The 144179-nt window shown below is 42.6% G+C and overlaps 2 protein-coding genes across 2 annotated transcripts in view; one reads left to right on the plus strand and one right to left on the minus strand.

Annotated features, from left to right (window-relative positions):
- GPN1 (GPN-loop GTPase 1) overlaps nucleotides 1-15274 on the plus strand; it is a gene marked incomplete at its 5' end in the record, with an annotated part of 21075 nt that extends 5801 nt beyond the window's left edge. Inside the window, 1 exon segment of the mRNA XM_053709439.1 lies at nucleotides 14513-15274. Within this exon segment, the coding sequence (XP_053565414.1) occupies nucleotides 14513-14598 (86 nt within the window).
- Nucleotides 15275-38606: 23332 nt separating this feature from the next.
- Nucleotides 38607-109203, minus strand: ATRAID (all-trans retinoic acid induced differentiation factor). The gene is made up of 7 exons (XM_053709440.1): nucleotides 109083-109203; nucleotides 103707-103837; nucleotides 99642-99713; nucleotides 99011-99082; nucleotides 98807-98928; nucleotides 39112-39212; nucleotides 38607-39036 (listed from the first exon to the last, which is right to left on the minus strand). The coding sequence occupies exons 1-7, from the start codon at nucleotides 109167-109169 to the stop codon at nucleotides 38932-38934; spliced, it is 690 nt and encodes a 229-aa protein (XP_053565415.1). The 5' UTR covers nucleotides 109170-109203; the 3' UTR covers nucleotides 38607-38931.
- Between the last annotated feature and the right edge of the window lie 34976 nt (nucleotides 109204-144179).

A 144179-nucleotide genomic window follows, 5' to 3' on the forward strand; every position in this document is an offset into this window, starting at 1 on the left:
GGTTTCCTTCCTAGGAACTCTGAAAGACTCGGTAGAAATGAAAATATTTCTGACGGATGTCAGGAAATTAAAACTCGTAAACATCTGCCAAGCTCTTCATTCCATTCAGCGCCATCAGTGGCTCAGTGTATGGAGGTAATCGGACTTATGGTAGCGGCAATGGACAAAGTTCTGTTTGCTCGCCTACACCTCAGACCACTGCAACTATGCATGCTCGAACAGTGGAATGGGGATTATGCAGATTTATCTCCTCAGATAGATCTGGATCAGGAAACCAGAGATTATCTTCTCTGGTGGTTGTCACAGGTTCACCTGTCTCAGGGAATGTGTTTCCGCAGACCAGAGTGGGTCATAGTTACGACAGATGCCAGCCTACTGGGCTGGGGTGCAGTCTGGAACTCCCTGAAAGCACAGGGGTTATGGTCTCAGGAGGAGACTCTCCTCCTGATAAACATTCTAAAACTGAGAGCGATATTCAATGCGCTTCAGGCGTGGCCTCAACTGGCTGCGGCCAAATTCATCAGATTTCATTTGTACATCACGACTGTAGCTTATATCAATCATCAAGGGGGAACACTGAGTTCTCTAGCGATGATAGTTTCCAAAATAATCCGATGGGCAGAGACTCACTCTTGCCATCTTTCAGCAATCCATATCCCAGGGGTAGAGAACTGGGAGGCGGATTTCCTAAGTCAGACTTTTCATCCGGGGGAGTGGGAGCTCCATCCGGAGGTATTTGCCCAACTGATTCAGCTATGGGGCACACCAGAATTGGATCTGATGGCGTCTCGTCAGAACGCCAAGCTTCCTTTTTACGGGTCCAGGTCAAGGGATCCCCAGGCAGTACTGATAGATGCTCTAGCTGTGCCCTGGTCCTTCAACCTGGCCTATGTGTTTCCACCATTCCCTCTCCTTCCTCGTCTGATTGCCAGAATCAAGCAGGAGAGAGCTTCAGTCATTTTGATAGCACCTGCGTGGCCACGCAGGACTTGGTATGCAGATCTGGTGGACATGTCATCCGTCCCACCATGGACTCTGCCGCTGAGGCAGGACCTTCTGATTCAAGGTCCATTCAAGCATCCAAATCTAATTTCTCTGCGTCTGACTGCTTGGAGATTGAACGCTTGATTTTAGAAAAGCGTGGTTTCTCTGAATCGGTCATTGATACCTTGATTCAGGCTCGAAAGCCTGTCACCAGGAAAATCTATCATAAGATATGGCGTAAATATCTTTACTGGTGTGATTCCAAGGGTTACTCATGGAGTAAGATCAGGATTCCTAGGCTATTATCTTTTCTCCAAGTAGGATTGGAGAAGGGATTATCAGCTAGTTCCTTAAAGGGACAAATATCTGATTTGTCTATCCTTTTACACAAGCGTCTGGCAGATGTTCCAGACGTTCAGACGTTTTGTCAGGCTTTAGTTAGAATCAAGCCTGTGTTTAAACCTGTTGCTCCGCCATGGAGTTTAAATTTGGTTCTTAAAGTTCTTCAAGGGGTTCCGTTTGAACCTATGCATTCCATAGATATTAAGCTCTTATCTTGGAAAGTTCTGTTTTTAGTAGCTATCTCTTCAGCTCAAAGAGTTTCTTAGTTATCTGCTTTACAGTGTGACTCCCCTTATCTTGTTTTCCATGCGGATAAGGTGGTTTTGCGTACCAAACCTGGGTTTCTTCCTAAGGTTGTTTCTAATAGGAATATCAATCAGGAAATTGTTGTTCCTTCTCTGTGTCCTAATCCTTCTTCCAAGAAGGAACGTTTGTTGCACAACCTAGATGTGGTTCGTGCTTTAAAGTTCTACTTACAAGCAACTAAAGATTTCCGTCAAACATCTTCATTGTTTGTTGTCTATTCTGGAAAGTGGAGAGGTCAAAAGGCTACGGCAACCTCTTTCTTTTTGGCTGAAAAGCATCATCCATTTGGCTTATGAGACTGCTGGCCAGCAGCCTCCTTAAAGGATTACTGCTCACTCTACTAGAGAATTTGATACTTTTGCTTCTTCGGGGGCTATTTTTGGGAGAAAGGTTCTACAAGCAGTGGTGCCTTCCGTTTAGTTATCTGTCTTGTCCCTCCCTTCATCCGTGTCCTAAAGCTTTGGTATTGGTATCCCACAAGTATTGGATGAATCCGTGGACTAGATACATCTTGCAAGAGAAAACAGAATTTATGCTTACCTGATAAATTTCTTTCTCTTGCGATGTATCGAGTCCACGGCCCGCCCTGTCTATTTAAGACAGGTAGTATTTTTTATTATATATCTCCAGTCACCTCTGCACCCTATAGTTTCTCCTTTTTCTTCCTAGCCTTCGGTCAAATGACTGGGGCGTGGAGTTAGGGGAGGAGCTATATAGACAGCTCTGCTGTGGGTGCTCTCTTTGCCACATCCTGTTGGGAAGGAGAACATCCCACAAGTATTGGATGAATCCGTGGACTCGGTACGTCGCAAGAGAGAGAAATTTATCAGGTAAGCATAAATTCTGTTTTTCATTGCTCCTATCCGTCTCCACTAGTTTCCTTGAAAAAAGGAAATTTATGCTTACCTGATAAATGTATTTCTTTTATGATATGACGAGTCCACAGATTTCATCCTTATGGGATATCGCCTCCTGGTCAGCAGGAGGAGGCAAAGAGCACCACAGCAGAGCTGTATATATAGCTCCTCCCTTCCCTCCCACTCCAGTCATTCGACCGAAGTTAGGAAGAGAAAGGCAAAGCCACGGTGCAGAGGTGACTGAAGTTTAACAAAAATAAATACCTGTCTTAGAAAATGACAGGGTGGGCCGTGGACTCGTCATATCGTAAAAGAAATACATTTATCAGGTAAGCATACATTTCCTTTTCTTTTACAAGATATGACGCGTCTACGGATTTCATCCTTACTTATGGGATACAATACCAAAGCTATAGGACACGGATGAAAGGGAAGGACAAGACAGGAACCTAAACGGAAGGCACCACTGCTTGAAGAACCTTTCTCCCAAAAACAGCCTCGGACGAGGCAAAAGTATCAAATTTGTTATAAAGTGTGAAGACGACCAAGTTGCAGCCTTGCAAATCTGTTCAACAGAAGCATCGTTTTTAAATGCCCATGAGGAAGCCACAGCCATAGTAGAATGAGCCGTAATTCATTCAGGAGGCTGCTGTCCAGCAGTCTCATATGCAAAACGGATGATACTCTTCAGCCAAAAAGAAAGAGAGGTAGCCGTAGCTTTCTGACCCCTACGTTTTCCAGAAAAAATAACAAATAATGAAGATGATTGACGAAATTCTTTAGTCGCCTGCAAGTAAAACTTCAGGGCATGGACCACGTCCAAGTTATGTAACAGACGCTCCTTCTTAGAAGAAGGATTAGGACACAACGAAGGAACAATAATTTCCTGATTAATATTTTTGTTAGAAACAACCTTAGGAAGAAAACCAGGTTTGGTACGTAACACTACCTTATCGGAATGAAAAATAAGGTAAGGAGAATAACATTGTAATGTTGAAAGCTCAGAAACTCTGCGAACAGAAGAAATAGCAACCAAAAATAAAACTTAACAAGATAGAAATTTAATATCTATGGAATGCATAGGTTCAAACGGAACCCCTTGAAGAACATTTAAGAACTAAATTCAAACTCCAAGGAGGAGCAATAGGTCTAAACACAGGCCTGATTCTAGTCAGAGCCTGACAAAAGGATTGAACATCCGGAATATCTGCCAGACGTTTGTGTAGCAAAATAGATAAAACAGAAATCTGTCCCTTTAAGGAACTTGCTGATAACCCTTTCTCCAATCCTTGGAGAAAAGATAGTCCTAGGAATCATAATCTTACTCCATGAGTAGCCCTTGGATTCGTACCAATAAAGATAATTATGCCATATTTTATGGTAAATCTTTCTAGGCTTACGTGCCTGGATCAATGTATCAATGACCGAATCGGAGACCTCTCGCTTAGATAAAATCAAGCTTTCAATCTCCAAGTAGTCAGCTACAGAGAAATTAGATTCGGATGATGGAAGGGTCCTAGAATGAGAAGTTCTTGCCTCAATGGAAGCTTCCTTCCACGGCGGCAGAGAGGACATGTCCACCAGATCGGCATACCAAGTCCTGCGAGGCCACGCAGGAGCGATGAGAATCACTGAATCTCTCTCCTGTTTGACTCGAGCAATCACCCGGGGAAGGAGAGCAAATGGCGGAAACATATAACCTAGGTTGAACGACCAAGGCATCTATCAGTTCGGCCTGAGGATCCCTGGACCTGGATCCGTATCTCGGGAGCTTGGCATTCTGACGAGATGCCATAAGATCCAGCTCCGGTCTGCCCCATCTGAGAATCAGGGTGGCAAAGACCTCCGGATGGAGTTCCCATTCCCCCGGATGAAAGATCTGTCTGCTCAAAAAATCTGCTTCCCAGTTGTCCACTCCTGGGATGTAGATTGCTGACAGATAACAAGAGTGAGCCTCCGCCCACCGAATTATCTTGGATACTTCTGTCATCGATAAGGAACTCCTTGTTCCTCCCTGATGGTTGATGTAAGCCACAGTAGTGATGTCAGACTGAAATCGGATGAATTTGGCCGAAGCCAAGTCTGAAGCGCATTTAATATTGCTCTCAACTCCAGAATATTGATTGGAAGTAGAGACTCCGACAGAGTCCACACACCCTGAGCTTTCAGGGAATTTTAGACTGCACCCCATCCTAGTAGACTGGCGTCCGTTGTCACTATCACCCATGAGGGTCTGTGGAAGCACGTCCCTTGGGACAGATGATCCGGCGACAACCACCAAAGAAGAGAGTCCCTTGCCTCCTGATCCAGATCTATCTGAGGAGACAAATTTGCATAATCTCCATTCCACTGTCTGAGCATGCTCAGTTGTAGAGGTCAGAGATGAAAACGAGCACACGGAATGATGTCCATTGCCGCCACCATCAATCCAATTACCTCCATGCACTGAGCTCACTGATGGCCGAGGATTGGACTGAAGGGATCGGCATGTATTCAGAATCTTTAACTTTCTGACTTTCGTCAAAAAGATTTTCATGGATATAGAGTCTATTAGAGTTCCCAGGAAAGGAACCCTTGTCTGTGGAACTAGTGAGCCCTTTTATAGATTCACCTTCCAACAGTGAGTCCTTAGAAAGGATAGAACAATGTCGGTATGAGACTTTGTCAGCTGATAAGACGACACCTGAATCAGAATATCGTCCAGATGAGGCGCCACTGCAATGCCCCGCGGCCTGAGAACCGCCAGCAGAGACCCTAGAACCTTCATGAAGATCTTGGGTGCCATGGCCAGCCCGAAAGGAAGGGCCACGAACTGAAAATGTTTGTCCAGAAAGGCAAACCTTAGGAACTGGTGATGATCTCTGTGGATAGGAATATGAAGATATGCATCCTTTAAGTCCACAGTAGTCATATATTGACCCTCCTGGATCAATGGAAGAATTGTCAGAATAGTCTCCATCTTGAAGGATGGAACGCTGAGAAATTGTTTAGACTCTTGAGATCTAAAATGGGTCGGAACGTTCCCTCTTTTTTGGGAACCACAAAAAGATTTGAGTAAAACCACTGCCCCTGTATTGGAACGGGACAAATTACTCCCATGGAGGAGAGGTCTTTTACACAACGTAAGAACGCCTCTTTTTATCTGGTCTACAGACAATCGTGAAAGAAGAAACCTTCCCCTTGGGAAGGAATTTTTGAACTCCAACTGATACCCTTGAGACACGATTTCTAGTGTCCAGGGATCCTGAACGTCTCTTATCCAAGCCTGGACAAAGAGAGAAAGTCTGCCCCCTACTAGATCCGGTCCCGGATCGGGGGCCGCCCCTTCATGCTGTCTTAGGAGCAGCAGCGGGCTTCTTGGGTTGTTTACTCTTGTTCCAAGCCTGGTTGGGTCTCCAGGTGAGCTTGGCTTGAGGATAATTCCCTTCCTGTTTAGCGGAAGGGGGGACTCCTTTGAAATTACAAAAGGAACAAAAATTACTCTGTCGTCCCCTTTGCTTAGATGTTTTGCCTTGAGGGAGGAGATGACCCTTGCCTCTTGTAATATCAGAAATGATCCCTTTCAAATCAGGCCTGAATAGTGTCATTCCCTTGAAAGAAATAGCCAAAAGCTTGGATTTAGAGGACACATCCGCAGACCAAGATTTTAACCATAAAGCTCTTCGTGCTAAGATGGAGAATCCCAAACTCTTAGCCGCTAATTTGGTGATCTGAAAGGAAGCATCCTTAATAAAACAATTAGCCAGCTAAGGGCCTTAATTCTGTCCTGTATTTCCTCTAAAGAGGTCTCCGTTCTAAGAGACTCTTCTAGGGCGTCAAACCAAAAAGCAGCCGCAGTCGTGACTGTTACAATGCAGGCCGCCAGTTGCAATAAAAACCCCTGATGAATATAGAGTTTTTTGAGAAGACCCTCCAACTTCTTATCCATGGGGTCTTTGAAAGCACAACTGTCCTCGACAGGAATAGTCGTACGCTTCGCCAGGGTAGAAATAGCTCCCTCCACCTTAGGGACCGTCTGCGAAGAGTCCCGGACAGTGTAAGCTATCTGGTACATTTTCTTAAAAATAGGGGAAGGGGAGAACGGGATCGGGTATTTCCCATTTCTCCAACATAGGTGTGTCCGGTCCACGGCGTCATCCTTACTTGTGGGATATTCTCTTCCCCAACAGGAAATGGCAAAGAGCCCAGCAAAGCTGGTCACATGATCCCTCCTAGGCTCCGCCTACCCCAGTCATTCTCTTTGCCGTTGTACAGGCAACATCTCCACGGAGATGGCTTAGAGTTTTTTAGTGTTTAACTGTAGTTTTTCATTATTCAATCAAGAGTTTGTTATTTTCAAATAGTGCTGGTACGTACTATTTACTCAGAAACAGAAAAGAGATGAAGAATTCTGTTTGTATGAGGAAAATGATTTTAGCAACCGTAACTAAAATCCATGGCTGTTCCACACAGGACTGTTGAGAGCAATTAACTTCAGTTGGGGGAACAGTGTGCAGTCTCTTACTGCTTGAGGTATGACACATTCTAACAAGACGATGTAATGCTGGAAGCTGTCATTTTCCCTATGGGATCCGGTAAGCCATGTTTATTACGATTGTAAATAAGGGCTTCACAAGGGCTTATTTAAACTGTAGACTTTTTCTGGGCTAAATCGATTGATTATTAACACATATTTAGCCTTGAGGAATCATTTTATATGGGTATTTTGATATAATAATATCGGCAGGCACTGTTTTAGACACCTTATTCTTTAGGGGCTTTCCCAAAGCATAGGCAGAGTCTCATTTTCGCGCCGGTGTTGCGCACTTGTTTTTGAGAGGCATGGCATGCAGTCGCATGTGAGAGGAGCTCTGATACTTATAAAAGACTTCTGAAGGCGTCATTTGGTATCGTATTCCCCTTTGGGTTTGGTTGGGTCTCAGCAAAGCAGATACCAGGGACTGTAAAGGGGTTTAAAGCTTAAAACGGCTCCGGTTCCGTTATTTTAAGGGTTAAAGCTTCCAAAATTGGTGTGCAATATTTTCAAAGCTTTAAGACGCTGTGGTGAAAATTTGGTGAATTTTGAACAATTCCTTCATGTTTTTTCGCAATTGCAGTAATAAAGTGTGTTCAGTTTAAAATTTAAAGTGACAGTAACGGTTTTATTTTAAAACGTTTTTTGTACTTTCTGTTCAAGTTTATGCCTGTTTAACATGTCTGAACTACCAGATAGACTGTGTTCTGAATGTGGGGAAGCCAGAATTCCTATTCATTTAAATAAATGTGATTTATGTGATAATGACAATGATGCCCAAGATGATTCCTCAAGTGAGGGGAGTAAGCATGGTACTGCATCATTCCCTCCTTCGTCTACACGAGTCTTGCCCACTCAGGAGGCCCCTAGTACATCTAGCGCGCCAATACTCCTTACTATGCAACAATTAACGGCTGTAATGGATAATTCTGTCAAAAACATTTTAGCCAAAATGAACCCTTGTCAGCGTAAGCGTGGCTGCTCTGTTTTAGTTACTGAAGAGCATGACGACGCTGATATTAATATCTCTGAAGGGCCCCTAACCCAATCTGAGGGGGCCAGGGAGGTTTTGTCTGAGGGAGAAATTACTGATTTAGGGAACATTTCTCAGCAGGCTGAATCGGATGTGATTACATTTAAATTTAAATTGGAACATCTCCGCATTTTGCTTAAGGAGGTATTATCCACTCTGGATGATTGTGAAAATTTAGTCATCCCAGAGAAACTATGTAAAATGGACAAGTTCCTAGAGGTGCCGGGGCTCCCAGAAGCTTTTCCTATACCCAAGCGGGTGGCGGACATTGTTAATAAAGAATGGGAAAGGCCCGGTATTCCTTTCGTCCCTCCCCCCATATTTAAAAAATTGTTTCCTATGGTCGACCCCAGAAAGGACTTATGGCAGTCAGTCCCCAAGGTCGAGGGAGCGGTTTCTACTTTAAACAAACGCACCACTATTCCCATAGAGGATAGTTGTGCTTTCAAAGATCCTATGGATAAAAAATTAGAAGGTTTGCTTAAAAAGATGTTTGTTCAGCAGGGTTACCTTCTACAACCCATTTCATGCATTGTCCCTGTCACTACTGCCGCATATTTCTGGTTTGATGAACTGCTTAAGGTGCTCGATAGTGACTCTCCTCCTTATGAGGAGATTATGGACAGAATCAATGCTCTCAAATTGGCTAATTCTTTCACTCTAGATGCCTCTTTGCAATTGGCTAAGTTAGCGGCTAAGAACTCTGGGTTTGCTATTGTGGCGCGCAGAGCGCTTTGGTTGAAATCTTGGTCGGCTGATGCGTCTTCCAAGAACAAGCTACTAAACATTCCTTTCAAGGGGAAAACGTTGTTTGGTCCTGACTTGAAAGAGATTATCTCTGATATCACTGGGGGTAAGGGCCACGCCCTTCCTCAGGATCGGCCTTTCAAGGCAAAAAATAGACCTAATTTTCGTCCCTTTCGTAAAAACGGACCAGCCCAAGGTGCTACGTCCTCTAAGCAAGAGGGTAATACTTCTCAGGCCAAGCCAGCTTGGAGACCAATGCAAGGCTGGAACAAGGGAAAGCAGGCAAAGAAACCTGCCACTGCTACCAAGACAGCATGAAATATTGGCCCCCGATCCGGGACTGGATCTGGTGGGGGGCAGACTCTCTCTCTTCGCTCAGGCTTGGGCAAGAGATGTTCTGGATCCTTGGGCGCTAGAAATAGTCTCCCAGGGTTATCTTCTGGAATTCAAGGGACTTCCCCCAAGGGGGAGGTTCCACAGGTCGCAGTTGTCTTCAGACCACATAAAAAGACAGGCGTTCTTACATTGTGTAGAAGACCTGTTAAAAATGGGAGTGATTCATCCTGTTCCATTAAGAGAACAGGGGATGGGGTTCTACTCCAATCTGTTCATAGTTCCCAAAAAAGAGGGAACGTTCAGACCAATCCTAGATCTCAAGATCTTAAACAAATTTCTCAAGGTCCCATCGTTCAAGATGGAAACCATTCGAACTATCCTTCCTTCCATCCAGGAAGGTCAATTCATGACCACGGTGGATTTAAAGGATGCGTATCTACATATTCCTATCCACAAGGAACATCATCGGTTCCTAAGGTTTGCATTCCTGGACAAACATTACCAGTTCGTGGCGCTTCCTTTCGGATTAGCCACTGCTCCAAGGATTTTCACAAAGGTACTAGGGTCCCTTCTAGCGGTGCTAAGACCAAGGGGCATTGCAGTAGTACCTTACCTGGACGACATTCTGATTCAAGCGTCGTCCCTTCCTCAAGCAAAGGCTCACACGGACATTGTCCTGGCCTTTCTCAGATCTCACGGCTGGAAAGTGAACGTGGAAAAGAGTTCTCTATCCCCGTCAACAAGGGTTCCCTTCTTGGGAACAATTATAGACTCCTTAGAAATGAGGATCTTTCTAACAGAGGCCAGAAAAACAAAGCTTCTGGACTCTTGTCGGATACTTCATTCCGTTCCTCTTCCTTCCATAGCTCAGTGCATGGAAGTGATCGGGTTGATGGTGGCGGCGATGGACATAGTTCCTTTTGCGCGCATTCATCTAAGACCATTACAACTGTGCATGCTCAGTCAGTGGAATGGGGACTATACAGACTTGTCTCCGAAGATACAAGTAAATCAGAAGACCAGAGACTCACTCCGTTGGTGGCTGTCCCTGGACAATCTGTCTCAAGGGATGATGTTCCACAGACCAGAGTGGGTCATTGTCACGACCGACGCCAGTCTGATAGGCTGGGGCGCGGTCTGGGGATCCCTGAAAGCTCAGGGTCTTTGGTCTCGGGAAGAATCTCTTCTACCGATAAATATTCTGGAACTGAGAGCGATATTCAATGCTCTCCAGGCCTGGCCCCAGCTTGCGAGGACCAGGTTCATACGGTTTCAATCAGACAACATGACGACTGTTGCGTACATCAACCATCAGGGGGGAACAAGGAGTTCCCTAGCGATGGAAGAAGTAACCAAAATTATTCTTTGGGCGGAGTCTCACTCCTGCCACCTGTCTGCTATCCACATCCCAGGAGTGGAAAATTGGGAAGCGGATTTTCTGAGTCGGCAGACATTGCATCCGGGGGAGTGGGAACTCCATCCGGAAATCTTTGCCCAAGTCACTCACCTGTGGGGCATTCCAGACATGGATCTGATGGCCTCTCGTCAGAACTTCAAAGTTCCTTGCTACGGGGCCAGATCCAGGGATCCCAAGGCGGCTCTAGTGGATGCACTAGTAGCACCTTGGACCTTCAAACTAGCTTATGTGTTCCCGCCATTTCCTCTCATCCCCAGGCTGATAGCCAGGATCAAGCAGGAGAGGGCGTCGGTGATCTTGATAGCTCCTGCGTGGCCACGCAGGACTTGGTATGCAGATCTGGTGAATATGTCATCGGCTCCACCTTGGAAGCTACCTTTGAGACGAGACCTTCTTGTTCAGGGTCCGTTCGAACATCCGAATCTGGTTTCACTCCAGCTGACTGCTTGGAGATTGAACGCTTGATTTTATCGAAGCGAGGATTCTCAGATTCTGTTATCGATACTCTTGTTCAGGCCAGAAAGCCTGTGACTAGAAAGATTTACCACAAAATTTGGAAAAAATATATCTGTTGGTGTGAATCTAAAGGATTCCCTTGGGACAAGGTTAAGATTCCTAGGATTCTATCCTTCCTTCAAGAAGGATTGGAAAAAGGATTGTCTGCAAGTTCCCTGAAGGGACAGATTTCTGCCTTGTCGGTATTACTTCACAAAAAGCTGGCAGCTGTGCCAGATGTTCAAGCCTTTGTTCAGGCTCTGGTTAGAATCAAGCCTGTTTACAAACCTTTGACTCCTCCTTGGAGTCTCAATTTAGTTCTTTCAGTTCTTCAGGGGGTTCCATTTGAACCCTTACATTCCGTTGATATTAAGTTATTATCTTGGAAAGTTTTGTTTTTAGTTGCGATTTCTTCTGCTAGAAGAGTCTCAGAATTATCTGCTCTGCAGTGTTCTCCTCCTTATCTGGTGTTCCATGCAGATAAGGTGGTTTTACGTACTAAACCTGGTTTTCTTCCAAAAGTTGTTTCTAACAAAAACATTAACCAGGAGATTATCGTACCTTCTCTGTGTCCAAAACCAGTTTCAAAGAAGGAACGTTTGTTGCACAATTTGGATGTTGTTCGCGCTCTAAAATTCTATTTAGATGCTACAAAGGATTTTAGACAAACATCTTCCTTGTTTGTTGTTTATTCAGGTAAAAGGAGAGGTCAAAAAGCAACTTCTACCTCTCTCTCTTTTTGGATTAAAAGCATCATCAGATTGGCTTACGAGACTGCCGGACGGCAGCCTCCCGAAAGAATCACAGCTCATTCCACTAGGGCTGTGGCTTCCACATGGGCCTTCAAGAACGAGGCTTCTGTTGATCAGATATGTAGGGCAGCGACTTGGTCTTCACTGCACACTTTTACCAAATTTTACAAGTTTGATACTTTTGCTTCTTCTGAGGCTATTTTTGGGAGAAAGGTTTTGCAAGCCGTGGTGCCTTCCATTTAGGTGACCTGATTTGCTCCCTCCCTTCATCCGTGTCCTAAAGCTTTGGTATTGGTTCCCACAAGTAAGGATGACGCCGTGGACCGGACACACCTATGTTGGAGAAAACAGAATTTATGTTTACCTGATAAATTTCTTTCTCCAACGGTGTGTCCGGTCCACGGCCCGCCCTGGTTTTTTTAATCAGGTCTGATATTTTATTTTCTTTAACTACAGTCACCACGGTACCATATGGTTTCTCCTATGCAAATATTCCTCCTTAACGTCGGTCGAATGACTGGGGTAGGCGGAGCCTAGGAGGGATCATGTGACCAGCTTTGCTGGGCTCTTTGCCATTTCCTGTTGGGGAAGAGAATATCCCACAAGTAAGGATGACGCCGTGGACCGGACACACCGTTGGAGAAAGAAATTTATCAGGTAAACATAAATTCTGTTTCCCTTGCAATAATTTCCGAAATTCTCTTAGGAACCGGAAAAACATTGGAATACGAAGGGACCTCTAAGTATTTGTCCATCTTACTCCATTTCTCTGGTGGGACCACAATAGAGTCAGTCGTCCAGAGTCACCAAAACCTCTCGTAGCAAAAGACGGAGGTGTTCATTTAAATCTGAAGGACATGACGTCCGAATCTGTCGGGGGTAATGCACTTCCTGAATCAGACAGCTCCCCCTCAGACAGAGCCTCCCTACCCCCCAAATCAGAGCCCTGGGAAGGTATATCAGAAGTCATCAGAAAGCATCAGAAGTCGCAGGGACCACATGGGCCTCTGTCCTGCTGCGTTTGCCTTGTAACACTGGCAACTTAGATAAAACTTCTGCAAAAGTGGATGACTTAACTGCAGCCATATCCTGCAGAGTGAATGAAGTGGACGCAGTTGAAGAACACGGCGTCACCTGAGCGGGCGTTAAATGTTGTGACGCTTGGGAAGAAAGATGCGGCATACCTTGAGTCTCATCAGGCTGAGAGACATCCTTAGATATACTTGCATTAAAGAAAATTTGTTCTTTAAACTGTAATCTCTCTCAGTACATGAGGGACAAAAAGGGATAGGGGGTTCCACATTGGCATCTAAACACATAGAACATGTACTTTCCTGAAGGTCAGCCACGATTAACAAACCAGCAATAGCAATATTGGTCGTTTTAATTTGTTAAAAACAAACACTTTTAGGAATTTTGTTGAAAAACGATGTACTGTGCCTTTAAAAAATAAAACCGTATACTTTTTTACTGCACCGCAATACTATGTAACAACAAGGAGCAGCCACAAAACTTTTTTTAAATTGTCCGGTATGCTGTACAGACTAATTATGTGAAATTAAGCACTAGCACCTAAGCTTTGGCGCCTACCTGCCCCCACGATTCCTGATAGACCTCCAAGAACGGCGCTCCCAAGACGGCTTGCGCGATTACTAACACAAGCCCATCGTGGGCGGAATTAAGTCCCCGGCCTTGAATAACATTCTTCATAAGAACCGCATGGGAATAAAAATGTCGGAATCACCGATCCGGCTGAAGCCATGCAAATATAAGTTAAAAGTTGCCAAATGTGCCCCCACAAAAAAACACTCTGGTTCCCATTAAATCAAAAGTTAATGCAGAACACTTAGCTGCCACACTCACCCTGCGTCAAGCTCCTGAACACATCCAACTGATTAAACATTTATTAGGGTCCTGCTAAACCTTACCTAATAAAGAGGGGATACCCATGCACACACTCTTACCCTATGCAAATTGATCACCCCTTCCCGTTATAGGGAATCAGTACCAGTCCTTTCTGAGATACTACAGTCTCCCCAGAAGTAAATGACTGTACATACCTTAATACTGAACACAGTATGAGGCTGTCCCGCACAATGAAGATGTCATTTTCATCACCTCCAGCAGATCTGTGTGGACAAACAGGTCTTCGATAATATCTGCTAAGACCATCAGCAGGGGAGCAAACAACATGGGAGTCGCTTGAATTAGAATGACAGTCTCCCCAGTCCATTGCTTAAAGCCTGAAGCTCCAGCCCTGAGTAAAATAGCACACACTGGTACCATTTAAAAATAATAAATACTTGATTGAAGAATCTATAACTAACACCTGCCTCTTCCTATCACTAACACAGGCAAAGAGAATGACTGGGGTGGGAGGGAAGGGAGGAGCTATATATATACAGCTCTGCTGTGGTGCGCTTTGCCTCTTCCTGCTGACCAAGAGGCGATATCCCACAAGTAAGGATGAAATCCGTGGACTCGTCATATCTTATAAAAGAAAATAGCTTTAGCTTGTAGAAGAGAACAGTCTCTGTATTTCTCTTGTTTTGCCGTCCATTGGTGACTGAGCTCTTCCTAAAGAAGCAGAATGTATTGTGTTGGTTTAGCGTTTAATTCATTGTACTGTGACTATCTCACATAGTGAGGGACAAGTCAGCAGCAGATTTACATGAGCATTTCTTGCTGCTGTGATTCATGCATTGTGTTTGCTCTTGTTCACTATGACAGTGGCAGAAGAGAGATTAGAGGAACCGGCTTTCGCAAACTTCTTACAACAAACGCAGAACAAATACCGAGAGAAGATGGGACAGTGAGGTCCAGCCTGTCTCCATGTGAGATAGAGGAGTCTGTGCACAATGTGAAGAAAGTGCGACAGGAACTGATGAACAACTTTAATAGGACAGTATACTGACAGTGCTGGCTGTACTCAGTGCCTCTGTATCCAGGTTGCTGCAGCTGTTTACGTCAAGCACACGTCTGGTGATATATACAGCAATGCTCTGTTCTCCTGCTGGGCCAGTGTTAAAAGATCACGTCTGCTTACTGTAGGGATGGGCGTTTTATGGCAGCTATGGCTTTGTACACCCGCTCCTGTCTGCAGCAGCTGTCATATACGCCTGTGCTTCCCAAAGCAATGCCTCTACCAGAGCGATCTGCAGCAATCGTCAGGCTATAAGCGCCCCCGCTGCAGGGAGGGGTGCCGACCATTACATGGCACTTATTGCCCATCACGTGCAGACTGTGACTCTTACCAGCAAACTAACTAAACACTGTGTAGAGAATGTGTTGTCCCTGCAAGTGATTGTTGTTTTCATTGTTACTCACAGCAGCTGGCAGACAAGCTCTAGTACATCTCTGTGACCGTCCTCCCATGCGACAGTTCTCACGATTTCCTGTAAGGTGGGGGCACTAGAGGCGCATGCGCTGTTTTTTTATGTTAATCACAGATGTTTTGAAACGAGTTGCAATAAAATATTTAGTTTTACTACGCATGAGGTGTTTCTGGGTTGAGAATAAAGAATACGTCTGTTTTATAGGTGTATGTCAGTTGTGCATAAGCTAAGCACAAGCTCTACCCGGTTTACTTCATCTCCTGACATTATTAAAGGAACATGAAGCCCAAAGGTTTTCTTTCTTGAGTCTGATCGAGAATACAATTTTTAAACTATATTTTGTTATCTTATTTACTTCATTCTCATGGTATCCTTTGTTGAAGGAGCAGCAATGCACTACTGCGAGCTAGCTGAAAGCTAATGACAAGATGCTTATATATACAGCCACCAATCAGCAGCTTCTGAGCCTACCTAGGTATACTTTTAAACAAAAGAGAATTAAGCAAATTCAATAATAGAAAAAATGGGATAGTTGTTTAAAAATTGCCTTCTCTGCGGGATGAAAGTAAAATTGTAGGTGTTATCCCTTTTTAATAATTAAATAGAAGCATTTTCTAGTTGAATGGCTGATTGCTCGTTGGGTCTCATGATCACGGAGCTCAGGGGCCACACACACAATTATTTGTTGCACTTTGTAAGACTGGGATATGTTTTATGGTTCTATACAAGGGCCCTGCACTGTCAGATTATTATTAATAAAGTTTTTTCTTTCTACCGCTGACTCAGAAAAAAACGTTATTAATCATATGCTGGCAGTGCAGGACTGTAAGACTGGGATATGTTTTATGGTTCTATACAAGGGTGTCAAGTTCTCAAAGTGCAACAAATGATTGTGTGTGGCCCCTGAGCTCCGTGATCATAAGAGACCCAACGAGCAATCGGCCATTCAATCTGCTCTTGTGGCATTTACTTGGTATGTACAGCTGTAGCACAGCAGAAACGAATTGGTTTCATATCCCTTGAATCACAGTAAAAAAAAAAAACAACTAACACTTCAAATGAAGTTTATACTGAACAAATGTATGCAGTACAGGCCGTGTATGGTTCATATGACCCAGCAACATGCACAGGAGGTATTTACACAATGAGATGAGTGTGCACAAGGTTTTTCGCTGGGTGTCTCAGTGATATTTAACAATAAAAAAACAACTAAATTACAGATTTAAAAAAACATTAAACCGCTCCTGCTTTTGTGTAAAATGGCGCCTGCCCCCCATGCAGGACAAAAAGCAGATTCTGTAACCTGCAAATTAAAGGGACAGTCTACACCAGAATTTGTATTGTTTTAAAAGATAAATAATCCCTTTATCACCCATTCCCTAGTTTTGCATAACCAACAGTTATATTAATATACATTTTACCTCTGTGATTACCTTGTATCTAAGCCTCTGCAAACTGCCCCCTTATCTCAGTTATATTAATACACTTTTTACCTCTGTGATTACCTTGTATCTAAGCCTCTGCAAACTGCCCCCTTATCTCAGTTATATTAATACACTTTTTACCTCTGTGATTACCTTGTATCTAACCCTCTGCAGACTGCCCCTTATCTCAGTTATATTAATACACTTTTTACCTCTGTGATTACCTTGTATCTAAGCCTCTGCAGACTGCCCCTTATCTCAGTTATATTAATATACTTTTTACCTCTGTGATTACCTTGTATCTAAGCCTCTGCAAACTGCCCCCTTATCTCAGTTATATTAATACACTTTTTACCTCTGTGATTACCTTGTATCTAAGCCTCTGCAAACTGCTCCCTTATCTCAGTTATATTAATACACTTTTTACCTCTGGGATTACCTTGTAGCTAAGCCTCTGCAGACTGCCCCTTATCTCAGTTATATTAATACACTTTTTACCTCTGTGATTACCTTGTATCTAAGCCTCTGCAAACTGCCCCCTTATTTCAGTTCTTTTGACAGATTTGCATTTTAGCCAAACAGTGCTGGCTCCTAGGAACTCCACAGGTGTGAGCACAGTGTTATCTATATGACACACATGAACTAACACTCTCTAGTGGTGAAAAACTGTCAAAATGCCCTGAGAGAAGAGGTAGCCTTCAAGGGTTTAGAAATTAGCATATGAACCTCCTAGATTTAGCTTTCAACTAAGAATACCAAGAGAACAAAGCAAATTTGGTGATAAAAGTAAATAAAAAAATTGTTTAAAATTAGGGGTAGACCGATATATCTGAGCAGCCAATATTTGGAATTTCTGAAATAATCGGTATCGGACAGAAACTTACCGATATGGAGCAAATCAAAAGAAATTTAGCTCTGTGTACTTAAAGGGATAGTATACACTAATTTTCATATAACTGCATGTAATAGACACTACTATAAAGAATAAGATGCACAGATACTGATATAAAAATCCAGTATAAAATGGTTTAAAAACTTACTTAGAAGCTTTCAGTTTAGCTCTGTTGAAAAGGCAGTTGGGAAAGCCCACTGCAAGTGGGAAATAAGACACTCCCCCCCCTCCCCCTTCTTTTGCATATGAAAAGACCCTTTACACAAACAGGAGCAAGCTGGAGAAGGTAGCTGACGGTATTCAAATAAAACTTTGGGGCTTGGTTAGGAGTCTTAAAAAAAATCAGAGCAACATTATTTAAAAAAAAAAAAACTTTATGGGCTTTATAAATAGATCATCTACAAAACATTTATGCAAAGAAAAAATTAGTTCATAATGGCCCTTTAACCCCTTAACGACCAAGGACGTACGCCATACGTCCTCAAAAAAAAATACTTAACGCCTGAGGACGTATGGCGTACGTCCTCTGTCTGTCTGGAAAGCAGCTGGAAGCGATCCTGCTCGCTTCCAGCTGCTTTCCGGTTATTGCAGTGATGCCTCAACATCGAGGCATCCTGCAATAACCCCCCTTGGCAATCCGCTGCAGAGAGAGCCACTCTGTGGCCCTCTCTGCACCGGACATCGATGGCCGGTTTCGTTGGTGGGTGGGAGCCAGTCTGGGAGGCGGGTGGGCGGCCATCGATGGGCCGTATGATGTGGAGGGGGGCGGGATCGCCGGGGGCGCGCGCACGGGTAGGGAGGGGGTGGGCAGTAAGGGCCAGAAATATCTAAAGTATATCGATCTAAGAGATCTGGGAGGGGGTGGGGGGTTGGTCTAAAATAATAAAAACAAATGTTTTACTATAAACTGGGTACTGGCAGACAGCTGCCAGTACCAAAGATGGCTACTAATAAGTTAGAGGGGGATGGTTAAAGAGCTGTTTGGGGGGTATCAGGGAGGTTGGGCGCTAAGGGGGGATCCTCCAGAGCAGCATATGTAAATATGCCTTTTTTTAACCCCTTAATGACCAAGGACGTACGCCACACGTCCTCAAAAAAAAGACAGTTAATGACCGAGGACGTGTGGCGTACGTCCTTGGTCTGGAAAGCAGCTGGAAGCGATCCTGCTCGCTTCCAGCTGCTTTCCGGTTATTGCAGTGATGCCTCGATATGGAGGCATCCTGCAATAACCCCCCTTGGCCATCCGATGCAGAGAGAGCCACTCTGTGGCCCTCTCTGCACCGGACATCGGTGGCCGGTATCGTTGGTGGGTGGGAGCAAGTCTGGGAGGCGGGTGGGCGGCCATCGATGTGCCGACTGGAGGGAAGGGGGGCGGGATCGGGGGCGGAACCGTCGGGAGCGCGCACGGGGGGCGGCGGGCGGGCGCGTGCACGGGGCGGGAGCGGGAGGGAACCGCTACACTACAGAAAAATGAAGCTGCTAAAAGTTAAAATAAAATGTTTGTTAAAAGTTAAAAATGAACAGCTAAGGGATCTGGAAGGGGTGGGGGGATGGTCTTGGGTGGGGGGGGAAGCTACACTACAGAAAAGGGCATTTTAAAAAAAAAAAAAAAAAAAGTTTCTGTCAGTACTTAAGATGGCGGGGACAATTGTGGGGTGGGGGAGGGAAGAGAGCTGTTTGGGAGGGATCAGGGGGTCTCATGTTTCAGGTGGGAGGCTGAGCTCTACACTAAAGCTAAAATTAACCCTGCAAGCTACATAATTAACCCATTCACTGCTAGCCATAATACACGTGTGAAATGCAGCGGCATTTGGCGGCCTTCTAATTACCAAAAAGCAACGCCAAAGCCATATATGTCTGCTATTTCTGAACAAAGGGGATCCCAGAGAAGCATTTACAACCATTTGTGCCATAATTGCACAAGCTGTTTGTAAATGATTTCAGTGAGAAACCTAAAATTGTGAAAAATTTAACGTTTTTTTTAATTTGATCGCATTTGGCGGTGAAATGGTGGCATGAAATATACCAAAATTGGCTTAGATCAATACTTGGGGTTGTCTACTACACTACACTAAAGCTAAAAGTATCCCTAAAAGCTCCCTACATGCTCCATAATTAACCCCTCCACTGCTGGGTATAATACACGTGTAGTGCGCAGTGGCATTTAGCAGCCTTCTAATTACTAAAAAGCAACGCCAAAGCCATATATGTCTGCTATTTCTGAACAAAGGGGATCCCAGAGAAGCATTTACAACCATTTAAGCCATAATTGCACAAGCTGTTTGTAAATAATTTCAGTGAGAAACCAAAAGTTTGTGAAAAAATTAGTAAAAAAAGTGAACGATTTTTTATATTTAATCGCATTTGGCGGTGAAATGGTGGCATGAAATATACCAAAATGGGCCTAGATGAATACTTTGGGATGTCTACTAAAAAAAATATATATACATGTCAATGGATATTCAGAAATTCCTGAAAGATATCAGTGTCCCAATGTAACTAGCGCTAATTTTGAAAAATAATGGTTTGGAAATAGCAAAGTGCTACTTGTATTTATGGCCCTATAACTTACAAAAAAAGCAAAGAACATGTAAACATTGGGTATTTCTAAACTCAGGACAAAATTTAGAAACTATTTAGCATGAGTTTTTTTGTGGTTGTAGATGTGTAACAGATTTTGGGGGTCAAAGTTAGAAAAAGTGTGTTTTTTTTCATTTTTTTCCTCATATTTTATAATTTTTTTTTATAGTAAATTATAAGATATGATGAAAATAATGGTATCTTTAGAAAGTCCATTTAATGGCGAGAAAAACGGTATATAATATGTGTGGGTACAGTAAATGAGTAAGAGGAAAATTACAGCTAAACACAAACACAGCAGAAATGTAAAAATAGCCTTGGTCCCAAACGGACAGAAAATGGAAAAGTGCTGTGGTCATTAAGGGGTTAAAAAATTTTTTATCAAGGATAGCTTCTTTTTTTTTTAGTACTGGCAGACTTTCTGCCAGTACTTAACATGGCGGGACAATTGTGGGGTGGGGGAGGGAAGAGAACTATTTGGTAGGGATCAGGGGGTGTAATGTGTCAGGTGGGAGGCTGATCTCTACACTAAAGCTAAAATTAACCCTGCAAGCTCCCTACATGCTACCTAATTAACCTCTTCACTGCTAGCCATAATACACGTGTGATGCGCAGCGGCATTTAGCGGCCTTCTAATTACCAAAAAGCAACGCCAAAGCCATGTATGTCTGCTATTTCTCAACAAAGGGGATCCCAGAGAAGCATTTACAACCATTTGTGCCATAATTGCACAAGCTGTTTGTAAATAAATTCAGTGAGAAACCTAAAGTTTGTAACAAAATGTGTGAAAAAGTGAACAATTTTTTTTATTTGATCGCATTTGGTGGTGAAATGGTGGCATGAAATATACCAAAATGGGCCTAGATCAATACTTTGGGATGTCTTTTAAAAAAATATATACATGTCAATGAATATTCAGAGATTCCTAAAAGATATCAGTGTTCCAATGTAACTAGCGCTAAGTTTGAAAAAAAGTGGTTTGGAAATAGCAAAGTGCTACTTGTATTTATGGCCCTATAACTTGCGAAAAACGCAAAGAACATGTAAATATTGGGTATTTCTAAACTCAGGACAAAATTTGGAAACTATTTAGCATGGGTGTTTTTTGGTGGTTGTAGATGTGTAACAGATTTTGGGGGTCAAAGTTAGAAAAAGTGTGTATTTTTTCCTCATATTTTATATATTTTTTTTATAGTAAATTATAAGATATGATGAAAATAATGGTATCTTTAGAAAGTCCATTTAATGGCGAGAAAAACGGTATATAATATGTGTGGGTACAGTAAATGAGTAAGAGTAAAATTACAGCTAAACACAAACACTGCAGAAATGTAAAAATAGCCTTGGTCCCAAACGGTCAGAAAATGGAAAAGTGCTGTGGTCATTAAGGGGTTAAGGGAAACTATGTAGTTTTTAAGTGACACAAATCATCTATAGCACATACTATATATGCTGGACATAGCATTTAATAATAGCGCCAATACGAGTCCAAGCCCAGGTGTTCCTGGGAGCTCAGTTACCAACTACCATACCCCCTGTAACGGTACCAACCGGATACCAAGGGTTAACACCAGGGAACAAAGTCCTGCATAGGGAATCAGCAATTCACAACCCAGACAGTTTTCAGGTTTTAAACAGAATAACACTTTATTTGAAGGCAGCATACAGATTTATACAGGTTTTTGACCCCCCCCCCCCCCCCCAGATGGGGGTTGAAAGAATGTTGTACATTAGATAAAAGGGAGAAGCGCCCTTGACATGATACAATAGGATTATATTACTTAAACACTTCAACCACAGGACACTCTTGACTCTCCTTATCACTTAGGCGTTTCTCTCTGGGGGTGATCAAACAATAGAATGCTAAGCATTAATTAGATTGTAGCTGGAGCCAGCCACTTGTGGTTAGAAAATAAAGTTAACACTTTCAGTCCTGACCGAAGGGTCTGTCACAGACAACCTTTCTTACATTATAGTCCAGAAGTGGCTAGGTTTGCCACAATGCTCCCCCAGAACCAAGCCGGCATACACAGTCTGATCCCAACGGATCGGCTTGGGGATGTCCGGGGCAACAACTTTCGGCTCAAGTAAGCTACGGGGTGTTCTCCGCCATCTGCTCCAACTTGGCTCAGTACTGCCCCCACCCCAAACATGGAAGCGTCTCTTCCCGGAGGGACTGGGCTTGGGTAGTCACAGGGTTAACATTAGCGGGATCCATGGGAGCATAGGCAGAAACAAGGGGGGCCAAGTCATTTCCAAGGAGAACATCAGCAGGTAAGTCCTTCTTGACCCCCACATTCACAAGTCTAGCGCCCACTCCCCAATCCAAATGTACCCTGGCAACAGGTAGGCGGAACACAGTGCCCCCTGCTACCCTCACAGCCACAGTGTCTCCAGTGTGCTGTTTCTCAGGCACCAAGTTCTCTTGAAGCAAGGTCATGGTAGCACCAGTATCCCGTAGACAACTGACCTCCTTCCCATTCACTTTAACCCGTTGCCGGTTATTCCGGTGGGCAGCTTGCACGGGGTCTGCTTCATGTAGGCTGCCCCAGCATTCTGGCGCCTCTACGTAGCGGGCCACAGGCTGAGGATTATGTGGGATTCCGCCAGCGGGTCTTCTCCAGGACTGTGCTTGATTCGCTGCCTTTAGGGGACACTCTGGTCTTTTGTGCCCTAGTTGCTTACATCCAAAGCACCGAATAGGTTGTGAGTAGCCCCGCGAATTGAACCGGGCTCTCTGAGGGTAGTTCGTGGCCGGAGGCCGTGTGGTATAGCGGTGCGCCGGGGGTTGGTAACTGGCAGCTGCTGGGGTGACTGGGGGTCTGTACTCCACTCTAGCAGGGGGCAATCGGTATACTGCTCCCCCTGCCCCTCGTACTGCCACGGACCCGCCAGTGGGTGCTGTATCCGGCACCAAATGGGGAGCTATCAGGGTTAAAGTAGCTCCCGAATCCCGAAGTCCCTGGACCGACATCCCCTCATGCAGAATTCCCAGGGGTTCCTCGGCTTGGGTGCTCAACACCTCATGAGCGGCTGGCTCCGTTTGGTAATGGTGAGCAGCCGCCCTTGGGGCCAGGTTCTGTCTGACCTGGTTCCAAGCTTGTCTGCTCCGATTTTGGGTGCACTCACGTGCCATATGTCCCCACTGCTTGCAGGTGTGGCATTGTATATTAGCCCGTCCGTTGTTAGGCTGTAGTCCATGGTGCCTCCTGGCATCAAAATGCTGGTCTGCTAATCTGGCTGCTTCGGTTAAGGTGAGGGGTTTTCGATCTCTCACCCATTCTTGGGCTTCTGGGGACAAGCCGTTAAAGAATTGCTCCAACAGCATCAGTTGTCGCAATTCTTCCATGGTGGTAGCTTGGCTGGCCTGTATCCACCCCTGAGATGCTTGATCCAGCTTGTGGGCCCACTCTGCATGGGAATCTCTTTCTGGCTTGCGCAGGCCTCTAAACTTGCGCCGGTATGCCTCTGAGGTAATGGCATATCTTTCCAAGATCGCTCTCTTCACTTTAGCGTAATCCTTGCTGTCCTCCCTGGGTACAGCGCGATACGCTTCCGCTGCCCTACCGGCTAGCTTGCCTGCTAGCACCGGCACCCATACGGACTGCTCCAAATCATGTAACTCGCACAGTCTCTCAAAATCCTGTAAATACCCATCAATCTCATCCTTCTCCTCACAAAACATTTTAAATGCATGGTATGGGATTTTGGGTCTTACTGGGTTGCTGAGTGCGTCCAAAATGGATTCTGCTCGGGAGGATGCATTCCGCGGACTGTGTGCCATCACGTACTCCTGCACATCTGCCATTACCACGGATAGCATATCCCGTGGTACAGGTTGGGGTAAAAATTCCAGCCTGGTCCTCATTTCCCTCTGGTATAGGGTCTCCTCCATGTCTGCTGGAGGCGTAGCGCTGCGAGCTCTGTCTCCCTCCATCATTCAGCAATTAATATAGCCTTGGGTTTGCTGCTGCCTATCTTTCCCCTGGCTTCTAGCAGTTCCTTTTACGTTTGTCTCTTTAGCTTAGAATAATCCATCTCCATTCACTTCGGTCCCTGGTACTCCTTCCATCTTAGTCAGTATTGTAGTAATCCCCCTCTTCCTGAGGTTACTGGCTTGTGTAGTTGCTCTTCTGGGCGATAAGGTTCATTCCGTCGCTTGCCACCAATTGTAACGGTACCAACCGGATACCAAGGGTTAACACCAGGGAACAAAGTCCTGCATAGGGAATCAGCAATTCACAACCCAGACAGTTTTCAGGTTTTAAACAGAATAACACTTTATTTGAAGGCAGCATACAGATTTATACAGGTTTTTGACCCCCCCCCCCCCCCCAGATGGGGGTTGAAAGAATGTTGTACATTAGATAAAAGGGAGAAGCGCCCTTGACATGATACAATAGGATTATATTACTTAAACACTTCAACCACAGGACACTCTTGACTCTCCTTATCACTTAGGCGTTTCTCTCTGGGGGTGATCAAACAATAGAATGCTAAGCATTAATTAGATTGTAGCTGGAGCCAGCCACTTGTGGTTAGAAAATAAAGTTAACACTTTCAGTCCTGACCGAAGGGTCTGTCACAGACAACCTTTCTTACATTATAGTCCAGAAGTGGCTAGGTTTGCCACACCCCCAACGGCAGCCTGTAGATGGACTTGCATAAACAAACACATATGATTTGTGAAATGGAAAATGTGATCTTTTAAGTGGCACTTAAAGCTACATATTTTACCTGAAGTACAAAGAGCTTAATTACTTTAGATTTGCTCATAGGGGTCAGCAATACATAAAATCAATCTGCTTGCTAATTGCTTTCACAAATAGAACATTATTTACTGCATTCTGATACATTTTACACATTTGCAAAACATTTCACTAAAGCTGCTATATTTGATGATTTTTTTATTTAAATATTTTATTTTCCCCTTTCATGGGCATAGAAAAAAAACAAAAAAGATAGTTCAGGCACATCAATTAAATGTCCACAACAACAAACCTTGAGTAGAAAGCTATGTATAGGAGACTAGCATCAATATTCTCTATCAGTGGATAACAATGCTCTGACCATTAGGTGGCGCTATTACACATGCACAAAACTACAGATAAGTGACATAATAAAGAAACTTATAGTCCACTCCTCAGTACCAGGGAAGGTATTTGCACTCCAGTAAATATGAGCATATTAAAAAACAGAATTTATGCTTACCTGATAAATTACTTTCTCCAACGGTGTGTCCGGTCCACGGCGTCATCCTTACTTGTGGGAATATCTCTTCCCCAACAGGAAATGGCAGAGTCCCAGCAAAGCTGGCCATATAGTCCCTCCTAGGCTCCGCCCACCCCAGTCATTCGACCGACGGACAGGAGGAAAAAAATAGGAGAAAACCATATGGTACCGTGGTGACTGTAGTTAGAGAAAATAATTCATCAGACCTGATTAAAAAACCAGGGCGGGCCGTGGACCGGACACACCGTTGGAGAAAGTAATTTATCAGGTAAGCATAAATTCTGTTTTCTCCAACATTGGTGTGTCCGGTCCACGGCGTCATCCTTACTTGTGGGAACCAATACCAAAGCTTTAGGACACGGATGAAGGGAGGGAGCAAATCAGGTCACCTAAAAGGAAGGCACCACGGCTTGCAAAACCTTTCTCCCAAAAATAGCCTCCGAAGAAGCAAAAGTATCAAATTTGTAAAATTTGGCAAAAGTGTGCAGTGAAGACCAAGTCGCTGCCTTACATATCTGATCAACAGAAGCCTCGTTCTTGAAGGCCCATGTGGAAGCCACAGCCCTAGTGGAGTGAGCTGTGATTCTTTCAGGAGGCTGCCGTCCGGCAGTCTCGTAAGCCAATCGGATGATGCTTTTAAGCCAAAAAGAAAAAGAGGTAAAAGTCTCCTTTTACCAGAGTAGACGACAAACAGAGAAGATGTTTGTCTGAAATCTTTTGTAGCTTCTAAATAGAATTTTAGAGCACGGACTACGTCCAAATTGTGTAACAAACGTTCCTTCTTTGAAACTGGATTCGGACACAAAGAAGGTACAACTATCTCCTGGTTAATATTTTTGTTAGAAACAACCTTTGGAAGAAAACCAGGCTTAGTACGCAAAACCACCTTATCTGCATGGAACACCAGATAGGGCAGAGCACACTGCAGAGCAGATAACTCTGAAACTCTTCTAGCAGAAGAAATAGCAACCAAAAACAAAACTTTCCAAGATAACAACTTAATATCTATGGAATGTAGAGGTTCAAACGGAACCCCTTGAAGAACTGAAAGAACTAAATTTAAACTCCAGGGAGGAGTCAAAGGTCTGTAAACAGGCTTGATCCTAACCAGAGCCTGAACAAATGCTTGAACATCTGGCATAGCTGCCAGTCGTTTATGTAGTAAGACAGATAAAGCAGAAATCTGTCCCTTTAGAGAACTCGCAGATAATCCTTTATCCAAACCTTCTTGCAGAAAGGAAAGAATCTTAGGAATTTTAATCTTATTCCAAGGTAATCCCTTGGATTCACACCAGCAGATATATCTTTTCCATATCTTATGGTAAATCTTTCTAGTTACCGGTTTTCTGGCCTGAACCAGAGTATCAATCACAGAATCTGAAAACCCACGCTTTGATAGAATCAAGCGTTCAATCTCCAAGCCGTCAGCTGGAGGGAGACCAGATTTGGATGTTCGAATGGACCCTGAACAAGAAGGTCCCGTCTCAAAGGTAGCTTCCATGGTGGAACCGATGACATATTCACCAGGTCTGCATACCAAGTCCTGCGTGGCCACGCAGGGGCTATCAAGATCACCGAGGCCCTCTCCTGTTTGATCCTGGCTACCAGCCTGGGAATGAGAGGAAACGGTGGAAACACATAAGCTAGGTTGAAGGTCCAAGGCGCTACTAGTGCATCCACTAGAGTCGCCTTGGGATCCCTGGATCTGGACCCGTAGCAAGGAACTTTGAAGTTCTGACGAGACGCCATCAGATCCATGTCTGGAATGCCCCATAGTTGCGTCAACTGGGCAAAGATCTCCGGGTGGAGTTCCCACTCCCCCGGATGGAATGTCTGACGACTCAAATAATCCGCTTCCCAGTTTTCCACACCTGGAATGTGGATCGCAGATAGGTGGCAGGAGTGATTCTCCGCCCATTGTATTATTTTGGTCACTTCTTTCATCGCCAGGGAACTCCTTGTTCCCCCCTGATGATTGAGATACGCAACAGTCGTCATGTTGTCTGATTGGAATCTTATGAATCTGGCCTTTGCTAGCTGAGGCCAAGCCTTGAGAGCATTGAATATCGCTCTTAGTTCCAGAATGTTTATCAGGAGAAGAGACTCTTCCCGAGACCACAGTCCCTGAGCTTTCAGGGATTCCCAGACCGCGCCCCAGCCCACTAGGCTGGCGTCGGTCGTGACGATGACCCACTCTGGACTGCGGAAGCTCATTCCCTGGGATAGGTGATCCTGGGTTAGCCACCAACGGAGTGAGTCTCTGGTCTTCTGATCTACTTGAATCACTGGAGACAAGTCTGTATAATCCCCATTCCACTGTTTGAGCATGCACAGTTGTAATGGTCTTAGATGAATTCGCGCAAAAGGAACTATGTCCATTGCCGCAACCATCAACCCTACTACTTCCATGCACTGAGCTATGGAAGGACGTGGAACAGAATGAAGAACTTGACAAGCGCTTAGAAGTTTTGACTTTCTGACATCTGTCAGAAAGATCTTCATTTCTAAGGAATCTATTATTGTTCCCAAGAAGGGAACTCTGGTTGACGGAGACAGAGAACTTTTTTCTATGTTCACCTTCCATCCGTGAGATCTGAGAAAGGCCAGAACGATGTCTGTATGAGCCTTTGATTTTGAAAGGGACGACGCTTGTATTAGAATGTCGTCCAAGTATGGTACTACTGCAATGCCCCTCGGTCTTAGAACCGCTAGAAGGGACCCGAGTACCTTTGTGAAAATCCTTGGAGCAGTGGCTAATCCGAACGGGAGGGCCACAAACTGGTAATGTTTGTCCAGAAAGGCGAACCTTAGGAACTGATGATGTTCTTTGTGGATAGGAATATGTAGGTACGCATCCTTTAGATCCACGGTAGTCATAAATTGACCTTCCTGGATAGTGGGTAGAATCGTTCGAATGGTTTCCATTTTGAACGATGGTACCCTGAGAAATTTGTTTAGGATCTTTAAATCTAGAATTGGTCTGAAGGTTCCCTCTTTTTTGGGAACTACGAACAGATTTGAGTAAAATCCCATTCCTTGTTCTGTCATTGGAACGGGGTGTATCACTCCCAACTTTAACAGGTCTTCTACACAATGTAAGAACGCCTGTCTCTTTATTTGGTTTGAGGATAAGTGAGACATGTGGAACCTTCCCCTTGGGGGTAGTTCCTTGAATTCCAGAAGATAACCCTGAGAAACTATTTCTAGCGTCCAGGGCTCCTGAACATCTCTTGCCCAAGCCTGAGCAAAGAGAGAGAGTCTGCCCCCCACTAGATCCGGTCCCGGATCGGGGGCTACTCCTTCATGCTGTTTTGTTAGCAGCGGCAGGCTTCTTGGCCTGCTTACCCTTGTTCCAGCCTTGCATCGGTTTCCAGGCTGGTTTGGACTGTGAGGTATTACCCTCTTGCTTAGAGGATGCAGAATTAGAGCCCGGTCCGTTCCTGAAATTACGAAAGGAACAAAAATTAGACTTATTCTTGGCCTTGAAAGGCCTATCTTGTGGAAGGGCGTGACCCTTTCCCACAGTGATGTCTGAGATAATCTCTTTCAATTCTGGGCCAAAGAGAGTTTTACCCTTGAAGGGGATGTTAAGCAATTTTGTCTTGGATGATACATCCGCTGACCAAGACTTTAGCCAAAGCGCTCTGCGCGCCACAATTGCAAACCCTGAATTTTTCGCTGCTAATGTAGCTAATTGCAAAGCAGCATCTAAAATAAAAGAGTTAGCCAATTTAACTGCGTGAACTCTGTCCATAACCTCCTCATATGGAGTCTCTCTACTGAGCGACTTTTCTAGTTCCTCGAACCAGAACCACGCTGCTGTAGTGACAGGAACAATGCACGAAATGGGTTGTAGAAGGTAACCTTGCTGTACAAAAATCTTTTTAAGCAAACCTTCCAATTTTTTATCCATAGGATCTGTGAAAGCACAACTATCCTCGATAGGAATAGTAGTGCGCTTGTTTAGAGTAGAAACTGCCCCCTCGACCTTAGGGACTGTCTGCCATAAGTCCTTTCTGGGGTCGACCATAGGAAATAATTTCTTAAATATAGGAGGGGGAACAAAAGGTATGCTGGGCTTCTCCCACTCCTTATTCACTATGTCAGCCACCCGCTTGGGTATAGGAAAAGCGTCGGCGTGCACCGGAACCTCTAGGAACTTGTCCATCTTGCATAATTTTTCTGGAATGACCAAGTTGTCACAATCATCCAGAGTAGATAACACCTCCTTAAGCAGTGCGCGGAGATGTTCTAACTTAAATTTAAATGTCACAACATCAGGTTCAGCCTGTTGGGAAATTTTTCCTGAATCTGAAATTTCCCCATCTGACAAAACCTCCCTCATGGCCCCTTCAGATTGGTGTGAGGGTATGACAGAACAATTATCATCAGCGCCCTCCTGCTCTTCAGTGTTTAAAACAGAGCAATCGCGCTTTCTCTGATATGCAGGCATTTTGGATAAAATATTTGCTATGGAGTTATCCATTACAGCCGTCAATTGTTGCATGGTAATAAGCATTGGCGCGCTAGAAGTACTAGGGGCCTCCTGCGTGGGCAAAACTGGCGTAGACACAGAAGGAGATGATGTAGAACCATGTCTACTCCCTTCATCTGAGGAATTATCTTGGGCAATTTCATTATCTGTGGCAGTACTGTCCTTACTTTGTTTGGACGCTATGGCACAATTATCACACAATTTTGAAGGGGGAGACACATTGGCTTTCATACATATAGAACATAGCTTATCTGAAGGCACAGACATGTTAAACAGGCTTAAACTTGTCAATAAAGTACAAAAACCGTTTTAAAACAAAACCGTTACTGTCTCTTTAAATTTTAAACAAAGCACACTTTATTACTGAATATGTGAAAAAATATGAAGGAATTGTTCAAAATTTACCAAAATTTCACCACAGTGTCTTAAAGCATTAAAAGTATTGCACACCAATTTTCAGCGCTTTAACCCTTAAAATAACGAAACCGGAGCCGGTTACAGATTTAACCCCTATACAGTTCCAGCTACAGCCTTTGCTGTGACTTTACCAAGCCCAGAGGGGAATACGATACCAAATGACGCCTTTTAGGAACTTTTCCAACTACTTTCAGGTCCTCACACATGCATCTGCATGTCTTGCTCTCAAAAACAACTGCGCAGTAATGGCGCGAAAATGAGGCTCAGCCTACAACTGGGAAGGCCCTTCCTGACTGGAAAAGGCGTCTAACATAGTGTCTGACGTTAAAAAACGTTCCCCAAGTTTATAAGTGTGAATTATCAGCATAAACATGTATAAAATGTCCAAATAAAGCAATCGATTTATCCCATAAAAGTGTCTACCAGTTTTATAGCCCATATTAAGCCCTTTATTCTGTTTGAGACTTAGAAAATGGCTTACCGGTCCCCATGAGGGGAAATGACAGCCTTCCAGCATTACATGGTCTTGTTAGAAATATGGCTAGTCATACCTTAAGCAGAAAAGTCTGCTAACTGTTTCCCCCAACTGAAGTTATCTCATCTCAACAGTCCTATGTGGAAACAGCAAACGATTTTAGTTACTGCTGCTAAAATCATCTTCCTCTTACAAACAGAATTCTTCATCTTTTTCTGTTTCAGAGTAAATAGTACATACCAGCACTATTTTAAAATAACAAACACTTGATAGAAGAATAGAAAACTACATTTAAACACCAAAAACTCTTAACCATCTCCGTGGAGATGTTGCCTGTGCAACGGCAAAGAGAATGACTGGGGTGGGCGGAGCCTAGGAGGGACTATATGGCCAGCTTTGCTGGGACTCTTTGCCATTTCCTGTTGGGGAAGAGATATTCCCACAAGTAAGGATGACGCCGTGGACCCGACACACCAATGTTGGAGAAATTAAAGCAAATAAATCTAGCACTGATATTCCAGCATGTCCTTTCTTTCCCTTACTTTTTACCCTTATCTGTAAAGTGTACCAAGTGGCAGCAATATATGAAAAAACAGAAGCCGTTTAAAACTTTCTGCACTATGTTTTTCTACTTAAAGTGAAAGTAAATTCTAGCGTTTTACAAACGCTAGGATTTACTATTGAAACAAATAAAGGGCACTTTCATTCATGAAGTATAAGATACTTCATGTAGAAAGCTCCTTTTTTTGATTCAACCAATCGCTGCTCTTAGCTCCTACAGCAGCCCACGGCTAAAAACAATTTTTGGCTAAAAGGCTGACTTTTTCACCTCTTAGCCAATAGACGTGCGGTAAATCCGGCTCCCATGGGCACCAAGCCATGATTTACCGCACGGCTATTGGCTAAGAGGTGAAAACGTCAGCCTTTTAGCCAAAAATTGTTTTTAGCCGTGGGCTGCTGTAGGAGCTAAGAGTAGCGGTCGGTTGAATCAAATAAAGGAGCTTTCTACATGAAGTATCTTATACTTCATGAATGAAAGTGTCCTTTATTTGTTTCAATAGTAAATCCTAGCGTTTGTAAAACGCTAGGATTTACTTTAACTGGGAGTATTAAAGAAATTGTGTAGTGTCTAGCTTTGCAGTAGTGACTTATATTTAATTTTATATCAGTGTGCAGTTTAAAAGGGATTTATGCCATTTTACTATGTTTTGGAAAGCCATTTAATAAGTTAATTTTTAAGCACTTTATTTTTACCAGTTTACTTTTGATGTTTAAGATTTTAATAAGCATGTTCAGTTTATACCAGATTTGTGTAGAAATTGTGTTGATTTTTCTAAACTTTAAATGTACAGAATATCGGCCTGAAAGGCGATCAATAATCGTTATCGGCCCTGAAAAACCAATATCGGTTTATCCGTATTTATAATTACATGCCCTATCTGAATCATGAAACTTTATTTTGGACTAGACTGTACCTTTAACTCATTTATGTGATTTGGAGATTATAGAATTTGCCATTTGGGTTCTATACATGACAAGGAGAAGCAAAGTGTTTATTGGTCTTTTAAATCCTGTTCTGGGTGTGGAGCTGATGCAATACAATGTCCCTAGTGTGTAGGTTCCAATCTACTTTTAATAAGGGATTAGAGACAAATTATACATAAAATCAAATAGAACAACGAATTACATATGCTATAAAGACCTTCAGTCTGTCAGAATGGAGTGTGTGTCTGTACATGGGTGATTTGATCATGTAAAGGGTGAGCAGTGTGTGTGTCTGTACATGGGTGATCTGATCATGTAAAGGGTGAGCAGTGTGTGTGTCTGTACATGGGTGATCTGATCATGTAAAGGGTGAGCAGTGTGTGTGTCTGTACATGGGTGAGCAGTGTGTGTGTCTGTACATGGGTGAGCAGCGTGTGTGTCTGTACATGGGTGAGCAGTGTGTGTGTCTGTACATGGGTGATCTGATCATGTAAAGGGTGAGCAGTGTGTGTGTCTGTACATGGGTGAGCAGCGTGTGTGTCTGTACATGGGTGAGCAGTGTGTGTGTCTGTACATGGCTGATCTGATCATGTAAAGGGTGAGCAGTGTGTGTGTCTGTACATGGGTGATCTGATCATGTAAAGGGTGAGCAGTGTGTGTGTCTGTACATGGGTGATCTGATCATGTAAAGGGTGAGCAGTGTGTGTGTCTGTACATGGGTGATCTGATCATGTAAAGGGTGAGCAGTATGTGTGTCTGTACATGGGTGATCTGATCATGTAAAGGGTGAGCAGTGTGTGTGTCTGTACATGGGTGATCTGATCATGTAAAGGGTGAGCAGTGTGTGTGTCTGTACATGGCTGATCTGATCATGTAAAGGGTGAGCAGTGTGTGTGTCTGTACATGGGTGATCTGATCATGTAAAGGGTGAGCAATGTGTGTGTCTGTACATGGCTGATCTGATCATGTAAAGGGTGAGCAGCGTGTGTGTCTGTACATGGCTGATCTGATCATGTAAAGGGTAAGCAGCGTGTGTGTCTGTACATGGCTGATCTGATCATATAAAGGGTAAGCAGCGTGTGTGTCTGTACATGGCTGATCTGATCATGTAAAGGGTGAGCAGAGTGTGTGTCTGTACATGGGTGATCTGATCATGTAAAGGGTGAGCAGAGTGTGTGTCTGTACATGGGTGATCTGATCATGTAAAGGGTGAGCAGAGTGTGTGTCTGTACATGACTGATCTGATCATGTAAAGGGTGAGCAATGTGTGTGTCTGTACATGGGTGATCTGATCATGTAAAGGGTGAGCAGTGTGTGTGTGTCTGTACATGGGTGATCTGATCATGTAAAGGGTGAGCAGTGTGTGTGTGTGTCTGTACATGGGTGATCTGATCATGTAAAGGGTGAGCAGAGTGTGTGTCTGTACATGGGTGATCTGATCATGTAAAGGGTGAGCAGAGTGTGTGTCTGTACATGGCTGATCTGATCATGTAAAGGGTAAGCGTGTGTGTCTGTACATGGCTGATCTGATCATGTAAAGGGTGAGCAGAGTGTGTGTCTGTACATGGCTGATCTGATCATGTAAAGGGTGAGCAGTGTGTGTCTGTACACGGCTGATCTGATCATGTAAAGGGTGAGCAGTGTGTGTGTCTGTACCTGGCTGATCTGATCATGTAAAGGGTGAGCAGTGTGTGTCTGTACATGGCTGATCTGATCATGTAAAGGGTAAGCAGCGTGTGTGTCTTTACATGGCTGATCTGATCATGTAAAGGGTGAGCAGAGTGTGTCTTTACATGGCTGATCTGATCATGTAAAGGGTAAGCAGCGTGTGTGTCTGTACATGGCTGATCTGATCATGTAAAGGGTGAGCAGCGTGTGTGTCTGTACATGGCTGATCTGATCATGTAAAGGGTGAGCAGCGTGTGTGTTTGTACATGGGTGATCTGATCATGTAAAGGGTAAGCAGCGTGTGTGTCTGTACATGGCTGATCTGATCATGTAAAGGGTAAGCAGCGTGTGTGTCTGTACATGGCTGATCTGATCATGTAAAGGGTGAGCAGCGTGTGTGTCTGTACATGGCTGATCTGATCATGTAAAGGGTGAGCAGCGTGTGTGTCTGTACATGGGTGATCTGATCATGTAAAGGGTAAGCAGCGTGTGTGTCTGTACATGGCTGATCTGATCATGTAAAGGGTGAGCAGCGTGTGTGTCTGTACATGGGTGAGCAGTGTGTGTGTCTGTACATGGGTGATCTGATCATGTAAAGGGTAAGCAGCGTGTGTGTCTGTACATGGGTGATCTGATCATGTAAAGGGTGAGCAGCGTGTGTGTCTGTACATGGCTGATCTGATCATGTAAAGGGTGAGCAGCGTGTGTGTCTGTACATGGGTGATCTGATCATGTAAAGAGTAAGCAGCGTGTGTGTCTGTACATGGCTGATCTGATCATGTAAAGGGTGAGCAGCGTGTGTGTCTGTACATGGCTGATCTGATCATGTAAAGGGTGAGCAGCGTGTGTGTCTGTACATGGGTGATCTGATCATGTAAAGGGTGAGCAGTGTGTCTGTACATGGCTGATCTGATCATGTAAAGGGTGAGCAGAGTGTGTGTACATATCTGATCATGTAAAGGGTGAGCAGTGTGTGTCTGTACATGGGTGATCTGATCATGTAAAGGGTGAGCAGTGTGCGTGTCTGTACATATCTGATCATGTAAAGGGTGAGCAGTGTGTGTCTGTACATGGCTGATCTGATCATGTAAAGGGTGAGCAGAGTGTGTGTCTGTACATGGCTGATCTGATCATGTAAAGGGTGAGCAGAGTGTGTCTGTACATGGCTGATCTGATCATGTAAAGGGTGAGCAGCGTGTGTGTCTGTACATGGGTGATCTGATCATGTAAAGGGTGAGCAGAGTGTGTGTCTGTACATGGGTGATCTGATCATGTAAAGGGTGAGCAGTGTGTGTGTCTGTACATGGCTGATCTGATCATGTAAAGGGTGAGCAGTGTGTGTGTCTGTACATGGGTGAGCAGTGTGTGTGTCTGTACATGGGTGATCTGATCATGTAAAGGGTAAGCAGCGTGTGTGTCTGTACATGGGTGATCTGATCATGTAAAGGGTGAGCAGCGTGTGTGTCTGTACATGGGTGATCTGATCATGTAAAGGGTGAGCAGTGTGTGTCTGTAAATGGGTGATCTGATCATGTAAAGGGTGAGCAGTGTGTGTGTCTGTACATGGGTGATCTGATCATGTAAAGGGTGAGCAGCGTGTGTGTCTGTACATGGGTGATCTGATCATGTAAAGGGTGAGCAGCGTGTGTGTCTGTACATGGCTGATCTGATCATGTAAAGGGTGAGCAGCGTGTGTGTCTGTACATGGCTGATCTGATCATGTAAAGGGTGAGCAGTGTGTGTGTCTGTACATGGGTGATCTGATCATGTATAAGGGTGAGCAATGTGTGTGTCTGTACATGGCTGATCTGATCATGTAAAGGGTGAGCAATGTGTGTGTCTGTACATGGGTGATCTGATCATGTATAAGGGTGAGCAATGTGTGTGTCTGTACATGGCTGATCTGATCATGTAAAGGGTGAGCAGAGTGTGTGTCTGTACATGGGTGATCTGATCATGTAAAGGGTGAGCAGTGTGTGTCTGTACATGGCTGATCTGATCATGTAAAGGGTGAGCAGTGTGTGTGTCTGTACATGGGTGATCTGATCATGTAAAGGGTGAGCAGTGTGTGTCTGTACATGGGTGATCTGATCATGTAAAGGGTGAGCAGTGTGTGTGTCTGTACATGGGTGATCTGATCATGTAAAGGGTGAGCAGTGTGTGTCTGTACATGGGTGAGCAGTGTGTGTGTCTGTACATGGGTGATCTGATCATGTAAAGGGTGAGCAGAGTGTGTGTCTGTACATGGGTGATCTGATCATGTAAAGGGTGAGCAGTGTGTGTGTCTGTACATGGGTGAGCAGTGTGTGTGTCTGTACATGGGTGATCTGATCATGTAAAGGGTGAGCAGAGTGTGTGTCTGTACATGGCTGATCTGATCATGTAAAGGGTGAGCAGTGTGTGTCTGTACACGGCTGATCTGATCATGTAAAGGGTGAGCAGAGTGTGTGTCTGTACATGGGTGATCTGATCATGTAAAGGGTGAGCAGAGTGTGTGTCTTTACATGGCTGATCTGATCATGTAAAGGGTGAGCAGCGTGTGTGTCTGTACATGGCTGATCTGATCATGTAAAGGGTGAGCAGCGTGTGTGTCTGTACATGGGTGATCTGATCATGTAAAGGGTAAGCAGCGTGTGTGTCTGTACATGGGTGATCTGATCATGTAAAGGGTGAGCAGAGTGTGTGTCTGTAAATGGCTGATCTGATCATGTAAAGGGTAAGCAGCGTGTGTGTCTGTACATGGCTGATCTGATCATGTAAAGGGTGAGCAGCGTGTGTGTCTGTACATGGCTGATCTGATCATGTAAAGGGTGAGCAGCGTGTGTGTCTGTACATGGCTGATCTGATCATGTAAAGGGTGAGCAGCGTGTGTGTCTGTACATGGCTGATCTGATCATGTAAAGGGTGAGCAGCGTGTGTGTCTGTACATGGCTGATCTGATCATGTAAAGGGTAAGCAGCGTGTGTGTCTGTACATGGGTGATCTGATCATGTAAAGGGTGAGCAGCGTGTGTGTCTGTACATGGCTGATCTGATCATGTAAAGGGTGAGCAGCGTGTGTGTCTGTACATGGGTGATCTGATCATGTAAAGGGTAAGCAGCGTGTGTGTCTGTACATGGCTGATATGATCATGTAAAGGGTAAGCAGCGTGTGTGTCTGTACATGGCTGATATGATCATGTAAAGGGTGAGCAGTGTGTGTGTCTACATAGGTGATCACACAAATGACCATGTGATTTAATTCTTACAGCAAGAGTTTACATCATTTTAACACTTTAATGCCAGCAGAAGGAAATTAACTTATATAACACATATGCATACTATTCTCAGGCTAATGTTTGCTTTGCCTACATCATTATATTTAAAAATTATTTAGCGTTTTTATGTCCCTACTAAAGTGATGGATATGTAGCTGATCTTTTACCTAAAGGGAAATTGTAGTAAAAAAGTATTCCTTCAGAGGTATATATCCCAGAGGCCTATGCACCTTACCATATTCTTTTAGAGGTATAGACCCCAGAGGCCTATGGACCTTACGGTATTCCTTCAGAGGCCTATGGACCTTACCATATTCTTTTAGAGGCATAGATCCCAGAGGCCTATGCACCTTACCATATTCTTTTAGAGGTATAGACCCCAGAGGCCTATGGACCTTACGGTATTCCTTCAGAGGCCTATGGACCTTACCATATTCTTTTAGAGGCATAGATCCCAGAGGCCTATGTACCTTACCATATTCTTTTAGAGGTATAGACCCCAGAGGCCTATGTACCTTACCATATTCTTTTAGAGGTATAGACCCCAGAGGCCTATGGACCTTACCATATTCTTTTAGAGGTATAGACCCCAGAGGTCTATGGACCTTACGGTATTCCTTTAGAGGTATAGATCCCAGAGGCCTATGGACCTTACCATATTCTTTTAGAGGTATAGATCCCAGAGGCCTATGGACCTTACGGTATTCCTTCAGAGGTATAGATCCCAGAGGCCTATGGACCTTACGGTATTCCTTCAGAGGTATAGATCCCAGAGGCCTATGGACCTTACGGTATTCCTTCAGAGGTATAGATCCCAGAGGCCTATGGACCTTACGGTATTCCTTCAGAGGTATAGATCCCAGAGGCCTATGGACCTTACCATATTCTTTTAGAGGTATAGATCCCAGAGGCCTATGGACCTTACGGTATTCCTTCAGAGGTACAGATCCCAGAGGCCTATGGACCTTACCATATTCTTTTAGCGGTATAGATCCCAGAGGCCTATGGACCTTACGGTATTCCTTCAGAGGTATAGATCCCAGAGGCCTATGGACCTTACGGTATTCCTTCAGAGGTATAGATCCCAGAGGCCTATGGACCTTACGGTATTCCTTCAGAGGTATAGATCCCAGAGGCCTATGGACCTTACGGTATTCCTTCAGAGGTATAGATCCCAGAGGCCTATGGACCTTACCATATTCTTTTAGAGGTATAGATCCCAGAGGCCTATGGACCTTACGGTATTCCTTCAGAGGTACAGATCCCAGAGGCCTATGGACCTTACCATATTCTTTTAGCGGTATAGATCCCAGAGGCCTATGGACCTTACGGTATTCCTTCAGAGGTATAGATCTCAGAGGCCTATGGACCTTACAGTATTCCTTCAGAGGTATAGATCCCAGAGGCCTATGGACCTTACGGTATTCCTTCAGAGGTATAGATCCCAGAGGCCTATGGACCTTACGGTATTCCTTCAGTGCTAAAACATTATCATACAGCACTTTGGTAAGGATTTAGTATTTCATAAAACCGCTTCAGATTCACACCCAAGTGACAAAAGAACATTGCCTGATGCACATGTGTATTTTAATATGTATGACCAGCATCATGTCCCAGAATTCACTGCTCTCTGTGTACAAAACACCTGCACCTCCTAGTGCAAGTGGCCATGTCAGGGCTGCAGTACTGATGCTGCAAATTGTAGTTTCAGATGTAAAGTTTTATGGGAGATATTTGTCGTCTTACTGAACTTAAGCTTTTGGGGATTTATGGTTCTGGGTCCAGTCCTAAACATGGATTTGGAATAGGTAGATCATGGATGGTCCATTTGTAAGTAGAAGTTCCATGTTCTTGCCCCCGTATGATGCGCACAGCTTAGTTTCTAGTTTTCTACTGATTCTTGACTTTTCGTCGCTGAGTACACCACAGTAGGACAGAGAGAGTGACCGTCACTGACGCAAGGATCCCAAAGAACATCAGCATGGGGAAGGTGCCCTGCAACATAAAGTTATTGTTACACTGACAACCTCCACTTCCTCACACACCGTCACCTCCCGCTCACCAACTCACCTCTCTCAAGCACTTATAGCCATGAAACCCTGGCACGCATACGCACTGTGTGTATCCTGGGCCATCAGGAGCGCACACCGAGTTCTCAGGACACAGCAAACCTGAAAGGGAGACAGACTTCGTTATTGCACTGGTTTCCTGGCACAGGAACTCACATCTAGTATAAATATAAAGTGACCAGAATAACTTAGTTAGGGGGTATAAGAGCAGAAGTTAGAGAAGCCAATGAGAACACCACTGTACTACTAGACTCATAAAGGGACATCAGACACAAATTGTAAACTGCAGGATTCTGAACCTTCATATCCGAGAAGAAAAACTGCAGCTTCATTTTGTCAAATGAGCATATTTCATGTATTTAGCAATTTCCCTTTTCCCTAGAACAAAAGAACCCCAACGCTAACCAATCACAAACTAATACGGAGATATACCATGAACTAAGGAAAGAAATTGTGTATCCTGTCCTCTTAAGGTGGTTTAGCACTGATTCATCTTACATAGTAATAATATATTTTACAGGTAATTAAACAGAAGCAGACACGTATTACTTTAATTTCTAAATATAAAACATAATTTATGTAAGAACTTATCTGATGAATTAATTTATTTCATGGTGCCGAGAGTCCACGAGCTGTTACATATGGGATATACATTCCTACCAGGAGGAGGCTAAGTTTCCCAAACCTCAAAGGCCCTTTAAAAAAAACAAAAACACCTCACACAGACCTCAGTTTTACGAATACCCAAGTGGTGAGGTGTTTAAAAAGAAGCCAAAAATGAGAAGCAGGAAGAAAAAAAAAAAAAACCCAAATGGGGGGGGCCTTGTGAAACATTAATTTATCAGGTAAGTTCTTACATGAATTATGCTATCTTTCATATAGGTGGCGAGAGTTCACAAGCTGTTTTGTATGGGATATAATACCCAAGATGTGGAAGTCCCCGAGTAACAAGAAAGAGGGATAAAATAAAAAACAAAAATTACCCGATAAATTATTTTCTTTCCTGGCAAGGAGAGTCCACGAATACATTCAATTACTATTGGAAATCCAACTCCTGGCCACCAGGGGGAAGCAAAGAACACCCCAGCAGAGCTGATAAGTATCACTCCAACTTTGCATAACTCCCAGTCATTCAGCCGAAGGAATATGGAAAGAGAAGATGACACAAGGGTATAGCGGTGCCTGAGGTTTAAAATAGATAAATGCTGTCTTAAAATAACGGGCGGGTCGTGGACTCTCCATGCCAGGAAAGAAAATTTTATTATTAGGTAAGCATACATTTTGTTTTCTTTCCAATGGCATGGAGAGTCCACAAATCCATTCACTTACTAGTGGGAACCAATACCTAAGCTAGAGGGGACAGAATAGAAGGGAGGGAGAACAAGACAGGCTGACTTAAACAGAAGGTATCACCACTTGAAGAACTAAGTGGCCGTCTAGCAGATTCGTTCCACAGAAGCCTCAATTATAAAGGCCCAGGAAGAAGAGACAGCCCTAGAGGAATGAGTCGCAATCCTCTCAGGAGGCTGTTGTCCAGCTGTCTCATAAGCCAAACTAATAACATTTCTCAACCAGAAAGAAAAAGTAGCAGAAGAGGACTTCTGGCCCTTACATTTACCAGAAAAAAACACCAAAAAAGGCAGTAGGTTGCCGAAAATCCATATTAGCTTGCAGATAGACCATCAAAGCATGCACTACGTCCAGGATATGAAACAGACGTTCCTTATGAGAAGGATTAGGACAGAACGAAGGAATGACAATTTCCTGATTGATCTCTTGGTCCGAAACCACCTTAGGAAGAAATCCCAATTCGGTACTAAGAACCGCCTTATCTGAATGAAAAATAAGATGGGGGGGGTCACACTGTAGAGCCGGAAGCTCAGACTATATGAGCAGAATAAATAAGTAGAAGAAACTTGATATCAACAAAGTGCATAGGCTCAAAAGAAGCCTGCGGCAGAACCCCAAGCACAGGATTAATTCTCTGAGGAGGAGCAACAGGATTAAACACAGGCCTGATTCTGACCAAGACCTAAACAAAAGATTGAACATCTGGCAAATATGCCAGACGTTTATGCAAAGAATCGACAGGTAGAGAGATCTGACCCTTCAGAATACTGACTGACAAACCCTTCTACAAGACTTCCTGAAGAAAGGACAGAAAACAAGGAACCCTCACCTGGTTCCAGGATAAACCCCTAGATTCGCACCAGAAAAGGATTATACACCACACCCTTTGGTAAATCTAGCTAGTTACCGGCTTACTGGCCTGAATCATGGTAACAAAAAAACCTTAACTGAAAAACCTTGTCTAGACAAGACTAGACGTTCAATCTCCAAGCAGTCAGCTTCAGGGAATCTAGGTTTGGATGTAGAAAAAACATAATTTATGCTTACCTGATAAATTACTTTCTCTTGCTGTGTATCCAGTCCACGGATTCATCCTTACTTGTGGGATATTCTCATTCCCTACAGGAAGTGGCAAAGAGAGCACACAGCAAAGCTGTCCATATAGCTCCCCCTCTGGCTCCGCCCCCCAGTCATTCGACCGACGGTTAGGAGAAAAAGGAGAAACCATAGGGTGCAGTGGTGACTGTAGTTTAAACAAGAAATTTTAACCTGACTTAATTGCCAGGGCGGGCCATGGACTGGATACACCGCAAGAGAAAGTAATTTATCAGGTAAGCATAAATTCTGTTTTCTCTTGCAAGGTGTATCCAGTCCATGGATTCATCCTTACTTGTGGGATACCAATACCAAAGCTTTAGGACACGGATGAAGGGAGGGAACAAGACAGGTAACCTAAACGGAAGGCACCACTGCTTGCAAAACCTTTCTCCCAAAAATAGCCTCCGAAGAAGCAAAAGTATCGAATTTGTAAAATTTGGCAAAAGTATGCAGTGAAGACCAAGTCGCTGCCTTACAAATCTGTTCAACAGAAGCCTCATTCTTGAAGGCCCAAGTTGAAGCCACAGCTCTGGTGTAATGAGCGGTAATTCGTACAGGAGGCTGCTGCCCAGCAGTCTCATAAGCCAATCGGATGGTGCTTTTCAACCAGAAGGAAAGAGAGGTAGCCGTCGCTTTTTGACCTCTCCTCTTACCAGAATAGACAACAAACAAAGATGATGTTTGTCTGAAATCCTTAGTTGCTTGTAAATAGAATTTCAAAGCACGAACCACATCAAGATTGTGTAAAAGCCGTTCCTTCTTAGAAGCTGGATTAGGACACAGAGAAGGAACAATGATTTCCTGGTTAATGTTCTTATTAGAAACAACTTTAGGAAGAAAACCAGGTTTGGTACGCAAAACTACCTTATCTGCATGGAACACCAGATAGGGTGAATTACACTGCAAAGCAGACAAATCGGAAACTCTTCGAGCAGAAGATATAGCTACCAAAAACAAAACTTTCCAGGATAATAACAATATCTATGAAATGTAAAGGTTCAAACGGTACCCCTTGAAGAACTGAAAGAACTAAATTTAGACTCCATGGAGGAGCCACAGGTTTATAGACAGGCTTGATTCTGACTAACGCCTGTGCAAACGCTTGAACATCTGGTACTTCTGCCAGACGCTTGTGTAAAAGGATAGACAGAGCGGATATCTTCATATATTGACCTTCCTGGATCATCAGTAAGATTGTCCGAATTGTTTCCATCTTGAAAGATGGAACTCTGAGGAATTTGTTTAGAATTTTTAGATCCAGGATTGGTCTGAAAGTTCCTTCCTTTTTGGGAACCACAAACAGGTTTGAGTAAAAACCCAGTCCTTGTTCTGTAATTGGAACTGGATATATCACTCCCATCTTGAGTAGATCTTCTACACGGCGTAAGAACGCCTCTTTCTTTGTCTGGTCTGTAGACAGACAAGAAATGTGGAACCTTCCCCTTGGAGGAGAGTCCTTGAATTCTAGAAGATATCCCTGAGCAACTATCTCTAATGCCCAGGGATCGGGAACATCTCTTGCCCAAGCCTGAGCAAAGAGAGAGTCTGCCCCCTACCAGATCCGGTCCCAGATTGGGGGCTACCCCTTCATGCTGTCTTAGTAGCAGCTGCAGGCTTCTTGGCCTGTTTACCCTTGTTCCAGCCCTGCAAAGGCTTCCAGGTTGCCTTGGGCTGTGAAGTGTTACCCTCTTGCTTTACGGTAGCAGAGGCTGAAGCAGGACTGCTCCTGAAGTTGCGAAAGGAACGAAAATTAGCCTTGTTTTTAGCCTTAAAAGGCCTATCTTGCGGGAGGGCATGGCCCTTTTCCCCAGTGATATCCGAAATAATCTCTTTCAACTCGGGCCCGAAAAGAGTCTTTCCCTTGAAAGGAATATTCAGTAAGTTTGTTTTAGACGACACGTCGGCCGACCATGATTTAAGCCAAAGTGCTCTGCGCGCCATGATGGCAAAACCAGAATTTTTCGCCGCTAACTTAGCTAATTGCAAAGCGGCATCTGTGATAAAAGAATTAGCCAGCTTTAGAGCCTTAATTCTATCCATAATTTCGTCATATGAGGTCTCCGTCTGGAGCGACTCCTCCAGCGCCTCAAACCAGAAAGCCACTGCAGTAGTTACAGGAATAATGCAGGCAATAGGTTGGAGAAGGAAACCTTGTTGAACAAATATTTTCTTTAGTAAAACTTCTAATTTTTTATCCATAGGATCTTTGAAAGCACAACTGTCTTCAATTGGTATGGTTGTGCGCTTGGCTAGTGTTGAAACTGCCCCCTCTACCTTAGGGACCGTCTGCCACGCGTCCCGCCTGGGATCAGTTATGGGGAACATTTTCTTAAAGATAGGTGGGGAAACAAAAAGGTACACCTGGTCTTTCCCACTCCCTAGCAACAATATCCGCCACCCTCTTAGGGATCGGAAACGCATCAGTGTATACAGGGACTTTTAGATATTTGTCCATTTTACACAATTTCTCTGGGACCACCATAGGGTCACAATCATCCAGAGTTGATAAGACCTCCCTAAGCAGTACGCGGAGGTGTTCCAATTTAAATTTAAATGCTAGTGAATCTGATTCTGCCCGCTGAGAAACTTTTCCTGAATCAGAAATTTCTCCCTCAGACATAACATCCCTCGCCCCTACTTCAGAGTGTTGTGAGGGTACATCAGATAAGCCTCCCAAAGCTTCCGACTGCTCCTCATCTGTTCTCAAAACAGAGCTATCGCGCTTTTTAGGGAAAACTGTCAGTTTGGATAGAAAGGCCGCAAGGGAATTATCCATGACTGCCGCCAGTTGTTGCAATGTAATAGGTGCTAATGCACTAGAGGTACTAGGTATCGCTTGAGCGGGCGTAACTGGTGATGACACATGGGGAGAGGACGGCGGACTATCCTCATTACCTTCAGTCAAATAATCATCTAAGGCTATATTTTTAAGTGACACAATATGATATTTAAAGTGTATAGACACATAAGTGCACTTGGGACACATTTTGAGTGGGGGTTCCACCATGGCTTCTGAACACATAGAGCAAGGCTTTTCCTTAGTGTCAGACATGTTTAACAGATTGGTATTATACACAAGCAGGCTTGGAAAAACACTTTATGTAATAAAAAATACAATTTGCAATAAATAGTACTGTGCCTTTAAGATAATAAAGTCAGAAATTGCCCAAGCACCAAGGGTGTAGCAAAACTTGTTTGCAGGTGTGCCAACTATTGGACCTGCACCAAGGTCCCAAGAAAACAGTCCAAAAATAATAGTATAGCTGCACCACCAATTGTATTAAAACATCATGTTTTTATTTAGCCACTTTAAAACAGACAACGTTTCGGACCCATGTCCTTATTCATGTCTAACATACAACTCTAAAAACAAACCTTATAAAGGCTGCGGCTCCACCCACCACACCTGTTCTCACCTGTGTTCAATTAATACAAAATACATTTTACTTTTGTGTTACTTAATGCCATCTAGTGGCCATCATTAACATCTCTTGTTGCATTATCATACTTTTTTCAACAAAGGACATAAAGAGAACAAAAACTTTTTCCATTATTGTTAATTATACATCAGGTTAATATACTCAGTATAGAAAAAGAATAAATATAAACTTATTATCTTTATTCATTGTATTGCAATGTATCTCTTTCTTAAAAAAAACATAAAAAAGAGATTTGCTTTTTCTTAACTCTTTAGACATTGCTAATTCAAATATCTTTTGACAAAAGGCCAATCTTCATTATTTCCCTTCCAATTAGATCATATTAAATGATCATCTTAAAAAGAGAATAATTCTTGGAGTTGATAAACAATTCTCAAACACGTCCTTCAACAAAGGATATAAAAACAACAAGGTCAACCCAAAAAGAATTCTCTCCTTTATAAAAATTCAAGTTACCAAAACCCTCCACATAATCAGCATTAAATTAGGGAAAATATTGACTAAATGAATTAAAATTCAAAAATATGGAAAAAAAACTTTCAACAAAAGATACCCAAAGAACAGAGTAAATACAACCATCCGTATCCCTGAAGTTTTAAACCCAAGGCATTTTATGAAAAAACTTGTCAGTAAAACTGCTATCAAGAACCTAATCATCCATACTTACTGACACACACTCCAATCCATTTCCCTATTCATTCCATTGGGTGTCATAGTCCCCAGTTCATGTATCCAGTACAATTCTCTATACTTTAACAGATTAACCCTATTACCACCCCTCCTAGGAAGCTCTATATGTTCCAATATCTGGAATCTCAACTGATTGATCTGATGCCCAGCAGTAATGAAGTGGTGAGATACAGGGGCATCCAATTTACCTGTTCTAATATTACTTTTGTGTTGGTTAATGCGCTCCCGTACCTTCTTGGTGGTCTCGCCAACATACCCCAGACCACATGGGCATTTAATCAGATACACCACAAACTTAGAGTTACAAGTATAGTAATCTCTAAGTTTATACTTCTTACCCGACGAGGGATGGGTAAAAAAAGGGGCCCCTAATGATACTATTGCAATTTTGACAATTAAGGCATGGGAAACATCCCAAGTTTTTATGCCCAATGTGCCCCTGGGTAATCCTACTCCTTGGGCCCACATCAGCTTTGACCAATGTATCTTTAAGGTTCTTACCCCTTTTGAAGGCAGCCATAGGGGGACTAGAGAATTCTTCAACATTGGGATTAGAAATTTGTAAAATGTGCCAATGTTTTTTTAGTACTTTTTGTATTTGGTTACTCCAAGGCGAATAATCATTAACAAAGATCATTCTTTTATCTTTCTTATTTCTCATCCTGTCCTTAAGTAATTCTGTCCTAGGGATCTGCAATACATCTTCAATCCCCTGTTCAATTAGGTTGCTTGGGTATCCCCTCTGTTTAAAATGTTCACCTATTTCCAATAATCTCTCTTTTACCAGATTTTCATCTGAGACAATTCGTCTTACTCGCATAAATTGGCTTTTGGGTAAATTTTTTAACAGTGCCGGGGAATGCGCACTCTTATAGTGCAATAGATTGTTATAGTCTGTCTGTTTTTTAAAAAGATCAACAGCTAACAGCCCATCTTGTTTGTACACTGAGGTATCCAGGAAATCAATCCTTTCCTCACTTACGGTCAGTTTAACCCTTTAAGGACACAGCTTTCAGTTTGCTCAATTGTTTTATGACGGAAAAATTCCGTCATATGTCCTTAAGAGGTTAAACTTTATATGCTGTGGAGCACTATTGAGATCTTTAACAAACTGTTCCAGGGTTCCAATGTCACCCAACCAAATGCCAAAAATATCATCTATATATCACCACCAGGTGGCGCCATATAGATGAAAAAAATGATGGTTATAAACAAAATACTCTTCAAATGTGTTCATATAAATATTTGCATAGGTTGGGGCGACATTGGAACCCATGGCCGTACCCTGTAATTGCAGATAAAAATTATCTTGAAAAAGAAAGAAATTACTTCTCAATACAATATTCAAAAGATCAAGAATAAAGTTTCGCTGGTCATTATTGATGGTTATATCCTGATCCAAACACCTATTCACTGTCCCTACACCCGCCTCATGAGTGATTGAGGTGTAAAGGCTAGTAACATCAAGACTATAAAGTATACCTTTATTGTTCTCAAGGACTATATTCTGTAGTTTATTGATGAAATCTCCTGTGTCCCTGATATAAGAGGTGGAATGTGTATAGGGTCTAAGGACTCTGTCCAAATATATGGAGGCTTTAGATAGTGTGGAGCCCACCCCTGCCACTATGGGGCGGCCAGGGGGTTCTTTTACATTTTTATGAACCTTTGGGAGCGTATATAGGACAGGTATAATGTCCTCTGTATCCAAAATAAATTTTGTTGTCTTGTTGTCAATCACCCCAATCCTCTGAGCTCTCAACACACACGCTTCCAGCTCTTTCTTTACTTTGAAGATTGGATTCACTGACAACAATTGATACACTTCACCATCCGCCAACTGGCCCAAAATTTCCTGTATATAGTAATCCTTCTCAAGGACCACTAAAGCACCACCCTTATCAGCCTCCTTAAAAATATAGCCTCTATTCTCTTTAAGACTCCTAACATTATTCCAATCCTCTCTATTAAAGTTAACATTTGAATGAGCAAATTTAGAGTGACCTTTTTCTACATTTCTACAGAGTTTTTTTATATCATTCTCAACCAATTGTATGTATGTACTCACACCTGGGTTCACTGTTTGCGGTGTAAAATTACTTTTATTGTATAAACTCAGTGATTTAAGCCCAAGTTTGTTACATACATTATCCTTATTGACAGAGAAATTTACATTACCAACATTCCCCTCTGCAAAATGACACTTTAATTTCAGGGATCTAAAAAAACGATGTAAGTCTTTTTGCAATGTAAAGGTATCAAGTCTCTGCTGTGTTGGACAAAATGAAAGTCCTTTAGATAATGTCTCATGTTCCCCTTGTCTCAGAGGGTGGGTACTCAGATTGAGCACTACTGACAGTGTTTGCTGCGTGTCATTACCCGGTGTGTGCTCCTGCCTCCACCCCTCTGACCTCTCCGGCGGTTCCCGATGCCTCCACCGCCTCTGATATCTCCTGCCGCCCCGTCTGCGTCAGGAGTCCCCCGACCCTGAATCAGAAGTTTGGCTCCATGAGCCTGCATATTCATTCCTGGCCTCACGACGTCTGTAACCGGAATTAGCTCCACTGGCACTTCCGGGACCACTTCCGGTCCGTCCTCCAAAGCCCCGGTACACAGTTCCGGACTGATAATCCCTTTCATCTCGGTTCCACTTTAAGATAATAAAAGCGCACACAATTTTACAAAACGGTGAAAAATGAACCAAATAATCGATTGCCCTGTTAAAGTGATAACCAGTCTATTGAGCCCACTTAAATAAGCCTCTAGTTCTATACTAAGTTTCAGAACATGGCTTACCCTTCCCACATGGGGAACCTTGTCAGTCTTCTAGCATTATCTTGTCTTGACTAGAAAAAAGATGACTGAAACATACCTCAAAGCAGTTAAGCTTGCAAACTGTTCCCCCCAACTGAAGTTTTCTGGTACTCCTCAGTCCTGTGTGGGAACAGCAATGGATTTTAGTTACAACATGCTAAAATCATTTTCCTCTCAGCAGAATTCTTCATCATATTTCTGCCAGAGAGTAAATAGCACAAACCGGTACTATTTAAAAATAACAAACTTTTGATTGAAGATCTAACACCACATTCACTTTACCCTCCCGTGGAGATGCTACTTGTTAGAGCGGCAAAGAGAATGACTGGGAGCGGAGCCAGAGGGGGAGCTATATGGACAGCTTTGCTGTGTGCTCTCTTTGCCACTTCCTGTAGGGAATGAGAATATCCCACAAGTAAGGATGAATCCGTGGACTGGATACACCTTGCAAGAGAAAAATAAATAAAAATATATTAGATCTCCGAAGCCTACTCCTAATTGATACAGGCTATCACTCACGGAAGGAGGTCAAATGGAGGAAACAGGAAGATGAGGCAGATGTCCCATGTAACCGCCAGGGCGTTGACCCAAGCTGCATGAGAATCCCAAGGTCTAGATCCGTACTTTGGAAATGAGGCATTTAGACAAGACTCAATCGGATACAACTCTGGAACTCCCCACCTGAGAGTTATCATTGAGAAGACTTCTGGATGGAGGGCCCTCCATTTGAAGTATGGTACCTTGTAAAGGGCACAGAATATCCAGGTATAACTACATGATACCAGAATCTGAGCCACCCACAAGAGCTGTCATGCCGCCATCGGGTCTTGAACTCTAGTCTCATGTTGTATCCCAGTGACTTTCCACTGAGCCACCAGAGGGCTTTTGAATGTTGTTGAGACACTTACTGCAAGTCCAAAAAGGGTCTAAAAATTCCCACTTTCTTGGGAATCATGATAGGTTGCAATAGAATCCTTGACCCTGTTCCGCTAGAGGAATGGGACAATCACTCCTAGAGAGGTGAGATCCTGAACATAGTATAAGACAGCCATCCAACCGACAGGACCATTAGGGATTTCCTAGCTCTTAAGGAACCTCAAACTGCTCCCCAGCCCGAAAGGCTAGTGTCCGTAGTCCCAATCTCCCAAGATGGTCTCAGGAAGCATGTGCCTGGAACAGATGGTCCTGAGAGAACCACCAAGACAGGAAATCTCTCATCCGGATGTGTAAGACTATCCTCAGAGAGGTCAGAATGGTCTGCGTTCCATTGTCCAAGTATTCATAACTGTAGAGGTCCCAGATAGAAACAATCTGAACCTGTGGCTCAGAGACTTCTATCCTGCTTGCCTGTGTATTGCGCCACAGCCAGTTCTTGCGAGGCAGCTAAGCTAACCATCAGATTATTACATTCCAAATAGAGTCCTAAGATCACTAAGGAAACCTATGACCATACAAGAGGTTACAGGCATAATATGAAATCTCCTCTACTAGAGAAAAAAGGAAATTTATGCTTACCTGATAAATTTGTTTCTTTTACGATATGACGAGTCCACGGATTTCATCCTTACTTATGGGATATTGCCTCCTGGTCAGAGCTGTATATATAGCTCCTTCCTTCCCTCCCACTCCAGTCATTCGACCGAAGTTAGGAAGAGAAAGGAAAAGCCAAGGTGCAGAGGTGACTGAAGTTTAACAAAAATAAAGACCTGTCTTAGAAAAAAACAGGGTCGTCGTATCGTAAAAGAAACAAATTTATCAGGTAAGCATTAATTTCCTTTTCTTATACAAGATACGACAAGTCCACAGATTTCATCCTTACTTATGGGATACAATACCAAAGCTATAGGACACGGATGAAAGGGAGGGACAAGAAAGGAACCTAAATGGAAGGCACTACTGCTTGAAAAACCTTTCTCCCAAAAACAGCCTCAGACGAGGCAAAAGTATCAAATTTGTAAAATTTGTAAAAAAAAGTGTGAAGAGACGACCAAGTTGCAGCCTTGCAAATCTGTTCAACAGAAGCATCATTTTTAAATGCCCATGAGGAAGCCACAGCCCTAGTGGAATGAGTCGTAATTTGTTCAGGAGGCTGCTGTCCAGCAGTCTCATATGCAAAATGGATGATACTCTTCAGCCAAAAAGAAAGAGGTAGTCGTAGCTTTCTGACCCCTACGTTCCCAGAAAAGACAACAAATAATGAAGATGATTGAAGAAATTCCTTAGTCGCCTGCAAGTAAAACTTCAGGGCACGGAACAATTTCCTGATTAATATTTTTGTTGGAAACAACCTTAGGAAGAAAACCAGGTTTGGTACGTAACACTAACTTATCGGAATGAAAAATAAGGTAAGGAGAATCACATTGTAATGACGAAAGCTCAGAAACTCTGCAAGCAGAATAGCAAAAAAAAAAAAAACTTTCCAAGATAACAACTTAAGAACTAAATTCAAACTCCAAGGAGGAGCAATTGGTCTAAACACAGGCCTGATTCTAGTCAGAGCCTGACAAAAAGATTGAACATCTGGAACATCTGCCAGACATTTGTAGCAAAATAGATAGAGCAGAAATCTGTCCCTTTAAGGAACTTGCAGACAACCCTTTCTCCAATCTTTCTTGGAGAAAAGATAAAATCCTAGGAATCCTAATCTTACTCCATGAAAAGCCCTTAGATTCCCACCAATAAAGATATTTACGCCATATCTTATGGTAAATCTTTCTAGTAGCAGGCTTACGTGCCTGAATCAAGGTATCAATGACCGAATCAGAGAAACCTCGCTTAGATAAAATCAAGTGTTCAATCTCCAAGCAGTCAGCTGCAGAGAAATTAGATTCAGATGATGGAAGGGTCCCTGAATGAGAAGGTCCTGCCTCAATGGAAGCATCCACAGTGGCAGAGAGGACATGTCCACCAGATCGGCATACCAAGTCCTGCGAGGCCCATCAAGAGCGATGAGGATAACCGAAGCCCTCTCTTGTTTGACTCGCACAATCACCCGGGGAAGGAGAGCAAACGGCGGGAATACATAAGCTAGGTTGAACGACCAAGGCACTGCATCCATCAGTTCGGCCTGAGGATCCCTGGACCTGGATCCGTATCTCGGAAGCTTGGCATTCTGATGAGATGCCATAAGATCCAGCTCCGGCCTGCCCCATCTGAGAATCAGGTTGGCAAAGACCTCCGGATGGAGTTCCCATTCCCCTGGATGAAACGTCTGTCAGCTCAAAAAATCTGCCTCCCAGTTGTCCACTCCTGGGATGTAGATTGCTGACAGATAACAAGAGTGAGTTTCCGCCCACTGAAATATCTTGGATACTTCTGTCATCGCTAAGGAACTCCTTGTTCCTCCCTGATGATTGATGTAAGCCACAGTCGTGATGTTCTCCGACTGGAATCGGATGAATTTGGCCGAAGCCAACTTAGGCCAAGCCTGAAGCGCATTGAATATTGCTCTCAACTCCAGAATATTTATGGGAAGTAGAGACTCCGACACACCCTGAGCCTTCAGGGAATTCCAGACTGCACCCAAACCTATCAGGCTGGCGTCCGTTGTCACTATCACCCATGAGGGTCTGCGGAAGCACGTCCCTTGGGACAGATGATCCGGCGACAACCACCAAAGAAGAGAGTCCCTTGTCTCCTGATCCAGATCTATTTGAGGAGACAAATTTGCATAATCTCCATTCCATTGTCTGAGCATGCTCAGTTGTAGAGGTCTGAGATGAAAACGAGCAAACTGAATGATGTCCATTGCAGCCACCATCAATCCAATTGCCTCCATGCACTGAGCCACTGATGGCCGAGGATTGGACTGAAGGGATCGGCATGTATTCAGAATCTTTAACTTTCTGACTTCCGTCAAAAAGATTTTCATGGATAGTGTCGATTAGGGTTCCCAGGAAAGGAACCCTTGTCTGTGGAATTAGTGAACTCTTTTCTAGATTCACCTTCCACCCGTGAGTCCTTAGAAAGGACAGAACAATGTCGGTATGAGACTTTGTCAGCTGATAAGACGATGCCTGAATCAGAATATCGTCCAGATAAGGCGCCACTGCAATGCCCCACGGCCTGAGAACCGCTAGCAGAGACCCTAGAACCTTTGTGAAAATTCTGGGTGCCGTGGCCAGACCGAAAGGAAGGGCCACGAACTGAAAAGGTTTGTCCAGAAAGGCAAACCTTAGGAACTGGTGATGATCTCTGTGGATAGGAATATGAAGATATGCATCCTTTAAGTCCACGGTAGTCATATATTGACCCTCCTGGATCAATGGAAGAATTGTCCGAATAGTCTCCATCTTGAAGGATTGAACTCTGAGAAACTTGTTCCGACTCTTGAGATCTAAAATGGTTCGGAACGTTCCCTCTTTTATGGGAACAACAAAGAGATTTGAGTAAAACCCCTGCCCCTGTTCCTGTATTGGAACGGGACAAATTACACCCATGGAGGAGAGGTCTTTTACACAACGTAAGAACGCCTCGCTTTTTATCTGGTCTACAGACAATCGTGAAAGAAAAAAACCTTCCTCTTGGGAAGGAATTTTTGAACTCAAACTGATAACCTTGAGACACGATTTCTAGTGTCCAGGGATCCTGAACGTCTCTTATCCAAGCCTGGACAAAGAGAGAAAGTCTGCCCCCTACTAGATCCGGTCCCGGATCGGGGGCCGCCCTTCATGCTGTCTTGGTAGCAGCAGTGGGCTTATTGGGTTGCTTTCTCTTGTTCCAAGTCTTGTTGGGTCTCCAGATGGGCTTAGCTAGTGAATAATTCCCTTCCTGTTTAGTGGAAGAGGGAACTCCCTTGAAATTTCGAAAGGAACGAAAATTACTCTGTCGACCCCTTTGCTTAGATGTTTTATCTTGAGGGAGGAGGTGACCCTTACCTCCCATAATGTCAGAAATGATTTCTTTCAAGTTAGGCCCGAATAGGGTTTTTCCCTTGAAAGGAATAGCCAAAAGCTTGGATTTAGAGGACACATCCGCAGACCAAGATTTTAACCATAAAGCTCTTCATGCTAAGATGGAGAATCCCGAACTCTTAGCCGCCAATTTGGTGATCTGAAAGGAAGCATCCGTAATAAAAGAATTATCCAGCTTAAGGGCCTTAATTCTATCCTGTATTTCCTCCAAAGAAGTCTCAGTCCTAAGAGACTCTTCTAGAGCGTCAAACCAAAAAGCAGCCGCAGTCGTGACTGTTACAATGCAGGCCGCCAGTTGTAATAAGAACCCTTGATGAACATAGAGTTTTTTGAGAAGACCCTCCAACTTCTTATCCATGGGGTCTTTGAAAGCACAACTTTACCTCAATAGGGATAGGGCAATGCACTTCCTGAGTCAGACCGTTTCCCCTCAGACAGGGCCTCCCTACCCCCCCCCCCGATTCAGAGCCCTGGGAGGGTACATCGGAGATTGCCATCAAAGCATCAGAAGTCGCAGGGACCACATGGGCCTCTGTCCTACTGCGTTTGCCTTGTAAAGCTAGCAACTTAGATAAAACTTCTGAAAGTGTGGATGACATAACTGCAGCCATATCTTGCAGGGTGAATGAAGTGGACGCAGTTGAAGTACACAGCGTCGTCTGAGCGGGCGTTAAAGGCTGTGACGCTTGGGGAGAAAGTTGCGGCATACCCTGAGTCATCAGTCTGAGAAACACCCTTAGATATACTTGCATTAAAGAAAATTTGTTCTTTAAACTGTAAAGCCCTCTCAGTACATGAAAGACAAAAAGGAATAGGGGGTTCCACATTGGCATCTAAACACATAGAACATGTACTTTCCTAAAGGTCAGGCATGACAAAAACAAGCAATAGCAATATTGGTCGTGGTACTGTAATTAAAAAATAAAAAGCAAGAACTTTGAGAAAATTTGCTGAAAAAAACAAGTGTACTGTGTCTTTAAAAATGAAACTATAGTTTTTTACTGCTCTGCAATAAACAATGCAATAACAGGGAATCACTATAGGACTTTCAGTAGATCACCCCTATAGGTGTACACTCTAACAATGCATAACGTCTTAGGGACAAAATTTATCAATTGCACCTCGCCACAGCTCTGCTGCGGCGCCTACCTGTCCCCAAGAGTCACTCAATAGTACTCCGTGAACGGCGTGTCTAAGACCGCTTGTGAGATCACAAACACAAGCTGACTTAGGCCACACCGGAGCCTTTAGACATGCTGCTGCAATCGTCAGTATTCGGATATCAACTGCGCGCTAAGCACGCAAAACTCTAAGCCCCGCCCATCGTGGGCGGAAACTAACGCTGGAAAGTAGAGACCGCATGGGAATTACCATGTCGGTAATCAAAATACCTCCACACAACTTAAATAAAGTCTACCGTGACCACCAATGTGCCCCCTTGAGCAAAAAACACAACCCTGTCCTGCCATTAGCTTATTAACAGTCAAGGTTAGGACACCTGGCTCAGCCACAATCTCCTAGCGTCAAGCCCACAATCTATGTGTATCCGCCGGCTAATACTCAGGCCTTATATAAAACTTATGCCACTTATAGTACAGCTTAGTTATTGAATAAAAGGGTAGATCCATGCACACAATTTATGTCCCTGTGCAAACTGATAACCCTTTCCCGGTATAGGGAATAAGTGCCAGTCAGTTCTGAGTTACTCAGTCTCCCCAGAAGCAAAACGACTGTACATACCTTAATGCTGAGCGCAGCATGAACTTGTCCCACACAATGAAGATGTTCTTTTCATCACCTCCAGCAGATCTGTGGGAACAAACAGGGTCTTAGATAATATCTGCTAAGACCATCAGCAGGGCAGCAAACGGTATGGGAGTCGCAGAAAGGATGAAATCTCCCCAGTCTCCATTGCTGAAAAGCCTGTAGCTCTAGTCCTGAGAAAAATAGCACACACTGGTACCATTTAAAAATAATAAACTCTTGATTGAAGAATCTAAACTAACACCTCACTTTACCTCTTCCTATCACCAACACAGGCAAAGAGAATGACTGGGGTGGGAGGGAAGGGAGGAGCTATATATACAGCTCTGCTGTGGTGCTCTTTGCCTCCTCCTGCTGACCAGGAGGCGATATCCCATAAGTAAGGATGAAACCCGTGGACTCGTATCTTGTAAAAGAAATGAAATGATCATCAGAGACCTGAGAACAAAACAAATGAGCAATTTTTTAATTTTTTTTTTTTATATATATACACAACATTGGATAACATATGATGTCACAAAAATTCATAAATGACCCCAAAAGGGAAATATTATAAAAAGGTGTCTATTAGACAGCATAGGTTAACTAAAATAAACCTATGAAAGACGTAAACAATTTAGATGTCACAGACTTTAACAATTATCACCTCAATTATGAGGGAAAATATAATATAGTATTCCACATAAATAAAACATAGAAATAAATATATTAGTGTCCGAACAACACAAATAGATTATGATACATGAAACCAGACATGATCAAATAATTTCTCATACATAGAAATAGGATAATATACCTGTTACTGACAGATTATTAAAAGGGACAGTCTAGGCCAAAGTAAACTTTCATGATTCAGATAGAGCATGTAATTTTAAACAATTTTCCAATTTACCATTATCACCAATTTTGCTTTGATCTCTTGGTATTCTTAGATGAAAGCTTAACCTAGGAGGTTCATATGCTAATTTCTTAGATCTTGAAGGCCACCTCTTTTCAGAATGCATTTTAACAGTTTTTCACCACTAGAGGCTGTTAGTTCACGTATTTCATATAGATAACACTGTGCTCGTGCAGGTGAAGTTATCTGGGAGCAGGCACTGATTGGCTAGACTGCAAGTCTGTCAAAAGAACTGAAATAAAGAGGCAGTTTTCAGAGGCTTAGATACAAGGTAATCACAGAGGTTAAAAAGTATATTATTATAACTGTGTTGGTTATGAAAAACTGGGGAATGGGTAATAAAGGGATTATCCATCTTTTAAAACAATAACAATTCTGGTGTAGACTGTCCCTTTAAATACAAAGAAATAGGATAATATACATGTTACAGACAGATTATTAAATACTGAAAGAAAAGAAGGAAGGTCCAATGGCACTACACTATAAGTAAATAGGAACTACTGCCTTATCTATAGATACTCAAGTGTAGTCACTATGAGTTCCAAGGTTGGTGCTGTGTATAATAGTAACTGGTATTTAACAAAACTTGTGGAGAGTAAAGAATCCTCCACAAAGAAGTATACACGAATATCACTCCAGAGTCCTGAAGGGTGGGTTAATCCCAATGAAAGTGTAACATATCACAGAGAACAAATGATACGTTAAAGTATATGACAAAATGGGTCAGATAGTGGAAACATTAAAATATAAAACTTTTAATAATCAATTTAAAACTAAAACCGCACACAAGCAACATACAGATTAAAACTACGAATAGGGGGCTAATCAGCGAGTAAAGATAAGATGGATGCTATCAATATAGCATCAGTTGTCACACAGTAGTATATCCGATAGATAAATGTTGTTATGAGATAGAAAGTGGCTAGCATAAATGGCTAGTATTCACAAATAAACATATCCCCTAATATTGGGTTGAATTATTTTAATAATGACTTCAACTCATGAGGTAGTATACCATTAACAAAAAAGGGGGGGCTCATATGTAACTGAGTAAATATTGTCATATAGTTAAGTCTCTGTCTGTATCACACCAGAGTTTAACTTATGTAATGTAAAGTTACTTGTCAATTTATGGAACGTACTTAATATAAAGAATCACTTGTGATTGGGAATAAGTAAAGTGTGTATATCATTGAGTATGTCTGTGACCCAATTATTTAGAACTGCGGTACACAAATAGTTAATATAGGTGCAAATGTTGTCCTGTCCACAGTTTGTATGGTACTATTTGAATACCACTTAGTCACTAGCAAGTAATGAAACAAGATGACTACTGTTGCATTATACTGTGAGTTTGTTGTCACAAGAGGAACTCCAATAGTGTGAAAGAGTAACTCAAATTGATTTATGGCAACCAAAAATCAATTCGTAAATTGAGCTAGTGTGCTCAAGAGTAAACAAGTCCCCAATTTTCAGAAAGCAATTGATTCCTGTAAATATATGGTTGGTAGTAAGAATAGACGATATATGGCACACAAAGGGTTAAACAAAGGTACATTACATGTGTGTGTCCACTTAACATGGGCTAAGTCCGCTTGTATACTATAAATTCACGCTGACATGACACAAAAATAGCTAATTGTGGCAAATCTATGATATCCTATTGTAAAAACGGTTACCCAACTAAGTAGCTAACAGCAATAAATGAAGCAAACAGCCAAATAGTTGATCAAAATAAATGCTTCAGGTTAGCAATGAACAGACTGCTTGGTATAGTTAATGCTTGTAATTGAGCTTACGGCTGCAGGTGTTCAATGACTCTAGTACCATGTGTAGTGCATACCTCATAATATCCTCCTATTAGTTTTAATAAAGTATAGTGTTATACAGTAAAAAAAAAAAGGTAAATATCAACCATAATAGATCAGATTGCATGTGGATTATAAAGTTTTAACAGGTGGAAGCACAGGGGGCGCGATCCGATATACGGCGCAGGTTTCGGCGCAAGCGTGGAAACCTGCGCCGCCCGTAGTTTCACCCTGCACAGCGAGCTATCACATATACGGCGCCGGCAGTTGCTAAAGTGCCGTAAGTCGGACAAACTAGCGATGTCCAGAAATAAGCGTAAGTACAAATTTCTGGAGTCGCCAGTGACTTACTGCACTTTAGAAACTGCTGCCGCATAAAAAAAAAAACTGACTTAAGTCTTAAATCTCCCGTTACTGTCTAACATGCCTCCGAAAAATAACCGGACACGTATACCCCTCTATCCACAATCCCCCCTCTCACTCCTAACAAATATATTAACCCCTAAACCGCCGCTCCCGGACCCCGCCGCCAGCTACATAAAAATGTCTAACCCCCTAATGTGATCCCCCTACCCCGCCGCCAGCTACATTAAAATGATTACCTCCTAATGTGAGCCCCTACCCCGCCGCCAGCTACATTAAAATGATTACCCCCTAATGTGAGCCCCTACCCCGCCGCCAGCTACATTAAAATGATTACCCCCTAATGTGAGCCCCTACCCCGCCGCCACCTACATTGACTATATTACCCCTAATATGATCACCCTACACCGCCGCCACCTATAACTACATTAACCCCTAATCTGAGCCCCCTACCCCTTCGCCACCTATTTTAACTACATTAACCCCTAATGTGAGCCCCCTACCCCGCCACCACCTATATTATATGTACTACCCCCTAATCTGACCCCCTTACACCGCCGCCACCTATATTAAAATTATTAACCCCTAATCTAATCCCCCTACACCGCCGCCACCTATATTAAATATATTAACCACTAAACCTAAGTCTAACCCTAACACCCCCTAAGGTAATTATTATTAAAATAAATCTAAATAATATTGATAATATTAACTAAATTATTCCTATTTAAATCTAAATACTTACCTATAAAATAAACCCTAAGATAGCTACAATATAATTAATAATTACATTGTAGCTATTTTAGGGTTTATATTTATTTTACAGGTAACTTGGTATTTATTTTAACTAGGTACAATAGCTATTAAATAGTTAATAACTATTTAATAGCTACCTAGTTAAAATAATTACAAAATTACCTGTAAAATAAATCCTAATCTAAGTTACCATTACACCTAATACTACACTATCAATAAATTAATTAAACTACAATTATCTAAACTAAAATACAATTAAATACACTAATCTATATTACAAAAAAAACAAACACTAAATTACAAAAAATAAAAAATTACAAGAATTTTAAGCTAATTACACCTAATCTAAGCCCCCTAATAAAATAACAAAGCCCCCTAAAATAATAACATTTCCCTACCCTAAACTAAATTAAAAAAAGTAATCAGCTCTACTGTATTACCAGCCCTTAAAAGGGCCTTTTGTTGGACATTGCCTTAAAGTAATCAGCTCTTTTACCTGTAAAAAAAAAAAAACGAACAACCCACCACCCACACACCCCTACTCTAAAACCCACCCGATCCCCCCTTAAAAAAAACCTAAGTCTAACCCCCAAGTGGTCCTTACCTGTCCTGAAGACCGGCGGAGAAGGTCCTGTTCCAGGCAGAGAAGTCTTCTTCCAGGCGGCGACCTCTTCTTCTTCCAGGAACCAGCCGGCGCGGAGCAGAGGAGTTGAAGACCGGCGATGCAGGAACTGAAGATCGGCGACGCTGGAAATGAAGACCGGAGCAATGGAGCTTAGAGGATCCTCTTCATACGATCTCCGCCGTACACTGAATAGGAATTCAAGGTACGCGATTAAAAATGGCGTCCCTTGAATTCCTATTGGCTGATTTGAGCCTTCAAATTCAAATCAGCCAATCGGATGAGAGCTACTTTAATTCTATTGGCTGATTTGAATAGCCAATAGAATAAGAGCTACTGTAATTCTATTGGCTGATTAGAATATATATATATTACCCTCCTTTATTAAATGATTATAGCATAATCAATATACAATCTCCCTGATACATATAGTTAGATAGTATATCCTTTTATAGCACAATCTAGGTTCAGGTTTTTGCATCTGTCACCCTTCGCAGTGGTTTGCAGGATGGTGAACTTGTTTTAGACGAACTGGTGGACATTGTGCTCACTGCATGAGGGTGGCAGATGCAAATTGTGACCCTAAGATTTTTTATAGAATCCTTGAAATAAGTGTTTGAATTTTTTCTAATGAATTTCTTCTAATAAACTTTCTAATAGATTTTTTTAATAGTCTTTTATTAGATTTTTTAAATAGTCTTTTATTAATTTTCTTGTATACATTTTATAAAAACACCTTTATGGATTTCAGCATATCTAATATTTTTTTAAAAGTCACTCAGGAATATATTTCAGACAAAGTTCTAGGGATCATTTATGACATAATGAGATAGTTTACAATTTAATAGTAATTTTTTTTTGTAAAATTATATTAACAATGACTGTTAGTAATAAGTAATTTATATATAGACTGTGAGCAAGGCAATTGGTGCTTTTTATACTATCCTATATAACGTAACCCCGTAATAATCACTATAAATATTTTACTAACACACAAAAAAAAATTAAACAAACTATGAAATAGTCTATAATCCGGCATAAACTAGTGGGATATATGAGTCATAGAAACCATAGTGAGTTGGCCAATATTAGTTATAGGTGTCTATAACAATTGATCTCCTCTATAAAAGGCATCATTGTTGTATTGCAAGGAAAGCTTGAGAAAGGCGTATTAGCCGAAACGCTTTGCTTTCCTTTTTGATCCATCCGAGGATCCGTATCTACCACAGACACGCTGTTCCAGTCTGAAAACGCTGAAGCGGCATAGACTGCTGTAACTACTAAATTGATAACAGCATACAAGAGACGTCTGCATCGATAGTGCCCTTGCTGTTAGGAGACACAGAAACAGCTACTGGGACGTCTTGACACCCTCCGGTGTAAGTAAGAGGTGAATTACCTACTTGGAATTAATTGCTTTGCTTGTGACAAGTTTTTTCTGGTCTCTTCTCTCACCCACATTAGGATCTTTGTGCAATCATTGGATTGTGACCGTAACGCAATTATCTTGTAACCAACTGACTCTTACATTTGGGTTTTATCAATCCTTAAAAAGGATCACCTAGAGACTGTTTTTATAAACTGTGGTTTTCAATATTGGGATACTACACTATCCCCTGTATTTGTATTCTATGTGCAAATGTTATATGTTTTAGGTTGATTTTATTTTTTAGAGAGCAATTGCTTCTTTTTAATTGTCATTTAGCATCTAGTATTTTAATTATTTGCTTTGTTTCATTATTATTAAACTATTAATTTTTGCAACACTAATTACAGCGAATGAACCAATAGCAGTATTTTACACATCCTATTAATTTACCACACTTACTATTCAACCACATCTCATATAAATTTATCAATTATTTAAGCCATTAAGTTTATAGTTCAGCTGTTTTTTCAGCGCCACAGATTTTTAGTATTGATTTAGTAGCCGGTTTGGCACTAATCAGTCTAAATCACCCTCTACAGTTATAGCCTCTAGTTTGGAATACACACTCTGCAACTGTGTGGTATGGGTTCCCAACATCTGACCCTGAAGATAAACCGCTCTTGCTACCTCATTTGGCTCCATGGCAAGTATAATGTAATGCTCGTGGGATATTCCACTAACAGACCGAACTCGGCCAGTAGTCTTGTTATCCCGGTGTCGAGCCGGAATGATAGGGAATATCCCAGAACAGAGAAACTTTGCAAGATGAGGTAAGTGACACTCACCACAGGCAGGACAGTCCCCAGCGGTAACAGACAGGAAATCAGGGATAGACCACCAGAAAAGTCAGACAGGCAGGGTTCTGCAACAGCAAGGCAGTCCAGAGGTAAACCACTAGGATGGTCAGGCAGGCAGGGTTTGGTAATAGTAAGGCAGTCCAGAGGTAAACTACTAGGATGCTCAGGGCAGGCAGTGTTTGGTAACAGTAAGGCAATCCAGAGCAATAGGGGTTAAACAAGCAGAGTAGTCAGACAGGCAGAGTTCAACAGCAGTAAATCAATCCAGCAGTTAAGGGGTAAACAGGCTAAGTGGTCAGACAAGCAGAGTTCAGCAACAGTATATCAATCCAGCATATAGCAACAATAACAAACAGGAGAACAGAAAGTAACACCTATACTTGGGCATAGGTGAATGTAAGTGAAGTACTTGCATAGCTGCAGGGTTCGCGCCACAGGAGGAATCAAGACCGGCATCAGGAAGGAGAGACCATGCGGCGATGACGTCACCACCGCACGCAGACAGGAGCCGACTCCCCCCTAGGCAACGAGCGGCATGCGTTGCGTCCCTATCAACAGTTAGAGCAGCGCGACAGTGTGGAGGTTTTAAACCTTTGAATGGTACTGAGATATATACATAGCAAGCTCTGCTGCATAAAAGTGGCATAGATGTCTGTGTATATACATTTTAAATTTGCAATTGAAGATTAAAATAGTATAGTTTACACTGTCTTTTAATGGGTTTCTTTTGATTGATAACGGTGGGATTTGAATGTTATATGTAAATCTAATGTGCATAGAGTTTGTAGAACCTTGGATTAATATACTGTATTTAATTATAGATTGTCTTGAAAAAGGCTTTATCAGCCGAAACATCGACTTGTAAATGATTTGATTCATACAAATAAAGATAACTTTTTATTGGAAAGACCCATGAGTGCCCTCCTGTGTACCTTGATCTATGTGAAATAATTGAGGAGTCACCTGGGCAACTCAACTGAGAGGAGTGAGTGCATGTTGTGCATATATAATAAATACAAAGGTCCCACTAGGTTCCTGATTCACAGTCCTGTTCCATGATATTCTATCCTACCTGACCCTGGCTGAAATGAATATTAAAGGACCTCCAGGGTATTCTGCTGTGGAGCAGTCACAGCAGCTCCAGGTCTGTCAGCCTCATCCAACCGCTGACAGGGACCTGAAGGCACAAGAAAAACAGGGGTAGCATAAATGTTGGAAGGTAAGCAAGGACTACCTCACCGTCTTCCAACTGCTAAAAGCCACCATTACTCTTACTAAAGAAATGTACATGGACACATCATTGCCCCAATCCTTGCTTGCATGGAAAAGTACCCATTAAAGGATTTAAATAGTTGATTTTCTTCAGACACCATCTTCACACACGCCCTACGATGTATGAAGCAAAAAATGACTGGGAGTTATAGGAAGTGGAAGTGATGCTTAACAGCTCTGCTGGGGTGATCTTTGCTTCCCCCTGGTGGCCAGGATTTGAATTCCCACTAGTAATTGAATGGATTTGTGGACTCTCCATGCCATTGGAAAGAAACAGCTTTCTTCACTAAGAAATTAAATCCAAAATAATGTATTTTATGACAAAATTCAAAATATAAGCACAATTATCAAACTGCCTGAATGACCTTACTACCAAAAAGCTGCTTCTGATAAGGCAAAAACTTTAAAATGGTAAACTTTAGTAAAGGTATGCAGAGAAGACCAAGTGGCTGCTTTACAAATTTGATCAACTGAAGCTTCATTATTGAAAGCCCAAGATGTGGCAACCGATCTAGTAGAGTGAGCTGTAGGCGCCTCCAAATAAGCTTTGTGATTCAATAGTTTTACCCAGGAGGCTAAAGAAATAGCCAAGGCCTTCTGGCCTTTCTTAGGATCAGACAAAAGAACAGACAGAACAGAGGTCTGTCTGAAAACCTTAGTAACATCAAGATAATATTTCAATATTTAATATAAAGCTTTTTCAGTAGCATTTTTAGGATAGGACACAAGGAGGGAAAGGTAATTTCCCTATTAATGTTGTGAGAGTTAACAACTTTAGGTAAATATTGAAAAAAAGTGTTTTTTATATTTAAATATTTTTATTGAGGGTAATAAAGTATACAGCATACAGGTTACTCAATGAAACATATGCATTTAAAACATTTAACATGAGAATCTCACAGTTTAATAGGTAGACTGGGGAGCAACCTCACTACCACCCTCTATTTTTGCCCCTCCATAAATGCTCGGGCCACTTTTGGACCCTAAATTTTACTATACACTAGATGAGGGGATTAGTGCGCTACAGACCACTTTTGGGCCTGCAGATGACCGTAGCATAGAATACACAAAGCATTTATATAAGCGTCAAGAGATTATCACAATGCTATCATGAAAAAACATTCTACAAGTACAATTTGTTTAAGATTGTTAATAAACAAGCTAATTTCATAGAGACCAGTGTCCATGTGTATAAATTAGCGGCAAGATTGGGAATCTGCCAACAATATCACAATATAGAAATACAGCAATGTACTTAGATTACTCTTAGTTAATGTAGTTTAGTTTTAGACACGGTAAACTGGTCGAAGTGTTATACTGAAGCAGGTCTCCATTACCTCTGCAAACATAGTTGAACACAAACACTAAACATTAGCAATAACCTACTTAATAATGAAACTTTTAACCTAGGCAATTTTTGAATACCTAGAAAATAGTAGATACAGTAAATTGCCTGTATTGAGGTCTAAAGAACCAATCTAGAGTATGTAGGAAAGACTTGTTACAAGTGGTGGGGGGGGGGGGGGGGGAGGGAATTAATATAATAGTAGCATACTCCTCCATTTATTGGCCCACGAGCCAGGATTTAAGGTACCTCTATCAATAATGGGAAAACTAATAAATACAGATAACAAAGATTAAGCTTGAACAGCAAGACCATTAGTGCTCTGCAGCATTATAAGAGAGGGGAGCACGCTCTTAAAACCAGAGATATAATGTGGTGCTCAGGAATATTCGCAGGCATGGATAGCTGAGTGGCTACTATATACCTACGCTTATCGTTCCCACTAAGTCAAAAGGCATATATAGCCTATTTGCAGTAGCACATATCTGCTATAAAGATACCCATTATATGCTATGCTGGGGTTTATATAAGGGGGAAATAGGCACACATTTAACAAATAGCATACAGATATTATCCTGCACATTATGGAAACCTTAGATATTCATTCACATTTTATAAAGGGAGCTATATGTACATGTCCACTCTTCGACATGTATACTTATGTAGTCTGGTTCTCAGAGACACGCAAGTTAAGTATGAAAAAGAATAGGTGCAGTAAGCAGGAACTTAAGTAAGAACTCTACAAGTATGGGGTCTGGGTAGTTTCAGAACATATGTTCTCATGAGAGCAGGATTACCCCACGTGTTGTATCTAGTATTATAGTATATAGTACAACGACTCACAAATCTATTCATATGAGAGGCCCTGCTAAGCAATGCTCATTCTATAGAGGTGCTGGAAAAATCTTGTTGCATATAATGGGTCATTTTCAACATCTTAATATAGAATAAATAACTGACAAGTTTATATTGTTATGGAAAAGCTTTAGACACCAACATATTTACTAAAAAGTGTTGCCTTATCCTATTATCTAGAGCAGGGGTTGCAATACTAAATCAGCCCAGGGGCTTCATAATAAACACTAGATAGTATTCAATGTCCCTTCTCTAGTAAGTTGTGGGATTAAAGTCACCAAACATCACCAGTAACAGAGTCTCAATGTCCAGTAGACTTAGATCCATATCCAGTGGCAATCTTCAACCCTCTCCTTTCCTTACACATCCCACACAAGCGTCTGCAAGCACTGTTAGTCTCCTGTGGAGGGGCCTATGCGAGATCCAAAATGGCCGACCTGCGCTGTATCCCATCCTGTGATGGGGCCTCACAGACTCCACAGTGTAAGCTACAAAACCAGGGGGCCCATCAGACACCGGGCAGGCAATTCTGACCTTACTAGGTAGTGCACTCCTGAGGGACTCTGTCGCGGGCTTGCTCAGCCGTCTCTTCTCGCTAAGAGAGCCAGTCTCAGCTTCTGCTCTCCACACCGGAGGGGCGGGCGTATCCCCCCCCCGCAGCAGCCAGGGCCAAGGGGTATGGTTCCTCATTACCGGTTTGCATGGGGTGAGTATATCTGATCTCACCGGGCGTCTACTTCTGGCCAGCAAAGCGCGGCGTACTCTCTCGTGTTTCAGCAGAGCCCATCTCCCTTACTGTTGTATCCCCAGCAGGATGATCCCGGACACTGACAGCCTGCAGTTTTAATATAAGGTGATCAAATCTGGCCAGCATCACAGACTCACGCTCCGCAAGCATAGCTTGTACTGCTCTGTATAAATCCGCCATCCTAAAGGCTGTAGGGCTCTGAGCAGCGCAGATGGTAGGGCAGTGCAATGCCGCGAAGCGGTCAGATACTGTCAGGCAGCAAATATCCTGTTAATGTCTCTTAAACCTCCATTCAGTGACAATTCGAGGGTGTGGGAAAATTAGTTGAGCTATGTACCACAATTAGTTGCTTAATTTGCCCATTTATTACTCCTTTTTATAAGGTTAAAGTCTGGAGCTCTGTTATTGTGCTTCTGCTCTGCATGGCGGTTAGCTCCGCCCCCGAAAAAAGTGTTTTGCAAAACAACTTTATCCTTATAGAAAAATCAGAGGAGGAGTTTTACAAGAGAGAACAGACAATTAAGATACTTGTCTAGCAGTTGAGATAACCAAATGTTTAAAGGGACACTGAACCCAAATTTTTTCTTTCATGATTTAGATAGAGCATGCAATTTTAAGCAACGTTCTAATTTACTCCTATTATCAAATTGTCTTTATTCTCTTGGTATCTTTATTTGAAACGCAAGAATGTAAGTTTAGATGCCGGCCCATTTTTTGGTGAACAACCTGGGTTGTCCTTGCTGATTGGTGGATAAATTCATCTACCAATAAAAAGTGCTGTCCAGAGTTCTGATCCAAAAAAAAGCTTAGATGTCTTCTTTTTCAAATAAAGATAGCAAGAGAACGAAGAATAATTGATAATAGGATTAAATTAGAAAGTTGCTTAAAATTGCATGCTCTTTCTGAATCACATAAGAAAAAAAAAATGTGGGTTCTGTGTCCCTTTAATGTCCAATTTATGCAAAGGCTCAAAAGGAGGAGCCTGTAAAACCTTTAATACTAGGTTAAGACACCAAGGAAAAATAGGCCTAATAACAGGTTTAATCCGGATTAAAGCCTGAATAAAACAATGAACATCAGGAAGATTGGCAATTTTCCTATGAAAAACAATACAAAAATGGCAGAGATTTGTCATTTCAAAGTACTGGTAGATAAACCCTTATATAAACCATCCTGAAGAATCCTAAGAATTCTAAAAGAATGCCAAGAATAATCATGGGAAGGACATCATGAAATATATGTTTTCCAAACGGTGTGATAGATCTTTCTAGAAACAGGCTTGTAGGCCTGAATCATAGTGTTAATCACATAATCCTCTATGACTGAGAACTAAGCATTCAATTTCCATGCCAGTAAGTTTAGAAACTTTATATCTGGATAGAAAACAGGACCTTTAACAGAAGATCTGGCCTTAGAGGAAGTGGCCACGGTAGGCATCTGGACATTCGGATCAGTTTCACATACCAAATCCTGTGAGGCCACTAGGATTACAAATAACTGTTCCATTTTGATTTTCAATATCACTCTGGGAAGCAGGACTCGAGGGGGGAATATGTAAGCAGGCTGGTAAGACCAAGGCACTGCTAGAGCATCCAACATCTCTGCCTTAAGATCCCTGGACCTCGCAAGGTAGCTGGGAAGTTTGTTGTTCAAATGAGAAGCCATCAGATCTATTTCTGGTAGGCCCCAGAGTTGAACAATCCGATAGAACACATCTTGGTGGAGAGACCATTCCCCTGGATGTAGGGACTGATGACTGAGGTAATCTGCCTCCAAATTGTCTACACCTGGGATGTGAATCGCAGTGATGAGGCAGGAATTAGATTCTACCCAAGAAAGGATTCGAGATACCTCTATCATGGCTAGGGAACTTGGAGCTCCCCCTTAAAGATTGCCATGGGCCACTGTCGTGATACTGTCTGTCTGAAAATGGAGAAAAGGCTCCTTCTTCAATAGAGGCCAAGCCTGAAGGGCCCTAAAAAGAGCATAGAGTTCAAAAATATTGATTGGTTCCTCGCCTCCCGAGTTTTCCAAACCCCTTGTGCTGTCAGAGACCCCCAGACAGCTCCCAAACCTGTAAGACTCGCATCTGTAGTGATCACAGTCCAGATAGGACGAATAAAGGATAGCTCAATGGAGTTAGCAATCAGGATAGCTCAATTGAGTTAAAGGGACAGTATACACTCATTTTCATATAACTGCATGTAATAGACACTACTATAAACAAGTAAGTAAGTTATACATACACCCCTGTTGATCAATGCATCTCTTGATAAATTTTGTCCTGAGGTTACCAGGTATTTATTTTAGCAAATATCGATCAGCCTGTTCTAATAATTGTATCTGGTATATGTTACCATGTTGGTGCTTTAAATAGGCTACGTATGGGTGTACTAGATCACTTACATCAAGTAATTCATATTTGTGCACGCGTCAGCTTATATAAGGCCGTTTTTCTTTTGTTGACATTGTAGTTTATATCAGGTGTCAACCCGCCCCCATTACACGTCATAGTCACGTAGCATACCATTTAGACAGCGCCCATGTTAGTAACCAGTAGGACGCTGTATATTACCACTCACACCACATTTAGGATTGTATCGCACCCGCCCATTGACACGTAACAGCTATGTATCAATATGACAGCGCCGAGGTTAGTATCCTATGGGGCGCCCAGTCTTATTTTACACCCACACTATTGGCTTAATATTGTTACTCAGTTCATTTCTTCTCACACACCTATGATGACGATTTTCATTAATTTTTCCCACGGATTTAAAATGTTTAAAAAAACAGATTGATACTAATAACCTCCCCCAAAGGTAAGACAAACTACAATGTTTATTGCATTTCCTTGAGAATGTTCTGTAAAGATAATAAAGCTAATGGAGGGAGATTGCTCTGAGTAATATAGAGCTATTTAAAAAAATGATATAACCAACATTGCAGTTGGTAAATAGGGCATGATGTGGAATATCCCCCTTGCACAGATGCCTGTGTTCATTTTGACACATCTAAAAACTCTTATAAACCATAAGGTGACTTGCATCATTAAAATATATAGGATCAATGAAATATACATTTCCAACAATGGGTTAAGCTGCTAAGAACTCCCTCTAGAGGGGGAGGATTCCTAGGTGTTAATTTGTTTGTATTACAATTGTAAGGCTTGTATGTGTTTTTAAAGGCTATTCATAGCTTAGATTGTATGCCTGATGAAACAGCGTTTTGAAACGCGTTGCAATTTGTAAGGAGGGCTGCTAGCATTCCCTACCTTCTGTTTCCATTATTTTATTCATACCTTGATTTTTAATACATTTTCTTTTAACAATTGTATTTCCTTGGAACCTTGCCTGACTTGCCTACCAATCACCTACCCCTCCCTTAGGGAGTTTCTGGCTGCACTTACTGTAGCACCACTACAGCATACTTTTGCACTTTTAAGTTACTGGCTCCCCAGTGCCCCAGGGTTCCTGCCATCGGTTGGATCAGTGAGCTGGGTTGCTGTCAAATATACAGCCTGTGCCCAATAGCACTGTCTGAGTGCTCTTCACAAATGTGAGTACCCTGACTAGGGTTTATATACGGATACCACTCTGTTTTATTACTGGTACACACAGGCGTCCTGTCCGTTTCCTTTTCCAGTTACTATGTTTCTGTATTCAGGCTGATCAGTGAGCTGGGTTGCTGTCAAATATACAGCCTGTGCCTAATAGCACTGTCTGAGGGCTCTTCACTAACTAGGGTTTAATGATTGGGATTATTGTGTTCTATTATTGGTACACACAGGCGCCTCTCTTGTTTTCTTCAATCTTCAGATTTCGTGACATCTTCATGTGAGGAGTGTGCAGCCTTTTTGTCTTATCCCTGCTATCGATACCACAGAGCTTAATCCACTAACTTTCAGTTGGACCATCTGTTATAAATGGACAGTTACGCATAGAGATCTAGGTTTGTTAACATTTTTGTATTAGTATTTTTTATTTCACTATACATCCTCACTTTTTTAGGTTGTATATTACATACAGACACATTTTGATTTGAATATACCATACTTTTATATCTATTTATACTTCTTGTATTTGACCAATAGCGCCCCCTATTAAGAGTTAGTCCCCCTCAACTTCTCTATCACCCTATAAAGAACAAGATGCACAGATACGGATATAAAAATTTAGTATAAAACTGTTTAAAAACTTACTTAGAAGCTCTCAGTTTAGCTCTGTTGAAAAGGTAGCTGGAAAGCCCACAGCAAGAGGGAAATCAGACCCCCCCCCTCCCTCCTTTTGCATATGAATAGACCCTTTACACAAACAGGAGCAAGCTGGAGTAGGTAGCTGACGGTATTCTCAAAACTTTGAGGCTTGGTTAGGAGTCTGAAAATCAGAGCAATGTTATTTAAAAATAATCAAAACTATACATTAAAAAAAACACACTTTATGGGCTATATAAATAGATCTACAAAACATTTATGCAAAGAAAAAATGAGTGTATAATGTCCCTTTAACAACTGAGACGATAAATGAATTGTCTATGGTACAATTAGTCCACAAATTAGAAGATTCCCTGAAAAGGGAACCAAGACACTGGTGGGATATAGATACCCTTAAAAAGTATAAAGAAAGGGGACATATACCTAAGGGTTTAAGAATTCAAAAAATTTGCTCTTTTAAACATGATGATGAACTTACTTTCAAATGGCAATTTTAACAGAATGTTCTATGAAACTTATAGATCTATTAACTGAATATAGAGATGGTCTATTAAATACGACCGAATTAGAAATTAAAGAGATTCAATCAGCTTTGGTCAAATTTGAATCTAATACTGAGTACACAAAAAATAAATCTGGAGGTACAAGAGAAATGAGATTTCAGAAAAAAATGAATTCAAACTAAATAAAAAAAATTGGCAAGGGATGAGAAAGATTATTTGGATGGTGTTGTGTATAAATAATAACTCTAGACCCATTGGGGATACTACAACTACTGAGGAGTCTGAGTGTTTGCAGTAAGAGAGGACAACCATCTTATTCCCCTAGAAAATATAAATAAATATATATATATATATATATATATATATATATATATATATATATATATATATATATATATATATATATATATATATATATATATATATATATATATATATATACATACATACATACATACACACACACACATATATATACATACATACACACACAGTCTGTATACAAACAAGGGTTTTCCCCACATTATAATATGCAGTATACCAAACAGTCCTTGATTGGGAATGACCAGGATTACAGAGATAAATTTTATCAGCCTATTAGGACCAATAATTATGAAATTGCTGGTGGTCCAAATCACTCTAAGAAAGATGGGGGGGGGGATATTTTTATAAACCCAATGTATTTAAACACAAGGAAAACCTTGATGAGGAAATAGGAACATCGAGTCAGGGAGCAAATAGAGCCAGTCCCAAGCATTATTTTGATCAAAGAGAAGAAAGATATACACAGACATTATGATAATAGACCAGTTCAAAATAAATCACAGGGTTTTCACTTCAATCAGAAATTGAAACAAAACTCACCGTATCAAAGGCATGCACCAATACGCTTGAAACAACTAGAGAGAGATCCAATAAGAGACAAAGAGATCATATCCACCAAAAAAAAGATTTTGGATACAGAGTATTACAAAAGACCAACCTTCAACCCCACAAATAAATATTTAGCCAGCTTAATCAAAATGCTAGATGTTAGTTGTCTAGAAGGTATACTCACTAAAAAGGAAAGGGAATTCCTTATACCTCTTTCGCCTAATCTTGCTTACTATTACAACCTCCCTAAGATACATAAATCCACCACTGAACCCCCTGGCCGATTATTTCGGGGATAGGAAATTTAACCTGTAATCTTTCAGAATATGTCGATCAGTTTCTAAAGAAATCTGTTCTTATGCTACAATACTAATATTAAGGACACTACTGATCTCATTTCTAAATTAGCAAGTTTTAATTCCTAAACGCAGAATAGGCATTATAAATCATAGTTATTGTATTATGTTAATTACACCTGAGGAAACGGTCAGGAAAGACAGAGAAACGTTATGTTTTAACTAATAAAGTCTTTTTAAATAATATATATATATCTCAGACTTTTATCCACAACTTTGTACATCCATTTCCACTGTGGATTTATATTGTGGAGGTTTTAAAATATTGCAGCCACAGCTCTGCAGTCCAGGAGGCCTGTGTAGCACTTCTCAAGTGCTTGATATTTTTCCCTTGAACAATAAAATGATGGTTTAACCACCAAGTCAGAGATAGGTGCGTATTGGGATCTAAGAATATCTGTTGTGATATTCGAGTATAATTCTTGCACCATTGGCGCAGCATACAAAGCTGAAGAGGTCTCGTATGAAAACGAGCAAATGGAATTGCCTCCGTTGCTACACTCATGAGGCCTAAAAATTCCATACACATTGCCACTGAAGGGAAGACTGAAGGTTTAGACAAGCTGAAACCAAACTTATTCAACTTTTTTCTGTTAAGGAAAATGTCATGGACACTGGATCTAACTGGAAACCTAAAATGGTGGCCTTTGCCTGAGGAATCAAGGAACTCTTTGGTAAATTGATCCTCCAACCATGTCTTTGAAGAAACAATATACACAGTGAGAAGCGCATTCACAGGAACGAACAACCAGCTCAATATCATTGTTAGCTTGTTCTATGGCGATTTACCACCTGGGTGCAACTTCTTTTTAGCCCATTAATGCTTTTCACAGAGTAGAACTTTCCTGTAGTATATCAGTCTGATCCCGCCTATTAAGGTCAGTCCAGCGCCGAAATACCAGGCAATTCCTCTATGGACAAGGAACAAAGCAACCCCAGACAATCGTTTCAGCCTTCATTGGGCCTCGTCAGTGAGGGGTAGCCATATTCCTCTAAGCACACTGAACAAGAAGTCCACGGCTGGTTGCCAGTTTCCTTTAGGGAAACCTGGGGAACAGTAGCTGTTTCGTTTGAGATTCTGCAAAATTAAAAGATTGAGCTAGTACCAAGATATTGTCCAAGTAAGGAAATACCACAATACCCTGTACTCTGATTACAGATAAAAGGGCACTGAACATTTGTAAATATTCTTGGAGCTGTTGCTAGGCCAAAAGGGAAGCAAGAAACAGCAAGGAAAACTTAAGGAACTGGTAATGTTCTGGATGTATTGGGATGTGAAGGTAAGAATCCTGTAAGTCTATTGTGGACATAAAGTGACCTTGCTGAACAAAAGGCTGGTTAGTCCTGATAGAATTCAAATTTTCAAAATTCAAATTTTCAAAATGGAAACTAACAAATTTGTTTAGTTTTCCAATCCAGAATTGGTCTGAAATTGTTTTTCTTTTTTGGTACAACGAAGAAACTTGAATAAAACCCCATTCCCTGTTCCTGTAAAGGAACTGGAACAATTACTCCCATATTTTCTAGATCCAAAATGCCTGAGTTTGCATAGGATGTTTTGGAGTATGGGTGAGAAAAAAAACCTCCACATAGGAGGTATTGTTCTGAATACAATTTGATATCCCTGAGAAATAATGTTCTGAATTCAGGGATTTTGAACAGATTCTAACCACAACTTTTGAAAAAGGTTTAGTCTGCCCCCTACCAGTAGTACTGAATTGGGGGCCGTGCCTTCATAAGGTCTTAAGAGGCTGGATTAGGCTTCTTATTCTGCTTGGATGTATTCCAAATTTGAAGGTCTCCAGACTGAGCCAGAGGGTTTAGGAGAGAAGGTAGGAACAAAATCGATTGGAAGCCTTAAAATTTAACTTTTGAACTTTTTGACCTGGGAAGAAAAAAAAAACACTCCCTTATCTCCAGTAATAGTATAAATAAAAGAATCCAGTTGAAACCCAAATAAATTCTTACCTTGGAAAAAGATAGTAATCAATTTTAGATACCATATCCAAATTCCATGAGTTAAGCCATAAAGCTCTTCTTGTAAGAATAGCTAAGGACATATTTTTATGTTAAAGGGACAGTCAACACCAGTCAACACCAGAATTTTTGTTGTTTAAAAAGATAGATAATCCCTTTATTACCCAGTTTTGCAAAACCAACACTGTTATATTAATATACTTTTTACTTCTGTGACTAACTTGTAGCTAAGCATCTTCTGACCGCCCCTTATCACATGACTTTTAGTTATTATCTATTGACCTGCATTTTAGCCAATTAGCGAAATGTCTGCCACTAGCCACGGGCGTGATCACAATGCTATCTATATGGCCTACATGAGCTTGCTCTCCCCTGCTGTGAAAAGCAAATAAAATAGAGGCGGCCTACAGGGGCTTAGAAATTATCATATGAACCTTCCTAGGTTTGCTTTCAACTAGAATACCAAGAGAAAAAAGCAAAATTGTTGATAAAAGTAAATTGGAAAGTTGTTTAAAATTATATGCCCTATTTGTTTAGTTTTTTTGGACTTGACTGTCCCTATAATTTTCATGATATAAAATACTGCATCGCAAATAAAATAATTCTCATGTTGAAGTAAATTCAAGAGATTAGAACATTCAGGGTAAGAAGATAACCGCTGAGCAATACTGGATAACCAGAAAGTAGAAGTAGCAGCTACATCAGTAATAGATATGGCTGGTCTAAGAATATAGCAGGTATGTAAATATGCCCTTCTTAGATAAGATTCAAGTTTTTTTTTTATCTAAATGGTCGTTAAAAGAAGTACGGTCTTCTAAAAGAATAGTAGTGTGCTTGAGCTAGAGTTGAAATGGCCCCATCAACTTTAATGATGCAACAAACATGTGTGTTGAGGATGTGTCATAGAGACGCTTGGATTAGCCCCCTGTTATAGATTGTTAGCGAGATTTATGGCACAACGATTCAGCGGCTCCGGCCACCCACGGCACAACAATCTCCAACTATATAGAAACCTGTCAGATGACACGCACCGCTATTGGTTTAGAGGTGCAAATGTCACCTGAAGCAGATCCATCCTTGCCTGTTAACTTTTATCTTGTAAGTGCAATGTAAGCTTAACTGCGCTGGTATTAAAATTGTTTTTAAACTACCTTGAATCGGTGGGCGCTGTGTGTTCTTTATATCTTTCAGCTGCTATTTTTTGTCGGGACCAAGATACCCGGATTACGCACTCAGCGGCAACTGATGAAAAGGGAAACATTTTCTGAACTTTTTTTTTTTTTTATCAAGTATTGGTTTGTACATATTCCGCTAATTGAAAAAAGCAAACAAACAAATACACGTATCTACCTACATATGTATGATTTCAATGTCTAAACTTATCGGAAAATTTAAAGTAAATGTATAAGAGCAGTAGACATTAAGAGAAATTAGATTTATTTTATCTTATTGATGGTTATTTAGCAGAATTTGATTGCCCACAGCCAATTGATTTTACATGTTCACAGCCAATCGATTTTACATCTTCACTTATACTATCTAGTAAATTATTCTATTTATTTTATTTAAAAAAAAAAAAATCATAGTAAAGATATATTGAATTACTTCTTTATTGATGTTTGGTTCTGACTAAGGGTGCGCTGATATTTTACTATAAAAAAATATATAAATATAAATATAAATATATATACACACACACAATCCAAGTTAAGGACAGCACAATCTTACTTGCTCCAACTGCCAAGGTGCACTACAAACCATAACACATTTTCCTTCCAAGAACGTAGGCACTGGTCTTGTGAAAAAAATCCAATTTATTGATCCATAGAAAAAGAATTACATGACGTTTCGGTACATTCCTGTACCTTTATCAAATGTAACACAATAAAATATTAAAACTTCCTAACTAACTTACCTATATCCTCCACCTAAATACACCTGGTATTCACTGCATTGCCGCCACATTTCCGTGAGAGAAGTCGACGTCTGACGTCATCAAGGCGCGCTTAGCTCTGCGCCACGTCATGCAACAGTGCCGAAATCGCCATGGCAACGTGTATACATATCTCGGTCTGTGCGGCAGTGCTAATGAAACCTACCATTTCAAATTGGCAAGTTGCGCTAAATATACAGTGTGTCAAACGCACATCGATCGTTATTATAACTGAGCAAAATGCACATGTATTTATAATATTTGAACCAATACTTATATATCAGCGCAGCAGCAAAAGGAAATGGCTAAGTGAAATAAAAAATACTAACTATGTACATAAGTGTATCGTTACAATATTGCTATCAATACAATACAATGTAATAGATCTGTAAATGGTTATTTATCATAACATCGGATGACAGTATCTAGTTACATATATTGTTCAATTAACTAGCTTACATTCATGCCTGATCATCGTATGATAGAAACATAGGAACCACAGTGAGAACCATTGTAATCCATGGTAATGTCCATATAATCAGATGAGAGATACGAGATGAGTATAATTGCCAATGTATGTGTCCACAGATATATGACATATCAGTAAAAAGGACTAAAGTCCAAAGAGGTATTAAGGCCATTAGGAATAATAGTGTCCAACCTGTAAATCCACTTGGTTTCACATTGAAGCAAGAGATTTCCTCTATCACCACCCCTCAATAGGGGGGGTATGTGATCAATGAGCATTGTGCGTAAGCTGGAAACCGCATGTTTATGCTGAAGGCAATGCCGTGCCACTGGCTGGTCCGATTCACCTGTACGTAGAGCCTCACATATCGCACATCGGTGATTCGCCATGCGTTCACGAAAAGTTGTTACGGTTTTACCGATGTAAACACTGGAGCATGGGCAAATAATCATATACACTACATATGTAATAGTGCATGTTAGACGATGCCTGATGTCAAACCTGTAGTTGTTATGAGGGTGCTGGAAAGAATTAACCCTAAGCATACCATTGCAAGTGACGCATCCTGTGCAGGGGAAACAGCCCATCTTGGTTGTCTTCAACCAGGTATCCTTCTTGTAATTCTTCACAGGGTCTGAATTAACCAGTATGTCTCTCAAGTTACTTGTTCTTCAGTATGCTATTCTGGGGGCAGAGACCCTCTCAAATGGTAACGTGGGATCAGTGCTTATGACAGGCCAGTGTCTCCGGACCGCCTTGGTAAGATGTTTAGAGGTTGGTGTATATGTGGTAACCATATTGATCTGTCCAGGGTCAGATTTTGTTACATGTTTCATCTTTCCTGACTTGGTAGGATCCATAAGATCATCTTGTGCCTTAGTGACCATCTCCTTGGCATAGCCCCTCTCTACTAGTTTGTCATTCATCTCTTTAAGCTGTTGTTGCAACATAGGCAACTCACTGTTGTTCCTGATGACACGAGTGAGTTGAGAGGCAAGAATCCCCTTCTTTTGGTGCAAAGGGTGAAAGCTCCTCGCATCCAACAAGGAATTGCGGTCTGTTGGCTTTGTATAAAGAGAAGTGCCAAATCGAGTTACACCCTCTGCATCAACCTTAAAGATAGTGAGATCCAAAAAATTTACAGATTCTACGCTGTATTCCAGTTTAAATCTAATAGGATTGGCCATGGAGTTCAAATGTGACACCCACTCAAGCAATGCTGATTCACCTCCTCTCCACACCAAAAACACATCTATGTACCGCGTGTAGTACTTGATGTTAATATTATCATATGGTTGCATATGTACATGTTCATACCACGCCATGTAGAGGTTTGCATAAGTGGGTGCCACATTTGACCCCATGGCCATACCTGCAATCTGTAAAAAATAGTCACATTCGAATCTGAAATAATTTTTCTCCAGGCAATATGTCAGCATCTCACAAAGAAATTCAATGGGTGGTCCATTGTAAAATACATTACCAGTCACCATGGATCTGACAGCCCCCACTCCCTCAATATGAGGTATAACCGTGTAGAGGCTGTCTACATCCATGGTGACCAGTATGTCATCACATTGTAAATCAACATATCCCTTGAAAATCCGAATCATGTCTGGAGAATCTTTCAGATAGGACTCCGTATGCTTAACAACCTCTTGAAGGTGTGAGTCAATGTATATGGCCAAACTGGACAATATCGACCCCCTGGCAGACACAATGGGTCTGCCAGGTGGGTTTACCAAAATTTTATGCACCTTTGGGAGCAAATAAAGCACAGGTACCTTAGGGTGATCAGTGACAAGAAATGTGAGTACTTGTTCACTAAGTATACCTGCCTCATAGCCATTTTGAAGAAATTTATCAATAACCCTTTTTGTATGTTCCTGTAGGGTTACCAGATAATTTTCTAATTGTTTTTTACTGCTCTTTAAAAAGACGATCCAGTCGTTGAAACGCGTAGAGCCAAGCCAAAAAGAGCCTTTTAATATGTTTTAATAAATATTTGTTTGTTAGTATTTTGCTGCCTTTCTTGGAAGTATTCTAAAGTTACCAACAACTTTTGAGGAGCCGGATTCCGAATTACTCGGAGTAAGTATATTGCACTTTATATCCATTTAAAGATACAATTACCTGCAGTGCAATTTCCATTGTCTACAGATACTAAAGCACATTATGGGAAAATCAGGATAGAGATCTTTATGAAGAAGCTGAACTCTGAAATTTTCGGAGTGAGTATACTGCACATTATTTTGTTGTTAACTCCTGCAAATCACAAGTTAAGTTTCTTTCTTCAGTGTGCATGTTAATATACACGAGATTCAAGACCAGCGCCTCTATATATTTGATCCATATTCTACTCACAGTCCTGTTGGGAGAGACTGTTAGAGGGCAGCGGTCACTTAAGAGGGGAGTATTGTGCTCTATTCTAGTCATTCTGTACATTGTGTTGTCAACATCTAACATATCTGTATAGTTTTTGTAATTACTGTCACTCCGTTGTCTGAGTGCTTCATTCCTATAGTCAGTATAGTCAAGAATGACAACTGATCCGCCCTTATCAGCCGGGGGGATGATGATAGATGTGTCATTTTTTAGATCAATCAATGCCTGTGATTCCGATTTGCTAATATTAGAATATACTTTTTGTTGTGGTATTTGTTTGATGTCATGACTCAAAGCTCGTGTGTAACCCCTGATAGAATTGTGTGTATTAGCGGGTTCAAACGTGGATCTTTTCTTAAAAGGAGCAGGAGCATAGATATCATTCCTGAAACGGTCTCTAAGCTTCAACTGCCTTTGTAATTTGTGTATATCAACAGCATATTGAAAGAATCAGTTTTAGGTGTCGGTATGAACGATAGACCACGATTCAGTAAAGATAATTCAGCTTCACTGAGGTGTCTACTACTCAAATTGAATGTTTACTCTTTCTTTGCTGGTTGTTTCTTATGGCCCCCCCTTCTAATCTTTCTTCCCTCTGTTCTCTTCTTACACTGGTAATAGATGGGGGTTTTGCTGCTGAGCGTGTCGCCACTCCTAAAAAAGATTGTGAATGTTCTGAAGTTTCAGCGTTTGTATGGCTGGAAATGGTGTTTTCAGGGCCGGAAGAATCCCCCACTACTGTCTACTACACTCAGTGTGTTTCTGGGGCGCAGACATACTGGTTAAATCAGACCCTGTGAAGAATTACAAGAAGGATACCTGGTTGAAGACAACCAAGATGGGCTGTTTCCCCTGCACAGGATGCGTCACTTGCAATGGTATGCTTAGGGGCAATTCTTTCCAGCACCCTCATAACAGCTACAGGTTTGACATTAGGCATCGTCTAACATGCACTAGCACATATGTAGTGTATATGATTATTTGCCCATGCTCCAGTGTTTACATCGGTAAAACTGTAACAACTTTTCGTGAACGCATGGCGAATCACCGATGTGCTATACGCGAGGCTCTACGTACAGGTGAATCAGACCAGCCAGTGGCACGGCATTGCCTTCAGCATAAACATGCGGTTTCCAGCTTACGCACAACGCTCATTGATCACATACCCCCCCCCCCTATTGAGGGGTGGTGATAGAGGAAATCTCTTGCTTCAATGTGAAACCAAGTGGATTTACAGGTTGGACACTATTATTCCTAATGGCCTTAATACCTCTTTGGACTTTGTGTCCACAGATATGACATATCAGTAAAAAGGACTATACATTGGCAATTATACTCATCTCGTATCTCTCATCTGATTATATGGACATTACCATGGATTACAATGGTTCTCACTGTGGTTCCTATGTTTCTATCATATGATGATCAGGCATAAATGTAAGCTAGTTAATTGAACAATATATGTAACTAGATACTGTCATCCGATGTTATGATAAATAACCATTTACAGATCTATTACATTGTATTGTATTGATAGCAATATTGTAACGATACACTTATGTACATAGTTAGTATTTTTTATTTCACTTAGCCATTTTCTATTGCTGCTGCGCTGATATATAAGTATTGGTTCAAATATTATAAATACATGTGCATTTTGCTCAGTTATAATAACGATCGATGTGCGTTTGACACACTGTATATTTAGCGCAACTTGCCAATTAGAAATGGTAGGTTTCATTAGCACTGCCGCACGGACCGAGATATGTATACACGTTGCCATGGCGATTTCGGCACTGTTGCATGACGTGGTGCATAGCTAAGCGCGCCTTGATGACGTTAAACGCCGACTTCTCTCACGGAAATGTGGCGGCAATGCAGTGAATACCAGGGGTATTTAGGTGGAGGATATAGGTAAGTTAGTTAGGAAGTTTTAATATTTTATTGTGTTACATTTGATAAAGGTACAGGAATGTACCGAAACGTCATGTAATTATATATATATATATATATATATATATATATATATACATATATACACACAAACACACACACACACATACACACACACACAAAAACAGATCAGAACTCATTAACAACAGCCATCACCTCAGTGCGCTACTGAATAACATCGTCTCTTTCTCAAGACATATGACACAAACCAACCACCATCAATTTCATAGAACTTGATCAAATGTCCAACTGAAGATAGGGGGGGCGGAGTCAAGGAGCAAGCACGCACACACGCTACATGTGTTCCTGTGTGTGTTGCAATTAGTATCAGCTCCCTACACACACAGTTGTACCTATGGTGTGGGGCCCAACGCCTGGTGCCTATAAATACACCCCTCACCACAATTCAGTTTAACGGCCAAGTAGTTGGGTGACAAAGAAAGGAGTAAAAAGCATCAAAAAAGGAATTGGAAATAATTGTGCTTTTTTTTAAAAAAAATCATAATCACCATAAAAAGGGTGGATTTCATGGCCAATATGAAAGAAATGAATCTATCAGTTAAGTTATTACATAAATTATGTTTTCTTTCATGTAATTAGCAAGAGTCCATGAGCTAGTGACGTATGGGATAGCAATACCCAAGATGTGGAACTCCACAGAAGAGTCACTAGAGAGGGAGGGATAAAAATAACAGCCATTTTCCGCTGAAAAAATTAATCCACAACCCAAAATATAGTTTATTCTCATAAATGAAAAGGAAAAAACACAAACCTAAACATAAGCAGAGGAATCAAACTGAAACAGCTGCCTGAAAAACTTTTTTACCAAAAACTGCTTCCAAAGAAGCAAATACATCAAAATGGTAAAATTTAGTAAATGTATGCAAAGAAAACCAAGTTGCTGCTTTGCAAATCTAATCAACTGAAGCTTAATTCTTAAAAGCCCACGAAGTGGAGACTGATTTAGTAGAATGAACTGTAATTCTCTGAGGCAGGGCCTGGACCGACTCCAAATAAGCTTGATGAATTAAAAACTTTATCTATATCTTTTAATATTTACCGTTAGGTCTTTTATCCTGAGGAGAAAAAAAAAACTCCCTTCCCCCCAGTGAGAGTTTTCTTTCGGGAAGTATGTTTTCATTACTTAAGACACTCTCAGCTATGGTTTTGCACTTTATGTAATAATATAAAGTTCTAAATATATGTATTGTACTTATATTTGCCATGAGTCAAAAACATAATTTAGGAAAACATATTTTCTTATCTGGGGTATTGTCTTTTTTTCAAATTGACTGCTTTTTTTCATTAAATTTCCGTGGGCAAAAACAGAATTTATGCTTACCTGATAAATTACTTTCTCCAACGGTGTGTCCGGTCCACAGCGTCATCCTTACTTGTGGGATATTCTCTTCCCCAACAGGAAATGGCAAAGAGTCCCAGCAAAGCTGGTCACATGATCCCTCCTAGGCTCCGCCCACCCCAGTCATTCGACCGACGGACAGGAGGAAATATATATAGGAGAAACCATATGATACCGTGGTGACTGTAGTTAGAGAAAATAATTCATCAGACCTGATTAAAAAACCAGGGCGGGCCGTGGACCGGACACACCGTTGGAGAAAGTAATTTATCAGGTAAGCATAAATTCTGTTTTCTCCAACATTGGTGTGTCCGGTCCACGGCGTCATCCTTACTTGTGGGAACCAATACCAAAGCTTTAGGACACGGATAAAGGGAGGGAGCAAATCAGGTCACCTAAACGGAAGGAACCACAGCTTGCAAAACCTTTCTCCCAAAAATAGCCTCTGAAGAAGCAAAAGTATCAAATTTGTAAAATTTGGCAAAAGTGTGCAGTGAAGACCAAGTCGCTGCCTTACATATCTGGTCAACAGAAGCCTCGTTCTTGAAGGCTCATGTGGAAGCCACAGCCCTAGTGGAGTGAGCTGTGATTCTTTCAGGAGGCTGCCGTCCGGCAGTCTCATAAGCCAATCGGATGATGCTTTTAAGCCAAAAAGAAAGAGAGGTAGAATTCGCTTTTTGACCTCTCCTTTTACCAGAATAAACAACAAACAAGGAAGATGTTTGTCTGAAATCTTTAGTAGCCTCTAAATAGAACTTTAGAGCACGGACAACGTCCAAATTGTGTAACAAACGTTCCTTCTTTGAAACTGGATTCGGACACAAAGAAGGTACAACTATCTCCTGGTTAATATTTTTGTTAGAAACAACTTTAGGAAGAAAACCAGGCTTAGTACGCAAAACCACCTTATCTGCATGGAACACCAGATAAGGAGGAGAACACTGCAGAGCAGATAACTCTGAAACTCTTCTAGCAGAAGAAATTGCAACCAAAAACAAAACTTTCCAAGATAGTAACTTAATATCTATGGAATGTAAGGGTTCAAACGGAACCCCTTGAAGAACTGAAAGAACTAGAGTTAGACTCCAGGGAGGAGTCAAAGGTCTGTAAACAGGATTGATCCTAACCAGAGCCTGAACAAATGCTTGAACATCTGGCACAGCTGCCAGTCTTTTGTGTAGTAAGACAGATAAAGCAGAGATCTGTCCCTTTAGAGAACTTGCAGATAATCCTTTCTCCAAACCTTCTTGAAGAAAGGAGAGAATCTTAGGAATTTTTATCTTATTCCATGGGAATCCTTTGGATTCACACCAACAGATATATTTTTTCCATATTTTATGGTAAATTTTTCTAGTTACAGGTTTTCTGGCCTGAACCAGAGTATCTATCACCGAATCTGAAAACCCACGCTTTGATAGAATCAAGCGTTCAATCTCCAAGCCGTCAGTTGGAGGGAGACCAGATTTGGGTGTTCGAATGGACCTTGAACAAGAAGGTCCTGTCTCAAAGGTAGCTTCCATGGTGGAGCCGATGACATATTCACCAGGTCTGCATACCAAGTCCTGCATGGCCACGCAGGAGCTATCAAGATCACCGAGGCCCTCTCCTGATTGATCCTGGCTACCAGCCTGGGAATGAGAGGAAACGGTGGGAATACGAAAGCTAGGTTGAAAGTCCAAGGTGCTACTAGTGCATCTACTAGAGCCGCCTTGGGATCCCTGGATCTGGACCCGTAGCAAGGAACCTTGAAGTTCTGACGAGACGTCATCAGATCCATGTCTGGAATGCCCCATAATTGAGTTATTTGGGCAAAGATTTCCGGATGGAGTTCCCACTCCCCCGGATGAAATGTCTGACGACTCAGAAAATCCGCTTCCCAATTTTCCACTCCTGGGATGTGGATCGCAGACAAGTGGCAGGAGTGATCCTCCGCCCATTGAATTATTTTGGTCACTTCTTTCATCGCCAGGGAACTCTTTGTTCCCCCTTGATGATTGATATAAGCAACAGTCGTCATGTTGTCTGATTGGAACCTTATGAATTTGGCCTTTGCTAGTTGAGGCCAAGCTCAGAGCATTGAATATCGCTCTCAGTTCCAGAATGTTTATCGGGAGAAGAGACTCTTCCCGAGACCATAGACCCTGAGCTTTCAGGGATTCCCAGACCGCTCCCCAGCCCACTAGACTGGCGTCGGTCGTGACAATGACCCACTCTGGCCTGCGGAAGCTCATTCCCTGGGACAGATGGTCCAGGGTCAGCCACCAACGGAGTGAATCTCTGGTCTTTTGATCTACTTGAATCATTGGAGACAAGTCTGTATAATCCCCATTCCACTGTTTGAGCATGCACAGTTGTAATGGTCTTAGATGAATTCGTGCAAAAGGAACTATGTCCATTGTTGCAACCATCAATCCTATTACTTCCATGCACTGCGCTATGGAAGGACGAGGAACAGAATGAAGCACTTGACAAGAGCTTACAAGTTTTGATTTTCTGACCTCTGTCAGAAAAATCCTCATTTCTAAGGAATCTATTATTGTTCCCAAGAAGGGAACTCTTGTTGACGGGGACAGAGAACTCTTTTCTTTGTTCACCTTCCATCCGTGAGATGTGAGAAAGGCTAGAACGATGTCCGTATGAGCCTTTGCCTTTGACAGGGACGACGCTTGTATTAGAATGTCGTCCAAGTAAGGTACTACTGCAATGCCCCTTGGTCTTAGAACCGCTAGAAGGGACCCTAGCACCTTTGTGAAAATCCTTGGAGCAGTGGCTAATCCGAATGGAAGAGCCACAAACTGGTAATGTTTGTCCAGAAAAGCAAACCTTAGGAACTGATGATGTTCCTTGTGGATAGGGATATGTAGGTACGCATCCTTTAGATCCACGGTAGTCATAAATTGACTTTCCTGGATGGTGGGTAGAATCGTTCGAATAGTTTCCATTTTGAACGATGGTACCCTGAGAAATTTGTTTAGGATCTTCAAATCCAAAATTGGTCTGAACGTTCCCTCTTTTTTGGGAACTACGAACAGATTGGAATAAAATCCCATTCCTTGTTCCTTTATTGGAACTGGGTGTATCACTCCCATCTTTAACCCCTTAACGACCGAGGACGTGCAGGGTACGTCCTCAAAAAAAAGGCAGTTAACGCCTGAGAACGTACCCTGCACGTCCTCGGTGTGGAAAGCAGCTGGAAGCGATCCTGCTCGCTTCCAGCTGCTTTCCGGTTATTGCAGTGATGCCTCGATATGGAGGCATCCTGCAATAACCTTTTGAAGCCTTCCGATGCAGAGAGAGCCACTCTGTGGCCCTCTCTGCACCGGAGATCGGTGACTTACTCCGTTGGTGGGTGGGAGCAGGACCGGGAGGCGGGTGGCGGCCATCGATGGCCCTGGTTGATGAGGAGGGGGCGGGATCGTGGGCGGCGATGTCAGGGCGCACGCACAGACACGTGCACGGGGAGGCGGGGCGGGAGCGGGTGGGAACCGCTACACTACAGAAATATTTTTTGTAGAAGTGGGGGAAAAGGGGGATATTATTTAAAATTTAGCAAGATCGGGTAGCAAGATCGGTGTGGTGGGGTGTTAGTCTGTGGGGGGGAAGCTACACTACAGAAAAAAAATAAAATAAAAATAATAAAACCCTTTTTTTTGTTGCAAACTGGGTACTGGCAGACAGCTGCCAGTACCCAAGATGGCCCCCAATAAGGCAGAGAGGGGGGTTAGAGAGCTGTTTTGGGGGGGATCAGGGAGGTTGGGGCTAAGGGGGGATCCTACATAGCAGCATATGTAAATATGCTCAATTTTTTTAAAAGAATATTCAAAGATGCCTTTTATTTTAGTACTGGCAGACTTTCTGCCAGTACTTAAGATGGCGGGGACAATTGTGGGGTGGGGGAGGGAAGGGAGCTGTTTGGGAGGGATCAGGGGGTGTGATGTGTCAGGTGGGAGGCTGATCTCTACACTAAAACTAAAATTAACCCTGCAAGCTCCCTACAAACTACCTAATTAACCCCTTCACTGCTAGCCATAATACACGTGTGATGTGCAGCAGCATTTAACGGCCTTCTTATTACCAAAAAGCAACGCCAAAACCATGTATGTCTGCTATTTCTGAACAAAGGGGATCCCAGAGAAGCATTTACAAACATTTGTGCCATAATTGCACAAGCTGTTTGTAAATAATTTCAGTGAGAAACCTAAAATTGTGAAAAAAATTTACGTTTTTTTTAATTTGATCGCATTTGGCGGTGAAATGGTGGCATGAAATATACCAAAATGGGCCTAGATCAATACTTGGGGTTGTCTACTACACTACACTACAGCTAAAATTAACCCTAGAAGCTCCCTACATGCTCCCTAATTAACCCATTCACTGCTAGGCATAATACACATGTGGTGCGCAGTGGCATTTAGCAGCCTTCTAATTACCAAAAAGCAACGCCAAAGCCATACATGTCTGCTATTTCTAAAGAAAGGGGATCCCAGAGAAGCATTTACAATCATTTATGCCATAATTGCATAAGTTGTTTGTAAATAATTTCAGTGAGAAACCTAAAGTTTGTGAAAAAATTTGTGAAAAAGTGAACAATTTTCTTTATTTGATCACATTTGGCGGTGAAATGGTGGCATGAAATATGCCAAAATGGGTCTAGATCAATACTTTAGGATGTCTTCTAAAAAAAAATATATACTTGTCAATGGATATTCAGGTATTCCTGACAGATATCAGGGTTTCAATGTAACTAGCGCTAATTTTGATAAAAAATGGTTTGGAAATAGCAAAGTGCTACTTGTATTTATGGCCCTATAACTTACAAAAAAAGCAAAGAACATGTAAACATTAGGTATTTCTAAACTCAGGATAAAATTTTGAAACTATTTAGCATGGGTGTTTTTTGGTGGTTGTAGATATGTAACAGATTTTGGGGGTCAAAGTGAGAAAAGGTGTGTTTTTTTCCATTTTTTCCTCATATTTTATAATTTTTTTTATAGTAAATGATAAGATATGATGAAAATAATGGTATCTTTAGAAAGTCCATTTAATGGCAAGAAAAACGGTATATAATATGTGTGGGTACAGTAAATGAGTAAGAGGAAAATTACAGCTAAACACAAACACCGCAAAAATGTAAAAATAGCCTTGGTCCCAAACGGACAGAAAATGTAAAAGTGCTGTGGTCATTAAGGGGTTAACAGGTCTTCTACACAATGTAAGAATGCCTGTCTCTTTATTTGGTTTGAGGATAAGTGAGACTTGTGGAACCTTCCCCTTGGGGGTAGTTCCTTGAATTCCAGGAGATAACCTTGAGAAACTATTTCTAGCGCCCAAGGATCCTGAACATCTCTTGCCCAAGCCTGAGCAAAGAGAGAGAGTCTGCCCCCCACCAGATCCGGTCCCGGATCGGGGGCTACTCCTTCATGCTGTCTTGTTAGCAGTGGCAGGCTTCTTGGCCTTCTTACCCTTGTTCCAGCCTTGCATTGGTTTCCAGGCTGGTTTGGGTTGTGAGGCATTACCCTCTTGCTTAGAGGATGCAGAATTAGAGGCCGCTCCGTTCCTGCGAAAGGGACTTAAATTAAGCTTATTTTTAGCCTTAAAAGACCTATCCTGTGGAAGGGCGTGGCCCTTTCCCCCAGTGATGTCTGAAATAATCTCTTTCAAATCAGGTCCAAATAAAGTTTTACCTTTGAAAGGAATGTTAAGTAATTTTGTCTTGGATGACACATCCGCTGACCAAGACTTTAGCCAAAGCGCTCTGCGCGCCACAATAGCAAACCCTGAATTTTTCGCAGCTAATTTTGCTAATTGCAAAGCGGCATCTAAAATAAAAGAGTTAGCCAATTTAACTGCGTGAACTCTGTCCATAACCTCCTCATATGGAGTCTCTCTACTGAGCGACTTTTCTAGTTCCTTGAACCAGAACCACGCTGCCGTAGTGACAGGAACAATGCATGAAATTGGTTGTAGAAGGTAGCCTTGCTGTACAAATATCTTTTTAAGCAAACCCTCCAATTTTTTATCCATAGGATCTTTGAAAGCACAACTATCTTCGATAGGAATAGTAGTGCGTTTGTTTAGAGTAGAAACTGCCCCCTCGACCTTGGGGACTGTCTGCCATAAGTCCTTTCTGGGGTCGACCATAGGAAATAATTTCTTAAATATAGGGGGAGGAACAAAAGGTATGCCGGGCTTCTCCCACTCCTTATTCACTATGTCCGCCACCCGCTTGGGTATAGGGAAAGCGTCGGGGGGCACCGGAACCTCTAGGAACTTGTCCATCTTGCATAATTTCTCTGGAATGACCAAATTGTCACAATCATCCAGAGTAGATAACACCTCCTTAAGCAGTGCGCGGAGATGTTCTAATTTAAATTTAAATGTCACAACATCAGGTTCAGCTTGATGAGAAATTTTTCCTGAATCTGAAATTTCTCCCTCAGACAAAACCTCCCTCATGGCCCCTTCAGATTGGTGTGAGGGTATGTCAGAACAGTTATCATCAGCGTCCTCTTGCTCTTCAGTGTTTAAAACAGAGCAATCGCGCTTTCTCTGATAAGTAGGCATTTTGGATAAAAGATTTGCTATGGAGTTATCCATTACAGCCATTAATTGTTGCATGGTAATAAGTATTGGCGCACTAGATGTACTAGGGGCCTCCTGCATGGGCAAAACTGGTGTAGACACAGTAGGGGATGATGTAGTATCATGTTTACTCCCCTCATTTGAGGAATCATCTTGGGCAATATCATTATTTGTGGCAGTACTGTCCTTACTTTGTTTGGACGCTATGGCACAATTATCACATAAATTTAAATGGGGAGACACATTGGCTTTCATACATATAGAACATAGCTTATCTGAAGGTACAGACATGTTAAACAGGCTTAAACTTGTCAACAATGCACAAAAAACGTTTTAAAATAAAACCGTTACTGTCACTTTAAATTTCAAACAGAAAACACTTTATTACTGAATATGTGAAAAAGTATGAAGGAATTGTTCAAAAATTACCAAATTTTCACCACAGTGTCTTAAAGCTTTAACCCTTAAAATAACCGAACCGGAGCCGTTTTTCAATTTAACCCCTATACAGTCCCAGATACAGTCTTTGCTAAGACCCAACCAAGCCCTGAGGGGAATACGATACCAAATGATGCCTTCTAAAAGCTTTTTCAGAGATTCTTAGATCCTCACACATGCATCTGCATGCCCTGCTCTCAAAAAACAACTGCGCATTAATGGCGCGAAAATGAGGCTCAGTCTATGACTAGAAAGGCCCCCAGACTGAAAAAGGTGTCCAATACAGTGCCTGCCGTTTTATAAAGGTTCCCCAAGATTATAATGTCAATTATTAGCCTAAATTTGAATAATATGCACAAATAAAGCAATCGATTTAGCCCATAAAAATGTCTACCAGTTTTTTAGCCCATAATAAGCCCTTTATTCTGTTTGTTTTTGACTAAGAAAATGGCTTACCGGTCCCCATGAGGGGAAATGACAGCCTTCCAGCATTACACAGTCTTGTTAGAAATATGGCTAGTCATACCTTAAGCAGAAAAGTCTGCTAACTGTTTCCCCCAACTGAAGTTACTTCATCTCAACAGTCCTATGTGGAAACAGCAATCGATTTTAGTTACTGTCTGCTAAAATCATCTTCCTCTTACAAACAGAAATCTTCATCCTTTTCTGTTTCAGAGTAAATAGTACATACCAGCACTATTTTAAAATAACAAACACTTGATAGAAGAATAAAAACTACATTTAAACACCAAAAAACTCTTAACCATCTCCGTGGAGATGTTGCCTGTGCAACGGCAAAGAGAATGACTGGGGTGGGCGGAGCCTAGGAGGGATCATGTGACCAGCTTTGCTGGGACTCTTTGCCATTTCCTGTTGGGGAAGAGAATATCCCACAAGTAAGGATGACGCCGTGGACCGGACACACCAATGTTGGAGAAATTAGGCTTGCGAGGTTGCAAAATGCTGATGTTTATTGCGTCATTTTTGGCGTGAAGGTGCGTCCATGAGACCCACCCTTTTTATGGTGGTTATGATTTTTTTTGTAAAAAGCACAATTATTTCCAATTCCTTTTTTTGATGCTTTTTACTCCTTTCTTTGTCACCCAACTACTTGGCCGTTAAACTGAATTGTGGGTGTGGTGAGGGGTGTATTTATAGGCACCAGGCGTTAGCCCCCACGCCATATAGCAGATAGTCAAACCAGTACTGAAACAGTATCAGTAGAGGTAATGGAATATGAGAGTATATCGTTGATCTGAAAAGGGAGGTAGGAGATGAATCTCTACGACCGATAACAGAGAATCTATGAAAAGATTTCCCGCAAGGAAAACCATTGCATTCAAATAGGTGATACTCCCTTCACATCCCTCTGACATTCGCTGTACTCCGAGGAATCGGGCTTCAAAATGCTGCGGAGCGCATATCAACGTAGAAAACTTACTTCACCACCTCCATAGGAGGCAACGTTTGTAAAACTGATTTGTGGGTGTGGTGAGGGGTGTATTTATAGGCATTTTGAGGTTTGGGAAACTTTGCCCCTCCTGGTAGGATTGTATATCCCATACGTCACTAGCTCATGGACTCTTGCCAATTACATGAAAGAAATGTATTATATCCATATTCTCCTATAGCCATTCTCCACTGTAATCTTAAAACCATTCCTAGAACAGTCAAAAACCTAACTTGGAAATATAATTTACTGCTTGCTTGGCAGAAGATAACTTTAAAGATGAGTCTTAATTATGCGATCTCTAATTATCAGATCACCAAGGGGAACCCTGAATTTACTCCAGGAATCTATACGAAGGTATTTAAAAAATGGGCCCGCTTAGGGCTTTCTAAGTTGGTACAATTTGTAGATTGCAATTTAAATGTAGTCAAATCCTTTTCTGCTTTGAAAGAACAGTATCTTTTAGATGAGGATTTTTTTGCTTATCTTCAGATAAGACATTTCTAATATTATCACCCTATACGGGTGGAAGTGGGCAAAATTAGACTCAACATGGCTTCTTCTCTCTCTCCCTGGTACAGATTGTTAGCGGGACGTAGAGGAGAAGATAAATGTAACTTATATTTTCAATAAATGGCAACCTTTATTTGCAAATCTTCATACTCATGATATAAAGTATTCTATTAAAAGGGTACGTGAAACCACATTATGAGCTTTCTGGAGAGAATCACATCTTAAACGTTTATACATGACATATTATACTCTGTATAAGGGATATAAGTGGGATAATTTAGATTTTAATAAATGACCCAAATGTCAATTACCGTATTAGGAGCGGATTTAACTCACATGTTATGGGATTGTCCGAAAATAAAGAAACTGTGGCTAAAGGTAGAATATTGGATTAACATGGTCTTAAAAATATCTCCTTTTTCAAGCATAATATAGTCCTCCTCTTTCCTTACAATATCGTCCTGCCCAATAATAAACTTATCAACTCTTTCATTCTGTGCTTAAAGGGACAGTCTAGTCCAAAATAAACTTTCATGATTCAGAAAGGGCATGTAATTTTAAACAATTTTCCAATTTACTTTTATCACCAATTTTGCTTTGTTCTCTTGGTATTCTTAGTTGAAAGCTTAACCTAGGAGGTTCATATGCTAATTTCTTAGACCTTGAAGGCCACCTCTTTTCAGAATGCATTTTAACAGTTTTTCACCACTAGAGGGTGTTAGTTCATGTGTTTCATATAGATAACACTGTGCTCATGCACGTGAAGTTATCTGGGAGCAGGCACTGATTGGCTAAACTGCAAGTCTGTCAAAAGAACTGAAATAAAGGGGCAGTTTACAGAGGCTTAGACACAAGATAATCACAGAGGTAAAATGTATATTAATATAACTCTGTTAGTTATGCAAAACTGGGCAATGGGTAATAAAGGGATTATCTATCTTTTAAAACAATAACAATTCTGGTGTAGACTGTCCCTTTAAGAAGCCTCATCTTCTATAAGTGGAAAAATAAGGCAATACCTAAATTCACAGAAATTATGAGTTTTATTAAAAAGCAATGCATAATTGAACAGAGAGATACAGATACTAATGTAGACTCACAAGTGCAGTCTTTTTTTTTAGGAAATGGTCAATCTTCATTAAAACAATTTCTTAGGAATAACAGGATATTATATTTCCATTTAGAAATACAGACTTAGTCTTACTTGGCGTATGGTAGGATTTATGGATGGTGTATCAAGAAAAAGAGACATTTTCTAATTTTTTTTCTCTTTCCTTCTTGAGGCTTTGTTTTATAAAAAGAAATTCGGATAGAAAAGTATAATTATTTTTTAAGTTTATTTTTAAGTTTAAAAGGGACAGTGAACACCAGACTTTTTGTTGTTTAAAAAGAAAGAATCCATTTATTACCCATTCCCCAGATTTGCATAGCCAGCACAGCTATATTAATACACTTTTTACCTCTGGGATTACCTTGTATCTGAGCCTCTGCAAACTGTCCCCTTATTTCAATGCTTTTGACAAACATCCATTTTAGCCAATCAGTGGTATCTCCAGGGTAACTTCACGAGCATGAGCTCAATGTTATCTATATGAAACACATAAAATGCCCCCGAGTGGTCAAAATGCATTCAGATTACAGGCAGTCTGCAAGGTCTAAGAAATTAGCATATGAACCTCCTAGGTTTAGCTTTCAACTAAGAATAACAAGTGAACAAAGCAAAATTTGTGATAAGAGTAAATCGGAAAGTTGTTTAAAATTACATTCCCTATTTAAATCAAATCAAGCAAGTTTTTTTTGGACTTAAAGGGACATGAAACCCAAATTTTTTTATTTCATGATTTAGAAATTGCATGCAATTTTAAACAACTTTCTAATTTACTTCTATGATCTATTTTGCTCCATTCTCTTGATATCCTTTGCTGAAAAGCATATCTAAATATGCTTAGTAGTTGCTGATTGGTGACTGCACATAGATGCCTCATGATTGGCTCACCCATGTGCATTGTTATTTCTTCAGCAAAGGATATCTAAAGAATGAAGCAAACTAGATAACAGAAGTAAATTGGAATGTTGTTTAAAATTATATTCTCTACCTGAATCATGAAAGAAACATTTTGGGTTTAGTGTCCCTTTAAGTGTAACACAGATTTCAAGGCATTTTGAACTACTTATATTAACAGTTTTACAAGGCTGATTATAAAATTCTGTACCCTGCTGATGCATGAATAAAAAAATAAAAAATGTCATAAAAAGGAAATTTATTCTTACCTGATAAATTTGTTTGTTTCTTTTACTATACGATGAGTCCACGGATTTCATCCTTATTTATGGGATATCGCCTCCTGGTCAGCAGGAGGAGGCAAAGAGCACCACAGCAGAGCTGTTTATATAGCTCCTCCCTTCCCTCCCACTCCAGTCATTCGACCGAAGTTAGGAAGAGAAAGGAAAAGCCAAGTTGCAGAGGTGACTGAAGTTTAACAAAATTAAAGACCTGTCATATAAAAACAGGGTGGGCCGTGGACTCATTGTATCGTAAAAGAAACAAATTTATCAGGTAAGATACGATGAGTCCACAGATTTCATCCTTACTTGTTGGTTACAATACCAAAGCTATAGTACACGGATGAAAAGGGAGGGACAAGACAGGGAACCTAAAACAGAAGGCACCACTACTTGAGGAACTTTTCTCCCAAAAACAGCCTCAGACGAGGCAAAAGTATCAAATTTGTAAAATTTAGAAAAAGTGTGAAGAGAAGACCAAGTTGCAGCTTTGCAAATCTGCTCAACAGAAGCATCATTTTTGAATGCCCATGAGGAAGCCACAGCCCTAGTGGAATGAGCCGTAATTCGACCAGGAGGCTGCTGTCCAGCAGTCACATATGCAAAACAGATGATACTCTTCAGCCAAAATGAGAGAGAGGTAGCCGTAGATTTCTGACCCCTACGCTTCCCAGAAAACACAGCAAACAGGGAAGACGATCGACGAAAATCCTTAGTTGCCTGTAAGTAAAATTTCAAAACACGGACCATGTCCAAATTATGTAACAGCCGCTCCTTCTTAGAAGGATTAGGACACAAGGAAGGAACAACAATTTCTTGATTAATATTTTTATTTGAAACAACCTTAGGAAGAAAACCAGGTTTGGTACGTAACACCACCTTATCCGAATGAAAAATAAGATAAGGAGAATCACATTGTAATGCCGAAAGCTCAGATACTCTGCAAGCAGAAGAAATAGCAACCAAAAATAAAAAAAACTTTTCAAGATAATAACTTAATATCTATGGAATGCATAGGTTCAAACGGAACCCAATGAAGAACATTAAGAACTAAATTCAAACTCCAAGGAGGAGCAATTGGTCTAAACACAGGCCTGATTCCAGTCAGAGTCTGACAAAAAGATCGAACATCTGGAACATCTGCCAGACGCTTGTGTAACAAAATAGATGAAGCAGAAATCTGTCCCTTTAAGGAACTTGCTGACAACCCTTGCTCCAATCTTGGAGAAAGGACAAAATCCTGGGAATCCTAACCCTACTCCATGAGTAGCCCTTGGATTCACACCAATAAAGATATTTACGCCATATCTTGTGGTAAATTTTTCTAGTAACAGGCTTACGTGCCTGAATCAAGTCGTCTATGACCGAATCAGAAAACCCTCATTTAAATAAAATCAAGAGTTCAATCTCCAAACAGTTAGCTGTAGAGAAACTAGATTCGGATGATGGAAGGGTCCCTGAATGAGAAGGTCTTTCCTCAATGGAAGCTTCCATGGTGGCTGAGATGACATGTCCACCAGGACGGCATACCAAGTCCTGCGAGGCCACGCAGGAGCGATAAGGATCACCAATGCCCTCTCCTGTTTGACTCGAGCAATCACCCGGGGAAGGAGAGCAAATGGAGGGAACACATAAGCTAGGCTGAAAGACCAAGGTACTGCCAAGGCATCAGCTCGGCCTGGGGATCCCTGGACCTGTATCTCGGAAGCTTGGCATTCCGACGAGACGCCATAAGATCCAACTCCGGCCTGCCCCATCTGAGAATCAGGTTGGCAAAATACCTCCGGATGGAGTTCCCATTCTCCCGGATGAAAAGTCTGTCTGCTCAGAAAGTCCGCTTCCCAGTTTTCCACACCTGGGATGTGGATCGCCGACAGATAACAAGAGTGAGATTCCGCCCACTGAATTATCTTGGCTACTTCTGTCATAGCCAAGGAACTCCTTGTTCCTCCCTGATGATTGATGTAAGTTACAGTTGTAATGTTGTCCGACTGGAATCTGATGATTTTGGGCGAAGCCAACTGAGGCCAAGCCTAAAGCGCATTGAATATTGCTCTCAACTCTAGAATATTGATGGGAAGGAGAGACTCCGTTCGAGTCCATACACCCTGGGCCCTCAGTGAGTTCAAGACTGCTCCCCATCCTATCAGGCTGGCATCCGTTGTCACTATCACCCATGAGGGTCTGCGGAAGCATGTCCACTGGGATAGATGATCCAGCTGCAACCACTGTAGAAGCGAGTCCCTTGTCTTCTGATCTAGATTTATTGGAGGAGACAAAGTTGTATAATCTGTATTCCACTGTCTGAGCATGCTCAGTTGTAGAGGTCTGAGATGAAACCGAGCAAACGGAATGATGTCCATTGCCGCTACCATCAATCCAATTACCTCCATGCACTGAGCCACTGATGGCCGAGGATTGGTCTGAAGGGCTCGGCATGTGTTCAGAATCTTTAATTTTCTGACCTCCGTCAAATAGATTTTCCATGGATAGAGAGTCGATTAGAGTTCCCAAGTAAGGAACCCTTGTCTGTGGAACTAGCAAACTCTTTTCCAGATTTACATTCCACCCGTGAGTCCTCAGGAAGGATAGAACAATGTCGGTATGAGACTTTGCCAGCTGATAAGAAGACGCCTGGATCAGAATATCGTCCAGATAAGGCGCCACTGCAATGTCCCACGGTCTTAGAACCGCCAGCAGAGACCCCAAAACCTTTGTGAAAATTCTGGGTGTCGTGGCCAGACCGAAACGCAGAGCCACAAACTGAAAATGTTTGTCCAGAAAGGCAAACCTCAGGAACTTATGATGATCTCTGTGGTTAGGAACATGAAGATATGCATCCTTTAAATCCATGGTAGTCATAAATTGACCCTCCTGGATCAATGGAAGAATGGTACGAATAGTTTCCATCTTGAAAGATGGAACTGAGAAACTTGTTTAGACTCTTGAGGTCTAAGATAGGTCTGAAAGTTCCCTCTTTTTTGGGAACTACAAACAGATTTGAATAAAACCCCTGTCCCTGAATTGGAACGGGACAAATTACTCTCATGGAGGAGAGGTCTCTTACACAGCGTAAGAACGCCTCTCTCTTTATCTGGTCGACAGACAATCGAGAAAGAAGAAACCTTCCTCTGGGGGAAGAATTTCTGAATTCCAGCTGGTATCCCTGAGACACTATTTCTAATGCCCAGTGATCCTGAACATCTCTTATCCAAGCATTGATGAAGAAAGGCAGTCTGCCCCCTACTAGATCCGGTCCCCGGATCGGGGGCCAACCCTTCATGCTGACTTGGGAGCAGCAGCAGGCTTCTTGGATTGTTTACCCTTGTTCCAAGACTGGTTTGGTCTCCAGGTAGATTTGGCTTGTGAATAGTTACCTTCCTGTTTAGAAGAAGAAGAGTTCCCTTAAAGTTTCGAAAGACACGAAAATTACTCTGTCGCCACCAGTTTGTTTCCATTAAGAGCTCCATCTATCCCTGAATTGGACACTGACAATAGGCATAATGACAAATGGAAATTGCCTTAAATACTGCGTGCTTGCAACGCCTCTCTGCCTAACGTGACAGAGAAGGCGTCCCATGCACACAAAGACTCTTCAAGCGGCGCGAAAAACCTCTCAGCTGTATGCTTGTAAAACACAGCCGAGGAGGCAGCCGGCGTTCCATTTGAAAAATTAGCCAAATAGCGCGCACACAATGGCGCGTAATGAAGCTCCGCCCACCATGGGCGTATCGAGCTTAATCATGTAAAGACAAAATGGAGCCGCCGGGAGATCAATAATTAGTCGAATGGCGCGAAACGAAGCTCTGCCCATCGTGGGTGTATCAAGCTCAATCTCCTGTGCGGACAAACATGGTGAAAACAAATGGAGCCGCCGGGAGAACAAGATTAAAAACAAACAAACCCTTAGTCAGCTCTCAAACATTAACTAGCAATATAAACTCATGGGTACAAATCTCCCTGCCGGCTGCCATCTCAATAATGCACACAACATGATAAATATATTCATGAATGGTACTAACAAGGCAACAAACATCTCCCTGTCGGCTGATCATTTTTAAACATAAGTCGTAGTGATCAGGGGTACCGCTAGGAAAAGGAACATGTAACAATCCTGTATATCTGTTACTAAAACAGGATAACTCATTCTGTCAGTTCCCAAATCTATTTTATGATATACCTAAATAAGATCACCCTGCCTGTCGGCTTCCAATTTCCAATAGAAAGCGAAAGTGACAGGGATATGCAACTTATCTTGTATAAAACTGTAATCACACATTATACCTCACAAGAATCCTATACACTATTTAGGTGTTATATAGGATAACCTTCCCTGTCGGCTGTTAAACTAGTTATAAGCCGCTGGGAGTCATACAGATGACATGTTGCTTCTGATTTCCAGAACTGCCTTTGAAAAACTCATCCCCATTCCAGGGATATATCAATATATAGAGTGCCAAAACTTTTCTGAGTACATACCAAACCTGTATATCCAGAAAATAAAGCTTAGCACCTACCTTAGAAGTCTGCCCGGCAGTAAGGCATCTCACCCGGCTTGTGAAGTTCTCTCCTCCCCTTCACATTGGCCTGTGGAAAAAAAAAAAAAAAAAAAGTACTGAGCATTTTCTCCCTCAGACTTTTACAAACAGGGCAGCATAACATCTATGGGAGGCACAGTGAGAATAATGTCCCACACGTTCCCATTGCTTTAAAGCCACCAAATGCTCTACTGTAGAGACTGATCTGGTCTAGGCTACACCCCAGAAAAAAGTAGCACACTGAGGCACTACATTGAAAATAAACTCTTGATTGAAGAATCTAAAATAACACCTCACTTTGCCTCTTCCTATCACTAACACAGGCAAAGAGAATGACTGGGGTGGGAGGGAAGGGAGGGAGCTATATATACAGCTCTGCTGTGGTGCTCTTTGCCTCCTCCTGCTGACCAGGAGGCGATATCCCACAAGTAATGATGAAATCCGTGGACTCATAGTATCTTGTAAAAGAAACTTAACTAGGTACATATCTCATCAACAGAATGTACTCTCATCTGATAATGATTATGCTTCAACCACAGGCAAAGTTAAAAGTTGAGGTATATGTGAGGTGGGGGGGGGGGTTATAGGCTTTTGAGGTTTGGGAAACTTTGCCTTCTGGTAAGAATGTATATCCCATACGTAACAGCGTGTGGACTCTATTATAGTACTATGTGAACACATAGAAAGTCTGATACTAAACACCTCCACCTCACAGAATTTAATAATATTACACATACTTTACATAGGGGGCAGTTTCATTTCAAGGTTTGATTTGGAACATTAGTGCAATTATCAATATGTTTAATCAGAGAAATTTTACTGTGTCACGACTTTCAATTTACTCCAATGTGTCAAGTAATTTACAATATTTCCCCTTAACCACAGCAGATCAGAGGACAGTGACTCACTCAGCTCCTCGGTGCTATTGCACTGGCTCCTCTGGTATTGGCAGATTCGCTCACTGCCGTTTCTGTCCACTTGCCCCCACAAGTCGTCCCCTCCAGGGCAATTCATTGTTATGGGCAGAGCACTAGCAGGAAAGAAAGAGATCTGAAATAGACTAAGGGAGATCTGAGTGACAGGTCTGAGAGGGGTGGCAGAGTGTTACTCACATGTACTGCAGACCAGTGAGCCCACGGAACAGCTCGCAAGGAAGGTCGTGCAAGGGGTTCTGGGAAATATCTCTGGAGAGAGGAAAGAGTTGAAACAGTGTATATGTATGTGTGTATATTTATAAATAATTATATACATACATACACATACATACAGAGATATAGATATATAGATATCTATATACACACACACAAATTTCCCATGCGGCTTTAACAAAAATTTTAACCGCCATATAAATGTTTTTACTTAGGGTAAAAAAAACAAAAAAAAAACATAACGTTGCAAAATAAAGTAATTATTAATTTGTGTAAAATACTTAATTTGTGTAAAAAACGGGTTCAACATAAATTTAAAGTGCCAATTGGGGGTTGCTGAGCACTGCTGGTGCCAAGCAGTCATGAATGCAGTGCCTATCAGCAGAGGCAATATTAAACCCCTTTGTAAGTGGGGGCTAAACACAGACTTACAGGGTTGTTATTGCAAAACTGACATAATGAATAAGAAGATGTTATTTTTGCCCTATAACGTCCCTTTAAGTATGCTTAAATGTTTGTGACGTGTGCCTCATACTTCAGTAGAAGACCCTTTTTGCCTCCCCCCCTTATTGTGTTCCCCCAGCACACTACTTACATAACTACAGTGGCATTAGTGAGATGAAGCGCAGGATCCAAGTGCTCCAGTGAACAGTTCCAGAGGTCCAGCCTGCATAAAAGGATAAAAACAGAATGCAATAGCTCTGTAACCACGATCCCCCTACAATCACATAAATAGAATGCAATAGCTCTGTAACCACGATCCCCCTACAATCACATAAATAGAATGCAATAGCTCTGTAACCACGATCCCCCTATAATCACATAAATAGAATGCAATAGCTCTGTAACCACGATCCCCCTACAATCACATAAATAGAATGCAATAGCTCTGTAACCACGATCCCCCTATAATCACATAAATAGAATGCAATAGCTCTGTAACCACGATCCCCCTACAATCACATAAATAGAATGCAATAGCTCTGTAACCACGATCCCCCTACAATCACATAAATAGAATGCAATAGCTCGGTAACCACGATCCCCCTATAATCACATAAATAGAATGCAATAGCTCTGTAACCACGATCCCCCTATAATCACATAAATAGAATGCAATAGCTCTGTAACCACGATCCCCCTACAATCACATAAATAGAATGCAATAACTCTGTAACCACGATCCCCCTATAATCACATAAATAGAATGCAATAGCTCTGTAACCACGATCCCCCTACAATCACATAAATAGAATGCAATAGCTCTGTAACCACGATCCCCCTACAATCACATAAATAGAATGCAATAGCTCTGTAACCACGATCCCCCTACAATCACATAAATAGAATGCAATAACTCTGTAACCACGATCCCCCTACAATCACATAAATAGAATGCAATAACTCTGTAACCACGATCCCCCTACAATCACATAAATAGAATGCAATAGCTCTGTAACCACGATCCCCCTACAATCACATAAATAGAATGCAATAACTCTGTAACCACGATCCCCCTACAATCACATAAATAGAATGCAATAACTCTGTAACCACGATCCCCCTACAATCACATAAATAGAATGCAATAACTCTGTAACCACGATCCCCCTATAATCACATAAATAGAATGCAATAACTCTGTAACCACGATCCCCCTATAATCACATAAATAGAATGCAATAACTCTGTAACCACGATCCCCCTATAATCACATAAATAGAATGCAATAACTCTGTAACCACGATCCCCCTATAATCACATAAATAGAATGCAATAACTCTGTAACCACGATCCCCCTATAATCACATAAATAGAATGCAATAACTCTGTAACCACGATCCCCCTATAATCACATAAATAGAATGCAATAACTCTGTAACCACGATCCCCCTATAATCACATAAATAGAATGCAATAGCTCGGTAACCACGATCCCCCTATAATCACATAAATAGAATGCAATAGCTCGGTAACCACGATCCCCCTATAATCACATAAATAGAATGCAATAGCTCGGTAACCACGATCCCCCTATAATCACATAAATAGAATGCAATAGCTCTGTAACCACGATCCCCCTATAATCACATAAATAGAATGCAATAGCTCTGTAACCACGATCCCCCTATAATCACATAAATAGAATGCAATAACTCTGTAACCACGATCCCCCTATAATCACATAAATAGAATGCAATAGCTCTGTAACCACGATCCCCCTACAATCACATAAATAGAATGCAATAGCTCTGTAACCACGATCCCCCTATAATCACATAAATAGAATGCAATAGCTCGGTAACCACGATCCCCCTACAATCACATAAATAGAATGCAATAACTCTGTAACCACGATCCCCCTACAATCACATAAATAGAATGCAATAGCTCTGTAACCACGATCCCCCTATAATCACATAAATAGAATGCAATAGCTCGGTAACCACGATCCCCCTTTAATCACATAAATAGAATGCAATAACTCTGTAACCACGATCCCCCTATAATCACATAAATAGAATGCAATAACTCTGTAACCACGATCCCCCTATAATCACATAAATAGAATGCAATAGCTCTGTAACCACGATCCCCCTATAATCACATAAATAGAATGCAATAGCTCTGTAACCACGATCCCCCTATAATCACATAAATAGAATGCAATAGCTCTGTAACCACGATCCCCCTATAATCACATAAATAGAATGCAATAGCTCGGTAACCACGATCCCCCTATAATCACATAAATAGAATGCAATAGCTCTGTAACCACGATCCCCCTACAATCACATAAATAGAATGCAATAGCTCTGTAACCACGATCCCCCTATAATCACATAAATAGAATGCAATAGCTCTGTAACCACGATCCCCCTATAATCACATAAATAGAATGCAATAGCTCGGTAACCACGATCCCCCTATAATCACATAAATAGAATGCAATATCTCTGTAACCATGATTCCCCTATAATCACATATATATATAATGCAATATCTCTGTAACCATGATCACGGCACACATCCAGGTTCGGCATCTGTGTAACTCGCCCTATAATCACATAAATATAATGCAATAACTCTGTAAGCATGATCAGCCTATAATCACATAAATATAATGCAATATATCTGTAACCATGATCAGCCTATAATCACAAATATAATGCAATAACTCTGTACCCATGATCCCCCTATAAATCACATAAATATAATGCAATAACTCTGTATCCATGATAACCCTATAATCACAAATATAATGCCATATATCTGTAACCATGATCACTGCACACACCCAGGATCTGCATCTGTGTAACTCACCCTATAATCACATAAATAATACATCTGTAACCATGATCACCCAATAATCACAATTATAATACGATATATCTGTAACCATGATCACTGCACACACCCAGGCTCTGCATCAGTGTAACTCACCCTATGATCACATAAATATAATGCAATATATCTGTAACCATGATCACTGCACACACCCAGAATCTGCATCTGTGTAACTCACCCTATAATCACATAAATAATACATCTGTAACCATGATCACCCAATAATCACAATTATAATACCATATATCTGTAACCATGATCACTGCACACACCCAGGCTCTACATCAGTGTAACTCACCCTATGATCACATAAATATAATGCAATATATCTGTAACCATGATCACCCTATAATCACAAATATAATGCAATATATCTGTAACCATGATCACTGCACACACCCAGGTTCTGCACCTGAGTAACTAACCCTATAATCACAAAAATATAAAGCAATATATCTGTAACCATGATCACCCTATAATCACAAATATAATGCAATAACTCTGTACCCATGATCCCCCTATAAATCACATAAATATAATGCAATAACTCTGTATCCATGATAACCCTATAATCACAAATATAATGCCATATATCTGTAACCATGATCACTGCACACACCCAGGATCTGCATCTGTGTAACTCACCCTATAATCACATAAATAATACATCTGTAACCATGATCACCCAATAATCACAATTATAATACAATATATCTGTAACCATGATTACTGCACACCCCCAGGTTCTGCACCTGAGTAACTAACCCTATAATCACATAAATATAATGCAATATATCTGTAACCATGATCACCCTATAATCACAAATATAATGCAATAACTCTGTAGCCATGATCCCCCTATAATCACATAAATATAATGCAATATATCTGTAACCATGATCACCCTATAATCACATAAATATAATACAATATATCTGTAACCATGATCACAGCACACACCCAGGTTCTGAATCAGTGTAACTCACCCTATAATCACATAAATATAATGCAATATATCTGTAACCATGATCACAGCACACACCCAGGTTCTGCATCTGTGTAACTCACCCTATAATCACATAAATAATACATCTGTAACCATGATCACCCTATAATCACATAAATAATACATCTGTAACCATGATCCCCCTATAATCACATAAATATAATGCAATATATATGTAACCATGATCACAGCACACACCCAGGTTCTGAATCAGTGTAACTCACCCTATAATCACATAAATATAATGCAATATATCTGTAACCATGATCACAGCACACACCAAGGTTCTGCATCTGTGTAACTCACCCTATAATCGCATCACTGTCCGCTTCTCTGCTCACACAGCAACGACCCTGTACTTTTGCCCCATGGGTGCTCTGACACAGATGGGAGACTTCAGAAGAGCTCCTGATAGCTCCCGGGCAAGAGGAGCACACCTGCAGATATAATACATGTATATGTGAGAGGGAACCTGAGAGCTGTAGGGCAGGAGGAGCATACCTGCAGATATAATAAATGTATATGTGAGAGGGAACCTGAGAGCTGTAGGGCAGGAGGAGCACACCTGCAGGTATAATACATGTATACGTGAGAGGGAACCTGAGAGCTGTAGTGCAGGAGGAGCACACCTGCAGGTAAAATACATGTATATGTGAGAGGGAACCTGAGAGCTGTAGTGCAGGAGGAGCACACCTGCAGATATAATACATGTATATGTGAGAGGGAACCTGAGAGCTGTAGTGCAGGAGGAGCATACCTGCAGATATAATACATGTATATGTGAGAGGGAACCTGAGAGCTGTAATGCAGGAGGAGCACACCTGCAGGTATAATACATGTATATGTGAGAGGGAACCTGAGAGCTGTAGTGCAGGAGGAGCACACCTGCAGATATAATACATGTATATGTGAGAGGGAACCTGAGAGCTGTAGTGCAGGAGGAGCACACCTGCAGATATAATACATGTATATGTGAGAGGGAACCTGAGAGCTGTAGTGCAGGAGGAGCACACCTGCAGATATAATACATATATATGTGAGAGGGAACCTGAGAGCTGTAGTGCAGGAGGAGCACACCTGCAGGTATAATACATGTATATGTGAGAGGGAACCTGAGAGCTGTAGTGCAGGAGGAGCACACCTGCAGATATAATACATGTATATGTGAGAGAGAACCTGAGAGCTGTAGTGCAGGAGGAGCACACCTGCAGATATAATGCATGTATATGTGAGAGGGAACCTGAGAGCTGTAGTGCAGGAGGAGCACACCTGCAGATATAATACATGTATATGTGAGAGAGAACCTGAGAGCTGTAGTGCAGGAGGAGCACACCTGCAGATATAATACATATATATGTGAGAGGGAACCTGAGAGCTGTAGTGCAGGAGGAGCACACCTGCAGGTATAATACATGTATATGTGAGAGGGAACCTGAGAGCTGTAGTGCAGGAGGAGCACACCTGCAGATATAATACATGTATATGTGAGAGAGAACCTGAGAGCTGTAGTGGAGGAGGAGCACACCTGCAGATATAATACATGTATATGTGAGAGGGAACCTGAGAGCTGTAGTGCAGGAGGAGCACACCTGCAGATATAATACATGTATATGTGAGAGGGAACCTGAGAGCTGTAGTGCAGGAGGAGCACACCTGCAGATATAATACATGTATATGTGAGAGGGAACCTGAGAGCTGTAGGGCAGGAGGAGCACACCTGCAGGTATAATACATGTATATGTGAGAGGGAACCTGAGAGCTGTAGTGCAGGAGGAGCACACCTGCAGGTATAAAACATGTATATGTGAGAGGGAACCTGAGAGCTGTAGTGCAGGAGGAGCACACCTGCAGATATAATACATGTATATGTGAGAGGGAACATGAGAGCTGTAGTGCAGGAGGAGCACACCTGCAGATATAATGCATGTATATGTGAGAGGGAACCTGAGAGCTGTAGTGCAGGAGGAGCACACCTGCAGATATAATGCATGTATATGTGAGAGGGAACCTGAGAGCTGTAGTGCAGGAGGAGCACACCTGCAGATATAATACATGTATATGTGAGAGAGAACCTGAGAGTTGTAGTGCAGGAGGAGCACACCTGCAGATATAATACATGTATATGTGAGAGGGAACCTGAGAGCTGTAGTGCAGGAGGAGCACACCTGCAGGTATAATACATGTATATGTGAGAGGGAACCTGAGAGCTGGAGCACACCTGCAGATATAATACATGTATATGTGAGAGGGAACCTGAGAGCTGTAGTGCAGGAGGAGCACACCTGCAGATATAATACATGTATATGTGTGAGGGAACCTGAGAGCTGTAGTGCAGGAGGAGCACACCTGCAGGTATAATACATGTATATGTGAGAGGGAACCTGAGAGCTGTAGTGCAGGAGGAGCACACCTGCAGGTATAATACATGTATATGTGAGAGGGAACCTGAGAGCTGTAGTGCAGGAGGAGCACACCTGCAGGTATAATACATGTATATGTGAGAGGGAACCTGAGAGCTGTAGGGCAAGAGGAGCACACCTGCAGGTATAATACATGTATATGTGAGAGGGAACCTGAGAGCTGTAGTGCAGGAGGAGCACACCTGCAGGTATAATACATGTATATGTGAGAGGGAACCTGAGAGCTGTAGTGCAGGAGGAGCACACCTGCAGGTATAATACATGTATATGTGAGAGGGAACCTGAGAGCTGTAGTGCAGGAGGAGCACACCTGCAGATATAATACATGTATATGTGAGAGGGAACCTGAGAGCTGTAGTGCAGGAGGAGCACACCTGCAGATATAATACATGTATATGTGAGAGGGAACCTGAGAGCTGTAGTGCAGGAGGAGCACACCTGCGGATATAATACATGTATATGTGAGAGGGAACCTGAGAGCTGTAGTGCAGGAGGAGCACACCTGCGGGTATAATACATGTATATGTGAGAGGGAACCTGAGAGCTGTAGTGCAGGAGGAGCACACCTGCTGGTATAATACATGTATATGTGAGAGGGAACCTGAGAGCTGTAGTGCAGGAGGAGCACACCTGCGGATATAATACATGTATATGTGAGAGGGAACCTGAGAGCTGTAGTGCAGGAGGAGCACACCTGCAGGTATAATACATGTATATGTGAGAGGGAACCTGAGAGCTGAAGTGCAGGAGGAGCACACCTGCAGGTATAATACATGTATATGTGAGAGGGAACCTGAGAGCTGTAGTGCAGGAGGAGCACACCTGCAGGTATAATACATGTATATGTGAGAGGGAACCTGAGAGCTGTAGTGCAGGAGGAGCACACCTGCAGATATAATACATGTATATGTGAGAGGGAACCTGAGAGCTGTAGTGCAGGAGGAGCACACCTGCAGATATAATACATGTATATGTGAGAGAGAACCTGAGAGCTGTAGTGCAGGAGGAGCACACCTGCAGATATAATGCATGTATATGTGAGAGGGAACCTGAGAGCTGTAGTGCAGGAGGAGCACACCTGCAGATATAATACATGTATATGTGAGAGAGAACCTGAGAGCTGTAGTGCAGGAGGAGCACACCTGCAGATATAATACATGTATATGTGAGAGGGAACCTGAGAGCTGTAGTGCAGGAGGAGCACACCTGCAGGTATAATACATGTATATGTGAGAGGGAACCTGAGAGCTGTAGTGCAGGAGGAGCACACCTGCAGATATAATACATGTATATGTGAGAGAGAACCTGAGAGCTGTAGTGGAGGAGGAGCACACCTGCAGATATAATACATGTATATGTGAGAGGGAACCTGAGAGCTGTAGTGCAGGAGGAGCACACCTGCAGATATAATACATGTATATGTGAGAGGGAACCTGAGAGCTGTAGTGCAGGAGGAGCACACCTGCAGATATAATACATGTATATGTGAGAGGGAACCTGAGAGCTGTAGGGCAGGAGGAGCACACCTGCAGGTATAATACATGTATATGTGAGAGGGAACCTGAGAGCTGTAGTGCAGGAGGAGCACACCTGCAGGTATAAAACATGTATATGTGAGAGGGAACCTGAGAGCTGTAGTGCAGGAGGAGCACACCTGCAGATATAATACATGTATATGTGAGAGGGAACCTGAGAGCTGTAGTGCAGGAGGAGCACACCTGCAGATATAATGCATGTATATGTGAGAGGGAACCTGAGAGCTGTAGTGCAGGAGGAGCACACCTGCAGATATAATGCATGTATATGTGAGAGGGAACCTGAGAGCTGTAGTGCAGGAGGAGCACACCTGCAGATATAATACATGTATATGTGAGAGAGAACCTGAGAGTTGTAGTGCAGGAGGAGCACACCTGCAGATATAATACATATATATGTGAGAGGGAACCTGAGAGCTGTAGTGCAGGAGGAGCACACCTGCAGGTATAATACATGTATATGTGAGAGGGAACCTGAGAGCTGGAGCACACCTGCAGATATAATACATGTATATGTGATAGGGAACCTGAGAGCTGTAGTGCAGGAGGAGCACACCTGCAGATATAATACATGTATATGTGTGAGGGAACCTGAGAGCTGTAGTGCAGGAGGAGCACACCTGCAGGTATAATACATGTATATGTGAGAGGGAACCTGAGAGCTGTAGTGCAGGAGGAGCACACCTGCAGGTATAATACATGTATATGTGAGAGGGAACCTGAGAGCTGTAGTGCAGGAGGAGCACACCTGCAGGTATAATACATGTATATGTGAGAGGGAACCTGAGAGCTGTAGGGCAAGAGGAGCACACCTGCAGGTATAATACATGTATATGTGAGAGGGAACCTGAGAGCTGTAGTGCAGGAGGAGCACACCTGCAGTTATAATACATGTATATGTGAGAGGGAACCTGAGAGCTGTAGTGCAGGAGGAGCACACCTGCAGGTATAATACATGTATATGTGAGAGGGAACCTGAGAGCTGTAGTGCAGGAGGAGCACACCTGCAGATATAATACATGTATATGTGAGAGGGAACCTGAGAGCTGTAGTGCAGGAGGAGCACACCTGCAGATATAATACATGTATATGTGAGAGGGAACCTGAGAGCTGTAGTGCAGGAGGAGCACACCTGCAGATATAATACATGTATATGTGAGAGGGAACCTGAGAGCTGTAGTGCAGGAGGAGCACACCTGCAGATATAATACATGTATATGTGAGAGGGAACCTGAGAGCTGTAGTGCAGGAGGAGCACACCTGCAGATATAATACATGTATATGTGAGAGGGAACCTGAGAGCTGTAGTGCAGGAGGAGCACACCTGCGGATATAATACATGTATATGTGAGAGGGAACCTGAGAGCTGTAGTGCAGGAGGAGCACACCTGCGGGTATAATACATGTATATGTGAGAGGGAACCTGAGAGCTGTAGTGCAGGAGGAGCACACCTGCAGGTATAATACATGTATATGTGTGAGGGAACCTGAGAGCTGTAGTGCAGGAGGAGCACACCTGCAGATATAATACATGTATATGTGAGAGGGAACCTGAGAGCTGTAGTGCAGGAGGAGCACACCTGCAGATATAATACATGTATATGTGAGAGGGAACCTGAGAGCTGTAGGGCAGGAGGAGCACACCTGCGGATATATGTGGGCAGGAGGGAGCCTACCTAGAACTCAGGACGAGTATTGCACAGACTGTAATATTAAGCGGCTTTTACCTGCTCCAGAGCCCGCGAAACCGTTACCAGGAAGCACAAGCAGCTGAAGATAAAGAAGGTAGCCATCTTACTTAGTGTTGTCATCATGTGACCCAAGATCTTATCACGTGATACTGTACGCGAGGCTTCCCTAATTACCGGTCATGTGACCTGCTTTGCTGTCATGTGAAATACCAGAGAGTAGCGAATAAAGACAGACAGGACGCAGCTATATTGCTGATCATGTGACTCCGGTAACCATGGTTATACTTATTGTAATATTTATTTCTGAGGGGAAAACACGGGATTTTCTAAGCAGCGACAAATTAATAACAACCAGTTTATGCGCACACCGGCTTCTGTTACTTACAGACAATGTTCTCGGTCTTACGGTACAAAATACAGGAACGGTGTTGTACAGTCTGGGGAGCTTTCATAATCGGCATTTCCCGGAATCCCGCCGACACATTTAACCAGCACTACCCCTACCCTCCGCCCAGCTACCTCCCAGTTATGTCAAACTGCACCCAGCTACCTCCCACTTAGGTCAAACTGCACTCAGCTACCTCCCACTTATGTCAAACTGCACCCAGCTACCTCCCACTTATGTCAAACTGCACCCAGCTACCTCCCACTTATGTCAAACTGCACCCAGCTACCTCCCACTTATGTCAAACTGCACCCAGCTACCTCCCACTTATGTCAAACTGCACTCAGCTACCTCCCACTTATGTCAAACTGCACTCAGCTACCTCCCAGTTATGTCAAACTGCACCCAGCTACCTCCCACTTAGGTCAAACTGCACTCAGCTACCTCCCACTTATGTCAAACTGCACCCAGCTACCTCCCACTTAGGTCAAACTGCACTCAGCTACCTCCCACTTATGTCAAACTGCACTCAGCTACCTCCCACTTATGTCAAACTGCACTCAGCTACCTCCCAGTTATGTCAAACTGCACCCAGCTACCTCCCACTTAGGTCAAACTGCACTCAGCTACCTCCCAGTTATGTCAAACTGCACCCAGCTACCTCCCACTTATGTCAAACTGCACCCAGCTACCTCCCACTTAGGTCAAACTACACCCAGCTACCTCCCAGTTATGTCAAACTGCACTCAGCTACCTCCCAGTTATGTCAAACTGCACCCAGCTACCTCCCACTTATGTCAAACTGCACCCAGCTACCTCCCAGTTATGTCAAACTGCACTCAGCTACCTCCCACTTATGTCAAACTGCACCCAGCTACCTCCCACTTAGGTCAAACTGCACCCAGCTACCTCCCAGTTATGTCAAACTGCACTCAGCTACCTCCCAGTTATGTCAAACTGCACTCAGCTACCTCCCAGTTATGTCAAACTGCACTCAGCTACCTCCCACTTATGTCAAACTGCACCCAGCTACCTCCCAGTTATGTCAAACTGCACCCAGCTACCTCCCAGTTATGTCAAACTGCACTCAGCTACCTCCCACTTATGTCAAACTGCACCCAGCTACCTCCCAGTTATGTCAAACTGCACCCAGCTACCTCCCACTTATGTCAAACTGCACTCAGCTACCTCCCACTTATGTCAAACTGCACCCAGCTACCTCCCACTTATGTCAAACTGCACCCAGCTACCTCCCACTTATGTCAAACTGCACCCAGCTACCTCCCACTTATGTCAAACTGCACCCAGCTACCTCCCACTTATGTCAAACTGCACCCAGCTACCTCCCACTTATGTCAAACTGCACCCAGCTACCTCCCACTTATGTCAAACTGCACCCAGCTACCTCCCACTTATGTCAAACTGCACTCAGCTACCTCCCACTTATGTCAAACTGCACCCAGCTACCTCCCACTTATGTCAAACTGCACCCAGCTACCTCCCACTTATGTCAAACTGCACCCAGCTACCTCCCACTTATGTCAAACTGCACCCAGCTACCTTCCAGTTATGTCAAACTGCACCCAGCTACCTCCCACTTATGTCAAACTGCACCCAGCTACCTCCCACTTATGTCAAACTGCATCCAGCTACCTCCCACTTATGTCAAACTGCACCCAGCTACCTCCCACTTATGTCAAACTGCACCCAGCTACCTCCCACTTATGTCAAACTGCACCCAGCTACCTCCCACTTATGTCAAACTGCACCCAGCTACCTTCCAGTTATGTCAAACTGCGCCCAGCTACCTCCCAGTTATGTCAAACTGCACCCAGCTACCTCCCACTTATGTCAAACTGCACCCAGCTACCTCCCACTTATGTCAAACTGCACCCAGCTACCTCCCACTTATGTCAAACTGCACCCAGCTACCTCCCACTTATGTCAAACTGCACCTAGCTACCTCCCACTTATGTTAAACTGCACCTAGCTACCTCCCACTTATGTCAAACTGCACTCAGCTACCTCCCACTTATGTCAAACTGCATCCAGCTACCTCCCACTTATGTCAAACTGCACCCAGCTACCTCCCACTTATGTCAAACTGCATCCAGCTACCTCCCACTTATGTCAAACTGCACTCAGCTACCTCCCACTTATGTCAAACTGCGCCCAGCTACCTTCCAGTTATGTCAAACTGCACCCAGCTACCTCCCACTTATGTCAAACTGCACCCAGCTACCTCCCACTTATGTCAAACTGCACTCAGCTACCTCCCACTTATGTCAAACTGCACCCAGCTACCTCCCACTTATGTCAAACTGCACCCAGCTACCTCCCACTTATGTCAAACTGCACCCAGCTACCTCCCACTTATGTCAAACTGCACCCAGCTACCTCCCAGTTATGTCAAACTGCACCCAGCTACCTCCCACTTATGTCAAACTGCACCCAGCTACCTCCCACTTATGTCAAACTGCACCCAGCTACCTCCCACTTATGTCAAACTGCACCCAGCTACCTCCCATTTATGTCAAACTGCACCCAGCTACCTCCCACTTATGTCAAACTGCACCCAGCTACCTCCCACTTATGTCAAACTGCACTCAGCTACCTCCCACTTATGTCAAACTGCACCCAGCTACCTCCCACTTATGTCAAACTGCACCCAGCTACCTCCCACTTATGTCAAACTGCACCCAGCTACCTCCCACTTATGTCAAACTGCACCCAGCTACCTTCCAGTTATGTCAAACTGCACCCAGCTACCTCCCACTTATGTCAAACTGCACCCAGCTACCTCCCACTTATGTCAAACTGCATCCAGCTACCTCCCACTTATGTCAAACTGCACCCAGCTACCTCCCACTTATGTCAAACTGCACCCAGCTACCTCCCACTTATGTCAAACTGCACCCAGCTACCTCCCACTTATGTCAAACTGCACCCAGCTACCTCCCACTTATGTCAAACTGCACCCAGCTACCTCCCACTTATGTCAAACTGCGCCCAGCTACCTCCCAGTTATGTCAAACTGCACCAGCTACCTCCCAGTTATGTCAAACTGCACCCAGCTACCTTCCAGTTATGTCAAACTGCGCCCAGCTACCTCCCAGTTATGTCAAACTGCACCCAGCTACCTCCCACTTATGTCAAACTGCACCCAGCTACCTTCCAGTTATGTCAAACTGCACTCAGCTACCTCCCACTTATGTCAAACTGCACTCAGCTACCTCCCAGTTATGTCAAACTGCACCCAGCTACCTCCCACTTATGTCAAACTGCACCCAGCTACCTTCCAGTTATGTCAAACTGCACCCAGCTACCTTCCAGTTATGTCAAACTGCACCCAGCTACCTCCCACTTATGTCAAACTGCACCCAGCTACCTCCCACTTATGTCAAACTGCACCCAGCTACCTCCCACTTATGTCAAACTGCACTCAGCTACCTCCCACTTATGTCAAACTGCACTCAGCTACCTCCCACTTATGTCAAACTGCACCCAGCTACCTCCCAGTTATGTCAAACTGCACCCAGCTACCTCCCAGTTATGTCAAACTGCACCCAGCTACCTTCCAGTTATGTCAAACTGCACCCAGCTACCTCCCACTTATGTCAAACTGCACCCAGCTACCTCCCACTTATGTCAAACTGCACCCAGCTACCTCCCACTTATGTCAAACTGCACCCAGCTACCTCCCACTTATGTCAAACTGCACCTAGCTACCTCCCACTTATGTCAAACTGCACCTAGCTACCTCCCACTTATGTCAAACTGCACTCAGCTACCTCCCACTTATGTCAAACTGCACTCAGCTACCTCCCACTTATGTCAAACTGCACCCAGCTACCTCCCACTTATGTCAAACTGCACCCAGCTACCTCCCACTTATGTCAAACTGCACCCAGCTACCTCCCACTTATGTCAAACTGCACCTAGCTACCTCCCACTTATGTCAAACTGCACCTAGCTACCTCCCACTTATGTCAAACTGCACCCAGCTACCTCCCACTTATGTCAAACTGCACTCAGCTACCTCCCAGTTATGTCAAACTGCACCCAGCTACCTCCCAGTTATGTCAAACTGCACCCAGCTACCTTCCAGTTATGTCAAACTGCACCCAGCTACCTCCCACTTATGTCAAACTGCACTCAGCTACCTCCCACTTATGTCAAACTGCGCCCAGCTACCTCCCACTTATATCAAACTGCACTCAGCTACCTCCCACTTATGTCAAACTGCATCCAGCTACCTCCCACTTATGTCAAACTGCGCCCAGCTACCTCCCACTTATGTCAAACTGCGCCCAGCTACCTCCCAGTTATGTCAAACTGCGCCCAGCTACCTCCCACTTAGGTCAAACTGCACCCAGCTACCTCCCACTTAGGTCAAACTGCGCCCAGCTACCTCCCACTTATGTCAAACTGCACCCAGCTACCTCCCACTTATGTCAAACTGCACCCAGCTACCTCCCAGTTATGTCAAACTGCACCCAGCTACCTTCCAGTTATGTCAAACTGCACCCAGCTACCTCCCACTTATGTCAAACTGCACTCAGCTACCTCCCACTTATGTCAAACTGCGCCCAGCTACCTCCCACTTATATCAAACTGCACTCAGCTACCTCCCACTTATGTCAAACTGCATCCAGCTACCTCCCACTTATGTCAAACTGCGCCCAGCTACCTCCCACTTATGTCAAACTGCGCCCAGCTACCTCCCAGTTATGTCAAACTGCGCCCAGCTACCTCCCACTTAGGTCAAACTGCACCCAGCTACCTCCCACTTAGGTCAAACTGCGCCCAGCTACCTCCCACTTATGTCAAACTGCACCCAGCTACCTCCCACTTATGTCAAACTGCACCCAGCTACCTCCCACTTATGTCAAACTGCACCTAGCTACCTCCCACTTATGTCAAACTGCACTCAGCTACCTCCCACTTATGTCAAACTGCACTCAGCTACCTCCCACTTATGTCAAACTGCACCTAGCTACCTCCCACTTATGTCAAACTGCACCCAGCTACCTCCCACTTATGTCAAACTGCACCTAGCTACCTCCCACTTATGTCAAACTGCACTCAGCTACCTCCCACTTATGTCAAACTGCACTCAGCTACCTCCCACTTATGTCAAACTGCACCCAGCTACCTTCCAGTTATGTCAAACTGCACCCAGCTACCTCCCACTTATGTCAAACTGCACTCAGCTACCTCCCACTTATGTCAAACTGCACCCAGCTACCTCCCAGTTATGTCAAACTGCACCCAGCTACCTTCCAGTTATGTCAAACTGCACCCAGCTACCTCCCACTTATGTCAAACTGCACTCAGCTACCTCCCACTTATGTCAAACTGCACTCAGCTACCTCCCACTTATGTCAAACTGCACTCAGCTACCTCCCACTTATGTCAAACTGCGCCCAGCTACCTCCCACTTATGTCAAACTGCACCCAGCTACCTCCCACTTATGTCAAACTGCACTCAGCTACCTCCCACTTATGTCAAACTGCGCCCAGCTACCTCCCACTTATCCTCCCACTTATGTCAAACTGCACCCAGCTACCTCCCACTTATGTCAAACTGCACTCAGCTACCTCCCACTTATCCTCCCACTTATGTCAAACTGCACCCAGCTACCTCCCACTTATGTCAAACTGCACTCAGCTACCTCCCAGTTATGTCAAACTGCACCCAGCTACCTCCCAGTTATGTCAAACTGCACCCAGCTACCTTCCAGTTATGTCAAACTGCACCCAGCTACCTCCCACTTATGTCAAACTGCACTCAGCTACCTCCCACTTATGTCAAACTGCGCCCAGCTACCTCCCACTTATATCAAACTGCACTCAGCTACCTCCCACTTATGTCAAACTGCATCCAGCTACCTCCCACTTATGTCAAACTGCGCCCAGCTACCTCCCACTTATGTCAAACTGCGCCCAGCTACCTCCCAGTTATGTCAAACTGCGCCCAGCTACCTCCCACTTAGGTCAAACTGCACCCAGCTACCTCCCACTTAGGTCAAACTGCACCCAGCTACCTCCCACTTATGTCAAACTGCGCCCAGCTACCTCCCACTTATGTCAAACTGCACTCAGATACCTCCCACTTATGTCAAACTTCACCCAGCTACCTCCCACTTATGTCAAACGTACCCAGCTACCTCCCACTTATGTCAAACTGCACTCAGCTACTAGGAAGCGGTAGAGAAGTATGTGTATGTCAATAACAGTGATGAGTATTATCACATGAGTCACTGTGTGCTGTACATAGGGAGCGGTAGAGAAGTATGTGTGTTACACATGTCAATAACAGTGATGAGTATTATCACATGAGTCACTGTGTGTGCTGTACATAGGGAGCGGTAGGGGAGTATGTGTGTGTCACATGTCAATAACAGTGATGAGTATTATCACATTTGTCACTGTGTGTGCTGTAGTAGGAGTATGTGTGTGTCACATGTCAATAACAGTGATGAGTATTATCACATGAGTCACTGTGTGCTATACATGAGGAGCGGTAGAGGAGTATGTGTGTCACATGTCAGTAACAGTGATGAGTAGTATCACATGAGTCACTGTGTGTGCTGTACATAGGGAGCGGTAGAGGAGTATGTGTGTCACATGTCAGTAACAGTGATGAGTATTATCACATGAGTCACTGTGTGCTATACATGAGGAGCGGTAGAGGAGTATGTGTGTCACATGTCAGTAACAGTGATGAGTAGTATCACATGAGTCACTGTGTGTGCTATACATGAGGAGCGGTAGAGGAGTATGTGTGTCACATGTCAGTAACAATGATGAGTATTATCACATGAGTCACTGTGTGTGCTATACATGAGGAGCGGTAGAGGAGTATGTGTGTCACATGTCAGTAACAGTGATGAGTATTATCACATGAGTCACTGTGTGTGCTGTACATAGGGAGCGGTAGAGGAGTATGTGTGTGTCACATGTCAGTAACAGTGATGAGTATTATCACGGGTCACTGTGTGTGCTGTACATAGGGAACGGTAGAGGAGTATGTGTGTGTCATATGTCAGTAACAGTGATGAGTATTATCACATGAGTCACTGTGTGTGCTGTACATAGGGAGCGGTAGGGGAGTATGTGTGTGTCACATATCAGTAACAGTGATGAGTATTATCACATGAGTCACTGTGTGTGCTCTACATAGGGAACGGTAGAGGAGTATGTGTGTGTCATATGTCAGTAACAGTGATGAGTATTATCACATGAGTCACTGTGCTGTACATAGGGAGCGGTAGAGGAGTATGTGTGTGTCATATGTCAGTAACAGTGAAGAGTATTATCACATGAGTCACTGTGCTGTACATAGGGAGCGGTAGAGGAGTATGTGTGTGTCATATGTCAGTAACAGTGATGAGTATTATCACATGAGTCACTGTGCTGTACATAGGGAGCGGTAGAGGAGTATGTGTGTGTCACATGTCAGTTACAGTGATGAGTATCACATGAGTCACTGTGTGCTGTACATAGGGAGCGGTAGAGGAGTATGTGTGCGTCACATGTCAGTAACAGTGATGAGTATTATCACATGAGTCACTGTGTGTGCTGTACATAGGGAGCGGTAGAGGAGTATGTGTGTGTCACATGTCAGAAACAGTGATGAGTATTATCACATGAGTCACTGTGTGTGCTGTACATAGGGAGCGGTAGAGGAGTATGTGTGTGTCACATGTCAGTAACAGTGATGAGTATTATCACATGAGTCACTGTGTGTACTATACATAGGGAGCAGTAGAGGAGTATGTGTGTGTCATATGTCAGTAACAGTGATGAGTATTATCACATGAGTCACTGTGTGTGCTATACATGAGGAGCGGTAGAGGAGTATGTGTGTTACACATGTCAGTAACAGTGATGAGTATTATCACATGAGTCACTGTGTGTGCTGTACATAGGGAACGGTAGAGGAGTATGTGTGTGTCACATGTCAGTAACAGTGATGAGTATTATCACATGAGTCACTGTGTGTGCTGTACATAGGGAGCGGTAGAGGAGTATGTGTGTGTCATATGTCAGTAACAGTGATGAGTATTATCACATGAGTCACTGTGCTGTACATAGGGAGCGGTAGAGGAGTATGTGTGTGTCACTTGTCAGTTACAGTGATGAGTATTATCACATGAGTCACTGTGTGTGCTATACATGAGGAGCGGTAGAGGAGTATGTGTGTTACACATGTCAGTAACAGTGATGAGTATTATCACATGAGTCACTGTGTGTGCTGTACATAGGGAACGGTAGAGGAGTATGTGTGTGTGTCATATGTCAGTAACAGTGATGAGTATTATCACATGAGTCACTGTGTGTACTATACATGAGGAGCGGTAGAGGAGTATGTGTGTGTCACATGTCAGTAACAGTGATGAGTATTATCACATTAGTCACTGTGCTGTACATAGGGAGCGGTAGGGGAGTATGTGTGTGTCACATGTCAGTTACAGTGATGAGTATCACATGAGTCACTGTGTGCTGTACATAGGGAGCGGTAGAGGAGTATGTGTGCGTCACATGTCAGTAACAGTGATGAGTATTATCACATGAGTCACTGTGTGTGCTGTACATAGGGAGCGGTAGAGGAGTATGTGTGTGTCACATGTCAGTAACAGTGATGAGTATTATCACGAGTCACTGTTTGTGCTGTACATGAGGAGCGCTAGAGGAGTATGTGTGTGTCACATGTCAGTAACAGTGATGAGTATTATCACATGAGTCACTGTGTGTGCTGTACATGAGGAGTGGTAGAGGAGTATGTGTGTGTCACATGTCAGTAACAGTGATGAGTATTATCACATGAGTCACTGTGTGTGCTGTACATAGGGAGCGGTAGAGGAGTATGTGTGTGTCACATGTCAGTAACAGTGATGAGTATTATCACATGAGTCACTGTGTGTGCTGTACATAGGGAGCGGTAGAGGAGTATGTGTGTGTCACATGTCAGTAACAGTGATGAGTATTATCGATAATAATCGATTATGAAAATAGTTGTCAACGAATCTCATAATCGATTAATCGATTAGTTGGTTTGCAATTAGTTTGTCTGTGCACAACACCAGCTGCTTCACTCCAATGAACTCCTGCATATGGTATTGTGTTTTATGGTTATGTCCTTAGCCTAAAGGACATCTACAGACGTCTACTTTTTACTTTTTCAGGACAGTATAAGTTTACAACTACCCCTGGCTTATGTGCAACCCAGATATAATAGTCATCATTTGGATTGTTTATATTAAATCAGGTGATTTGGAACTATGCTTTGCATGATATAGTGCCAAGCTTGTTGTTTACACCTTGCCCCTAGATTGATGGGAGTTATTTAAATTGATGTGATTGTGCACTATTATCTGTTTGCACAATTATTAGCGTATTGCTTGCTATTGCTGATTATATGTACTGTATAAATAAATGTGTAAGGCTTTGTCCTGTTATTGATATACAGTCCTTAGCGCTTTTGATTTTGTTTTATATTTTACATTTTTTTAATAAATTGTGATATGTACCAGATTCAACCTTTTAAAAGTATTTATTCGTTATTTTTAGAGCGGACTAGATATTTCCCCTAACCTTATAGCTGGTTATTTACCATTGCATATAGATATTCAAGATATTTTTATGTTAGAATGAAGTCAAGGGTTACTTTATTGAGAGGCCCCTTGCCAAGGTAGAAAACACTTAGCATTGGTGAAGAGCTAACAAAGATAAATATCCCACTTTGGTGAAATTGGCAAAACCCTACTTATACACCTCAACAGCCTTTTCTCTGCTGCAGGAAATATAGCTGCAAACAGAGAACCAGCCTTAGCCAGAAGCATGTGGACATGTTGATATTTTTGCATTTCAATGCAAAGTTTCTGAAAGAGTGAATAACAGAATGTTATTAACAGTGATAGTCTAACTCTTTCTAGTTCTACCTCTTTTCAAACAGTTTGTGGTTTTGTTTTGTTTAATTATAAAACTGTGCTCTGCTGCTTAAAAATGGAAGAAACGGTTGTGTTAATGTAAAGTTTTAGTCTGAAGTTTATATTTGTAACACTCGTTATGTGGATTTTATATAAAACATAGAAAACTATTATTGATTCTCTTTTTATCCGATTAGTCGATTAATCGAAAAAAATAATCGGCCAATTAATCGATTATGAAAATAATCGTTAGTTGCAGCCCTAGTATTATCACATGAGTCACTGTGTGTGCTATACATGAGGAGCGGTAGAGGAGTATGTGTGTTACACATGTCAGTAACAGTGATGAGTATTATCACATGAGTCACTGTGTGTGCTGTACATAGGGAGCGGTAGAGGAGTATGTGTGTGTCACATGTCAGTAACAGTGATGAGTATTATCACATGACAAAAAAGAAAGTTCAAAATCCGTAGGTAGAATAAGTAAAATAAACTTTATTTATGACATCCATTAAAACACATGTTAGATAAAAGGCTAACAGGTTTTACGCGTTTCGGCAGGAGCCGTATTTATAACCTGTTAGAGCAAATGCATCTCAAGTTTAAAAAGCATATTCTCAGTAACCATTGGCCGGTGCTAAACACTCCTTCCAATTAGTTTAACTCATTCCATTCCAAAATTACATATGCAGATTTAGAAAGATTGAATTCAAAAGGGGATTAGAAAAATAAGTACATATATTACAAAATAATAATATAATAAATGAAATGAGATGAACTCATCAAGCATATACAACGATATTATTATTTAAACTGGAAAGAACCTTTTTTTTTTGCAAAAGTCCCTATTTTGTCCAAACAAAATTCGACCAAACATACAGTTGATTTGTGATGAATATATATAAAAAGCATAGAGACATAAAAACATGAAAGCATCCATATTCATAAAATTGTTGTCATTAAAAGTAAAAAACAGAAAATGACACCAAATTTAACAGATCTGTCATAGTTCATTCTATAAGTTATTACCTTCCATGATTAAATTATTATTTTATTATTTTAGCTATGCAACATTAAAGAAGTAATTGGTGGGAAAATCAATTCTCGTGTTAGAGATCAAACCAGAAATGATAACATATGTATAATATGATTAAGGTCCTATGAACTTATTTATGGCGATTTAAAGTTTATCCATTTTAGTTTAAACGAGTAATAGTTCTCTAGAAACACCTTACAAAAATAATGATAATACATAAGATCAAATTGATCAATTGAAGTTATCCAATATATAGTAGGCTAAAGTATACATTTTGAGTATAACTATAAAAAATATATGTAGTATGATATAATAATAACCATGGTAAAATGACAACAAACAACTTACTAAAAACACACAAGGATAGCTAACCAATGTAGATACTTGGTCAAGAACCTCAGACCCCCTTGATCAAAAAATTGAATATATCCATAAATATAAATGCTAATTATCATGTCTCTATGCTTAACATAAAAATATCTCTCAATATCTTAAAATATCTATTATTTCCAATGGTTGACGATGTCATATTCTAAATTAAAACCATGGGGGATTTGTGTTTTTAATTTCATAATCCAATAAACCTCTTGGTGTGCCAAGAGTTGGTCTTTGTCTCCTCCTCTAGTGGGTAATGTTATTGCCTCAATTGCTCTCCATTTAAAGGAAGTAACATCCTTTTGATGTATTTCCAGAAAGTGCCTTGATAGCGCTGAGCAGGGTTTGTCATATTTAATATAACCCAAATGCTCACGTATGCGGGTTCTAACGTCCCGACTGGTCATGCCAACATACTGTCTTGAGTGTTCTGTACACTCAATTAGGTATATGACATAACTAGTTGAGCACTTGACACAACCTTTTGTGAGAAATGATTCACGTGAAACACAGGAGTAAAACTCTCGGCCCTCAGTCAGAAAATCACAGGCTTTACATCTATGATTTGCATACAAAGAGAGAAGCGCTCTACCAGGAACGAACAACAGCTCAGTGGCTTGTTCTATGGCGATTTACCACCCAGAAGCAGCCTCTTTTAGACCAGTGTGCTTTTCACAGAAGAAAACTTTCCTGAAGTATATCAGTCTGATCCTGCCAAGTAAGGTCAGTCCAGCCCCGAAATACCAGGCAATTCTCCTCTGAACAAGGAACATGACAACCCCAGATGATCGTTTCGTTCTCCTATGGGCCTCGTCAGTGAGGTGCAGCCACATTCCTCTAAGCACACTGGACAAGGAGTCCACGTCTGGTTTCCCCCATCACCCATAGGGAGACTTCCCTAGGGTCATAATAATTTGCATACAAAGAGAGAAGCACTCTACTAGGAACGAACAACAGCTCAGTGGCTTGTTCTATGGCGATTTACCACCCAGAAGCAGCCTCTTTTAGACCAGTGTGCTTTTGTCAGGTATGGGGTGTATGCCTTTAATTCCAACATTATTTAAGACTGCTCCTCCCCCTCTCACCTGCCGTTTAATTTCAGTTGTGAACTCTTTCTCTGGCAGAGACGCTACCACAACTCTAATCTAGGCTCTATACCATTTGAAACAATTAAACCACTGCTGAAGGATTATAACTTTCACTTACAGAAGCCATTTCACCTACTGTGACATCCAGCTATTAAAGTGTACTGAACTGTATACCGAGTGCAACCCCGGCAGGGGTTCTCCTTGTGTCTTTGGGGTAAACAACAGCAAGAGCGGATCCTCACTCACCATATCAACTCCGGTATCTCTGAGTAACACTTACCAGCTTCCTCAGCTCACTCCGGTGAGCAAACAAGTTTCCCCGCTCTCCTCTGCAGCAGCGCGGGTCTCCCCGCAAACAAGATTCCTCACAGCGATACTAGTTACGCTGCATCAGCCTGTCAGTGAATTCTACCTCCTCATTGGTGCTTCCGCACACACCCTCTGCTCTCGCAGCACAGAGCCTGCAGCTGCACACCTCTCCCTCTACGGCTATCTGTCAATACCTCAAGGATTGAATCTTAATGCTGTGTTAACAAAAGGACTTTATTCCGGTTACTTCAATAACAAAGATACATACCTCCAGTTGCTTCAGTATCTAACAGCACAAACTTAAGTATACCACCACAGTACAAGCAGTGAATTAAACAGGACTCTCTCCTGTAACCAAATAATCCTGAACTTACACAGAAGTGTTTAACTCTTTCCTCTTCAAAACTAACCTGTATATATTTCTATAGACTATCTTGAGAATCTACTCTCACCCACCAGTTATATATTTAGTTGTATATCTGCAGTTGAGATCCAACCATCCAGACAAGACAGCTTATACAGACAGAGTGTGACATATTAAACGGCCTTAAGCAATGGATCCAGCAGATTTACCCACTGTTGTGTATAATCTCACACAAAAGGTGGACCAGTTGTCCCATGGATTAAGAGACTTACAACTCCAAAATGACAGCCTCAGAGCAGCCATAAGAGATAACACTCCTGAACCCCATGTGTGTTTACCTGAGAGATTCTCAGGAGACAGAAAACTCTTCAGACAGTTCAGGAATGCCTGTATTCTGCTTTTTCAAATGAAACCTAGGACCTACCATACCGAGAGGCTCAAGGTTATGACTACCATTTCTTTCCTTACTGGCGAACCCAGAGTATGGGCGGACACATTCCTAGAGAACAATGATCCTATCCTGGGATCTCTTACCGATTTTTTCACACAGATGGGCTTACTATATGAGGACACCCAGAAGCAGCTCACCGCAGAGGCAAAGATGCGCTCACTGCGCCAGGGAAGAAGACCTGTAGAGGAATATCTCTCCGAGTTCAAGTTATATACGAAGGACTCAGAGTGGAGTGAGATAGCATTAAGAAACCAATACCGCCTCGGGTTATCCGACACATTGAAGGATGAGCTTGCTCGAATTGAGATCCCTAGAACCCTAGAAGGGCTGATGTCCCTATCTATTCAGATAGATAGGAGACTCCGTGAGAGGAGGTCTGAACGACAACAATCTGAGGGTAACCAAAGATACTACCCATCACCACAAGTACCAAAAGAAGTTACCACTCCTATGGAAATAGGATTCACAAAAGGACCACTGACACGGGAAGAAAGACACCGCAGACAACAAAAGAATTTGTGTATGTACTGTGCATCACCCACGCACCCAGTCAAGGAATGCCCACTCCTCCAACGCCAAAAAAGAAGTAAGCCTAGACAAGTAAATGTATGCTTGACTAACAAAATTGTAAACGTAGCTTATTGTACTATGTCTCTCCTCTTACAGTGGGACCATCGGACCCTCCAAACTGAAGCCATTATAGACTCGGGGGCCTACTCCAATTTCCTGGATTTAACCCTTGTAAAAAAGAATAAAATACCTACACTTACCAAAGCAGTTCCTGTCTCAATTCGTGTGATTGATGGTACCTATGTCAAATCTGGTCCTATAACACACCACACAGTGCCACTTAAGGTCACCCTGGGTAAGGGACATACCGAATACATTACTTTCGATGTCATACCCTCTCCTTTATATCCCATAGTACTAGGCCTTTCCTGGCTTCAACAACATCAACCTTCCATATCTTGGCAAAATCTCCAGGTCCACTTAGATTCTCCATATTGTAAAGAATCCTGTTATCCTCAGCAACACATATTACAACTCTCTGAAGAAGTCGTTCCTCATGAATATCACGATTTCCTGGATGTCTTCGATAAAAAACAAGCGGAAACCCTACCACCTCATCGTATTTATGATTGCCCCATAGAACTCTTACCAGGTTCTACTATACCCTATGGGCATATCTATCCACTCTCACAACCTGAGTTGGAACATCTCAAGACTTATCTTGATGAAAACCTCAAAAAAGGGTTCATTAAACCTTCTACTTCCCCGGCTGGCGCTGGAAACTTTTTCGTACGGAATAAGGACAAGTCCCTACGTCCAATCATTGATTATCGGGAATTGAACAAAAGAACTAAGAAGAACAGATATCCGTTACCCCTCATATCCGAATTGGTGGAACGACTTAGCAAGGCTACCATCTATACCAAACTGGACCTCAGAGGAGCTTACAATCTGGTCAGGATCAGAGAGGGAGATGAGTGGCTTACTGCCTTCCGGACCCGCTATGGGCTTTATGAATATACGGTCATGCCGTTCGGGCTTTGTAATGCCCCTGCCACGTTCCAATATTTCATTAATGACATATTCAGAGATCTATTGGACGTGTGCTTAGTGATATATCTGGACGACATCCTGATCTACTCAGACAACTTAGAGGATCACAAGAAACATGTACGCTGGGTTCTCAATCGACTAAGAACACATCAACTGTATGCCAAACCGGAAAAGTGCTCCTTTCACACTTACGAAATAACCTTCCTAGGTTATAACATCTCATCGTCTGGTGTGAAGATGGAAGATGGAAAGATTCAAGCCATCCAAAACTGTCCAATTCCTACTTCTCGAAAGGAAGTCCAACGGTTCCTGGGTTTTGCCAACTTCTACAGGAAGTTCATCAAGGGGTTCTCCAACTTATCCAGACCTCTCTGTAAACTCACTGGATCACACACACCTTTCCTTTGGAATTCAGAGGCCCAACAAGCATTTGACTACCTTAAGAAATCTTTCGTCACGGCACCTATCCTCCAGTTCCCGGATACCAAACTCCAGTTCATTCTTGAGGTGGATGCATCGGATTACGCTCTAGGAGCTATACTCTCCCAACGGAAAACTCCATCTGATCCCATTCACCCAGTGGCATACTATTCCCGATTAATGACACCACCAGAACAGAACTATCCCATAGGCGAAAAGGAGCTTCTTGTGATCAAGGTCGCTTTAGAACACTGGAGACACTTATTAGAAGGTACTACTTATCCGATACTCATTTATACCGACCATCGCAATCTGGAATACCTTCAAACAAGTAAATCCCTGTCGGCTCGACAACTCCGTTGGAGTCTCTTCTTCACCAGATTTCATTTCCACATAACCTACCGCCCAGGGTCTAAAAAACGGCAAAGCCGATGCTCTCTCCAGACATCTACCACGTCCTTCTCAAAAGTTACCTGCCCAGCCTATACTATCCCCGGAACATTTTATTGGTGTTCTTACCGATAAATATCGGACCTTACGGTTCCACCAGGATAAGGACACTACCTACCCCAAAGATCAACAAGAAAAAGATTCCAATGGAATAAGCTACGTACAGGGGAAGATTTACATCCCACCTACGTTAAGAAATCACGTTCTCCAAGTTCACCATGAATCTCCACTAGCTGGTCACCCAGGGATACAAAGAACAACTGAACTCATCAAAAGGAATTATTGGTGGCCCAATCTACACAAAACAGTAGACGACTACGTAAGGTCTTGTCAAGTATGTGCTGTATCGAAACATGAACATTCCAAACCCTACGGTACTTTGAAATCTCTTCCCGTACCAGTAAGACCTTGGCATACAGTTGGGATGGATTTCATCGTAGACCTACCATGCTCAAACCAGTCGACCATCATAATGGTAGTTGTGGATTACCTCTCGAAGATGGCTCACTTCATTCCATATAAAAAACTACCCACTGCCTCTGAGACTGCAGCCCTCTTTTTATCCCATGTGGTACGCATTCATGGACTACCCTCTATCATCATATCTGATAGGGGTTCGCAGTTCACCTCCAGATTCTGGAGGCAACTCTGTTCAGTACTTAAGATTGATCATCAATATAGTACCGCTTACCACCCCCAGACTAATGGGCAAACTGAGCGGGTTAACCAGTGGATAGAACAATACATTAGGTGCTACTGTTCCAACCAACAGGATCAATGGACCCTCCACTTACCTTTAGCTGAATATGCATATAATAATACCCTGAATGCCTCCACTAAGAATACACTGTTCTTTGCCAATTATGGGTACCACCCTACTTTTCATCTCTTCCCGCATCTAAACACCACCTCTCCTCTTGTAGATGAGACATCCAACACTATGTCCGAGATATTCACATTCCTTAAAGAGAATATAACCGCAGCACAAGACAGACAGAAACGTTACTACGACTCCAAGAGAAGGATCCCTCCTATCTACAAGGTGGGTGATCGGGTTTGGCTCTCCACTCGACATCTTAAACTAAAGACACCTAGTCGGAAATTCTCTCATCTCTTCCTCGGACCTTATGAAATCACTAAACTCGTGAATGACAACGCAGTAACCTTGAATCTCCCACCTGAGATTCCGGTGCACCCTACTTTCCATGTCTCGCTTCTAAAACCCTATACCCCGACTAGACAACAGACCTCAGTGTCTGCAACACCATCCATAGTGGTCGATGATGACATATACGAAGTGTCCTCCATTCTGGACTCCAGAATTTACAGGGGTGTCCTGCAGTACCTCATCCGTTGGAAGGGGTTTTCCCCCGATGAAGATTCTGGGGAGCCGTCAACCAACATAAATGCCGCCCGACTGATTGCCCGGTTCCACTCGGCTCATCCGGACAAGCCTGCTCCTCCTGCTGCGGTGCAGCACCTTTGATGGGGGGACCTGTCAGGTATGCCTTTAATTCCAACATTATTTAAGACTGCTCCTCCCCCTCTCACCTGCCGTTTAATTTCAGTTGTGAACTCTTTCTCTGGCAGAGACGCTACCACAACTCTAATCTAGGCTCTATACCATTTGAAACAATTAAACCACTGCTGAAGGATTATAACTTTCACTTACAGAAGCCATTTCACCTACTGTGACATCCAGCTATTAAAGTGTACTGAACTGTATACCGAGTGCAACCCCGGCAGGGGTTCTCCTTGTGTCTTTGGGGTAAACAACAGCAAGAGCGGATCCTCACTCACCATATCAACTCCGGTATCTCTGAGTAACACTTACCAGCTTCCTCAGCTCACTCCGGTGAGCAAACAAGTTTCCCCGCTCTCCTCTGCCACAGCGCGGGTCTCCCCGCAAACAAGATTCCTCACAGCGATACTAGTTACGCTGCATCAGCCTGTCAGTGAATTCTACCTCCTCATTGGTGCTTCCGCACACACCCTCTGCTCTCGCAGCACAGAGCCTGCAGCTGCACACCTCTCCCTCTACGGCTATCTGTCAATACCTCAAGGATTGAATCTTAATGCTGTGTTAACAAAAGGACTTTATTCCGGTTACTTCAATAACAAAGATACATACCTCCAGTTGCTTCAGTATCTAACAGCACAAACTTAAGTATACCACCACAGTACAAGCAGTGAATTAAACAGGACTCTCTCCTGTAACCAAATAATCCTGAACTTACACAGAAGTGTTTAACTCTTTCCTCTTCAAAACTAACCTGTATATATTTCTATAGACTATCTTGAGAATCTACTCTCACCCACCAGTTATATATTTAGTTGTATATCTGCAGTTGAGATCCAACCATCCAGACAAGACAGCTTATACAGACAGAGTGTGACAGCTTTTCACAGAAGAAAACTTTCCTGAAGTATATCAGTCTGATCCTGCCAAGTAAGGTCAGTCCAGCCCCGAAATACCAGGCAATTCTCCTCTGAACAAGGAACATGACAACCCCAGACGATTGTTTCGGCCTCCTATGGGCCTCGTCAGTGAGGTGCAGCCACATTCCTCTAAGCACACTGGGCAAGGAGTCCACGTCTGGTTTCCCCCATCACCCATAGGGAGACTTCCCCAGGGTCATAATAATTTGCATACAAAGAGAGAAGCGCTCTACCAGGAACGAACAACAGCTCAGTGGCTTGTTCTATGGCGATTTACCACCCAGAAGCAGCCTCTTTTAGACCAGTGTGCTTTTCACAGAAGAAAACTTTCCTGAAGTATATCAGTCTGATCCTGCCAAGTAAGGTTAGTTCAGCCCCGAAATACCAGGCAATTCTCCTCTGAACAAGGAACATGACAACCCCAGACGATCGTTTCGGCCTCCTATGGGCTTTGTCAGTGAGGTGCAGCCACATTCCTCTAAGCACACTGGGCAAGGAGTCCACGTCTGGTTTCCCCCATCACCCATAGGGAGACTTCCCCAGGGTCATAATAATTTGCATACAAAGAGAGAAGCGCTCTACCAGGAACGAACAACAGCTCAGTGGCTTGTTCTATGGCGATTTACCACCCAGAAGCAGCCTCTTTTAGACCAGTGTGCTTTTCACAGAAGAAAACTTTCCTGAAGTATATCAGTCTGATCCTGCCAAGTAAGGTCAGTCCAGCCCCGAAATAACAGGCAATTTTCCTCTGAACAAGGAACATGACAACCCCAGACGATCGTTTCGGCCTCCTATGGGCCTCGTCAGTGAGGTGCAGCCACATTCCTCTAAGCACACTGGGCAAGGAGTCCACGTCTGGTTTCCCCCATCACCCATGATTACCACATTTGTATGTGCCATTTACAAGTAACCAAGATCCTGTGTTTCTTTTCAAGCTTGGTAACTGACTGGGGGCAAGAATGTTACCCAAAGTGAGATTTCGGGAATATACACACCTAAACCCCTTCTCAACAGTATCCTTCAAACCAGTGTCCCCCAACAGAACTGGGAAGTATTTTTTTACAATATCACAAACTGATGTATAATCAGAAGAATATTTTGTGATAAAAGATAAATCCTTATCTTCAGTATTTTTTCGAGACTGATTGCATAATGGAGGTCTACCATCTTCCAGGGTTTTTTTAGCTAGATGGTTAAGCATTCTAGGTGGGTAACCTCGTGATTTTAGTCTGTCTTTGATGTTTGTGCTTTCTGTTTCAAAATCTTGATCCCTGCTACAAATCCTACGTGCTCTAAGGAACTGACCTTTGGCGATTCCTTCAAACACGTGTGATGGGTGGGCACTTTTGTTGTGAAGGATAGTGTTGCCAGAGATGGGCTTCCTATAAAGTGTAGAATGAATTTTGTTACCAATATTGGCACCACTTAAAGTGATGTCCAAAAAGTTCACCTTATTTTTTTGCCACTCAAATGTAAAATTCAGTCCATTGTCACTGGCATTTAAGTACTCAACAAATTCAGAGGCTCTAGCTTCTGTTGATGACCAAATAAAAATAAGGTCATCTATGAAGCGTTTGTAGACAACTATCTCTTCTCTGAAGGGGTTCCTCTCATCATACAAAAACGTACGTTTGAGCCAGCCCATGAATAAATTAGCAAAGGAGGGGGCAAATTTAGCCCCCATAGCTGTGCCCTGTCGCTGCAGATAGAACACCCCTTCAAAGAAGAAATAGTTGTGCTCCAAAATAAATTGTGTTACTCTCAACAGATACTCAATGGTTGTCTCTCTCATGCTTGGATCCTTTTTAAGAAAGAATGCAATAGTTTCCAAACCCATGTCGTGGGGGATACTGGAGTACAGCGAGATCACATCAATGGTGAGCCAACTGTACTCCTGTATCCATTCAATGTCATCCAGAATCCTCAAGACATGTGTAGTATCCCTAATATAACTGGGTAGTGCAAGTACAAAGGGTTGCAAAATTTTGTCTAACCAATCACAAAGGGGCTCCAATAGTGAGCCTGTTACGGTACCAACAGGATACCAAGGGTTAACACCAGGGAACAATGTCTTGAATAGGGAATCAGCAATTCACAACCCCCAAACATGAGACCAGGCTCCACATTCAAGGTAAAACAAAAGTGAACTTTATTAAGGGCCATATGCCCAGTATTTATGCAGGTCTGACCCCAGATGGGGGGTTGAAAGAATGCTGTACATTAGATGGAGGGAACACGCCCTTTGACATGATACAATAGAATTACCTTGCTTAAGCTGATAACAATTTAAACACAAGACACATTTGGCTTTTCTTATCATCTAGGCGTCTGCTCTCTGGAGGTGATTAAACAATGGAATGTTTATCACTAACTTTAATGACAGTACACAATAGCTGAGGCTAGTAACCTTGTCGTTAGAAAATAGCTTCTTAAAGCTGAACACAGTTAACTCCTTCAGTACTGACAAAAGGGTCTGTCACATAGCTCCCCCCTTGTGGAACACTCCGGCAGACCCGGCTTGACCATTTGGCGGATCAACCTGGGGATGACCGGACTAGGAGGTGGTAGGCATGTCAGTTTGCCGGGGCAATCCATCTGTATTCCCGTTATGAGAGAGAATCCCTGTCCGTATAAATAAGGGTTCAACCTCTTCAGTGCCCCGACTAGGGCTAAACAGTCCTTCAAAATATCATCGGCTTCTTTACGTGGTTTTTGTACCTGCTCTTTATAGGTATCCACAATCCCTTCATACTGACATATGGTGCCCTTGAGTTGCTGCACCTCACTATGAGCCAGCGTCAGCTTCTCCTCCAGTGTCACTAAGTTTGTCTTTAATGTTTCATGTTCCACTCTCAAGCTGGTGTTTTCTGCAGTCTGTCGGTGCAGCTTGTCTAGCAGAGATTCCTGTTCTAAACGTGCTTTTTCCTCTGCGCTCCTCTTCTCTCCCGCTAGCACTGTTACGTGATTGTTTATCGTGACCATTTCATCCTCTACTTGACTCTTCTCCTTCATCAGCGCATTGTAACGGGACTTCCACGTATCAATAGCGGATAGAGATTTACTGAGCTCAGCGTCCTGGGGCTTAGCAGCAGGTGGGTCAGTCTCTGCTGCACGGATCTGGGCACGGGTAGTCACAGGGTTAACATCAGCGGGACCCATGGGAGCATAGGCAGAAACAAGGGGGGCCAAGTTATTTCCAAGGAGAACATCAGCAGGTAAGTCCTTCTTGACCCCCACATTCACAGGTCTAGCGCCCACTCCCCAATCCAAATGTACCCTGGCAACAGGTAGGCGGAACACAGTGCCCCCTGCTACCCTCACAGCCACAGTGTCTCCAGTGTGCTGTTTCTCAGACACCAAGTTCTTTCGAAGCAAGGTCATGGTGGCACCAGTATCCCGTAGACCACTGACCTCCTTCCCATTCACTTTAACCAGTTGTTGGTTATTCTGGTGGGCAGCTTGCACGGGGTCTGCTTCATGTAGGCTGCCCCCGCATTCTTGTGCCTCTACGTAGCGGGCCGCAGGCTGAGGATTATGTGGGATTCCGCCGGCGGGTCTTCTCCAGGACTGTGCTTGGTTCGCTGCGTTTAGGGGACACTCTGGTCTTTTGTGCCCTAGTTGCTTACATCCAAAGCACCGAATAGGTTGTGAGTAGCCCCGCGAATTGAACCGGGCTCTCTGAGGGTAGTTCGTGGCCGGAGTCCATGTGGTATAGCGGTGCCCCGGGGTTTGGTAACTGGCAGCTGCTGGGGTGACTGGGGGTCTGTACTCCATTCTAGCAGGGGGCTTAGTGGTAGCAGTGTCCAGTTTGCGGGCATCCGTATTCTCATCTGCCAAGCGAGCCGCTTCATGCAGGGTGTAGGGTTTACGGTCCCGAACCCACTCTCGAACTCCTGCGGGTAACTTGTCGAAGCAATGTTCCAACAGGAATAGCTGCAGCACATCTTCCCCAGATACGGCTTGGCACCCCGCTATCCAGTGAGCTGCTTTGCGGTGCACCTTACATGCCCACTCAAGGTAGGAATCTCCAGCTAATTTAACAGTGTCTCTGAACCGCCTCCGGTATGCCTCCAGTGTAACCGCATACCTGGAGAGCAGAGCCTCTTTTACAGTATTATAATCCCCGACTTCCTCATCTGGAATGGCCCGAAAAGCCTCACTGGCCCGGCCGGATAATTTTCCGGATAATATCGTGACCCAGTCCTCTGCGGGTACCTTGTGTAGTGCACATTGCCTCTCAAAATCCGCAAGGTACCCATCAATCTCTCCTTCTGTTTCCAGGAAGTTTTTAAAAGCTGCAAAATGTACTTTTCTCTTTTCCACTGGGGTTGCTGTGACTTGGGCTGCTGCAGCGCCGCTTTGGCGAAGTAGGTTGGCCTCCACAGCGGCTATGACCCGGTCGATAATTTCCGCAGATGGGTTGGGGCCATAATGTGCCAGTCTTATTTTAACCGCTCGATCAAAGCTTGCTTCTTCGGGGGTTTTGTCTGATATGCTGGGCCCATTGGTTCCTTCGGTCCCTGGTAATCCTTCCATCTTAGTCAGTATTGTAATAATCCCCCTCTTCCTGAGGTTACTGGCTTGTGTAGTTGCTCTTCTGGGCGATAAGGTTCATTCCGTCGCTTGCCACCAATTGTTACGGTACCAACAGGATACCAAGGGTTAACACCAGGGAACAATGTTTTTAATAGGGAATCAGCAATTCACAACCCCCAAACATGAGACCAGGCTCCACATTCAAGGTAAAACAAAAGTGAACTTTATTAAGGGCCATATGCCCAGTATTTATGCAGGTCTGACCCCACATGGGGGGTTGAAAGAATGTTGTACATTAGATGGAGGGAACACGCCCTTTGACATGATACAATAGAATTACCTTGCTTAAGCTGATAACAATTTAAACACAAGACACATTTGGCTTTTCTTATCATCTAGGCGTCTGCTCTCTGGAGGTGATTAAACAATGGAATGTTTATCACTAACTTTAATGACAGTACACAATAGCTGAGGCTAGTAACCTTGTCGTTAGAAAATAGCTTCTTAAAGCTGAACACAGTTAACTCCTTCAGTACTGACAGAAGGGTCTGTCACAGAGCCAATGCCTGATACAATGGGTCGGCCCTTAATATCACTTAAGCTTTTATGGACCTTAGGCAGATGATGGAAGACTGGAGTTAGCGGATGTTTAACATACAGAGCATCTGCTGTTTGCTTATCCAAAATGCCCAAAGCTATTCCGTCGTCCAGGATCTGCCCCAGTTCATACTGAAATTCGCTGCCTGGATTTCTTTTCAAAACCGAATAAACATTAGTGTCACTTAATTGGCGTAAAGCCTCACTGACGTACTGTGTGCGGTCCATGACCACCACACTACCTCCCTTATCGGATTGTCGTATCACGATCGATTCATTATTTTTAAGCGAGGCAATAGCCTCATTTTCCCGTTTAGAGAGGTTGTGTGATGGCTTGGTATTATTTTGGTTAAGAAGATGCAGATCTTCAATGACTCTTTTGTGAAATTTTTCAAGAGCTTTTCCCCTATTGTGTATTGGGTAAAAATCTGTACTGGGCTTCAACTTTGGTAATTGACTATTAGTGAATTCTGAGTTTGTATCTGATTCTGCTTCTAAACTTTCCAGGGCCACCATACTACAAGCTTCAGTAAACTCTAAATCTGGATGTCCAACATCAGAAGAAGTAATTTCTCTGATGGATTGATCCAGATTTATCTTTGAAGAAAAATGTTTTTTAAGGGTTAATTTCCTGACAAAACGATTGACATCTATAATAGTTTGAAAGATGTCAAACCTTCTGTCAGGACAGAAACCCAGGCCATATTCAAGTACTTGCATTTCCATTTTATTAAGGGTGTATGTGGATACATTAATCACATTACTTTGTTTCATTGTGTATGTATTCTGTGTTGTTGTTCCCTCAGTGTGTAACAATGTGGCTGTGTCAGCAATTGTTTTGGGGGAGGTTGTTGTGATTTTTGTTTTTGTTTCCCTCCTCCTCCTGTGTATTTCTGAGCCACATGAAAAACCTGAGGTGTTTGTTCTTTATTGGACTTAATGTTGCTAATTGTAACATTCCTCTCAATAGTATTATGGCCTTGCTGTAAGTTAGGACCCTGTTTTAATGTTGTGGGAAGAGTTAAAGAATTTTTCTGTATAGCCCCCAAGTTTAGTTGGGTGGTATCACTGGTGCAGGGATCAAATGAGGAGGGCCCTTCTTTATCAATGTCATTAAATTATTCAAATTCAGAATCAACACCCGAGCCCTCGTCACTGTGTGTGCTGTACATAGGGAGCGGTAGAGGAGTATGTGTGTGTCACATGTCAGTAACAGTGATGAGTATCACATGAGGCAATGTGTGTGCTATACATAGGGAGCAGTAGAGGAGTATGTGTGTGTCACATGTCAGTAACAGTGATGAGTATTATCACATGAGTCACTGTGTGTGCTGTACATAGGGAGCGGTAGGGGAGTATGTGTGTGTCACATGTCAGTAGCAGTAATGAGTATTATCACGAGTCACTGTGTGTGCTGTACATCAGGAACGGTAGAGGAGTATGTGTGTGTCACTGTCACATGTCGGTAACAGTGACGAGTATCACATGAGTCACTGTGTGTGCTATACATGAGGAGCGGTAGAGGAGTATGTGTGTGTCATATGTCAGTAACAGTGATGAGTATTATCACATGAGTCACTGTGTGTGCTGTACATAGGGAGCAGTAGAGGAGTATGTGTGTGTCATATGTCAGTAACAGTGATGAGTATTATCACATGAGTCACTGTGTGTGCTGTACATAGGGAGCGGTAGATAAGTATGTGTGTGTCACATGTCAGTAACAGTGATGAGTATTATCACATGAGTCACTGTGTGTGCTGTACATAGGGAGTGGTAGAGGAGTATGTGTGTGTCACATGTCAGTAACAGTGATGAGTATTATCACATGAGTCACTGTGTGTGCTATACATATAGAGTGGTAGAGGAGTATGTGTGTGTCACATGTCAGTAACAGTGATGAGTATTATCACGAGTCACTGTGTGTGCTGTACATAGGGAGCGGTAGAGGAGTATGTGTGTGTCACATGTCAGTAACCGTAATGAGTATTATCACGAGTCACTGTGTGTGCTGTACATAGGGAGCGGTAGAGGAGTATGTGTGTGTCACATGTCAGTAACAGTGATGAGTATTATCACGAGTCACTGTGTGTGCTGTACATAGGGAGCGGTAGAGGAGTATGTGTGTGTCACATGTCAGTAACAGTGATGAGTATTATCACATGAGTCACTGTGTGTTCTGTACATGAGGAGCGGGAGAGGAGTATGTGTGTGTCACATGTCAGTAACAGTGATGAGTATTATCACATGAGTCACTGTGTGTGCTGTAGTATGAGTATGTGTGTGTCACATGCCAGTAACAGTGATGAGTATTATCACATGAGTCACTGTGTGTGCTGTACATAGGGAGCGGTAGGGGAGTATGTGTGTGTCACATGTCAGTAACAGTGATGAGTATTATCACATGAGTCACTGTGTGTGCTGTACATAGGGAGCGGTAGGGGAGTATGTGTGTGTCACATGTCAGTAACTGATGAGTATTATCACATGAGTCACTGTGTGTGCTGTACATAGGGAACGGCAGAGGAGTATGTGTGTGTCACATGTCAGTAACAGTGATGAGCATTATCACGAGTCACTGTGTGTGCTGTACATAGGGAGCGGTAGAGGAGTATGTGTGTGTCACATGTCAGTAACAGTGATGAGTATTATCACGAGTCACTGTGTGTGCTGTACATAGGGAGCGGTAGAGGAGTATGTGTGTGTCACATGTCAGTAACAGTGATGAGTATTATCACATGAGTCACTGTGTGTGCTGTACATAGGGAGCGGTAGGGGAGTATGTGTGTGTCACATGTCAGTAACAGTGATGAGTATTATCACATGAGTCACTGTGTGTGCTGTACATAGGGAGCGGTAGAGGAGTATGTGTGTGTCACATGTCAGTAACAGTGATGAGTATTATCACATGAGTCACTGTGTGTGCTGTAGTAGGAGTATGTGTGTGTCACATGCCAGTAACAGTGATGAGTATTATCACATGAGTCACTGTGTGTGCTGTACATAGGGAGCGGTAGGGGAGTATGTGTGTGTCACATGTCAGTAACAGTGATGAGTATTATCACATGAGTCACTGTGTGTGCTGTACATAGGGAGCGGTAGGGGAGTATGTGTGTGTCACATGTCAGTAACAGTGATGAGTATTATCACATGAGTCACTGTGTGTGCTGTACATAGGGAACGGCAGAGGAGTATGTGTGTGTCACATGTCAGTAACAGTGATGAGTATTATTACATGAGTCACTGTGTGTGCTGTACATGAGGAGCGGTAGAGGAGTATGTGTGTGTCACATGTCAGTAACAGTGATGAGTATCACATGAGTCACTGTGTGTGCTGTACATGAGGAGCGGCAGAGGAGTATGTGTGTGTCACATGTCAGTAACAGTGATGAGTATCACATGAGTCACTGTGTGTGCTGTACATACGAAACGGTAGAGGAGTATGTGTGTGTCACATGTCAGTAACAGTGATGAGTATCACATGAGTCACTGTGTGTGATGTACTTGAGGAGCGGTAGAGGAGTATGTGTTTGTCACATGTCAGTAACAGTGATGAGTATCACATGAGTCACTGTGTGTGCTGTACATAGGGAGCGGTAGAGGAGTATGTGTGTATCACATGTCAGTAACAGTGATGAGTATTATCACATGAGTCACTGTGTGTGCTGTACATGAGGAGTGGTAGAGGAGTATGTGTGTGTCACATGTCAGTAACAGTGATGAGTATTGTAGCAGAGAGGCAGTAGGATCTGTAATATCTTTTGTGTAGGCAGAGACAAGCAAGTAACTACTCTTGGTAATTGTAGCAGAGAGGCAGTAGGATCTGTAATATCTTTTGGGTAGGCAGAGACAAGAAAGTAACTACTCTTGGTAATTGTAGCAGAGAGGCAGTAGGATCTGTAATATCTTTTGGGTAGGCAGAGACAAGCAAGTAACTACTCTTGGTAATTGTAGCAGAGAGGCAGTAGGATCTGTAATATCTTTTGGGTAGGCAGAGACAAGCAAGTAACTACTCTTGGTAATTGTAGCAGAGAGGCAGTAGGATCTGTAATATCTTTTGGGTAGGCAGAGACAAGTAAGTAACTACTCTTGGTATTTCTAGCAGAGAGGCAGTAAGATCTGTAATATCTTTTTGGTAAGCAGAGACAAGCAAATAACTACTCTTGGTAATTGTAATAATAACCTTTTTCCACCAAGAACTAGACAACACATAGCTTGGGAGGCTTGGGAGTCAAGAACGACTTTTTTTTTTTCAACCAGAAAAACAAACACTTTCTAAAAACAGTCTCCCCTACAAGGGGTTTCCCAACTGAAACAGCAGGGAGTTTAAACAGTAACATACAGTTTAACATACATTTTAACCATTAGCCTAAATAACAATTCCTGCGTAGTTCATAATTGGCGAGGTTTGCCACTATGCTCCCCCAGAACCAAACCGGCATACCCAGTCTGATCCCAACGGATTGGCTTGGGGAGGTCCGGAGGAGTGTTCACAGATCAAGGTTCAAGTTCAGTTTGTCTGGACAACCCGTCGGCGTTGCCGTTTTGCTTCCCAGGTCGGTAATGGATTGTTAAGTCAAACGGCTACAGCGCCACACTCCAGCGCAACAGCTGGGCATTGTCTCCGGATACCCTGTTCAGCCACACCAACGGGTTGTGATCTGTGAGCAGGGAAAATTGTTGTCCATATAGATATGGCTGAAGTTTCTTGAGGGCCCACACCACGGCCAGGCATTCCTTTTCGATGGCGGCGTAGCTAACTTCTCGGGGTAACAGTTTCCTGCTTAGGCAGGCCACAGGATGCTCGCCGCCATCAGCCCCGACTTGGCTCAACACGGCTCCCAATCCAATCATAGAAGCGTCTGTATGGACGAAAAAGCGTTTAGTTGGATCCGGGGCAGCAAGGATAGGGGCATTTACGAGAGCGTTTTTCAGTTCTTGGAATGCTTGTTCACACTCTGGGCTCCAGGTAACAATCTTAGGAAGGTTTTTACGGGTGAGGTCGGTGAGGGGTTTGGCTAGGGTACTATAATTAGGTACGAACTTCCTATAATAGCCTGCGGTACCTAGAAAGGCTAGCACTTGGGTCTTGGTACGGGGAGTGGGCCACTTGGCTACAGCCTCTACCTTGGCCGGTTTGGGCTTCTGCTGCCCGCTACCTACTCGGTGCCCTAGGTACTGGACCTCCGCCATCCCTATATGACATTTGCTAGGCTTAAGGGTTAATCCTGCCTCCCTAATGCGATCTAGTATCGCCCCTATATGGTTCAAATGCTCGTCCCAGGAGCTGCTAAATATAGCTATGTCGTCTAAATAGGCGCATGCGTACTCTTGGGACCCATCCAGTAGCCGATCTACCATTCGCTGGAAAGTAGCCGGAGCGTTCTTCATCCCGAATGGCATGACCTTGAATTGGTACAGGCCAAACTGGGTGACGAACGCTGATTTGGGGATGGTATCCTCGGCTAGTGGGATCTGCCAGTACCCCTTACACAGATCTATGGTGGTGAGGTACTGGCCTTGAGCCATTTTATCCAGGAGCTCATCTATCTGGGGCATAGGGTAGGCGTCAGAGACGGTTTTATCATTAAGTTTCCAGTAGTCTACGCAGAAGCGGGTCGTGCCGTCCCGCTTCGGCACTAGAACTACCGGCGAGGCCCAGGGGCTGTCCGAGTGCTCAATCACTCCTAACTGTAGCATCTCGTCAATCTCCTTCCGCATATGTTCTCTCACCGATTCTGGTATGCGGTAAGGAGGTTGACGCATGGGGAGGTGACCTGGGGTTTCTACCCTATGGGTGGCCAGTCTGGTATATCCAGGCACGTTGGAGAACGTGTATCTCTTTTCCTGCAGTAGCTCTGCTATTTGAGCTCATTCCCGAGGACTTAACCGCTCACCCAATTGTACCTCTCCCAGACCTTCGTTCCGGTTCTTCATTCCTAGGAGGTCTGGAAGAGGTAAACTGTCTGCGTCGTCCGCGGCAGGGGCGCAAATAGCATTCACCTCCTCTGCACGTTCATGGTACGGCTTCAACATATTTACATGGAGCATGCGTCTACCGCCTGCTTCAGTACATGGGCCGATCACATAGGTAGTGTCACAGATTTGTTCCACCACCTTGTATGGGCCCTGCCAGGAGGCCTGCAGTTTATCATTTTTGACCAGTTTTAAGATTAGCACCTTCTGCCCAGTCTGAAAACTGTGGTCCCTGGCGCCCCTATCATACCAACGGCGCTGACGGGTTTGAGCTGCCTGAAGGTTGGAGCGGACGGTCTGAGTCAGGGCCTCCAGGCGCTCCCTAAACTCCAGCACGTATGGTATGATAGGAGTACTGTCACTAGTGACTTCCCCCTCCCAATGCTCTCGGATTAAGTCTAGGGGACCCCGTACCCTCCTTCCGAATAATAATTCAAAGGGAGAGAACCCCGTGGACTCCTGAGGTACCTCCCGGTAAGCGAAAAGCAAATGGGGTAGAAACCGCTCCCAGTCTTCTGGGTATCTATGAACGTGCGGAGCATCTGTTTCAGTGTTCCATTAAACCGTTCACAGAGCCCATTAGACTGGGGGTGATAAGCGGAATTTACAATGGGTTTCACCCCACATGCTCTCCACAACTGGTGGGTAATCTCAGCCGTAAACTGGGTGCCCGGTCCGAAATAATCTCCCTGGGAAATCCCATGTGGGAGAAGATTTTGATGAGGGCATCCGCCACGGTCTCGGCATGAATATTAGCCAGAGCCACCGCCTCGGGATATTGGGTGGCATAATCCACGACCATGAGTATATACCTCTTCCCCGAGGGGCTAGGCTTGGCTAGGGGGCCAATGAGGTCCACCGCCACTCGACTTAAAGGCTCATCTATTATAGGGAGGGAGTGTAGCTTTGCCTTATATCGGTCTCCTCTTTTCCCTACTCGTTGGCAGGTCACACGTCTGGCAATACTGCCTAATATTTTTGGTGATCCCTGGCCAAAAGAAATTCTGAGTTAGGCGGTGCTTCATTCGATTAACTCCTAGGTGGCCTGACAGTGGATGTAATATTCAACCACTATAGTTTGGCTGAATGTTAAGTCTTAGGGTATAAGTACTAGCAAACCCACTATTAAGTATAAATTTGAATGTGACACTAAATATTTAGATAACAAATATACTTTAGATGTTATCTTACAATTTAGTGTAATATTAATTTTAGTAGTTTTGATTTGTGAGATGAGTAATTGAATAACTCTTCAAGATACTCTATCTCTGGTATACAATCATGTACAGGTAGGTATGAGTTAAGATAAGAAATATCAAATATATAGGAGTAATTCGATCAAAGACAACAGTGATAACAATACCAAGTGCTATAGGCTATTTGGCCTGGAGGCTGGAGAACCGGAGTACACAGGTCTTGAGGAATGTCACAAAATTTCAGGAAGAACAAAACAACTAATGGCTGATACGGAGTCAGTTCATAACAGTATAAGACATCTCAGTAATAACAGCTAAGTTTGGAGCAACATTAAGTTGGTAATTCGTTATAACTTACTTTACTGAAGACACAGAAGTCTGAGGACAGGTTGCAGCTCCGGTGCTAACCTGCAATGAGGAAGTACAGACAGAGCGTGCAGACGTCTCTGCTTGTGGCGTGTGACGTCAGACACAGCAGCGGTTGCTGCAGGAAGCCAAAAGTAACTTACAGGACAGAGATTCGGCAAACAGATTGTAAGTAAATTATAGGAGAGAAATTACCTCGATCCTCCTGAGCAGAAGTATAGTTATTGCATACCAATTCCTATTAATTAATCAGTTGGGGTATAATGTAATGCTGCAGAGATCTTCCAAATAGATAGAAAATATACCACGCAGTTGGAATGAAGATTGTCCTTCTCACTTAGCAGTACTCAGAAAGAATCTGTAGGCAGAAGAGGAAAGGTTAAGGCTATTTCAGGTACACAGTGGATATTGGCTCAGAATAGCTCCGGTAGTGGAAACAAAATACTAAGCAATGATTGCTAGTAGATCAGATGTTTAAATAGGATCAGCTGGTGTGTCATTGGAGGAACGGTAATTAGAGGCAGAGCCTGCAGCACAACCCTGACATGACTCCCCCTTCAAGCAAGCTGAACCTCAGCTTGGGGCCTGGGACGGTCCGGGAACTTCCGGTGAAACTGTGAAACCAAACGTGGTGCCTGAAGATTGGAAGCAGGTTCCCAAGTGTCATCCGCTTCAGAGAAATTTTTCCACCTGACAAGATATTGGAGAACACCTTTTGAGTGTCGGGAATCAAGCAACTCTTGTACTTCGTAAATATCCGAGTCTTTTATGGATGTAGGAAGAGATGAAGTGGTCCGTGTAGGAGTGAATGGTTTCAAAAGTGAAACATGGAAGGTGGGATGCACCAACATGCTGGGAGGTAATTCCAGAGTAACTACATTTCTTTCATGTAATTAGCAAGAGTCCATGAGCTAGTGACGTATGGGATATACATTCCTACCAGGAGGGGCAAAGTTTCCCAAACCTCAAAATGCCTATAAATACACCCCTCACCACACCCACAAATCAGTTTTACAAACTTTGCCTCCGATGGAGGTGGTGAAGTAAGTTTGTGCTAGATTCTACGTTGATATGCGCTCCGCAGCAGGTTGGAGCCCGGTTTTCCTCTCAGCGTGCAGTGAATGTCAGAGGGATGTGAGGAGAGTATTGCCTATTTGAATTCAATGATCTCCTTCTACGGGGTCTATTTCATAGGTTCTCTGTTATCGGTCGTAGAGATTCATCTCTTACCTCCCTTTTCAGATCGACGATATACTCTTATATATACCATTACCTCTACTGATTCTCGTTTCAGTACTGGTTTGGCTTTCTACTACATGTAGATGAGTGTCCTGGGGTAAGTAAGTCTTATTTTCTGTGACACTCTAAGCTATGGTTGGGCACTTTTGTATAAAGTTCTAAATATATGTATTCAAACATTTATTTGCCTTAACTCAGGATGTTCAACGTTCCTTATTTCAGACAGTCAGTTTCATATTTGGGATAATGCATTTGAATAAATCAATTTTTTTCTTACCTTAAAATTTGACTTTTTTCCTGTGGGCTGTTAGGCTCGCGGGGGCTGAAAATGCTTAATTTTATTGCGTCATTCTTGGCGCGGACTTTTTTGGCGCAAAATTTTTTTTCTGTTTCCGGCGTCATACGTGTCGCCGGAAGTTGTGTCATTTTTGACGTTTTTTTTGCGCCAAAAGTGTCGGCGTTCCGGATGTGGCGTCATTTTTGGCGCCAAAAGCATTTAGGCGCCAAATAATGTGGGCGTCTTTTTTGGCGCTAAAAAATGTGGGCGTCACTTTTGTCTCCACATTATTTAAGTCTCATTATTTATTGCTTCTGGTTGCTAGAAGCTTGTTCACTGGCATTTTTTCCCATTCCTGAAACTGTCATTTAAGGAATTTGATCAATTTTGCTTTATATGTTGTTTTTTCTATTACATATTGCAAGATGTCCCAGATTGACACTGAGTTAGAAGATACTTCTGGAAAAACGCTGCCTGGTGCTGGATCTACCAAAGTTAAGTGTATCTAACTTATGGTATCTGTTCCTCCAGCTGTTGTTTGTAATGAATGTCATGACAAACTTGTTAATGCAGATAATATTTCCTTTAGTAATGTTACATTACCTGTTGTGGTTCCATCAACATCTAATACTCAGAGTGTTCCTGTTAACATAAGAGATTTTGTTTCTAAATCTATTAAGAAGGCTATGTCTGTTATTCCCCCTTCTAGTAAACGTAAAAGGTCTTTTAAAACTTCTCATTTTTCAGATGAATTTTTAAATGAACATCATCATTCTGATTCTGATAGTGGTTCCTCTGGTTCAGAGGATTCTGTCTCAGAGGTTGATGCTGATAAATCTTCATATTTATTCAAAATGGAATTTATTTAAAGAGGTTTTAATTGCTTTAGAAATAGAGGATTCTGGTCCTCTTGATACTAAATCTAAACGTTTAAATAAGGTTTTTAAATCTCCTGTAGTTATTCCAGAAGTTTTTCCTGTCCCTGATGCTATTTCTGAAGTAATTTCCAGGGAATGGAATAATTTAGGTAATTCATTTACTCCTTCTAAATGTTTTAAGCAATTATATCCTGTGCCATCTGACAGATTAGAATTTTGGGACAAAATCCCTAAGGTTGATGGGGCTGTCTCTACTCTTGCTAAATGTACTACTATTCCTACGGCAGATAGTACTTCCTTTAAGGATCCTTTAGATAGGAAGATTGAATCCTTTCTAAGAAAAGCTTACTTATGTTCAGGTAATCTTCTTAGACCTGCTATATCTTTAGCGGATGTTGCTGCAGCTTCAACTTTTTGGTTAGAAGCTTTAGCGCAACAAGTAACAGATCATAACTCTCATAGCATTGTTAATCTTCTTCAACATGCTAATTACTTTATTTGTGATGCCATCTTTGATATCATTAGAGTTGATGTCAGGTATATGTCGCTAGCTATTTTAGCTAGAAGAGCTTTATGGCTTAAAACTTGGAATGCTGATATGTCTTCTATGTCAACTTTGCTTTCCCTTTCTTTCCAGGGTAATAAATTATTTGGTTCTCAGTTGGATTCTATTATCTCAACTGTTACTGGAGGAAAAGTAACTTTTTTACCACAGGATAAAAAATCTAAAGGTAAATTTAGGTCTAATAATCGTTTTCGTTCCTTTCGTCACAATAAGGAACAAAAGCCTGATCCTTTGCCCTCAGGAGCGGTATCAGTTTGGAAACCATCTCCAGTCTGGAATAAGTCCAAGCCTTTTAGAAAACCAAAACCAGCTCCCAAGTCCACATGAAGGTGCTCAGCTGGTAGGGGGCAGATTACGTTTTTTCAAACAAATTTGGATCAATTCAATTCTCAATCTTTGGATTCAAAACATTGTTTCAGAAGGGTACAGAATTGGCTTCAAGATAAGGCCTCCTGCAAAGAGATTTTTTCTTTCCCGTGTCCCAGTAAATCCAGCAAAGGCTCAAGCATTTCTGAAATGTGTTTCAGATCTAGAGTTGGCTGGAGTAATTATGCCAGTTCCAGTTCTGGAACAGGGGCTGGGGTTTTATTCAAATCTCTTCATTGTACCAAAGAAGGAGAATTCCTTCAGACCAGTTCTGGATCTAAAAATATTGAATCGTTATGTAAGGATACCAACATTCAAAATGGTA

The sequence above is a fragment of the Bombina bombina genome, chromosome 4 (assembly GCF_027579735.1).
Source record: "Bombina bombina isolate aBomBom1 chromosome 4, aBomBom1.pri, whole genome shotgun sequence".
In the NCBI taxonomy this organism is placed as follows: domain Eukaryota; kingdom Metazoa; phylum Chordata; class Amphibia; order Anura; family Bombinatoridae; genus Bombina; species Bombina bombina.

Coding starts and splice junctions, on each gene's coding strand:
- ATRAID (XM_053709440.1), bottom strand. CDS start 109,169: ATGATGACAACACTAAGTAAGATGGCTACCTTCTTTATCTTCAGCTGC. Junction 98,929..99,010: donor CTCACTGGTCTGCAGTACAT/GTGAGTAACACT, acceptor CTTTCCTGCTAG/TGCTCTGCCCATAACAATGA. Junction 39,213..98,806: donor CAATAGCACCGAGGAGCTGA/GTGAGTCACTGT, acceptor TCTCCCTTTCAG/GTTTGCTGTGTCCTGAGAAC.